This window comes from Vombatus ursinus, unplaced genomic scaffold (assembly GCF_900497805.2).
Source record: "Vombatus ursinus unplaced genomic scaffold, bare-nosed wombat genome assembly UNPS02014802.1, whole genome shotgun sequence".
In the NCBI taxonomy this organism is placed as follows: domain Eukaryota; kingdom Metazoa; phylum Chordata; class Mammalia; order Diprotodontia; family Vombatidae; genus Vombatus; species Vombatus ursinus.
Window position 1 is genome coordinate 19,495,469 of NW_020954580.1, and position 106,804 is coordinate 19,602,272.

Consider the following 106,804-nt stretch of genomic DNA (forward strand, 5'->3'; position numbering starts at 1 on the left):
TCTATCTATCTATCTATCTATCTATCTATCTATCTATCTATCTATCTATCTATCTACATATACATATAATTTTTTCCCTCCAACTACCCTAATACTGACAAAGGTCTCATGAGTTACAAATGTCATCTTTCCATGCAGGAATGTAAACAGTTCAACCTTAGTAAGTCTCTTATGATTTCTCTTTCCTGTTTACCTCTTTGTGTTCCACTTGAGTCTTGTATTGGAAAGTCAAATTTTCTATTCAGCTCTGGTCTTTTCATCAGGAATGCTTGAAAGTCCTCTATTTCACTGAATGACCATTTTTTCCCCTGAAGAATTATACTCAGTTTTGCTGGGTAGGTGATTCTTGGTTGTAATCCTATCCCCTTTGCCCTCTGGAATATTATATTCCATGCCCTGTGGTCCCTTAATGTAGAAGCTGCTAAATCTTGTGTTATCCTGATTGTGTTTCCACAGTACTTGAATTGTTTCTTTCTGGCTGCTTGTAATATTTTCTCCTTGACCTGGGAACTCTGGAATTTGGCTACAATATTCCTAGGAGTTTTCCTTTGGGGATCTCTTTCAGGAGGAGATTGGTGGATTCTTTCAGTTTCTATTTTGCCCTCTGGTTCTATAATATCAGGACAGTTTTCCTTGATCATTTCTTGAAAGATCATGTCTAGGCTCTTTTTTTGATCATGGCTTTCACATAGTTCAATAATTTTTAAATTCTCTCTCCTAGATCTATTTTCCAGGTCAGTTGTTTTTCCAATGAGATATTTCACATTGCTTTCTAATTTTTCATTCTTTTGGATTTGTTTTACAGTGTCTTGATTTCTCATAAAGTCACTAGCTTCCAATTGCTCTATTCTAATTTTTAAGGAAGTATTTTCTTCAGTAATCTTTTGGACTTCCTTTTCCATTTGGCCAATTTTGCTTTTTAGGGCATTCTTCTCCTCGTTGGCTTTTTGGACCTCTTTTGCCATTTGGGTTAAGCTATTTTTTAAGGTGTTATTTTCTTCAATATTTTTTTGGGTCTCCTTTAGCTAGCTGTTGACTTGTTTTTCATGATTTTCTTGCATCACTCTTATTTCTCTTCCCAGTTTTTCCTCTACTTCTCTTACTTGCTTCTCAAAATCCCTTTTGAGCTCTTCCAAGGCCTGGGACTGATTCATATTTTTCTTTTTTTTTCATCTTTTTTTTTTTTTGATTCATATTTTTCTTGGAGGTCTTGGATGTAGGAACAAGGAGCTAATCTGACCTAGCTGAGAATGAGGAAATAGAAAGGGAAAAAATCCTGAATCTCCCCAATATTAAGAATTGGTTATTAAGAGAGAAAATAATTTCTCTCAGTTTTACTGCTCTTTCCATTTATTGTTTTAGTCATATATAGTTTCCCTGGTTATATATATTTTGTATAAGTTCATATAAATCTTTTGATGTTTCTCTGAATTCTCCATATCTTTAAAAATTGATTTCATTATCATTTATCTTTATATAACCTTCATTCCTGAATGTATACCTCTCTTCTTCATTAAGCCACTGCTTGTAACAGAACAAAAATGGGGGGGGGGGAAGCAGTTCAGTAAAACTAATCAGCACATCAAACGAATGACAGTTTCTGTAATGTTTTATACCCATAATTTCCCACCTCTTCAAGGAATGGAAAAGGGGACATTTCTCATCTTTTAGAGAGGACCAACATGGTCATTATAATCATCCAGCTTTGAGTTTTGGGTTGTTTATTCAATAACTTACATTGTTGTGGTCATTGTGCTTATTTTGTTCCTAGTTCTACCTCACTGTACCCATTCACGTCTCTTATGCTTCTCTGAATTTTTCACATTTATTGTTACTTATATCAGAGTAATATTCCACTCATGTGTGAAATTACTTAACCATTTGCTAATCAATTTTGAATATTTTTGTATCTGTGGGACTTTTCTTTCTGTCTTTTACTACCCTGGGCCTTGTGGTAAGGTGTCTGAATTGAGGATAGTTTCTAACAGATATGAGACTAGAGCTTAGAACTTCATCCTTAACATTTCTGAGTCCTTTCTACTATATTATGCTCCCTTCAGAGGCAGCTAGCTGGTTGTGATGAGGTCTAGAGGTTAGGGGTCCTGGGATCCCAAATCAGGACATGCAGCCTACCTGAAAGAATCGACCCAAGCCTTCTTTCAGCCAAAGACAAGGTTTATTAGAATGTCCATCATATTGGGCAGACTCTTAAGGAGTCTGAACATTAGTAAGCTATTGGCTAGATTTTAAGAATCTGAGCATCTTAATAGAGACAAGATGGACCTTATATACACAAAGACTGTGGGAGGGATCTAGGAGTGGCCAAGTAGTTTGAGGTGACCAGAGGAGGGGCCTAAGGAGATCTGCATGGGAGTGGCCAGTAAACTGGGGTGAACAGAACTCCTGGGACCTGGACAATGGAGCCTAGCTAGGGTTAAGTGTGGGAAATGGCCAGGAGCCATAGGGAGGTAAGACAATGGAGGAGAGATTGGGTGTAGCCACAATGAAACGCCAGTTGATGGGATTAGGGCCTCAGGCATTCGCCTGAGGCCTGGCCTTGTAGGAAAGTCCAGAGTGTTTCCTTTCTGGGGCTCAGATTCCAACCCTATCAATTGTACAGTGGATAAAGGGTTGGGCCTGAAGTTAGGAAGACTTGAGTTCAAAATTGGTCTCAGACATCTACTAGTTGTGTGACATAGGGCAAGTCACTTAACCTCTATTTGCCTTAGTTTCCTGAATTATAAAATTAGAGTTACAATAGCAGCTACCTCTCAAGGTAGATGTAAGGATCAAATGAGTTGGTACTGGTAAAAAGTGCCTAGCATAGTGCCTGGCTATGAGCTGTGATAACCAACTTCCTTGATTTCTTATCTACATGCTTATAACATATTTTTCAGAAGGGCAGAAATCTGCTGTACCTGTTATATGCTTTAGCAACAATGAAAATGTTCTCTTTATTAGACAACATACCATGAATCAAACGTTTTGCTAGAATAAAAAAAAAGAGAATGGAAAATAATGGCAAGAAGAATAAACTAATACAAATTTGAGATTGAGTTGAGATTTTGGGATTGTACCCACTTCCAAATTATCAAGATTTTTTCCCAGATTTTTTTCCCCTCTGGGACTAGGTAACCTTCTTTGCTTGTCTTGCTCTGAGAAAGAAGGAGTCTCCTTTGCTGCCATGGGAGACCACTGCTGTATTTGGGAAGAGAGTCAAAGAAGAACAATGGGACAAAACTTCATTCCATTGGTTTCAGATCCCAGAGACAAATGCAGTAATACAGTACTTTGGTGAGTTCATGATTAATTCAGTGTGGGTGTATTCTACCGAATCAGACCTGTTCATCATTGTCAAATGAAATTTAATTCAATTTATGTGCAAGTGACTATGCTAGAGGTGAAATCAAAATTCCTTTAGGGATATCTACATTCTTGTTCATCACTCTTATTTCTTTTTAAGATGGAGATGCCTCAGGGGAAAGGGCTTGGATTCTATATTGAGTTTTGGTTGTTTTTTGTTTTTTGTTCTTTCAGGAAAGGGTTAGACCTGAAATTTCATATATATTAGGACTTTCCTATGAAGAAATTATCTCAATCAGATTGGACCAGTCACTCAACTAATAATATTAAGGAGTTACCTGAGACACTTAGAAGTTAAGTAATTTGCCCAGGGTTACACAGCCAATATGTGTCAGAAGAATGACTCGAACTCAGGTCTTTCTGAAAGCAAGTCCAGTCACAGCTTGGTGCCTTCATAATTAAGTGAATGCTTAAGCAATATTAACTAACATTACAACAAAAGTTTTAATCTATGCCAATCACAAAGATAAAACAACAATGTATCCTTTTTTTTGACTAATTACATAATCATATACACTTGGTAGAAGTACAAGAAACTTTGAAGATCTAGCCCAATGCTTTAATTTTACAGGTGAAGACACTAAAGATCAAAAAGACTGAGCAACTTTTTCAATGTTCTAAGTGGAGTGGTAGAGATAAAAACAAAATAAAACAAAGCAAAAATAAAACAAACTTGAATCCAGGTCTTCTGATTCCAAGTCCAATGTTGACTGGCTCCCAAACAGTCACACCCCTTTATAGTGTGTTGCTTATATTTTATATTTACAAGGTCCAAGGGGCACAGAAGGAGGGGAAAACCGAAGCTTAGAAAGTCATTATGGAGAGGAGGATAGATAGAAGAGGAAGATGTACATGTTTCATTAGGTCCTTGGGTTTGAGGCTTAATTACTCTTGTATTAACTATGTTTGTGACCAGTGTCTTTTACCATATTCATCTTTCACTTTCCCCTGTGTTTTCCTCATTGCTCCTGTTCCTTCTGTCTGCAATTGCCAGTTCCCAAGAAACACGATACATTTTTCATGTATTGTTTATTGTATGTCCTGCATATCACTCTTGGGCTTGTGTGAATGCTAAAGAATTATATTCTAAGTTACTATGTATTTTCTTCAGATTTAAAAAAAAATTGTAAATTGGATCTTAAAAGTGCTACATGCCTGCCAGTCTCTTCCCATTGCACAAATACAACGCTTCATAGTAACTTGGCATAGTGTACATTTGCATGTTTAAATGTGGAAAAATTCTTATAAAAAAGAAGTGAGTGTTGACACCAGTACTTCCTTAAAGAAAAGATTTACGAATTGGTATGCTTAGTGTAGGATTGATACGTTGCCAGAAGATACACATTCAGTTATGTAAATGATATACTTGTGTCTTGAATATTTATATTTTATTTTGCTATAATTTTTTTTTTCAGCAAGATTACTTTCTTCATTTATTCCCTTGTGGTGTAAGTGAATAACATGTGCCAGGGAAGTACATCAATGGGGCCAGGGGACAAGACCATCTAAAAGAGACCAGAAATCTTTATGTTAGACAAGCCACAAAAGAGACCATTAGGGGCTCTATTCCTTCAAACAATATAGTGCTACTACTACAAATACTTCTATAGTTCAGTTCATTGGGTAGAGACTGTGCCTAAATTTTATACCCTGTGCAGTAACATGTCCTTAAATGTTAATATATTTATGCTACTAATTCCAATTATTTTGCCTGAACCTGTGTTGAGTAGGGCAAGCAACCTGCTTACCCTGGGGATGGGAGTTTTTTCCAGGGCACCAGGACACCAACTAAATATACTAGGAGAGGCAATTTTCTAAGTAGGACCCTACTGTCCTGAAAGAACATATTCCCTTTCCTTTGGGAGCTATACTTCCAGAAAGTAGAATTTATACAGTTTTTAACTCGGCACAAATTGTGATACATTACCTAGATGAAAACTTATTGTCAAGGATAGCAGTTATTATAAAGAAAAGTATATGGTGTTAGAAGTCCAAAGAAAGCTCTTAATTTCTTCCTTGGTGAATTGTTTTTCACTTTTTCCTCATGCTCATTAATAAAAGAAAAAAAAAGTGCTAGTGTCTGAGATTCCACAGATCCAAACTGTTTTGTGGGTGGGGATGTTAGAAAAATACCTTGCCCTTCAAAACAACTGTCATATATACACGAAGTATATTGTCCATTACATTAGATCCTCCATTAGATTGTAAGCTCCTTGATGGCAGGGGCTGTCTTTGCCTCTTTTTGCCACTTAGCACAGTGCCTGGAACATAGCAGGTGCATAATAAGTGTTTACTGGTTGATTAGCATGACATTAAGTAATCATATTCTTATCTCACATGTTTGATGTATGATAGGAATGGCCCTTCCTGTTCATTGATATCGGCACTCTTGTATACCATTTTCTTGCTGGAAAAAATGTTGTACCAGCCACTTCTCTATGGGAAAAAAAAATTATGTCTTTATTATTGCTATTAATTTTATTTATTACAACATCTTAATTTATGTGATTGTACTTAGTAAGGAATATATATTATGGGGTCAATAGTATTCTCTATCCCATAAAAGTAAGTTCTTATAAACCCATGAAAAAAAGGTGAACAGGTTTGGCAATTGTATTGCTTTTCAGTTAGCACTGAGCTATGACTGGGGCAAAGCTTGTTGCTAGATTGGTCCCATTCTCACACTCCATGCCTCTCACCTTCACAACCCATCCCAGACCAGAGTCTCAGATTTCAGGTGTCTCACATGCATCAGTAGAGTCTCTACTACTAGGCTCCTGCTTTGAAGACCCAAGTCTCAGATACCAGACCTTTTGCTGTCAGGATTTAATTTACAAGGACTGCTAAGATGAGTAAGCACACCAACTTTCTTTCCAGTGCTTGTAAAAGTGCCATCAACTCCTACCATTCACAGGATTCATAAAAGCAGACATCCTAGTCACAACATATCATATCCCTTCCCTATGGCTACCTGATTCCTCCTTTTCCTGATCCTGAGGATATAGAATCTCTGTCTGACTAAGCAAGAACCACCCCTTCCCTTGCTATCACTTTAAAACTCTGTCACCCTCATCTACTCCTTGCCATACTCCTCCCCCTCCTACTATCCTACTTAGAAGTTTCCCTCCCATTTCAGTATGCACTCTGGAACAGCATTCTATTCTTAACAATTTTCCTTTTATCATAATTAATTTTTTTCCCATTATTCTGAATTTGAAAAACATCACAGGTCCCTAACTCATTGTTATAAAGAGACCGTTTTCAACAGCAGCAACATTGTGAAACTTAGGTAACATGCTTTGGTTTATAATGTCCTGGTTCCATTTATCATGTTTAAATGATCTCTCCATCCATTGAGAACATATATATATTTTTAAAATTGTAATCCATGAATGGGGAATGATCTAGTTTATTGACAAAATTTAGTATATTCAGTCCTCTTCATCAATACTTATTGTATGGTAAGTATTTTTTCCAGGTGCTATTTTTCCAGGTTTTTATTTCATGCTCTAGGATTTGGATGCTTAACAAAAAAGTCAGTGGATTCGTAGAAGCCAATCTTGAGCATTGGAATATAGAAAATAAAAGGGATGTAGAGTACTTGACCAAAATTTTTCTGTCTAGCTATTCAAGAAACAAGTGTAGCAAACTCATTTGGTTATAGAACTATCTTCCTGACAACTGATGAGAAATAACATTGATTACATAAAGACATTTGAATACCTTAAGGATATTAATTTTGTTGTTTAGTTGCAAAAGCATTATGATACTTCCGTGTCCTATTTCATTCATCTTTGTTTTACTCACAGAGTTTATTGCATGATTCCTTCAGAGAATACTAGAAGGGCTATCATTCATTTTTATCTAAGGGAGAAAATGTTGTCAGAGAGTGTCCAATCTGTTCCATTTAGCTCTGGCCATAGTATTCTCAGGAAGCAGTTTAAACAAACAGTTGTAATTCAGAAGCATTGACATTCAATTCTTTTCATGGTAAGAATAATAATGTATTTTGGAAAACTATAACTAGCTTGCCATATTTATTGTAACTGGAAATAATTGGTGCTTTGGACACAAAGACAATCAAGGGAAATAACAAAATAGTGAGCATGGGGGGAGAACTGAGCACCACTAACTCATCATTACTTCTGGAAAAATAAAATCAATACATCTGCTGCAGCGGTAGCTTTGTCTTTATACTCAAAGGATAATATATGTATATATGGACAAACATATAATGTCCAAAAAAAAAATTACAGCTATGGTTTACAAAGGAAAAGTGACAATGGGTACTATGTAATTGTCTGAAGAAGATTCCACCCAGGTTTGAATTACTTGAATTGACAATTCCAACATATATTGGGTAATTTTGCATATAATTCATATAGTCACTATATATTGTATATTCAAATAGAATTAAGTTGGACTTCCAAATCTCTTGAATTGACACATCTTTAGAATAGATCCAGTTTATATGATTCGGGGCAAATTAGTTTCTAAAAATAAATTTTATTGATATCTTTTGTTTTTACATCATTGAGATTTTCTAGTATTTCTCTTCCCTTCCCCCTCCCCAGAGAGCCACCCCATATAACAGAATGTTTTAAGGGGAAAAAAAAGAAAGAAAAAGAAAAAAAATTAGCAAAATCAATTAATACATTGAAAAAAATCTGAAAACATATTCTATGCTTCATATCTAAGGACCTCTCACATCTGTAAAGGAGGTGTCTTCTCATAACTCTTCCTTTGGACTATGCTTATTCTTTTAATTATGGAACATTATTTTTTTTAGTTGTTTTGTGGTAGTTGTTCTTTCCATTTACATTGTTGTGGCACATCCCTCATCCTATTCATTGTTAACTTGATGCTTTACATAGAAAATCCCAGCAAATCAGTAGCAGCAACAATAAAAACTAATTAAGACAATAGCTTTAGCAAAGTTGCAGACAACAAAATAAACCCACAAAAATCAATATCATTTCTATATACTAATAATAATATCCAAAAGGTAATAATAGAAAGGAAAATCCCATTCAAAATAACTGCAAATTTGCACAAAGCATTTGAGAACCAATTTACCAAAGCACACTTAATACCTTCAAAGACACAATTACAAAATAGTCCTTAAAAAAAAAAAAAGGATAGTTTAAATAGCTGGAAAATATTCAGCGCTCATGACTAGGCCTTCCCAATATGATAAAAATGAAAATACTACCAAAATTAATTTGCAGATTTAATGATATGCTAATCAAACCAGGAACAAGATAGTTCATGGAGCTAGATAAAGTAACAACATTATTTTGGAGGAAAACAGATAGATATCTAAACTCAAAAACATAAATTCCCTAGAAAAGAACTCTCTATTTGATAAAAACTACTGGGAAAACTGGAAAGCAATCTGGCAGAAATTAGGTTTAGGTTAACTCCTTACACCATATTTTGGTGTAATTAAATTACAAATGGATATGCAACCTGAATAACAACAATCTTAGCATATAAGAAATTAGAAGTAGATGATATACTTTTCAGAGCTATAAGTAAGAGATGAATTGTTAACCAAAGACAGGATATAGGTAATTAAAAAGATAAGATAGAAAATTTTGATTATATGAAATTGAAAAATTTTTGCACAAACAAAATTAATGCCTCTAGGGTAAGAAAGGAAGTATTCAACTGGGGGAAAATCTTTCGATCAAATATCTCTAGTAAGAGTTTGTTATCCTAGTACATACACACACACACACACACACACATATATGTGAACATTTCTGTGTAGAAATAGATAGAGGTAAATATACAACCAACACAAATATTTTAGAACAAGTCACTCCCCAAAATACATGGTTAAAGGATATGAAAAAGCATTCTCAAAACAACAAATGCAAACTATTAACAACTATATAAAACTAGTTGGTACAGTGGACCTGGAGTCAGGGAGGACTTGAGTTCAAATCCAGCCTCAGAAACTTACTAGCTGTGTGACCCTGGGCAAGTCAGTTAACTTGACTGCCTCCAAAACAAACAAACAAACCAAAAAAAAAAACCCAACAAAATATCCCACATAAGAACAGATACTCCAAATCATTAAGCATAAGAGAAGTGCATATTAAAACAACTCTGAGGTTTTACCTCATACCCAACTAATTGGCTAAGATAACAAAAAACAAGAATAGTTCATGATGGAGGTGGTATGGAAAGACAGACCTACTAATGCATTGTTGGTGGAGCTGTAAATTAGTACACCATTATGGAAAGCAATTTGGGATTATGAAAATAAAGTAACTAAAATGGCCAAACTCTTTGACATCTAGATCACTTAGGTATAGGCCCCAGAGAGGTCAGTGACAAAAAGAAAGGCTCTAGACACATCAAAATGTTTATAGCAGCACTTTTTGTGGCAAGAAAAACTGAATATAAAGTAAATTCCCATTGATTGGAGAATGGTTGAACAAATTCCATGAATATCATGGAATATTAATTAATATGATATAAGAAATAATGTATATGATGGATATAGAGAAGCGTGTAAAGACTTACATTAACTAATGCAAACTGAACTAGACTGAGGAAAACAACATATCCAATAACATCATGTGAATGGAAAGAATAACCACCACAAAGCAAATGGAGATTAATGTTGTGCAATCATAAAGAATAAACTGACTTCAGAAAAGAGCTATGAGAAGACATCTCTCCCTGGTCTTTTGCAGAGGTGGGAGAGTCCATGGTTGTGGACTGCATATAACTGCATATAACATTGGACTTTTAAATGATATTGATTGATATTGCTGACTGCACCCCCCCCACAAACACACTTTTTCTTTTAAAAAAATTCTTTATCACAAGTGATGAGTTTATACTAAGGGAGGGAGGAGAAGGTATATAAGGGGAAATCTAGGTGATGTAAAAACAAAATATATAAATAAAACCTTATTTTAAAAATGACAGAATTCCATGACTCTTGAATTCATACTTTTTCAGAACAGAGGTAGTTTAAATGAGGTAGCTAGGTAGAACAGGGGATAGAGTGCTGGACCTGGAGTCAGGAAGACCTGAGTTCAAATTTGACCTCAGATATTTACTACCTGTGTGATCCTGAGCATGTTACTTCCCCTCATTTGCCTCAGTTTCCTTATCTATAAAATGATCTGGAGAAGGAAATGGCAAACCACTCTAGTATCTTTGCCAAGAAAATCCTGAATGAGGTCACCAAGAGTTGTACGTGACTGAAATGATTAAACAACAATAGTTTAAATGATGATAGGCAAATCACTTATTAATGCCTCATTATTTTCCACTTTCAAAAAAAGGCTATTAAGTTGTGCTTAGATAAAATTTAGAACTAAATGTTAGTAATAATCATCTAAGATTTCAATCTAAGTATTTTCATTCATCTTCAGGATGACATAATTTGGTAAGATTTGACATCCCTTATAGGATTTACTTATTAGGCCTTGACATTTTAATGCATACATTATATGTTAATAAAAATAATTGTTATGTACCAGTGCTCTCAACTTGATAATGCATTTGAATACTTTGACTTACTGGGAAGGAGTAACTTTTTTTTGGAGGGGGGTCATTTAAAAATCAAATTATGACCTTACTCTCATTGGATTTGGCTTAAGGAGGGAATAACATACACACTCAATTGGGTATGGAAATCTATCTTACCCCTCAGGAAAATAGGGGTGAAGAGGATAAGAGGGAGGGATGATAGAAGAGAGGGCAGATTGGGGAAGAGGGTAATCAGAAGCAAACACTTTTGAGAAGGGACAGGGTCAAAGGAGAAAATAGAATAAACAGGGGGCGGGATGGGATGGAGGGAAATATAGTTCCTTAGTCTTTCACAACATGACTATTATGGAAGTGTTTTGCGTGACCATACATGTATAACCTATATCAAATTGCTTGCCTTCTCAATGAGGGTGGGTGGAAAGGGAGGGAGAGAATTTGGAACACAAGGTTTTAAAAACGAATGTTAAAAATTGCTTTTACATGCAAATGGAAAATAAGATATACAGGCAAAAGGTTATAGAAATCTATCCTGCCCTACAGGAAAATAGAAAGGGAAGGGGATGGGGGATGGTGATAGAAGGGAGGGCAGATTGGAGCAAGGGGTATTTGGAATGCACACAGTCTTGGGGTGGGGAAGGGGAGAGATGGGGAGAGAATTTTGAACTCAAAAATCTTGTGGAAGTGAATGTTGAAAACTAAAAATAAATAAATTAATTAATAAAAAAGAATCAAATTATGATTTACTTTGAAATATTACAAATTGTATGTAAAACTTTATAGCTCAAGAATTTTTTTTCAAGTTTTCCTGGATGCAAGAAAAAAAAAACAAATCTCCAAGAACTTTAATAACACCGGTTCATCTGTATTAGATGTAGAGTACATAGAAATTCTTCAAATCTTAAGAAATGAAAGATAATATTAGCCTTTGTAACATATTTGCATGAGTTTTCTAAAAGAACTATTTCCTTGTATCTATATGTATTTCTCTAAGGACTGAAGTTTTTTTCACTAAGTTGTCTAGTATATTAAAACACTAAGAATTTTTACTCTAACACTAGATATTATTACCTATTATTATCCCCTTAATAAAATTTGTTCTGTAAAGTTTGGATTCAGTCAAAGGGCCACACTTGAAGACCTATGTGGCCTTGAGGCCACGGGTTCCCCACCCCTGAAATATTTTTTACATTTATAGAGGAAAACAGCATTCCTTACCTAACTATAGGGTGGCTTAACGGATCTCCTCTGAGGTTAATAATTTTCAATAGGGCAACAGGAAGCATCTGTGTATCATACCACAACCTTGCTGGCAAAATAGAATGGTCAATTCTTTCCCATTGAAACAGAAACTTCTGTTGAATTGCAAAATCACTTGGTTGCTCAAGGTTTTTAAAGTTTAAAAAATCAATTTATGTATTTTTTAAAAATCAAGTTGTCAAGTCAAGAAGCATCTATTGAATACCTACTATGGGCCCAGGGATTGTGCTAAGAACTGAGGATCCAAAGAAAAGTTAAAAAATAAAGTAAGATAAATAAAAAAGTCAGTTCCTGCCCTCAAGGAGCTTACATCTTAATGAGGGAGATGACATCCAAACAATTATGTACAAATGATATACAAAGGATAAATTCAGGATAATTTCAGAGAGCAGGCACTAATATAAAGGAGGATAAGGAAAAGTTTCTTGCAGAAGGTGGGATTTTAGTTGACATTTGAAGGGAGCCACGAGACTGTGGTGAAGAGGGAGACAATTCCTGGGATGGGGGATAGTACATCTTGGAGATAGAGGGTCTTGTACAGGAAACAGCATGGAGGTAAGTATCACTAGCTCCTATAGTACAATTAGTCAGATCAGTCATTGGAAATACTCTGAGAAGACTGAAATGACTTATGTATATCATTTTGTTTAGTTCTTTCCATGTGGTAATCATTTTTTTTTATCTTTTTGATCAAAACTGGTGTGGCCATGGCAGCCTTTGGGTACTTGTGTTCTGTCATTCATAATATCGGCAAAGTTCAGAGAATAATGCTTGTGGAGTAACACTTACCAAATTACTAGAATAACAAATACTCTGGTTCATCATGTCCAACATAGTAGGAAAAGGGAAGATTTGAAGGTATCATAACCAAACATGATTCAGAGCTCGCATAACAAGACTATATGAAAAAACACTTTTCTACTGTACAATAGACACTGTGCATGCTCTCTTACTTCTGGCAATTGTTTTGTATTCTAAGACCTGTTAAGACTGCTCCTTCCTCTTCCTTTTTTGGATCTATAGGTTTCTAATATTAAACTATATTCTGACCATTAAAAATATATTAAGATACACACATATTTTAGTTATTTTTAGCATCATGACTCACAACAGAAATATACAAAATAAAGACTGCAATATTTAAATGCGACTCCTGAATATCTTAATTGGAATATTATACTCAAGGGTTATTGCAATAATCAGAATTTTGCAGTTATGCTTCTAATCAGCCTGGTCTTCTTTAGAGAGGATCATAAACAGAAAATTTATATTCATTTTTTCAGAGCAACTTTCATTTAAATCTAATTAAAAGCCATATCTTAATTAAGCAACAGCATCCACAAAGAGATAGCACTTATGAAAAAAATTCTTCAGTAGCGTACAAAACCTCAATATATTTTCACATAAAATATGCCATCTGTATTCACTACAAATAAATGCTATATTGTTTCAACTGGGCCCTCACTGCTGTACAACAATTCTTTCATTTACCTCTTACTGACTGTATTACATTCCCAGCAGTTCATAGGCTCATGGGATTTAAGAGGTAGAAGGGAATTTAGAGATGATTTGTAAAATGAAGTGGTTCAACTTCATAATCTAAGATCCTTTTGAGCTCTAAATATGAAAGATTTTGAGTTTGGGTTTAGTCCTATCCCCTCAGTTTATAGAAGAAAGAACAAGCCCAGAGCGTTAAGAGACTTTCCCACGATTGCATAGGTAAGTGATTAGCACAGCAAACATTTAAACTTGGGTCTTCTACTCTACATCTAGTCCTCTTTCTGCTATATTAGGCTATACATCTTTTCTTTGGAACTCTCCCCACTCACCATCAGCAGATGGCTTTTCCTGCTCCACTGAGAACAAAGCCATCCCATGTCAAACCCTTCAACTTCCCTCCTCTAAATCTCTCAAAATCCTCATGCATTTTCTTCCCTTCAGTTTCAGAGTAAGAGGTACCCTTCTTAATGAGATCAATTTTGTCACCTATTTCCTCTAGTATCTTCTAATACTGCTCCATCAAACATCCCTCCTTTGTTTCTCTACATGCTATTATTCCTCTGTGTAGAAACATATTTAGATCTCCCCAGTCCTAAAAGCATCCCATAATCTCACTACCATCCTCTCTTTCTTGCACTTCGTCACCACATTTCTAGGAAGACAATCCTCACTTCATTTCCCTACTAGTCAATCATTCCACAACTACCTGCAATCTGATCCCCATCATTCTGATCAAATTGCTCTCTCTAAAGTCACTAATGCCTACATTCTCACCGTATCGAGAGGTCATCTTTCTTGACCTCTCTGCAGTATTTAATAGTATTGATCACCTTCTCCTTGATACCCTTTCCTTCTTTGGGTTCTTTATGATCTCAGGGTTCTCTACAATTCTCTAAGGCTGGTCCCATCCTGTTTCATACACAGATTCATTTTTCTCTTGATTCTTTCACAAAGATTTATTTAGGTTTGGTCAATTATTACTTCTGTATATCCACCCTCAACCAATCTACAAAACTCTGGTAGTGGGTTTCTAATTGCTTTCTGGATATCTGCACCTGAATGTTCCTCTAGCATCTCAAACTCAACATCTAAAACTGAACTCACTTTCCCCTAGTTTCTTTCTTTTGATCATTTTTTTCATCATCCCTATAGCTATTGAAGTACTTAACTTGAGTTATCTTTGATTCTTTCCTCTTCCTCTGCTCCCACATCCAATCAGTTGTCAAGTCCTGACAATTCTAACTCCACGCCTCTCATTTTCAGTTTTTTTTTTCCAACCACACTGCTACCATGTTCTAATTGCAACTCTAATCATTACTTACCTGGACTACTATAAGAACACTTAAGTGATCTCCTTGCCTTCAATTTCTTTCATTTTTCAATGTATTTTCCACAGTGCTTTACAAAATAATTTTCCTAAGGCCAAAGTCTGATCATGTCACTCCCCTGCACAAAGAACCCTTCAGTGGATGACTATTGCCTTTAAGATATAATTCTGACTTATTGGCAAAGCATTTAAGGCCCTCCACAAGCAGACTCCAACTAACTTTTCCAGATATAATTCATATTATTTCAAATTACTTCTCTTCACCCATTCCGGTTGAACCAGATTGATGAGGATGGGAATTAGACTCCAAAAAGGAAAAACCCTTGACTTTCCCACATGGCCAAATCTCTGGCCTTTGCCTGAGGCTATAATCCCATCAACTGGCCTTTCACTGTGGCTACACCCAATCTCCAAATTCTGTTACCCTTACCCTAGCCTAGCTCTCTGTGGTTTTACCCCCCATTGGCCCCCAGCCACTTCCCACTTAATCCTATCTAAGCTGCATTCTCCCATGGCCAGGGGTCCACCTCATAGACTACTTGGCTACTCCTAGATCCCTCACACAGTCTTTCTGTATATAAGGTCTATCTTGTCTTTATTAAGGGGCTCTGATTTTTATAATCTAGACACTGCTCAGATTTTTACAATCTAGCCAATGCTTCACAGATGCTCAGATTCCTTAAGAGTCTGGCTAATATGGCGAATCTTTAATAAAACTTGTCTTTGGCTGAAAGAAGGCTTGGGTCAAATTCTTTCAGGTAGGACTCACGTGTCATGATCTCAGGGTCCCAGCACCCCTAAACCTCTAGACTTCATCAAGATTAGCAACTGTTCCTCAAACTTGATGTTCTATCTCCTTTCTCCAGGGAATTTGTTGACTCCCCTTCCTGGAACATATTTCCTTCTCATCTTTCCTTTCAAGGCTCAGTTTAAGTGCTACCTCTTCGGCATATCCTTCCCTGATGCCCCAAGCTAAGGGGAATTTCTCCTCAAATATAATCAGCACATGTATTTAATGCTTGAAGGTGTGCAAAGTGTGTTACAATACAAACACTGCATTATTTGTTCCTCCCAACAACCCTTTGTGGTAGATGTCATTATGTCACAGGTAAGGAAACTGAGCCTCACAGACATTAAGTAACTTTCCCCAAGATCCCATATCTAAAAAATGTCTAAGAAAGGATTCAACATTAAGTCTCTCTTATTCCAAGTCCAGTGCTCTATCCACTATGCCATACTTCCTCTTTTATTAATATTCCTTGAGTATTTTACCTCGATTTCTCAATTGCTTCCATAATTCCCCACCTTCTACATGATATTTATCTGTGTACATTTTGTGTCTGCCCCAGAAGATAAATTCCTTAAGGACAGGCACTGTGTCATTTTTATCTTTGAGTTCTCAGTTTTTAACAGAGTGTCTTGCACATTGTAAGCCATTAATGTTTGTTGTATTCAAATTCTCTGAATTCCTATTTATCATTGTTTCAACAAAGCGAGGCAGCAGAGCATAGCAGGTAAAGAGCCACCAGCTTCCAAGCCAGAAAAATGTGGATTCAAGTCTTGCCAATGACACATACTGACTGGAGGACCCTGACCAAAAGAAGCTAAGAGCTTCTGTGGGCTATAGGCAGTTCTCCAAGACTATATGTTGCAGAGAATATGATGACCTGCATTGATAGATGATTTTTTTTTTCATCTAGGAGTTCCCTATACAAATGAAATCACAGGTCTAGCCCCAATTAATTAATCAACCAACATTAAGTGCCTACTATGAATCAAGCATTTTATTAATAGGCAAAAGAAAGACCATCCCTGCTCCTGAGGAGCTTACAATCTAATGAAGGACAAACCATAAAAAGAAGCTGAAAAGGTGTGGTGTGGGTGGGGAGCCTCAGAGAAGGCATGTGGCACTGGAGTTGGGGGTGGTGGTAGAGAAGTCAATCAGGCAAGAAATAAAGAAAAGTCAGAGTTAGACTCTCTTTTTAAATAGAAATTTGGAGTTCATTGCCCCACCCTTCAATCAGAGAGGGAGAGAGTAGTGATAAGGTGGAGTACCAAAGGGTTAAATACCAAGATTTTACAAGATAATGAGGTTATTTCAATAAAAAGCTTCCATGTATGTGTGTGTGTGTATGTGTATGCTAATTTTGTTTCCACCCAGGCAATCAGAAAAACTGGTGGGATAAAGATAAATAATAGGACTAGGGAGGCAGAAGGAGATGGAAGGATAAGACATTGTGATCAGAGATAGAACATTAAGACTAACAGGGAAAGTTCTGAGTCATGGTATCTAGAATATCTAAGATATAACCATTCATGTGTGTGTTTGAGATGAAATGAACATTCAGGTTATGTCCTTATGTCATTGAAAGGCCAAGATACGTCAGGGGATTTCCCTATACTGAAATCCCTGCATACAAGGCTAGAGATCAGGGTGCAAAGGAAGACTTTGAGCTAGGTATTCAATATCTTGGATAAAGGAAGACTTGAAGGCTGGTAAATGGCTGCAACCAGAATTTGGACAGGGTGATATAAATAGGTTGAGTGAATTCCAGAGGAGGAGAAATAGCTAAGTGATAGTAGTAGAGGAAAAGTTTGGAAATGGCAGTGAGGAACAAGAAATATGTATACTACTTGAGAAGCCTAATCTATGTAATGATAAACCATGATTCCAGAAGATTGATGATGAAGCATGCTGCTCACCTCCTGACAGAGACTCATTCTGGGAATTTGTTTTGTTTGATTATGAATATTTGTGACAATGGGTTTGATTTTCTTTTCTTAATTCAGAGGAAGTGAAAGAAAATTAATGCTTGTTTATTAAAAAAAAAAAAATCAGAGGGGTAGCACAGTGAATAGAACTCCAGCCTTGGAGTCAGGAGGATCTGAGTTCAAATCTGGCCTCAGACACTTGACTAGCTGTGCGACCCTGGGCAAGTCACTTAACCCTGATTGTCTCACCAAAAAGTTAAAAAAAAAATGAGAGAGAGAGAGAGAGAGATGGGTGCCTATTCCTTCTCCTGGACTGGCATGTTATGGGCTTGAAAGGACCAGCCAGTATTGCAAAGGATAACCAGGCACACTTTTTGTTTTCAATGTGGTCAGGTTTCTTAGAATTCAAAAAGAATCAAAGAATTTCCAAGTTGGAAGGGATTTCACAGACCATTTGGCTCAACTGGTATATGAACAAGAATTCCTTCTAAAACATGCATGGGAAATAGTCATCCAGTCTCCTGCATGAGAGGGAGGAGGGGGAGCCCATGACTTCCTGAAGCAGACTATTCTACTTTTGAAGTCTCTGATTGTTAGGAAGTCTTTCCTACTCAAGTGTAAACTTGCTTCATTGCAACTTCTACCTTTTGCTACTAATTTTTGTGCTCTAAGGCCCAAGCAGAACAAGTCTAAACAATCTTCTTGGCACATTCCCCTTGAGCCTTCTCTTCTACCAGGCTAAATGTCCTCAGTTTTTTTCAAACAAGTTTTCTCTGCCATAATCTCAAGGCATTTCCCTATCTTGGTTGCTCTCTTCTGGAGAGCATTCTAAAACGTGATGCCCAGAAATGAGCACAATATTCAAGACATAGTCTGATAATAGCAGAGTGCAGTGCAATTGTTGCTTCTCTAGTAACCTACACTAGGCCACTTCTAATATAGTACAAAATTACAATAGCCTTTTTGACTGCTGTATCATGCTATTGACTTATATTGACCTGGTGATCCACTAAAATCCCCAGGTCTTTTTTAGACAAACCTGTCCAGCCATACAACCCTCATCTTATATTTAGACGGTTGATTTTTTTAAATCCAAGTGTAAAACCTTACATTTATTCTTACTAAATACTAAATACTATCTTAGAGTCAGGCAACATTCTGGCCTATCAAGATCATTTGAAAATCCTGATTTTGTTATCTAAAGTTTTAGCCATCCTCTTCCTTTTGTATAAACTATGCCCTTTCAGAGCAAAATAAGTCCATTCTATCAAGTTCCAGTGTTACCTATGGGGTAAAATTTGCTTAGGATCTCTAAATTCACCTTACCTGTTAACCACACCCTCTTAAACCTTAACTTGCTTATAACTCATACTCCCTTAAACAGCAAACTTCGTTTAAAAGAAAAAGTTGTCTACATTTGTCTCTTTCCTCACTTCTTGATCACTTTATCAACTCTTACAATCTAGTTTCTGACCTCAATACTCAAACAGAAGTTATTCTTTCCAATGTCTTAATTGCCAAATTTGATGGTGTTTTCTCAGCCTTCATCCTTTTTTGACCTCTTTGAAGCATTTGGCATGGTTAATTAGTCTCTCTTCTTGGAAACTCTTTCCATGCTTTTTTGGTGGCAATATTTTCATAATTTTCTTTCTACCTGCCCACCTTCTACTTGTCTGGCCTCTCCTGAAGTTCCTTTGCTAGATCATTATTTGTATTTGTTCTCAAGGTATATCTTAAAGTACAGTCCTGGACCTTTGCTTTGTCTCTGCAATCTCTCAGTGATTACATAAGCTTCCATGTGATCAATTATCATCTCTAGGCATATTACTCCCAGACATATATCCATATAAATCCTAGCCTTAGTGTCTCTTCTAAGCTCCAGCCCTGAATCACCAATAGTCTATTGTACACTTCCAACTGCATAGCCCATAAATATACTACATAAGTATATATTTGTGTCCTGATTAAGCTTGGTGTCTGAGGAATCTGGTCCTAGAAAAGATCCTATGAATGAAAGGCCTAGTGACTCTCTATGCAATGGTAGACCATATACTCTGCAACTACACCACAAACGCTTTGAAGTTAAGTATAATATTCTATGCTTCTTTTGTATTTCCCACAGCAATTAGCACAATGTTTTATACATATTTAACCTATTGATTAAATGGAAAAAAGTACAAAGTTTCTACTATCAAATGAGATAATATATGTAAACACTTTGCACACCTTAAAACAATAAGTAAATGCTAGCTATTGTTATTATTGTCATTATCTTGAGTTGTTAAGTTAACCTTTGAGACAATTTCAGATAGTGTTAATTCTAAGGTAACAGATAAAGACTTACTTCCTTTTGCTTCTGGTGAGGGACAAAGGGACATTGTAGGATTTGGAGAGTGTCTGTTTACCTGATTCATATTCTTCCCATTCTCATATGTTTTAATCATATTTCCTCAATTTAGCATCTTGGATTCATCCTAATGACTTCAATCTGTCCTTATGGACAATGCCTCCATTGACTTGATCTTTCCCTTTGCCATTCACTAGGTCTTCTCCAGTATTGTCATATAACTTTTGAGGTGTGGTGATCAGAACTACACATGATATTTCAGGTACAGATTCATAGTACAAAACAGCATTTTGTATTATATGAATCTGTCCTTGTTGGGGAAGTTGTTTGAAATTTCACCATTTCTTCAGGGCATGGTGACACATGCCTGGAAACCCAGGCTGGAGGATCTCACGTGAGCTAAATTCAGCATTAATATTGTGATCTATAGGGAATGGTAGAAGGATTAGGGAGGGAACTAGCCCAGGGGGAAGAGTGGGCCCCCAAGTGGCTCTTGGACTTTGAACCTATGCTAGACAGCAATAGTAATGATCCAATCTTTACAAAATTAAAATTATCTGAAAATGAAATCTTTTTATTTACTCATGGATATTATTAGCTTTAATCAAGATAGATAATCTTATAATAAAAATAACTTAGGAAATATTAACAATATCCTAATAATTAATTTATTTATTCCTCAAACACTATGGGTTTTTTTTTTATGATTGTTCTCTTTTGGTTCTCTTTCTGTCTCCTCTCAGTCTCTTTTCTTGATCTTCATCCATATCATACTATAGTTGTATATACACACTAATTATAGGTGTCCCTCAAAGCTGTTTCTGGGACCTCTCCTCAGTTCCCTGTATACTCAATTACTTGGTGATATCATTAACTAACATGGATTCAATTATCATCTCTATACAAATGATTCCCAGATCTATTTATCCAGCCCTAGACTCTCTCTTGAGTTTGTCAAATCTCACATCACCAACTGGCTACTGGGCATCTCAACTTCAAACTGTCTAAATAGAATTCATCTTTTCCCCCACAGCCACTACTCATCTGAACTTCCCTATTACTGTCAAAGGCACTATCATCTTTTTAGTCACCCAGGTTCATCCTTGGTGTCAACCTTGATTCCTTTCTCTGGGGCTACCCTATATGTCTAATCAGTTGCTAAACCCGTAATTTTCCTTGATGATATCTCTCTTATAGATCCCCTTCTCTCCTGTCACATAGCCATCACCTTAGTTCAGGACCTTATCAATGTCTGGATTATTGCAACAGCATTCTATCTGGACTCCCTGTCTCAAGTCTCTGCTCATTCAGTTGCTTCCTTCAGGAATGAATTTCACAATCCAACTATTTTTTTTTTATCTGAAATAGTATTTTACTTGTTACCAGTGATTGATTTCACAGGACCTTCTCTCTTTCACTGAAGTAGGATTATCTGAAAATTTCCATTACACTCTTATTTTTGAATTTGCTGTTGAATGATCTACCTTCTAATTGTAATGATTTTTAGCTTTTGTAAAACTTGACAGCATTCTTTAGTATCCTATTTGAATATACTAAAGCTATCAACAGTAGTACCTACCTCACAGGATTGTGAGAATTCAATGAAATGACGTATGAAAAGTGTTTTGTCAAGCTTATAGTACTATATAAATGTCAGCAATTTTATTATTATAACCTATGCCCTAAAAAAAGCTTTAACTCATAGATGTTTTAATCTTTGTTTTAAAGTAAAATGAGCAATTGTGAATGTTCCATGTGAAGAGTACACTTTTAGAAACACTCGGTCAGTGTATATGCTGGTAAGTCTTTGCTGCAGGAAGGACCCCCAAATTTTCAAAAGTATGTACATTGCTTCATAATGCTTATTATCATGTTTATAAACAAAATGTGTTGTGATTCCTTCATGCCAACAGAATAATTCAATTCCATAAGTATTTTTTAAGCCCTTGATATGTTCGAGGTATTGTGCTAGAGACACAAAGACAAAACATACTGCCTATCTCCTCAAGGAGCATACATTCTACTGAGGGAAGGCAACTTATACACAGATAAGTGAATAAAAGGTAATTTGATGAAGGATACAGTATCAACAACTAGGGAAATCACAGAAGGCTTTTCTTAGGAAGAACCTGAGCCAAACTTTGAAGACAAGGATTATGAGAGATCAAGGTAGAGATTGTACAGTATGTTCTAAGCATAAGGGAAAACATGTGCAAAAAAACCCAGATGATGAAATGTCAAGTTTTAGAACCCCAATTAGCAGCCCAATTTGGAAAGAACAGAGAGTGTACGAAGGAAAATAATACGTAATATTATTTCATATTTGTCTTTATATCACCAGCATGTAGCACAGTGGGTGGCACATAGTAAAGACCTAAATGCTTGATTGAAATCAGACTGGAAAGGTGAGGGCTTTAGATGACAGGTTGAATATTTTTACCCTAGAAGCAAAAGGCAGCCAATGAAGGGTATTTGGGGGTTGGGGTGGTAGAAGGGGGTAAGTAGGGAAGGTCACACAGTCAGACCTGTGGCTTGGAAAGATCATTTTGGTAGTTCTGTGGAAAATAGACAAGGGAGGGAAGAAACTTAAGAAGAGAGATCAGCTAGTTCTATTACAATAGTTTAAGTGATAGGTGAGGAGAACCTGAGCTTGGGCAGCAGCACTGTGAGAGAAGAGAAATAAATAGCTATAACAAATGTTGTGGAGGTGATTGGTCAAAATGTGGCAACTGTTTTGAAGAAGAGAGAAGTCAAGAAAGATAGAAAGATAGAAACTTTGGTAACAACAGCACCAATATTTTATCAGAAATGGGAAAGTACAGAGGAGTGACAAGTTTGGAGGAAAAGACAATGAGTTGCATTTTGGACTTTTTGAGTTAGAGATGCAGATGGGACATATAGGTAAGAATATCCAGCAAGCAACAGGTAATAAAGAATGGAGTTTAGGGGGAATTTTATAGTTGGATATATAGGTTTGGGGGCAGCTAGGTAGCGCAGTGGATAGAGTGTCAATCCTGGAGTCAGTAAGACAAGTCTTCCTGAGTTCAAATTCTGCCTCACACTCTTACTAGCTATGTGGGCAAGTCACTTTACCTCTTTGCCTCAGTTTCTTCATCTATAAAATAAGCTGGAGAAGGAAATGGCAAACCACTCCAGTATCTTTGCCAAGAAAACTCCAAATGGGGTCACAAAGAGTCAGACATGATTGAAAAAACTGAACAACAAACACAGGTTTGGGAATCACCTGTGTAGGGATGATAACTGAACTTGAGAGTAGATAAAGTTGCCAAAGAAAAGATTTAGAGTTATTAGTCTGACATTCAAGACTCTCTGTTAATATCAACCTGCCTGATCTTATAGCACATTGTTCTTCCTTTGTATGTGTCCTATGTTTTAGCTAAACCAGTTTAGTTACCATTTCCCAACCATGTCCTTTTTTGTTTCCTGTGCTTGAAAGTCACAATCTCTCTGACCTTCAGTTTCCTCATCTGTCAATAAGAGCATTGATCTAGATGATCCTTTTTTGCTATATATCCTTTGTTCATAGTAATGTCCACCATTTCATCTCTTATAGTTGAAATCCTAGAGACATAACTAAGAACATTTTCACCTGGGGAAAATCAGAAAGAGAAGGGATGAGAAACTACGATATAGTATGACCCTGAGAAGGTACCCTAGTGGTGTACCTTGTAGGATAGGCTATGGCATCATACTGTAGCACAGAGTCTGAATGGAAACTCAGTTAATGGTTGCATTGAGAGGAAGTCGTGCCCCTCCCTCCCTCCATGTTTAAAAATGTCAAAGTCCAATTTTGTCCTGTGTTAGTTCCACTTCTGTGAAATCTTACTCATTCTGCAAGGCCTAGCTCAAATGGGGCTACCTCTATGCACCTTTGCCTGATGGTCCCTGCCAACTCAGAAGTGATGCCTACTTACTATGAATTCTTATGATTGTATATGACTTGGTAGTCCTCCTTTCTACCTCTTCCCCATGATAAATTCCTTAAGAGCAAGCACTATGTCATTCACTTTTCCCCCTCCAATTCTTTGCACACAGTAGGCACTTAGTAAATGTTTATTGGATTGAATGTGGTTTATTTTGTTGTTTTAATGTGGAATTTCCTAAGGGCACAGATGGATGTGTTAAAATTTCCTAGGCCAGATTTATAGAGAAGGGGCAGTTGGGATGAGTGGCATTCAGTTTGTGGAAATGTTTATAAAAACCAAAGACAAATGTTTGTTTCACCTTAAACATTTCTATTTTGGAAACGTTTGTTGGCAGTGTTTCTACCTAAAACAAAGATTTTATTTACCCATAATGTAGTTGAAAGATTCTGGAGGAAGGAAATAGACCCCATAGAGCAGCAGATGACTCACAGTAGGTGATTCAGCTAGAAGGGGAAATGTAAGTTAATTTCACATATATTGTGTACAGAGGCTTCTGTTGGTAACCTAGGAATCTAATCAATATTTATAACATTGTTTCTATAGGAAAATGTATTCCGGGTTCCCCTCAAATCCTCTCACTTTTCAAACATTCCTATTACTATTAAGGGTACCACCATCCTTCCAGGCCCCTAGGCTCACAACCTAGGTGCTATCCTTCACTCCTCACTCTTTCTCACCTGTCACATACAATCTATTGGCAAGGCCTGTCGATTTCAACATCTCTCCAATATGTTCCCTTCTTCCACCCCTGATACTACCACCACTCTGATGCAGGTCCTCATCTTCTCACACTTGGACTATTGCAATAGCCTCCTGGTTGGTCTGCCTGCAACAAATCTCTTACCATTTCAATTCATCCTCCACTCAGCTGGCAAAGTAATTTGTTTGTTAGGAAGACATCAAATTTTATTAACAATATATTTTGTTGCATTCAAATATAAGTACAACAAAATGGTATGGAAGTATTTACATTGTAATACATCATTGTTTTGTGAGGATCACAAAAATATCTGATTCAGCACAACTCTTCCTTTACCTGTCACCCTCTCTCAATTTAAATAATTTTGAAATAGGATAGAATTTATTTTTATTTACAGAAATAAAACAAACAAAATGAGTTGAGGATGACTTCTGAATGTTGCCTGAAGAAGGTTCGATAAAGTACTTTTGATGTACCATCAAGTTCTTTATTAACAATTTTAAAAAGTGTTTAAGTGCCTTCTATGTGCAAAACACTAAGAACAAAAAAAAGAAAAAAAGAAAAAACAGCTTCTGTCTTCAGGCAGTTTATATTTATGGACACAAGATTTACAAAGATATATGAGGCCTAGGTCACTAATGGCAAGGGTGATGAAGAAAGGATTCCCTTAGGAGGTGGTACATAGGATGTCTTAAGTGAGGTTGAAGTTTCTCAGGCAAAGTAATTTTTTTAAAGGCACAGGTCCAATCATGTCACACACACTTCCCACCTCAATAAACTTCAGTGGCTCCCTATCACTTGTAGGATCAAGTGCAAAATCTTCTGTTTGGCATAAAAAGTGCTTCTTAACATGTCCTGCCTCCATCCTCACTCCCACCCCTTTCCAGTCTTCTTATAGTTCACCATGTACTGGTCAATCCAGTGACATTGGCCTTCTTGCTGTCCCTCACACAAGACACTCCATCTTTTCACTCAGGCCATTTTTGCTAGTGGTCGTCTATGCCTAGAATGCTCTCCCTCCTCATCTGCACCTCCTGGGTTCCTTCAAGTCCCCCCTTACATCGACCAGATTCTATAGAAGCCTTTCCAATCTCTCTTATGTCCCTCTGTTAATTATTTCCTATTCATCCTGTATAAAGCTTTTTTGTATATAGTTATTTGTATGCTGTCTCTCCCATTAGATTTTGAGCTCCTCAAGGGCAGGGACTGTATTTTTCCCTTCTTTGTATCTCTAGTGTATAGCACAGTGCCTGGTACTTAATAAATATTTATTGACAATTGACTGACAAGTAATTCATTAACAAACTTTAAGAAGATAATACGTTTGTAAATTCAGTACTTCCTATACTTGTAACATCCTAGACACATGGTTTTTATTATAGATTTCCAATCTGAACTTTGAGATTAGAAAAATTAGCATCTCTTGATCTACATAGAAGTAATTTTCTAAAGAATTAAAGGAAACAATATTAAACAGTTTATACATTTACTGATTAAATTTTTATAAGGTGCTTTGATGTTGAATTTGCTAAAGCATGAAGGGGTCAAGATCTGTATCAACAGAGGGAGCATCCACAGAAATGAAATCATGGTACCATGAAGTATGTTATGATAAGTAAATCCATCAAATATATCAAATGAAAAAGCTGATGCTAGTGCAATATAAAGTTAGATACTTAAAAAGCAAGAATTGTAAAAGCAAAGACTTAAACAATAATGTCATCATACCTTAAGCATGTGGAAGTCAGGAAACCACTTCATTTTGACTGTTGTAACTTTCATCCCCCTAACTTTTTTGTACAGTCATTTTTATGGTTTATATGTAACTAAACATAAAGGGTTTTTGGTTTTATTTTTAAAGAAAAGGCAAGGTCAGAAGAGAATGACATAGACAGAAGGAAATAGAATACTGTGAATACCACCTTTTTAAAGGGAAAAAGCTATCATCCAGTCTTAGTTTTCTTCATCTCTTCAGCTCAGTTAGCCTAGTTCTTGGTATATCCCACGGAAATGGGGCTCCTTGCTGCCTTCATACCATTTCCTCAAATGCCATTCTCCTCTCTGTTAATTCACTTCCTATACAACATGGTCCTAATCATGATCTACCTTGTCTTTCATGAGGTCTCCTAGTCCATGACAATATTTTTCTTAACTTTGAATTGTTCTCTGGTTGTTTAATGTATGCACATCAGAGGCAGTTCTGATATTGTGGAAAGAGAAATTAATTTGGAGGCTGAAGACCTTGTCAGTTCTATGTGGCTTAGGGTAAGACTCTGTACCTCTCTGGGCCTCACCCTCCTGAGTGAAATGAACAGGCTGGATTAGATATCAAGCACTTTTCAAACCTTAAAGTAATATAAATGTGAACCATTATGAGCTACTATTTGATTTCAAGTTACCTGCCTTTGAGCTCTAAATCCTATAAAGTTATGGTTTTCGTCTCTTCAGTTACCTAAGCTCTTCAGAGGTGAGGGTTATCTTTTGCTTTTTTCAGTACCCATATAGATGAATATAGTATCAACACAAAACTGTTTAATAAGTCCTTACTGAATGAATGAATGAATGACTAGAAATCTGAAAGGAGATTGTAACTATCTTTGCTGTATGTCATAATGACAATTTAAAATTCCATCAATTTGTTCAGTTATTTCTAAAAATTTGGCATCATATATCAACGTATTTAAATCTTAAAAAAATTGAAGTTGTTTGGTAGACAGAATGTCAGCCTGGGTCTTGGGGTTTATGAATTTGTCATACAAGATGTCTGCACTAAATTCCTATTCTAATAACTCATCATGATATAGAATGGCCCTAGGTTCTCCAAGTCTATGCCAATGGAACATAAGCTAGCCATAAGCTGAACATAAGAGACCACTCTGGAAAGTGTCTGGATACAGATTTGGCAATAGCCAGAGATCTAACTAAATTTGGAAATGTTCATTACCAACTAGTAGGATTATAATCAAATGATAAGATTTTTTTTTAAGCCACAGCAACTCATGAAACTGTTTGCTAAGATATAGAAGGATTACAATCTCCATTTTAGAAAAAGTAGTTCCCACATGTACAAAATCACAGGTAAAATATTGAGGAAGTACATTAAAAGGAATTATAGTAGAGGAATATTAAGTAGGAATTAAAAGGAATATAAGTAAAGAATACGGAAGATAATGACCAGTTAATTACATTTTTTCCAGTCAGTTGAACAACTAAATTTATTATAATACCTAGTATTTATATGGTGCTTTAAAGTTTACAAAATGCTTTACATATGTTATCTTATTTCCATTCCATTCCATTTTCCACTCATCTGCAAAAGTGATTTTCCTAAAGTGCATGTATGACCATGTTTCCATCCCCAATAAATGCCACTGGCTCCTTATTTCCTCCAGAATCAGACATAAAGTTCTGTGTTTGGCATTGGAGAGCTCTTCAAAAGTAGGCTAGTTTTTAAAAATAACTATATTACTTTACAATCCTAAGGAACTTTTATAATTATATAAGCTGAATCAAAGACAATCTATTTTCATGCTTCAGAATACAAACTGATTACTGCAGAAATCACAAAGGAATTCTCTTTTCCTAAATAAAGAGCATTAGAATTTGGATAAAATTTTTAATTTCTCTCCAAGATTAGAAATTTGCCACAACAGAGGCTAAGTTTCACAGAGGTGTCCCAAACCCCATTTGTGGAATACAGTTGTGTTAGCATTCCACCATAATTTGGGGAAACTCGGTATCTTATGACATAAACCCTTGATATGCTCCCCTGGACTGCAGGAACAGAGTGGGACTCCCCATAGCATTGGCTGCCCACATACTGGGCAATAAAGAAAAGTTCCTGGACTAAAGAGAATCAATAGTGGTACTGAAAAACCTGCTGGCAAGCTTGTTGGAGCTCTACTCTGCAAAAGTAGTCTACTGTTTCTCAACCTATGTCAGATCCTTAGGTATCCCCCAGTGCTAAGGTGAAGGTAAAGGGCAAAGACTGACCTACAAATGAGGTGTTTGGGGCCACACTTATTTTGGCTTTTCTGATACTTCAAATTCAATGGCATTCTTTTCAGCCCTTTTGGTCTTAGTTGTTTAGTTAGCTGGAGCCTGGCACTAATGCAGCCAGTAATGGGAGAGGTCCTTACAAAGATTTATAAAAAGAAAAATATTTACCCCATGACCAGAAATTGCATCCTTTCCTTAGTCCAGTGGTTCTCATATTTTTTGGTCTCAGGACCCCTGTACACTATTAAAAATGACTGAGGACCCCACAAAGAACTTTTGTTTATGTGGGTTATATCAATTGATAGTTACAGTATTAGAAATTAAACGTCTTCTTTTTATTATGAAAATAGTTTTGTTTTCACGAACCTTCTGAAAGAGTTCTGGTTCCCTGGACCATGCTCTGAGAACTGCTGCCTTAGATAGAAGCTTTGCAAATTTGGATCTTTGTGACTACAAAGGGGACTGAAATAAATGTGTGAACAGTTTAATGAAAAAGCCTATCACTACTCCCGGACAAACTCAAAGTATGTGTTGTTCCTGATGGTGAATCAGTAAAGCGTAGTGATATACAAACCACTACATGCTATTATCTTTCAGTGGTTTCTCTTCTAGAATTCATTCAAACATTTATTAAATGCACACTATATGCACTGGAGACTACTTGGTGCTAAGGGGCTATAAAGATGAATACATGCAGTCCATGCCTTCCAAGGAGTATGCAATCTAGTAGAGGAGAATATAAAGCTTTTTCAATTAAAGTGGAACTCTACAAAAGGTGGGGTGGGAAAAAACGAACTCTTAGGTCTAAATCCCTTGTTTATCTTATTAGAATTTGATTTTTTAAACTGATATGCTTATTATACTTTTTTTTTTAAAGAAGAGGTCTTTCAGTTTACTTCAGTCAAACAAGAATTTGTTTATTAAACAGTCACTACAGCCAAGCTCTGTGAGCCCCCTAATTATTCCTTAGGAACAAACAGAACACAAAGTCATATCCATGAGTTTTCTAATGATAAAGAGGACTGGTAAAATTTATTTTATTTTATTCTCACAAAAATAAAAGAACATCACTGAAAAGCCCAGTCTTATGTGATGAAATGAGTGTATACATATCACATAATCTATAACACTATATATGTGTTATCTATAGCTGACATGCCTATGTTAATTTATAATTTTTTAGAGCTCAGCTTAAAGTTGCAGATAAACAAATTTTTAGAGGTTTGGAAACAAATGCTATGAGTGAAGTCATCCAAAAATACCTCATATATCTATATTAAATTAAGTGAAACTTAAGTTGAGTAAAACCATATAGCATGCCATCTCAAAACCACCACTACAAAAAAACATCAATTTCACTTTTAAATTTCCTCCACATTAGCCAAACTGTATCAAGTAACTTTAACATGTGCTTTAATTAGCATTTATCTCCATAAGCTACAAAAAGAAGATTGTAGTTTTCTTAGTGCACATTCCTCTTACATAAAACCAGAAAGGTCTATGCCCAGTTGCTCACCTCCCCAGAAGAATTCTGCTGGAAAAAACTAGGCTTGTAGTCGCTAGTGTACAAACTCTTGGTCTTTCACCTCTAGATACCTTTTTTTTTTTTTTTTTTTTTAGCATGGATGTACTTTTGGTCCAACTTAATCAAGGCAGCTTTGCGCTTTAAAAAAAATTAAAATTAATTAACCACCTCTATTTGCAACAGAACAAATGCTATCATTTATAAAAAATAGCATTTATACAACCCCAAAAAAGTAATTTGTCTGGCTCTCTCCTTTCTGTGACATAGGTATTCATAGTTACCAAAGAGCAAAAAAAGTCCAATCAATTGGAACCCAAACAAATATTTTCCAGTGGACAGGGTTCTGAAACAACTTTTTCATCATACAAAAAAAAAAATCCAACCAAATACACTACCAAAAACCCACCTGCTATCTTGAAACTATCAGTGTCCAAGTCTCCCCTCCCTTCGTGGTCAGAGAACACACCAGATTAAGAATACTCTTCCAGAAAGGTAATTGGTTATACTTACTTAGATGAGGGAGAGTTCTTAAGACTCTGTTATCTCTTTGCACTGAAGATTGAGGGGAGGCAAATAAAAGAAAACAAACAAACAAACAAACAAAAAACAACAAGGAACGGCTGTGTCTTATTTCTCCTGGACAGTTCTATTTACATTGCCTGGGAAAAAAAAAAGCTGGGAGCATCTTTTTCTTTACCTTGGTCTTACAGGAAACTCAGTTTTGAGGGTATATATAGAGGAGGAGGATGAAGATGAGGAGGGGGGATAAGCATAACGATGAGGAGAGAGGAGGAGTATAAGGATGAAGAGGGATGGATGGGCATAAGGATGAGGAACATAAAGGACAAGAAGAGAGGATAAGAATGAGAAGGGAGGACGAGCATTAAGGAGGAGGAGAGAGGATGAGGAAGTGAAGTGAAAATCAGGATGAGAGAGAATGATCAGAAGGAGGAGACAGGATGATGATAAGGAGGAGAAGGGAGGATGAGCACAAAGATGAAGAGAGAGGATAAAAATGAGGAGAGGATGAGAATGAGGAGGGAGGATGAGGACGAGGATGAAGAGGGAGGAAGGAAGGGATGATAAAAGTGGAAGTAGGAATAACAACTAGCCACCAGCCCTTCAAGTTGAATCTGTAAAGGAGTGGGGAGGAAAAAAAATTACCTTAAAAAAAATTAAACTCACCCCCTGAGATTTAGGTGGAAGGGGGAATTAGGATAGGAAGGGGGTGGGGGTGGTGGAGAAGAGAGAAACACCTGTTTCTTGCAAAAAAAAAAAAGTCCTTGGAGCAGGCGAGCAGGAGCCTTTTGGCTCTCCCCGGCCACGCCAGGCCGGCCGTGCAGGGCCGCCGCCCCCGCCCCGCCGGGCACTCGTCCTCGGGCTCGGGGGGTCGCGGGCCGCCGCCCCCGTCCTGTACCTGGGCAGCGGCGCGGTGCCCTCTGTGCCCCTGCCCCCCTCGCTCTAGCTCCAAGATGGTAGGAAAGTTGTCGTTTCGCAGGGCCGAGGAGCGGCTGTCTGGTGTTATGTCCTCTCAGTGCCGGTAGTGGTGCTGTAGGAGGCTGCTGGCTCCTCTTGTGGTGCAGCCCCAGCAGCCCTGCCTTCTTGGCTGGAGCCTAGATTCAGGGATTTCCCCTCAATAATCACCGACCCCGGGAGCGCTCTGGAGTTTCCCCAATAAAAAGATGATGCTCGGCGCCCCGGCCTGAGCGGGAGAGGCTCTCGGGGAGCCCGGGGGGGAGCGGCGGCGGCGGCGGCGGCGGCGGCTCCTCGCCCTCGGCCAGCGCCTCTCTCCGCGCCTCTCGTCTGTCAGCCCCAGCCGAGGGGAAAGGGGGGAAGAGGAGGGGAAAAAAAGCAGCTCCAAGGTAAGCGGAGGCGGCCCCAGGCCCGGCCCCCATCCCCGGGCTCCCGTAGGGCGCCGGGCCGGGCCGCGGAGGTAGGGCGGGCGCCGGACGTGCTCACGTGAGGCCGGGGAGGCGCCGGGCCGCCACAGGCCCGGGGCTGGGAATGCCGGGGTAAGGGGGCCGGGGGCTGGGGCGGCGGCCGCGCAGGGGCTGGGGGCGGGGGTCTCGGGACCCCCGCTCACTACACACGGGCCTCCGCCGCGGGAGGGGAGCGAGGGCTGCGGGGCTGGGGAGCCGGGCCTTGGGAGTGGGGGGGGTGAAAGTGCGTGGGGGAGGGGAGGGGGAGGCGCCGCTTAGGCCTCAGGCCGGCGGGACCCCCGTGACCGCGGGCCCCTTGGCGCCCCGGGATCCCCCGTTGAGCCTCCAAGTTACCCCCCCCCCACACACACAGCAAGGGGAGCAGGCACATCCTGGCCTAGGGCTGGCACCGGGGAGCTCCGGCCCAGGGCCAGACCCCACGCTCCGGCCCGGGAGCGGCCCCCGTGGGGCGGCTGGGCCTGGCAGGAGCAGAAGTGGGGGGCGAGCGGCTCATCCTCAGCCCCCCGCCATCATCGCCCCCTCCAGCTCGGAGCCGTGACCTGGGGTGGCCGCCGTGGGTGGGTGGGTGGGTGGGGCGGGCGTGGGGAGGCAGGTGCAGCCGCGGCCCCGAAAGTTTCCTTTCAGGCCCGCGCTGAGCGGCTGGTCTCCCCGCGGGGGGACCCCGGAATTTGCGCCCGAGCCCCCCATCTCCGGCTGGGATACGGGTGGGGAGCGCGCGGGGTGGGGTTTTTAGAAACTCTTTGCCGGCTCCGGGCTTCTAAGGGTAATCCCTCCCCGGCGTCCCCCACCCCAGCCTTGCCCCACCCCGCTCCCCGGAGAGCCCTTCCCAGACCAGGACCCCGACCCAGCCTTCCCCCCCACTTCCCCCACAGAACCCCCTCCCCCCAACTCCCAGGGGGCGAACCTCCTCCTTCCTTAGGGAAAAGTTTGCCGTTCAACCACTGTGGGCTTGCTTTGGGGTGTGGGGGGGGCGGCGGGAAGGGAGAGGACCCAGGACCCCCCCCTCAACCTGGGAGTTGGCTTGGCTCCTTTCACACTGAAATCCCCCTATGCCAAGCCCTTGTGATTTCTTGGGGGGTAGTGGTATTGAGGGGAAGGCATCGCACCGGTCTGGGTAGTTCTTGGGCTTAGGGATGTGATTAGGGAGCAGTGAGGAGATTGTCACTGATAGTGGGCAGGGATTTCTGGATCCAGCCCCCATATCCAGGAGTTCTCGTTACTATTTAGTCCGTGTCTGGTACAAGTTAAGGAGATGCCTTGTTCTGAGACACTGTGAAGGGTTAGAAGTAGCTGAGGGTGGGACGAGGAGGAGGAAGAGGAGAAAGGTACACTGAATACACTTAAAAATGCTTCTTGATTGATACATAGGTATAGCAACTCATGAATTAAAGTTCTTTCCATATGTGAAAATTTACCTTAATAGATCGTCATTTGGGTTTATGTAATATTCTTAGCCATGGCATCAGAATAGGAAAATGAAAATTTTAAGGAAATTTCTTGTGCCTGTAGTAGGGTCAGAAGAAGGGAACCTAAAGGATCTTTGATGAATGTGATCTTGCTTACTTTTTCATAAGACATGTTTCTATGATTTTTTTTTTTAGCTGTATTTGAGGTCTGTGATCCTTGAAAGAGCTATATAGAAGACAAATACATTGTTTTAATTTGAAACCCAGGTTTCCTACTTTTCAGGGTGTGCTTTCCTGGAGCTACAGTTAACTTTGATTTTGTTACATAGTGTTAAAGTGTTTATGATTTTGCCAAGTTCCTTCTCCAGCGTTGCCCCCCACACACCCCTAATTTGGTCTTGTTGCTATTTTTGTAAATTTAGGGCAGTATGTCTCCACATACCCTCCTCCTGTCCTGTACCAATGCTTCGTGCTGGGATTTTGCTGGCAGAGTAATTTCACTTCCTGACAATTCGACCTCCAGAATACTATTAAGTAGTGAAAATCTGACACTTGAAAACACTGTGATTCCCCCCTCCCTCCCCTGACATTGCTTACTTATGTCCAACTTCTAAGTGAGACCCTTTAGGTGACTTTTATTAAGTATTTCATTCTTTCTTAAAAACAAAACAAAGGTAAAATAACAATCTGAGTGACACCAAGCCTTTTTTTTTTTAAGCATAGTCCCGAAGATCTTGAATGCAAAGATTGCTTGGACTTGATACAAATTACAATAGCAAATGCATCTGACACCTATTTAACTTCTTTAAATAGACTTGAGGGTTTTTTTTGTATACTAAACTGTAACAGTATCTTGTGAGTTAAGAGTACAAAAAGGTCGGTGTCATTCAGCAATTCCAATTTTGCTGGTGAAATAAAAATAACTGACAGCATTTTAAGTTTTGCAAAGTGCTTTATACACATTATCTTACATAAGATATTCAGATTTTGCAGATAAGAAAACTGATGCAAACTTGGTCAGACTGTGTTAAAAGCCAAGAAAGTAATGTGGTGTAATTAAAAAAAAATTGGTTGTGGAGTTGGAGGACTTGGGTATGAATTAGATTTTGTAGCTCTTTCTGTTAGTGTGGGATTGGGCAAATTGCTTAAAAACTCTTGACCTCAGTTTGCTTATATGTAAAAAAAAAAGTAATTGAACTAGATTATGTCTAAGGTTAATTTTTTTTTTAGCTTCAATTTTGCTCTAAATCTCTGATCCCTTTCAAGTCCCATCCAACTCTAAACTTATGATCTGTTTTCCACAGATTCGAACTCAGGTTCTCCTGACTCCAGGTCCAGTGCTTTCCCACTACCATTCAGCCTCTAAAAGGAGTTAAACAGGTACCAAAAGTAGTTTATTTACATTTTGATTTGGGTCATATCCCTTGCAGCCTCCAAATTCATGGCTTCAGAATTGTAGATGCTAAAATTATTTGGTGTCATTCCAAAAAGAAAAAAGCAGAGTTTTATTTTAGTTAACTAATGGAGAGGTTAGTTTTTTTTTTAAATTTGATAGTTTTAAAAGCATCTGCTTTCCTTTCTTATTAATTGATTTATAGATGTATGCGCAAGTAGGTGGCATGGGGCAGCACTGGATAGAGAACTGAGCTGGGAATCAGGAAGACCTGAGTTCAAATGTGACCTTAGACACTAGCTGTGTAACACTGTGCAAGCCATTTCACCCTGTTTGCCTCAGTTTCCTCATCTATAAAATGAACTGGAGAAGGAGATGGCAAATCACTCTAGTATCTTTGACATGAAAACCTCAAATGGGGTCATGAAGAATCAGACGTGACTGAACAACAACAGATGTATGGGATTTCACATTGCTTTTGAGAATGTTACAAGTATTTTAAAGTGTGTATATAGGTGTACACAAACATTGTATTCCCTTTTTTCCCCTTTTTTCAATTCTAGCCCAATTCATCTAATTTGTTCATGATGAGTATCTTTTCTTCCAAGAGAAATGGTAGGTTTCACTTAAAAGAGAAAGTAACTTGTACTTGAAACTAGTGAAAGCACAAGACTCACAGGAGGAATAAGTATTGGATTGACTTTAGATTAGTAAAGTTATATTCTTTTTCACTATTGGTATTTTAATTTAATAAGTAGGTCACAGGATATCATAGTTTGTCAGAGCTAGAAGATTAGAGATCATCTGGTTCAATTCTTAAGAATAGAATGTTTTGTTCCATTATAAAAGCTTTAAATAATCAAACTTTTATGCCATTTAAAGACTAGGACAATTACTGAAAATTCTTGTATTTTCCTTTTCTCATATATATATGTAACTTTTTTTTTGTAAGATGGAGTTTAAAATTTTGAATTCCATACCAATAAGTAAAAGCATTTTTGGGGGGTTTTAGCTGAGACAGTCTTCTTTTCAAATTTTTATCCTTTGTTATGATAACTGACATATATATCACTTAAAAGTTTGCAAAAGACATTATATATATAGTCATTTGAGCCTCACAACAATTCTTTGAGGGAGGTACCTCAGTATTATTATTCTCATTTTGCAGATGAGGAAACTCAGAATCTGAGGAGTTCAGTGACTTGCTTCTGGTTGCACAGCTAAACCAGATGCTACAGATTCTGGCTGTAGCATTCAGTTAACCAACAAGTATTTATTAATATTATGTGACAGACACTTTTCTAGGCACTGGATATACAAGTAAAATGAATAAAACAATCCCTACTGGAAAGAACTATAATCTAATGGGAGAGACAAGTAGACATACATCAATGTATATACAGCCTAAATATAAAGTAAATAAATACGAAGTAGTCAAATGCAGGGTAGGGCAGGAACAATTTGGGCAGGCTTGGGAAGGCCTTCATACAGAAGACTATGTTTGAGCTCTGTCTTAAGGGAAGAAAGGCATTCTGAACATTAGGAGGGAAAAGTAAGGAGGTAGTTCATTCCAGGCATATGGGACATGAAGGCATACAGACAGGAAATGAAGTATTGCATATGAGGAACAAAGAGGGTCCAGTTTGGTTGGACTTGGTGTGGAAGGAGTAGTAATATCCAGTAAGGCTGAAAAGATAGGCTGAGGCCGACTTATCTAGGGCTTTGCAAGCTAAACAGAGTTTATATTTGATCCTTGAGGTAATGGAGCCACTGGAGTTTGTCAAGTTGGAGAGTCACAAAGTCAGATTTGCTCTTAAGGAAAATTTGTCAGAAGAGTGGAGGATGGGCTAGACTAGGAAGAGCCTTGAGATGGGGAGAACAAGTAGAAGGCTGTTGCAGTGCTGAGTTGGGCGAATTAGAGAGATGTGGGCCTGAACTAAGGGGATGATAGTTTTGGGAGTGAAGAGAAAGGGTTGGATATGAAAGATTTTGTAAAGGGAGAAATGGCAAGGTTTGGGGACTGATTGGATGTGTGAGGGGAGAGATGGTGAGAAGGGACAATGATTCAGAGGTTATGAACTTGAGAGGCGGGGGGGATGGCAGTGCCTTGGGCAGAGATAGGAAAATTTGGAAGAGGGCAGGGATTGGGAGCAAACGGTTTGTGAACACAGTGAATCTGAGATGTCTCTGGGACATCCAATTTGCCATGTCTAATAGGTAACTGGTGATGTAGGAGCCCAGGGAAGGGATTGGGGCTGGATATGTACCTGTGAGTCATCTGCAGAGAGATGACAGATATAGAGATTTTATCCCCAAAGTTATGAATTACTATTTAGGATTTATATTTTGAATGTTTTCTTTAGAAAATTTGATAATTTGAATCTTTAGATAATATTGAACTTCTTAAGTACAGGAAAGACAGTGTCATAGTTAAAGAAGGTTGATGAGACTTATAGCCCTTCAGTTCTGCTACTGACTAGCTTCATAACTTTTTTTTTTTTTTGGTGAGGCAGTTGGGGTTAAGTGACTTGCCTAGAGTCACACAGCTAGTAAGTGTTATGTGTCTGAGGACGGATTTGAACTCAGGTCCTCTTGACTCCGGGGCCGGTGCTCAATCCACTGCACCACCTAGCTGCTTCTAGCTTCATAACTTTTGACAAAACTCTTTAACTTCCCTGACCGTTGGGTTCTTCATTGTTAGAATGAAATAATTGGACTAGGGGAATTGGGTCTTCATGAATCAACTCAATGTTATTTATAGGCAGCAAAGGAGCCTGTATCAAAGCAGCTAAAGAGGCAGTTGGTAGACTGGAAAGAGTTGCTCTGTTAACTTACTATGTGACCTTGGAACAAGAAACTTCATTTGTGAAATAAAGTCTAAATTCTCTGTTCTAAAGGTTATCTACTTAGTATGATGCAGACAGCAGAAAAGATCTGTTGTGTGGAGTAGGGGCCTCAGTTTTCCTATCTCTTGGCCTCAGTTTTCTTTCTCTTGGCCTCAGTTTTCCTATCTCTAATGTGAGGGAGGTTGGACCAGATAGTATCAGAGGTCCCTTCCAGCTTTAAAAATTTATGATCCTCGATAAAATTCTGTTGTAACAAATTCCATGAACAATCTAAATATTTTTATTGCAGTAAAATTTTTAAATGAATATAATATTTGAGATTTTTAAAATCTGGAGAGGAAACAGATGCCCAACCTCCATGTAGTGAATAGAGTGTGCTGGGCGCAGATGGGCAAAGAGGGACATTTTGTGTTTATATTTTTATTCAGTCCCTTCTTCCTTAAAGCTCCAGGAATATTTTTTTTAGTATGTTTTTATTATGATTGATGGTTTGGAGATTTAGGTGGACAATGATGGCTGAGATGTGGGAAATGGGCCTTTAGCCCATTAGCAGGACAAAAGAGCTTTAAAGAGCTCTACTATAACCTAATTCTTGCCTTCTCTTTTCTAACATAGATACTTTTATAGGAGAGAGGGAGTTAACCTTGATAAGGAACTGAGATACTATTTGTTATACAGAGTTATTCATTGTAGAGAATTTGTTATTAACAGATCATCAAAATATTGTTCTTATTATTGATTATCTGCAAGCATAGTTCACATAAATAACATTATAACACAGAACACTTTGTTATATTTGTTGTAATATAATTTAACCTGTGTGTCAGGGGCTTTGAAGAGAAGGTAGTTCTTCCTAATGGATTTTCTAGGTTGATAATCACAAAGTCCTGAATAACTCTTTCTGAATGGAACCACAAACTGGGAATTAGTGTTAAAGGAGGTAGGCATAAATATGGAGAGAATATATGGCTAGTAGCAGTAAGGAACTATACTGTCCTGACCCATCCAGAACACCACTTACTTGCAAACTACTCTTTAGGCTTATAGAAATTAGAATTAAGACAATATGACACATAAGAGACAACTGGTATAAGAGGCCATTTGAATGATTTAATATATATTTTTGTTTTATTTTAAGGTGTTTAAGCATTATTGCTTCTTGAATTCTTTTATCCCAGTTTGAATAATCTGAATAATATTTAAGCGCATGCTAAATATTGCTCATGATTTGGGGCAATATGTATAAGACTCTCTTCCTCCCCTGCTCCACACAATAGATCTTTTCTGCTGTCTGAATCATACTAGGTTGATAGCCTTTAGAAGAGAGAATTTAGACCTTATTTCACAAGTTAATACAGAACAAATGAATGAGTTCTGTTGTAAGCCAGGTAGGTTTCCCAGTTTCAGATTCATCTATTTGCTGTTAGCTATTAAAAGTTAATTATTTTAAAAATGCTGGTTAACATTATATTTGTTAATATCCTGATTTATTTAAAGACTAAAATGACATGAAAAAGGAACAAACATTTTTAATACCTTAAAAAAAATCATGTTAGCTAATGTGATGTTGACTTTAGTTATTCCTTCAATAGGATTCTTTTCACTTGCATGTGAGGCATCTAGGTGGTGCCATAGTGTACAGAGCATTGGACCTGGCTTCAGGAAGACTTGAGTTCAAATTTTACCTTAGACACTTACTAGCTGGGTAACTCTGGGCAAGTCACTTAACCTCTTTTTGCCTCAGTTTCCTCAACTGTAAAATGGGGATATAACAGTACCTGCTTTCCAGAATTGTTGTAGGGAACAAATGAGATAATAATTGTAAAATGCTTAGCACTGTACCTGGAACATCATGCTATATATATATATATATATATACTATTATTGTTGTTGTTATTCTGTCATTGTGAGAACTTGGATTCATATCCATTTTAGGAAAGGTGTCATACATATAGTTGCTCTCAAATTTTAAAAGGTGGTAGGATATAAAATTACAAATGGAAAAGAAAAATGCTGTGGTAGTGAAACGACCATACTTCTGAAACGTGAGAGTCAAAAGAACAGAAATGACATATCAGTGATTCCATATTGAGGTGACACATTGGTAGTCCCAAAGAGTATAATCTCCATATTTTTGTCAAATTGTTTTATGCTTGCTTTTGGAAGCCTAAAAGTGCTGTCAGACAGCTTTTGTTAAAAGCTCATCTCCCCTCTTCTCACTTCTGTTCCCCTGATGATGTCTTATTCCACTGTAGCTTTCACTAAAAACACAGCTATGGAAGTGAATTGTTTTCTGTTCAGAAAATGTAATACCTAGTTTCAAGGTCTTTTAAACTCATTTATATTTGCCATAAAGCATTTCTTATATCATTACATTACAGTTCCAATGTCTAATGCACCTACAGATGTTGAAAGTATTATTTTATTTTGAAAAGATCTGCTTGCATATTATCTTTTCTTAATAATAGTTGTTTTTAGCTTTATTAATAATGGTTTACTTGTGCTAAAGTACCTGAGTTTAATCACCTATTTTCCTCTTTTTTAAGGAACATAAACCAATCTAGATTCTGTAAGCAGGAATGATTCAGTTGACTCTATGTCGTAGCTAAAGATAGAGGTCCCTCACCCCTAGTATTTCACATTTTAATCTATAGCAGCATATGTTAATAACTAGAATTTAGTTATAGCCATTTTTCTTCATAGGATAGAAGTGACTTTTATTTTGAAGCAACATTGGGAAATTTAAATATAATTTCTATATGGTAGAATCTTTAAAGCACCTGACTAGATTTCACAGACTTCTTTTTTGTAGTACGTATTCATTTCTCCTCTCTTTATGACACATAGTAAAGGCTGGAGATGCTAGGACTCCTATATGAAATATTTTGGGGGGATTCTGGGACATCAGATCTTGATAAATGGTTATATCGGGGCAAATGATTTAGGATTGTTTTCCTAGCTCTGCTTTTGTCTTGGACCCCTTCCTCCCATTTCCTTTTCCATAATTTAAAAAAACAAGTTGAATACTGATACTATATAAACTCTCAAAGACATGATTGCTATTTGTTTCTAGCTTTAGAGATGAGATAATTTGGATATTTTAAAAACATGCATTTAGAAGGTAGTTAAATTAAGGGCCTTTATTTCTTACCATTCTTTTTTCTAATAGTGCATGGGGTAAGACTGACTATAGCAGGGACCTGAAGTCATAAATGTAAAGATTCTAATTCTTTTCTAGAGAAATGACATTGCTAAAAAAAGATCCGAAGAATCAAAAGGTAGCAATCGTAAGAACAGTTAGGTGATCTTAAGGTAGCACATGAGAATACACCATGTGAAACATTTTTTCTAGTACAGAAGAGCACCAAAAATTCAGACGACACAGCAAAAAAGACCTAACCAAAGGTATCTGTCTAAAATCTTAAAGGTGAAGAAAAGATGTTTACTAAAAGATACTAAAGATGAAGAGTTGTTGTTTTAAGGAATAATAAGAACAGAAATTATATGCTGGACTATTTATGTGATTATGAAAGATAAGAGATGACTTATGTCAGCTTTTGACTTCTTCATAGTAGCATATGGAGAAATCCTGAGAGCTGAATTGATTTCTATGCTGGGAAAGTGGGGAGAAAATTGAAAACATAAGTAGTAAACATTGTAAGGATGTTGTTAGAACTAAGAATTTATGTAAAATTCTGATTCCTTGATGCTAAGTGCTAAATACAAATTATAAGGGTACCACATGTGGAGGTATGGTGAATTATTGAAACATTTCAAATATTCTACAGTTATACAAGAATTTTCCAAGTTTTTTGCAATCTTCAGAATTTCTTAAGCTTCAGACTCATAATTTTTGTGCATGAGAAATTATTTTATTAATCTGTACTCACAAAGCACACCACAAACAACAATCAGTAATATTTTAATGACTTTCTCTTCTGGTGAACATATTTTGGTAGGAAGATATTGGCAAACTGTTGCTAATAGCTATGTTCTACTCCCTTCCATGAGTTGTGCCACCCCCATTTTCCTTTTTCCCTTTCATTTTTCTAAGTCTTGTCTCTCACTAGATTGCAAACTGTTGAGGGCAGTGATTATGAAATTCACTTCTTTTCTTATGCTTCCTAGTCTCTAGCAAAGTGCTAGACACCTGATAGATTCCCCCTCCCCCCCTTTTTTTTTTGGTAAGAAGTTATAGAATCAATTGATCTATTTTTTTTTTAAATTTTGAACTTAAAACATTCCCCAAAAGAGCATTTCCATATACAAAGAAGAAAACAGAAAGATTCTATATAAAACTGGATTTCCATTTCACACTTTTTTTTTAAAGTGTATCATAATGGGGCAGCTAGGTGGTGACACTAGCTGTGTGACCCTGGGCAAGTTACTTAACCCCAATTGCCTCACGAAAAAAGCAAAAAAAAAAATAAAAAAAAGTATATCATAAATTCTACTCTTACTTTCAAAACTGCCTGCCTGTCTGTTTCCTTCTGAAATTCCTTCTGTTTTCTTCTGTGCATTTAAAAAAAAATGTTATGTTCCTCTTTTTTTGGCATTCCTGCTTCATTTCAATCCTTTACCCCAATTAACCTAAAGAAACAGGGAAAAGACCCCTTGTAATGGTGAGCTTAGTTAAGCAAAATAAATCCATGCAGTGGCCATATCCAAAAATGTATATCTTGTGTCCATCACCTCTCTGTCAGGAGGAGGGTAACACTTCTTTCTATCTTCCCCTCTCCTGATTAGATTGTTGGTACAACATCATCATATAACTCTTTCCATTTTTCAAATAAATTTACCTTTCTAGATTTTTCTAGACTCGTGTTTTTGTATTTCAGAGTTCCTACTTAGCTCTGGTATTTTCGTCAGGAATGCTTGAAAGTGGTCTATTCCACTAAAGGATCATTTCTTGCCCCCCATTATATACTAAGTTTTTGCAAAGTAAATGGTTGTATATCTTGGCTGTATACCTTTATCTTTTACCTCTCAAAATATTGTATTCTATGATCTCTGGTTTGTAGTAGAAGTTGCCAGGTCTTTTATGAACCTAACTATAATTGTGTGGTAATTGAACTGCTTTTTTCTGCATGTCCTGAGTCACCTGAATCTCTGGACTGACTTCTACCTTTCAGGATTTGCCTTTCTGTATTATTTGAGGGTTCAAATAATTTTCTGGTCCCCCTCTGGAATCCCAGGATAGAATGTTAGGTACCTCAGAGTCCCTATGCCTGAGTTTTTTTTTTTTTTAATCATACTGGGGCTCACTTAGTGGAGCCCTCAGCTTTTGCTGCCTCCAGATGTGGAGCTTTACAGGCTATACAAACTCTATTGTTTCTGGGCTTGCTTAGAGGTTAGCTGAATGAACACTGGCTTTGCTGGAAGGACACTGGCTGGATTTTTGTATGATTCAGGAATGGAAGGAGTTATTGTAGTTTCTTACTGGATTTCTTGTGTATATGTAATATATCCCACGAGGCTGTAAATTTGAGGCCAGGAAATGCATCTTTATCTTTATCTGTATTTGTATCCATATATAAGCACTTCATAAGTGCTTGCTGAATTAAATGGACCCAGTACATGTGCTTTCTGGTTATACCTGAGTGGTAATGGTGGAAAAAAATCTGTTTTTTATATATGTTACAAGACATGTTTTCAGTGGATAGTTTGTGAATTGTGATTACACTTCAGGTCTTTCCCCAATCTGTACCAAGTAGAAAAGATCTCTTATGTAAAATTAAATTTCCAAATACAGTTAAGTCCTGAATCTGCTAAGGAATAACAGCTAGGCTGTGGAGATGTAAATCCGATTCTTCTGGTTAATTTTTTTTTCTTTTGCAATGCACAGGTATTTTCAGTAGGAAATAACTAATTAGGTAACTAGCCACTTTTTTTTTTTTTTGGCTAGGCAGTGGGGTTAAGCAACTTGCCCAGGGTCACACAGCTAGTAAGTGTTATGTGTCTGAGGTCGGATTTGAACTCAGGTCCTCCTGAATCCAGGGCCAGTGCTCTATCCACTGTGCCACCTAGCTGCCCCAAAGATAATCCCTTGCCCTCAAAGAGTTTACATTCTTTTTTTTTTTTTTAAAGGCAGTTGGGGTTAAGTGACTTGCCCAGGGTCACATAGCTAGTAAGTGTCAAGTGTTTGGTCTGAGGTCACATTTGAACTCAGGTCCTCCTGACTTCAGGGCCTGTGCTCTATCCACTGCGCCACCTAGCTGCCCCCATAATTAGCCACTTTTTAAGGATACAATTTGAAGTTTTCTGGATGCCTTTTTGGAAGAAGCAAAGAATCTTAGTCTTAGTCAACTATCATGATTGTTTAGGAAGGAAAAATCTACTTAGAAAAAAATGAAACTTTTATCTTCCTCTTCACTTAAGATTTACTTGAGAAATCTACTGAAAAGAACCTTTGGATGTTCCCTAGTTCAGTAGTTCTCAAACTTTTTGGTTTTAGGATTCCTATACACTCTTAAAAATGATTGAGAACTTCAAGGTGCTTTTGTCTGTGTGGATTATATCTATTAACATTTACTGTCTTAGAAGTTAAGATGCTTTATTAGTATGAAAATAGTTTTGGGGCATCTAGGTGACGCAGTGGCCCTGAAGTCAGGAGGACCTGAGTTCAAATCCAGCCTCAGACCAAACACTTGACACTTACTAGCTGTGTGACCCTGGGCAAGTCACTTAACCCCAGTTGCCTAAAAATTTAAAGAAAAAAAAAAGAAAAAAAGAAAATAGTTTTGATCTCATGTACCCCTTCAAAGGGCTGCTCGGTGGTGCAGTGAATAGAGTGCCAAGCCTAGAGTCAAGAAGACTCATTTTCTTGAATTCAAATATGGCCTCAGACACTTAATAGTTTTGTGACCCTGGGCAAGTCATTTAACGCTGTTTGTCTTAGTTCCTCATCTGTAAAATGAACTGGAGATGGAAATAGCAAACTACTTCAGTATTTTTGCCAAGAAAACCCCAAATGAGGTCATGAGGAGTAGGACATGACTGAAAAATGACTCAACAACAACAACCTCCCGAAAAGAGTCTAGGGGATCCCCAGGGAACCTCGGACTTCACTGGGAACCTGGTTGATTCAAGAAATATTTCTTTAAATCTTCTCCTTCCTACATTGCCCTTATCTCTTCACTCAAAGCTAGCTGGCAGTATGAAGGAAAACCTGTGTTTATCCTTGTACTATCATTCAGTGGTTCTAAGCTTTTCCTATCCAGTTTCATAAGAGGGAGTATTTCATTCCTTGAAATTAAGTGATACTGTTGGCTGACCTAGTGTCTGTGAGCAAGTCACTTCTCCAGCTTCAGTATCTTCAGCTGTAAAATGAATGTTTACTAGATGATCTTTAATATATTTTAGCTCTAACAGTCCATGATTGGTTCATTATAGATACTGTAGCCCAGCACTATAAAATGTCACTAATACCTATGGACGTAGTATATGTAGAGGTAGCTATTGGAAATTTCTCTGTTAAAGAAGGGAGGAAAAAATTACTTAAGTACTCATATAACACTATTATTAGTAGTAACATTTATAAAGGACCCACTGTGTTAAGTAATATGGTGTTACCTAAGGAGTGGGACCTGGGTTTTGTCCTCTAAGAATCCACAGTTTCAATGGGAATATAAAACAAATGCAAAATTACCTAAGAAGAGTGGGATATTTAATGAAGAAAGGAGCTTTTGCTATTGAGAAACATTGTGGTGTAGGGGAAAGAGCCCTTTATCTGGAGGCAGATGACCTGATGCTGCCATTTATGAGAGGTGTTACTTTGAGCAAATCACTTAATCACTTTGTACCTTAATTTTCCACCTGCAGAATGGGAATGGTAACATGTAACTGCCTACCTTTGTCTGCTGTAAGGATCAAATGAGATAATGTGTATAAAGCACCATTTCATCTGCCTGCCTCACAGGACTATTATGAGGAAAGTGCTTTGTAAATCACAAAGCATTATATTTTATTATTGTAGTGAATTAGCTACTTGGACATTCCATAGAAATTTTTTTTAACAGTTTAACCAGTCTGCCATTGGTTTTACAAAATGACCGAACAGTAAATTTCTGATGAATACTTCTAGTGTTGGGGCTAATTCCTTTTGCATATAAAGGGAGTTTAGGATCTCAACAGGGTACAAGATGTGATACTGGTAACCAGTGATAACATCCCTAATTTATGGAAAAGTTCTTCTGTTTTCTGGTATTTGCAAAGTTTAACTTGAATTCAAATGATTAAATTTGGAATTTTGGAATAATTTCTAAGTTTTGTAGCATGCCTTTTGGTTTCTTAGTGGGAATTAAGCTCTCTTGGTTAATATGTTGGATTACATTGAAGAAATCACATTTTTAATTAAATGATGTTTTGTTTATTTGAAGTTATCAACTAGGTCTTTTTGCATTTTCATAGACAATCTGCTACATCTTGATTCTGCAGCATTCCAGGATAGTGGTGTCCTTGGGGCGCTTTCTTAACATTGATATGGTACAGAAGATTTAAAATCAGGTATGACTTTATGGCCAGAACCCTTCAATGAAATGTAAAATTTAAACTTTACACATTTGGACACATTTTTATTATATATTGATTCTTTTTTTGGCCATCTTTTAGCTGATGTTCACAAGGAATAGAGTCACGTGATGTATGAAGGGAAACACATACACTTCTCTGAGGTTGACAATAAGCCCTTGTGCTCATATAGCCCTAAACTGTGCAAGCAGCGGCGGCTCAACGGCTACGCTTTCTGTATCAGACACGTTCTGGAGGACAAGACTGCCCCCTTCAAGCAATGTGAATATGTGGCCAAGTATAACAGCCAACGCTGCACCAATCCCATCCCCAAATCTGAGGATCGCAGGTAAGAGTTAGTGAGGGCATAAATGTAATGAGGATGGACTGTGATTTGGATTTTTTGTTTTTGTTATTATTATTATTATTATTTTTTGCTTAGGTTGCATTTTTATTCCTTTGGGGATTAGGGACATACAAAAGAACTTCTGTATAAGAATTGGGAATATTATCATCCCCACCGCCCCTTCCACCCATTTAAATATGTGAATGACAAGAGTTGCAGGGAGAGGGAAATTATTTTTCAAAGGAGCATTCCAATAAAGTATGTTCAAGTTGTTTTTTCCCCTTAATTTCCCTTCATTTCCAGAATTACTATTAAACTTTTTTTTCCACAAAGTTTGCTACTTAGAAGTCTATGCTATTATTTATACAGCTTATTAAGGCCTTGCAAAATAGGCTCTGACTTCTTTATTAGTTATTTAAATGAAAATGATAGAAAACATTTGGGTGCAGGAAATATTCTTAATAAATCAAATATTTTTCAAGAATTTTGACATTCTTGGCTAAAAGATGGTAGAGTTATAGGCATACATTTCTTTAAAAAAGGAAAGACCAGAAATGTCATTGAATTATGCCTTAATCTGTCCCATTAAAGATATTACGCAGGTTTTGTGTTCTTTCAAATGATTTTTAAAGCTTTTTTTTTTTTTGGTGAGGCAATTGAGGTTAAGTGACTTGCCCAGGGTCACACAGTTAGTGAGTATCATGTGTCTGAGGCCGTATTTGAACTTAGGTCCTCCTGACTCCAGAGTGGGTGCTCTATCCACTACGCCATCTAGCTGCCTTTTTAAAAGTCTTTTTGTAACATTAAGTTTATTATTAAAGAGTACAATGTATAGTGTACTCATAGAACAGAAAACTATGCTTTTACAGCTAAGGTGGATCTAAGATAAAAACTGAAAAATGGTGCTCAAGCAAATTCTTTCTAAGAAAACATTGTCATGGAAATATATTTTAAAATAAAATGTGCATATGCATTGAAAGAGATGATCTGCTGCTGGTCACCACACATCTTGTATATTTTTAAGAGAATGCATACTCTTTTTTTACAGGCTACTTTTCCCTTCATAGTTTCCTCTCATCTCCAAAGAGCAATGTCCATGCCATTGACTACTTTATTCACTCATGTAGAGAATTATACAGTAGAGCAAATGCTGCATATTTTTCTAACAGTTCTAGCTATCCCTTAAAAAACTGGTTATACTGTTTTTATATAGATAACTTAAAATCACAATTTTAGCTTTGCATTTTTCTCATGTATTATATTTCCATTGGGGGGAAATAACTGACACTCAACCTTCAACTTCTCTGTGTTCAAGTAAATATCTGTTTGAATGGAGTATAAAAGTTGTTCTGGTGAGCAACCAGACTTGTAATTTACACTTAATGTGTGAAATAAATAATTTGTATAAAATGAGATCATACCAAAATGAGTGTGGTATAATCTAGTGATTTGGGAGTACTCCCTTAGAATTACTAATCAGCACTTCAGGCTTTAAATTACAATACCTGAAAGTTACAGACGGCTGCTTAGTGAGGGAAGAAATAAAAGTTTAATCTTGGGTGAAAAAAAGACACATACTTGGTAGCTAATGTGCATGTCAGAATTTGATTTTATAGATTAATAAGTAGCTCAAAAATTACAATTTCTCATTAATCTTTATTTGAGGATGATGGATGAACATAAATTAATTCATTGCCTTAAGTAGCATTTTTTAATATCTATATAATTTTGCCTTTAAATTTAGTTCAACATTGACGCATTTGCCAATCTTGGATGTTTTCCCAAGGGCCAATACTAAAGACTTAGTATTATTACCAGGGTTAAGAGCACAAATTAAAATGAGAGGGTAATCAGACCTTCCCCACCCTGTTACAAGCATCCTAAACAGACTTTTCCTTCACTTTTTAGTTCTGAAGTAGACTTAAGATTTTTTTTCAAGGCAAAGGTAGACTAGGGATAGACTCTAAAGGTAGACTAGGGATAGACTTATAAATCTGTTAGGAGGTGCTGTGATTAAATAGTAATTTAGATGTCTTTATAGGATAGGACCCATAACCCGATATTCATATCTCCTTTTTCTGTATTGACTGATATGTCATTAGAGTCTGTTGTTTTTCAAATCATAAAAAAATATAAATCAGTTACTTCTAATTTGTGAGACCAGAACTTGGGAGAGGGTTAATGTTTTAAAATAACTTGAAGAAGTCTAGACCCTAATATTTAGTATCATGCCTGAACCCATTTACAACTGTTATGCTTGGTTACAAGACTATACTTGTTTGCCTATTCTATAGGTAACTTAAAAAAAAAGATTTATTAGTATTTATGATAAAGTTCTCCTTGGATAATTAGGATAAATATTTTAAGATTGTTTTTATAGTTTTTTTTTTTAAATCAGACTACTAAGGACAGTAATTTACAGTGTCATTTTGGTGAGTGGAATGTTTAGTAAACATCTTAATATTTGGCTTACAATTTGGTCAAACATATTACAGGTTCTGCCCTAAAAGGCTTTTCTACCTTGCTGAAATAGATTGAATTACATTGTATTATACTCAATGGGAGGACCAGGGTGGTTAGAGAGTAAATTTTATTTTTTCTTGGGTTTTTTTCTTACTTTGAATTATCAAGTCAACGACATTTATTAAGTACTTGCTATGGTACTCTAGGCACTGTGCCTCTAAACACTGAGGACACAAAGAAAAGCAAAAAACAAACTGCTTTCAAGGAAATTGTAGTCTAGTGTAGGGGAGGAAGGGGGAGAGACAGTATACAAACAATTTGTCATTCAATAAGCTGAGGTTTTTGCCAAAGATTTTTATTTTTAATAATTATGTTAACATTCTTTTTTAAACTTGTTTTAATTTTGTATTAAATTTTCAATGATGTAACAAAGTTCGTTTTTGAATATTCAAAGCAGTATGGACATTTATTGGCATAGATTACCAAAAATGATAAATAATTAGCAACACATGTAAACTACATTTTAATTGATAATTTTCCTATTAACATGGCCACAGAACTTGTGTATATTTATACATTTGGAGGGGAGGGGTCTCTACTTTTATTTCAAAAGTATACTGAATTTTGGATGAGGAAAGCCCCACCAATGCAGGTCTGTAACAATTTAGACAATTAGGTGAGGCACTGAAAAATTAAATGACTTGCCTAGGGTAACAGTCATTGTGTCAGAAGGGGAACTTGAACCCAGGTTTTCCCATTTCCATGACAGCCTATATCCATTGTCATGCTTTGTACACGTAGACTGGAAATTAGTATTTTTGTAAATAATTTTAAAACAGGAGGTCTTTACCTGGGATTCATTCATGAACTTTTTTTTTTTTTTTTTTTTTTGATGAGGCAGTCGGGGTTAAGTGACTTGCCCATTCATGAACTTTTTAAAAAAATATTTTGGTGACTGTATTTCAGTATAATTGTTTCTGTTGCAATCCTACATCTTATATGAATTTAAAAATAATATTCTGAAAAGGGGTCCATAGTTTCACCAGACTGCCAAAAGGGATCTGTGACACAAAAAAGACTAAAAATCCCTGTTTGAGAGACTCACTAGAGAGTTACACTATATAGGAAAATTATATGATAGATTAGCAGAATCGTTAGTAGTATTCTTTTTTAAGAATTAATTATGATAAGGATGGGGATGTGTCTATACATGGACTCTGTTATATTCATACAAAACAAAATGTAGGGTCATTTGTAGTTGTGACAATCCGCTTGCAGATTGGCAAAAGAGACCTGTTCAAGTGAAGAGAGAAGATTGATTTGAAACCTAAATAAAAGCAATGAAATTATTTTAAATTTATTTTTAAAATCAGTGAGATTAAAATTTTCAGTTTACGAAATCAAAGTTATATGTGCATATAGGCAGTATTCATCCCCTTGCACTTGTTTCTTTAGTTGGTCCTTGTCAGGTGTGCTGTAGGCCAGTGGTTCTTAAGTCTAAGCACTTTCAAATTAGATTCTTGTTTGTGGTTCTGCTTTGAAAGACAACTATTAATTAGTGTAAGACTTCTCTATTTTTTCCTATCTTTGCTAGAAATCATTCTGTAAAAAGTGAGAGACTGGTCCCTGCTGGGATTTACTTATATAATCACATCTGCCCAAATTCATTATCTCTTACTTTATGTCACTAATGTCAGTAACAGACTAAAGAGACATTAATTGAAACAGATAGGTTTATAATTGACAATAGAAGTACAAGTAAAGATGATATATGTACGCACCCTTCTCTGTAATGTAAGCATGCCAAACTGCAAACATCCCTAAATAGATTATTTTGCTTCCATGTATCTATATACAGACCAATCAGACATGGCAGTTATGGCCCCTATAAATTCCATTAAAATGTTTGTGGAATACTTGTGTTACTGTTATCCCTGTCTTTAAAGAGAACTTTGTAAAACATTGTTGATAAGTATGATCATTTATGTAGAATGAAAGTCTTACCTGCTCTACCCAACTATTTTTCTGCTAGTGAAGTAAAATAAACAGGAGGCTCTTGGCTTAGCTAACCATGCTTTGTTGGGCTCTTTAGCTGGAGACTGCTACAAGAAGCATGGGGCTCATAGCAATGCAGGACTGAAACCCTTCTAAACTGAAGACACTACTTCCTTCTGTTCTCTTTCAGGCCCCCAGGTGTAGCTGTCATCTTGAAATGCCTCAGATCAATGAATAAAATGAAAAGAACATCTATTTTTGTTGTTTGGGTCTTTTTTAAAAGACCATTTAAGCCTAGGCCTGTTAATTGTCATTAAATTATAAGCTTATAAGTGTAAGGATCCTGATTATTTAGTGAATGTGGATTTTAACTAGTAACAACCATTGTTAAAGTAGCCAAATGGATTTGGGGGCTTTAATTTAGCTTATATTTACTCTGTATAGTTTTCCCATTAAGGCAAAAGTAAGCCAGAACTTATTGTGTATGTATCTATCTTTTTTTTTTTTTAAAAGGTACTGCAATAGCCACTTGCAGGTACTTGGCTTTATACCGAAAAAAGAGAGGAAGAAAAAGAATGATCCAATAGAGGAGGTGAAGGCCAGGCACCAAATGGATACCATGGCCTTCAGCCTAACGGTGCCCACACTGGCCTTGAAGATGCCCAATGGACTTGATGGAATGTCCCTGTCACCACCAGGGGCAAGGGTCCCTCTCCACTACCTGGAGACAGAGTTGGAAGATCCATTTGCTTTCAATGAGGAAGATGATGACCTAAAGAAAGGGGCAACTGTGAGGAAGAAGTTGCAGAGTAAGTTGGCCCAGAATCGGCAACGCCAGAGAGAGACAGAGATTTTAAAAGTCCGCCAAGAGCACTTTAGCCCCCCTCCTGCACCTTTGCAGCAGCAGCCTCTGCAGCAGCACTCCCATCTGCCACCTTTATCCACTTCTTTAAAGCCTCCAGGGCTGCCGCAGGGTTTAGTCTGCAAGTCCCCTCCACCTCAGAACACCAGCCTACCAATGCAGGGAGTGGCGCCCACCACACACACTATAGCACAAGCAAGGCAGATGTCCCACAAGAGACCTCTGCCTCTCCTGCCATCCGGTAGGGCTCCTGCTGGGGACCCGCCCAGCACTGACCGGGTCCTCATGAAAGCCACAGCCTTCTCTCCACACTCAGCTTGCATGAGTCGGCTGCAGAGACTGGTGAAACTGTGCACTCGAAGACAGCAGCTGGACACAGATCTGTTTCCCCATTTAGGTAAGCTGACAACACTAGGGATGACAGAAACAAAGCGTGCACTGTTGTGTGAGGCCTTTATTTCTTTTGCCCGCATGTACAGAATGGAGGTAAAATGTCTTGACAGAGTGGTATATCTCACGTCTCCATTTAAAGCCCTTTTGTATTAAGTGTTTGAGTCAGTGATATGGCCTAGTGATCTAGGGACATATCCAAGAATTGGGAACCTATATGTCTCATCATTGCTTTTGAGTTTTGAAGTTGTGTTATCTTTGTGTATACATTTCTTTATAAGGCAAATTATTCGTTAGAATGTTGTGTAAATTGGCTGATTGTAAAGTATTATGTGAGAGCTAAATTTTTAAAAATGTATTTTTACATTCATTTATAATCTCTTCCTCCCATTCCAACCCTTTCCCCATTTGGATAATAACAACAACAAAATGAAAAATCAGTTCAACATTTATTAAGCTCCTATTATGTACTAAGTGTTGGGCTACAAGAAAAGGCCAAAAAATAACAGTATCTAGCATTTATATTTATTATCATCTTCATTTTACAAATGAGGAAACTCAGGAAAATAGAGGTTAAATGATTTGCCCTGGGTCACAGAGCTAGATTTAGTGCTGTATCCACTGTACCACCTAGCTGCCTCATAATAACTAGTACAGGGCTGGGGAAGGCCACAGGTTCCCCACTCCTGAACTAATATTTATGTAGTGCTTTATAGTTTTCAAGCATTTTACAAATATTACCTCATTCTATCCTCACTATTACCCTGGAGGGTGCTATTATTATCCCCATTTTTTTTTTTTTGGCTTTTTGGTGAGACGATCGTGGTTAAGTGACTTGACCAAGGTCACACAGCTAGTAAGTGTTAAGTGTCTAAGGTCCTTCTGACTCCAAGGCCAGAGCTCTATTCACTGTGCCACCTAGCTGCCCATATTATCCCCATTTTACAGATGAAGACACTGACACACTTTAAGTGACTTGTCCAGGGTCACATAGCAAGTAAGTGTCAGAGGCTGGATATGAACTCAGATCTTCCTGACTCCAAAACCAGGGCTCTCAACAAACTCACAATCTAATGGGACAGACAACATACAAAAATAACTGTATGCAAACAAGGCATTGTGTTTTATCATTAGTCTTCTGATTTGTGGTTTATTATTGCATTGACCAGAGTTCTAAAGTCCTTCAAAGTTGTTTTTTTCTTTGTATAAATTGTTTTTTTCTAGTTTTGCTTACTTCCTTCTACATCAGTCTATAGTGGTCTTCTTAATTCTCTTTGAAACTGTCCATTTTATCATTTTTTATGTCACAAGAATTTCCCATTCCATCCATATGTCATAATTTGTTCGTCCATTCCCCAATACATACTCTTTATATTCTCCAAATTTTGGCTAGTATGAAAAGCTGGTATGAGTATTTTTGAATGTGTAGATCCTTTTCCTTTTTCTTTGATCTCTTTGGGATGTAGGATCAGTGATGGTATAGTTGACTCTAAGAGTATTTGCAATTTAGTAATTTTGGAGGCATAGTTCTAAATTGCTTTTCAGAATGGCTAAACCAAATCACATCTCTACCAACAATGTGCTAGTGTATCAAGGCTGTTGTTAAAATGGGAAATGTATTTGTAGTTTCATAAATAGAAATAGAAATTCAGCTAGTGTATATGAACTAAAAATCTAAGGAAAAAGTTATTTAAGTGTCATAGGGCCTTGGAAAATTTAATCTTAAAATTTAAGCCTATTAAAAATAATTTTTGAGAGAACATATGAGAATATGAGAATATAGCACCTCTGAGTTAATCTTTGGTGTTACACACATAAAGGAAACAGGAAAAATTTATTTTGTCTTTTTTAACTGAAATCTATATGTTTGGGGCTCAAATTTTTAAAAGAAAGGTTTATTTTGGGGAAAAGTAGTAGTAATAATCCCATTATCAAATATAATCATCTAAATCATATTTGTTTTGCCAAGAGCAAAAAGAAAAGTTGTAGGAGCTGGAAGACCAAATTAGAGGACTTTGCCCACCCATAATCTGTTACTGGTTAGCTTAGTTGGTTACATTAGAGCCAGTGTAAATGAGGTCAAGGTCAAGAAAATTTTTGATCTTAAGGCTCAGGTAGTTTCATGCTAGGACAGACGTTCCTGCGATCACAGACAGCATTCCTCATCCTAGGCGTTTTATAGGTATGTGGCATTGATTACAGAGTAACCAGGTGAGTGGGTCTGGATGGCTTGGTATAAACCTGTTAAAATTTTGCTGCTGATGGTAGATCTGAGACATCACGTTTGTGTAGGAAGGACAGCATGTTATGCTTAGGCTATGTAGAATGAAATTGCTGCTGTTGTGATCACTTCATTATCAACCCTGCATCTTTTTTGGTAAATTAGAATTTTCTGTTAGGTAGAGGAAAGTAATGTGCCTTTTAAGGTGACCTTACATTTGCCAGTAATTTCAAGTGTAGGTTTAAACATTTCTTTATGTTGGTGGCAAGGTATTATTTAATCTTAAATCTCAATAAATTTTTCAGTTAACTTTTTCTTAATTGCTCTTGGCACGTGTCAACTCAATTAAAATAATCTTTGAGAGAATGACGAACCCAATTTAAGGATAACTTCCCCGTTTTGCCAAGAGCACCGCCATCTTCCAGTTCTGTAGTTTGATACCTCCACAATATTTCTTGTGTCCCTCCACTCCCTTGGTACTTCAGGTCTTCACATCTTGACAAGATTATTGTGGGAGCCTCTGTTTTCTTCCCTTTTTAAAATCCATCCCCCATATGGTTGCCATGTTGACATTCTTAAAATACCGTTCTGTCTGACACTGTCGCAGTGGTTCCTTACCACTTCTAGAATCAAACACAAACTCCTGTTTTGATCCTTCAGATGTGACTGCAGTCTATCTTTCTAAGCCTATTTCTTATTATTCCTGCTCATACACTCTATATTCCAGTCAAACTGGCCTGTTTGCTATGCTGATAGCAAAATATTCTGACACGATATACATAATATTCTGTCTTCTATTTCCTTGCCTTTGAAGGGACTGCCTTCTAGGCCTTGAATGTTCTTCCTCCTAATCTCATTCTTTTGGAATCCCTAACTCTTCAAGATTTAATTTAAGGGCCATCTCTTAAAAGAGGTTTTCCTGTTCTTCTTCCACACCCTGACCTCCCAGTTGTTGTTGGGGGCTGGTTTTGTCCTTGTATGCCTAGTGCCAACGCAATCCCTGACACATAGTACATGCTTAATAAATACTTGTTTAATTAAATTGGATGATAGTCCTTTGGCTAAAGTAAACACCTTCAAAAATAAGCATACAAATGTAATACTAATTGCCAAGGTCAAAAAGTTTCATATCTACGTGAAAGATTGAATAATATTATTTCCATGTTGTTAAGATTGTGACTGACTTGGTGTCACTGGCTAGCTGATTCAGTGGATAGAGTGCTAGGCCTAGACTCAGGAAGCCTTGAGTTTAAATTCAGCCTCAGATACTTAATAGCTATGTGACCGTGGACAAAGTTACTTAATCTCTGTTTGCCTCAGTTTCCTCAACTATAACATGGGAATAATAACAGCACCTACCTCTGAGGGTTGTTGTGAGATATTTACAATGAAATAATTGTAAAGTGCTTAGCACATAGTGCCTGTCACTTAGCTATTTAAATGCTTATTCCCTTCTCTCAAAAAATAAAAATGATTTTAGAAATTAAGATGTTTTTTAAAAGAGAAAAAGTGGCTATGCAAAACCCAGTTTTTAAAATATAAAAAAATTTATTTGGACTGAAATAATATAAGTTTATGGTGTTCATAATGAAATTAGTGTGTAGCAAATTTAGTAATTATATTAAGTCAGAATAATTAAGATTTCCTTAAAGTAACATTAGATGTCATGTATTTTTCTCCACTATTCCTCCTCTCTAAATTTGGATCCTAGAAAATTGAGGGGTGAAAATTTGCAATTCTTAACTAAAGGAATTGAATAAAGTCCAAAAACCAAATCTGTATCCATCATCTTCAGTAAAATCTTTTGAAATCTTTTTGTTTGTGTTTGTTTTCGTTTTTAATTTTTTGGAACTCTTTTTGAAACCATTTAAAAATAGGTATGTTATTATGAGTTAGGTGAACAGATGGCCAAATTTTTAACCATTGCTGGTTTTTACCTTGTTTCCTTTACCCTTCTTAAACTAGTTGTATTCAAATTTATAATTTAGTCTTATTGTGTGGAGGTTGGAGGTGTGCTATATTTTCAGTTTTTAAAAAGATAATTTAACTTTCATTGATAGGGTAGTTCTTTTTATCTTGGAGCATAAGTAAAGGCTCATTAAACTTAAAAGACTCAGAATTTAAGAAAGACTTAGCTTGATTAGTAAGTGCTCTTGGATTGAAGCTCCTTTATAACAAAGTAGGCCATGTAAAAATAATTAATATAATTTTCATAAATCAGTTGAAGCAGGATTATTCTTAAATAGTTGTGCATTACAAAAATAACTCCATGAGTAGCTTTTGTCTGTATTCCAACAGTTGGAGATAAACTGGCTTGATTCTAAACAAATCAAGAAATTGGCAAAATTTGTTTTTGACCTTTGCATCCCTATCAGTGGTAACTGTCCTTCACTTCAAGCATTCAGGGTACTCCAGTCCTCTCGCCCATTTTTCTGAGTGCTGAGAAAAGAGAAGTGTGTATTTATTATAAGCTTCATGAGCACTTGGAGCCTAGCAGACCTCTCTCTTCTTTGCTTTTTCTAAGCACAGGTTATACCTGTCTATCTTTTCTCTCAACCCTTGGGTCTTCTCCCTGAGACCCCGATTTGTGTTTCTGTTTTGTGGCACATTTCATATTAGTTAGCATTTAATTATATTTTCGTACTACATGTTGATGTGTTATGTATTTTGTTCTCCAAAGACTAGCCTAGCCTAGCTAAGTTCTGACAGGCTCTTTACCAGCTTGGCCAAACAGTGGTGGCTGTTTCAACTACAGCAACTCTTTCAGACTGTCTGCCAAGTCATAGAGGGGTTGTGATCTGCATTGGTAGAGGAAGTATCCACACCAGTGAACTACAAATGCTTAGAAGTATATTCTTACTGTAAATCTCCTTAAATCTTAGAATACATCCTGTGACTCCTTGTTTTAATCCCTGCTAATGATATACATCTCCAACAAAGGGTAGAAAACATTTTTTTTTGTTGGAAGAGATATTACTGTATTTAATGATCAATTTTCTTAAATACTGAATGAATATTAATCAGTTATTTTAGTAATGTCTTAGAACTGAATCCAGTCTTATTAGGTGGAATTTATTTACATTATAGTAGTACTTGCTATTATTGGCTTAGACATTTTGGATAATTTTCATTTCCTAAATTCAAAAATAAATTATTTCTTTGAATTTTTATTTTTCTGTCTGCATGTTATCTGCTCATCTGCCCCAGGACTGGACTGGTCTGAAGATAGTGGAGAAGAATTGGAAGAATCAGAGCAAGCCTCACCATACCAGGTTGCATGGTCCATCCGAGAAACCCTCAGATATGAGAGACAAGAGTAAGTCTTTTTCTTTTTAAAAATAAATTAATGATGTAACACACCAATCTTATATATTGACGTTCAACCTATTGGGTCATCACATTGGGTTTGATCTTATGATAGAAGAAGCTATTGTAAAATATGTTTCTTCTAAAAAATTAGCTTCATCTGGTAGAACCCATTTTTTTTATCTCTCCCCTACAACCCAGTTGGAGCAGACATTGACTTTACAAAATGCTGGTGCTGAAAGAGACTTTAAAGATGATCAAGCCCAACCCCTTCTTTTAGGGATGAGAAAATTGAAATCCAGAGGGGCTACACATGCAAAGTAATTCAGCTGTTTAGTGAAAGAGCAGGAACTTGAGCCTTGGTTTCCACACTCTCAGTTCAGTGTTATTTCCACTGTACCATGAAGAGTCTCCATGACATCCTTTTTTCTGTCCCCAGGAAACAGCAATATATTTGAATTTTCCTTATCTTTGGCAAGTTTAGACCCATCATTGTTTAATTAACATTTGTTGAGTTATTGTGTTTAGTATTATACAAGACAGTTTCAGTAGTGTTATTTTTTTTCAGCCTTACCAAAAAAACATTGAGATGTACTTTGATCTTTCTTTTCTAATTCTGTCTTCCATACAGGAACTTGGAAAGGCAGTGTCCTTTCATTTATGTAGGATTACTTCTTTTCTTACCCCATGTAATTTTTTTTTTCTTAATTAATTTATTTTTAGTTTTCAACAATCACTTCCATAGGCTTTTGAGTTTTAAATTTTCTCCTCTTCCCTTCCCACCTCTCTCCCCAAGATGGTGTGAAATCTGATATAGGCTCTACATATACATTCCTGCTAAACATATTTTCACATTAGTCATGTTGTAAAGAAGAATTCAGAACCAATAGGAGGAACCAGAAGAAAGAAGAAACAAAACAGAAGAAAAAAAAAGAGCAAATAGTATGCTCTGATCTGCATTCAGACTCCATAGTTCTTTCTCTTGATGTGGCTAGCATTTTCCATGATGAGACATTTGGAGATGTCTTAGATCCTTGCTTTGCTGAGAAGAGCTAAGTCTATCAAAGTTGGTCATTGTACAACGTGGCTATTACTGTGTATAATGTTATCCTGTTCTGCTCACTTCACTCAGCATCAGTCCATACAAGTTTTTTCCAGGTTTTTCTGAAGTCTGCTTGCTCATCATTCCTTATAGCACAATAGTATTCCATTACATTCATATACCACAACTTGTTCATCCATTCCCCAATGGATGGACATCCCCTCAATTTTCAATTCTTTGCCACCACAGAAAGAGCTGCTATAAATATTTTTGTACATGTGAGTCCTTTTCCTGTTTTTATGATCTCTTTGGGATACAGACCTAGAAGTAATCAAAGGGTGTGTACATTTTTATAGACTTTTGGGCATAGTTCCAAATTGCTCTTCAAAATGTTTGGATCAGTTTACAACTCCACCAACAAGGCACTGGTGTTCCAGTTTTCCCACTTCTCCAACATTTATCATTTTCCTGTTTTGTCATGTTATCCAATTTAATAAGTGTGATGTGGTACCTCGGAGTCATTTTGATTTGCATTTCTCTAATCAATAGTGATTTAGAGCATTTTTTCATATGACTATAGATAGCTTTAATTTCTTCATCTGAAAACTGCCTGTTCATATCCTTTGACCATTTATCCATTGGTGAATGACTTGTGTTCTTATAAATTTGACTCAGTTCTCTATATATTTTAGAAATGAAGCCCTTATCAGAGACACTGGTTGTAAAAATCTTTTCCCAGTTACCCCATATAATTTTGAGAGACAGTCTTGCTTTTTCTTTAATATTGGAGAGATGTTTTAGTGGCATAGTAGTTCTCTTGCGTGTATTCCCTGGAAATATTGGGTTCATTTGACTATTGAGCTCTATTAGGACAGGCACGATGATGACTAGAAAAACCCAGTTCCATTTCTCTGCTTTTTTGGGAAGATGGTGAACATTGCATGTTCTTGTTTGTTGCATTCTGCCTCTCCAGAATGTAAATTCCTTGAGGGCAGGAACTGTTGCCTTTTTATTATTTTATTGTGAGCACCAAGTATACTGCTTGGCACAGAAAATATTTGATAAATGCTTGTTGGCTAATTGAGTCCCACATATTTATTCATCCAACAATTATTTAATAAGTACATAAAACACCATTTTCATCTTATCATTCTATTTCTTTAAAAAAATTTCAAGGATTCTCCACTGCATATAGAACAAATTAAAAAACTATTGAATTGCTTAAAAAAAAGCAAAAGCCCTTTCTTCCCTTGTTTACCTTTAAAAAAGTATTGATTTAATTTGTTTTGACATAGCAGTCATTTCCCAACAAAAACCTAAACAAATCTGCCTTCAAAATATGTTCCCTAAAAATAATTTCTCAGTTCTTAGGATATTTCCTCAACTTTGACCATTATATTTGGTGAGAGTTTTGTGGCTTTTTTTAATATTGTAGTCATTATATGTATTATTATTTGTCCACTTTGCTTTTTCCACTTTATCATTTCATACATGTCTGCCCGAGTATCTCTGAATCCTTCATATTTCTCTTTGAAAATATCTCTTGAATCTCTGTCTTTTTATTTTATCCTCTGAATCTCTGTGATTCAATGTCAAAAGCTAAATGAAAACTCCCTTCCTTTGCTATCATCTCGCTATCCTATTTTGCTTTCCCTTTTTATTGTTCCCTATCCCATTCTATTGTTAACAAGCTTCCCTTAATATTAGTCTTCTTTTCTAACATAATCCTTCTTGCACAAATGGAAATCTGAACCTTTTCAAGAAGAGAGTGCCTCCCTGGCCTCTCTTTCCAGTACTGGATATACCTTCTGTCATCTTACCCCACTCATTGAACCGGAATGAGAAGTAGGTATGCTCCTTGTTCCTCACAGACACTTCTAGATCAATCTCTTCTATCCCTCCCAACCATTTTTTAACAACTTCTCCTCCTTTTAGGTTTATGTTATTCAGATAAATCAGTTTGTGCAGATACTGGTTGTTATCTATCTGCCCTTATGTCATTCTCCCTCCTTTCTAGTAGAGTTCTGTAACTGGCTCCTGGTCTCCCTCTCTACCTCAACTCCTTTTATCATATTTGGGGACTTTGGTTTCCTCTAACACACCTTGGCCTCCCAGTTCATCAGCCTCCTTAGCTTCAATGATTTGCATTTTTCTATCCTACCTTGCCCAGTCAACCACTAAGCATTTATTAAGCACCTACCATGTGCCAGGCACCTACTGTGCCAGGTGCTGGAGATAAAAAGCCTAAAATGAAACAGTTCCTATAGTTGAGGAGCTTACATACTATTGAGGAAGATGATATTTACATAAATTATATAGCACTATCCTAAGTGCTTTGCTACATACAAAAATTACAATGTAATTCTTGCCCTGATGGAGCTTATAAATCTAGTTTGGGAACTAGACAATTAAATGAACATAAAAATATGTACCACTTTAAAGTAGGTTATTAAAAATAAAACAGTGAGTGTGAATTAAAATGGCTAGAGTCAGTATGGTATTCCATATGATATTGTGTCAATGTCAGCATGCCACCAATCCACATAACTAGCTAACATTCCAACCCATGAAATAGACCTTACTTTTTCAAAAAATAACAGTTGCCTACATTGTAGCCACTGTTCTGGTTAGAAACCATTTAAAAGAGATCACATACGCATCTCAATTTTTTTAGTAGAAGAAAATATAGAGTTCAATAAGTACAAAATGAATACTTTAGCTTTGTAGATGAATGCTGTCAGTTTTTTTAAAAGAATTCATTGAAAGAGGCTTACTCATCAATCATTTCCCAAATATGTTGAAACTAGCTTAAAACTTAGTCACACATTTGAACTTACCATCACCCATAACTATTAGACCTCCATGATCTAAAAAGCTGAAATTCCTTTATCTCTTAATACTTTTCATCTCTCCCTCTGCCTCGCTTCTTCTCAATCTGTTCTCTGTCCTCATTATTGCCTTTAATCACTTTATCTCTTCCTGCTTTTCTTGTCTATCACCGCACTCTGCCCTTACTTTATTCTCTGAAGTCTTGTTCCTTAGTTAACAGTGAATCAGCAAGGATTTATTAATCATTTAATATTGCCAAGCACTGTGCTAAGTGCTGGGGATACAAAGAGCCCCTGCCTTCAAGGAGTTTTCATTCTAATGGTGGAGATAGCATCTAAATAAGTAGGTACGTAAAAGAGATATACAGAACGGATGGAAAAGCACTGGGGTGGGAGAGGGGAGGAGAAAGCCTCCTGCACAAGGTGGGACTTGAGCCAAGTTTTGAAGGAAGCCAAGGAAGCTGAGAGTTAGAGGTGAGGAAGCAGATCATTCCAGGCATGGGGTTAGCTGGATGTCTTCTTTGAGAAATAGTAGGTAGGCCAGCATAACTGGATCATAGAATATGTGGAGGAGAGTAGAATATAAGAAAACTGGACAGGTTGGAAGGGACCAGGTTATGAAGAGGTTTAAATGCCAAATAGAGTCTCTATACTTGATCAAAGTCCTCAGCAAGAGGGGAGGGTTAGAGAATGCCTTGAGGAGAGATAGGAATGTTTGGAACAGGGTAACCTTGGAGAGTGGGACAGCCAGATTAGTTAGAGGAGCAGAATGATTGCCTTGATGCAATAAGGACCCAGTTGAGATTAGGTAACAAATTTCTAGTGGACCCAGTTCAACTTAATGATATCTTAAATTCTCAAGTCCCTTGCACTCTCATCCTATGACTGTTCATCCCATTCCAGACCCCAACCCTGGGTTATTCACATCATTTGCCTCCTCACTCTTACATTAGTGCTCCTTCACACAACACTGATATGTTCTCTAATGTCACATGGGCAGTCACTACTGCATAGCAGTCCTTTTACTCTTCCCTCTTTGACTGACTATTGTATTCTCCCCCAGCGTCTATTGTAAACCTACTCTTTTCAGGTCACTTCTATCTGCTTTTCCCACCCCGCCCCCCAGCAGTGTACCTTACTTCTGAGAAAAGAGAACCTATCCTTCTTACTTATGGAGAGCAGCCTGAGCACAGCTGTCTTCAAACCCAGTGACTCCTTCCTTGGGTGGATGAAACAAAAAGGAGTTCCCTATTCGAGGGCAAGGTTTTTCATCACTGTTCTCTTAGACCACTTCTGAAAGAGTACTCTCCCTTCCTACATCTGTGGGACTTGAAAATCAGATTCTCATTTCAACATCTTCAGTCCCTTCAACATCTACATTTTCTTCCCCTTTGCCCTAGTCTAAAAGAAGAGGTGGTCATTTTCCTTGAATAGGTCAGCCCTTATTCATGATGTCCCAAAAATCTTTGTGCAGTTTTAAGTTTTAGTAGGTTAAAAGTTCACAAAGAGTTTTGAAAGGCTCTGTATTTATGTCCTTCATCTAATTCCCTTTGATCATACAATCTCTCTAATTTTCAGTCTCTATTCATTGCCTCCTCTACTGTGTACAAACATGACAAGACCTTTTCCTTACTTTAAAAAAAAATCCTCCTGACCAACTTCACTTGACCATGTCAATCCCTCAAATTATAGTTCTATATTTCCCTTCTCTTTCATAGGCAGGTTCCTGGAAAATACCATCTAAGCTTGTTGCCTCTAATTCCTCACTCACTTTCTAATTCCTTGCAGTCATCTTCCCTTTCCCACTAGACTGAAACTGCACTCTTCAAGTTACCAGTCTTCTCTTAATTGCTAAATTAATTCTATTAATTGCTAAACTAATTCTCTTAATTGCTAAATCTCATGGCTTTTTTTCAGTCTTCATCTTTGAATATCTCTACAGTTTTCTACAGTGTTGATCACTCCCTTCTCCTGCATATTCTCTCTTCTCTGGGTTTTTGCCACTCCACTCTTTACTGATTTTAGTCTAACCTCTTTGTTAGTATCTTTTGCTGGCTCATCTTCTATGTCTCATTCTCTGTGCATGAGTGTATTCTAGGCATCTATACTGGGTCTTCTTTTCTCTATGCATCTCACCTCCTAGGAATTCATTTTTCATTTCTATGAAGATGGCTCTGAAATCTATGTATCTAGTCCTTATTTTTCTCCTTTGCACTAGTTCTGCATTACCAACTTCTGCTAGGTATCTCCATCTGGATAACTCATATTCATCCCAAGTACACTATATCCAAAGCAGAAGTCATTATTTTTTCCCCTAAATCCATCCCTTTTCTCATCTTTCCTGTTTCTGTTGAGAATACCACCATCCTTCCATTTTCCTAAGTTGAAAATATGCAGTTACCTTTAACTCTTCTCTCTTCCTAACCAACCACCTGCTTATATTCATTTAATTACTAAGTCTTTTTCAGAAAATCTGTTCCTGCAACATATCCCACTTCTCTTCACTCTCTTCACTCACTTGGCCACTATCCTAATTTCAGACCTTTCTTATCTCTCACTAGGACTATTGTAATAATAGTTTATCTCCTTTCCCTTCTCCATTCCATCTTCTACATAGCTTTCAAATTGAAGCATAGGTCTGATCATGCCACTCCCTGGTTCACTGACTTCTAATTGCCACCATGATAAAATTCTTTCTTTGGATCTTCAAAATCTGTCCCAACCTATTTTTTTTTTTAGGTACATTTCACATTACAGCTAGGTTCCAATTAGTACAAATTAGGAATCCCACAATGTGGTTGCATGTTTTTGAATTCATACTATTTGAAGTGATAATTATATGAAATATGGTAATTAATACAAACAGGCTTTGCTGTTCTCCTTATACAGCATGACTTCTCTAAATCAAACAACCACTAGTTATTAAGTGCCTAGCAGTCCATGACTTTAAGGACCCTCCGTTCTTTCAGGCTATGCTTTCTGTCCCAGATCTGTTGCCTATTTACATGTTGTTTCCTTCCCTGAAATGCTTTCCCTTTTCACCTCTGCCTTTTGGATTCTCTGGTTCCTTTCAAGATTCTCTTCAATTGCTACCTTCTGTATAAGTTCTTTCCTGGTCTTTCTCTGTTGTGAACATTCTAACCAATGCCCTCCCCATTATTTTGTTTATTTTGTATCTATTTAGTATTTACTTATCAATGGAAAACTTGTCTCTACCCAGAAAAATGCTAACTCCTTGTGGGAAGGGATTGTTTTGTTCTTATATTCCTAACATCTCGTACAATGCTTTTCTTCTTGAATAAATGCAATATAAATGCTTATTAAATTGAATTCTCACTTACTACCCTTGTGTAGGCTAAAGATTGAAAAAAAGAGAAGAAAATGTAAGATATTTGATGTTAAAAACAATTGACTTGGGATGGCTCAAGGAGATTTGATGTTAAAAACAATTGACTTGGAATAGCTCGAGGAGAGAAGATGAGACTCTCTGAAAACCATGACTTTTAAAAGCCTGGACATTATATTTCAAGAAATCATAAATGAAAATCTTTGGATCTATTAGAACCAGACAACAAAAGAAAAATAGAAATAATCCATCCATTACCTCCTGAAAAGTACCCAAAAAGGAAAATTCCCAGGAATGTTAAAGCTAAAATCCAGAGCTTCCATATGTAAGAAAATATCCTGCAAGCATATAGTTCAAGTTCCAGGGAACTTTCAGGATCACATAAGTTCCTGATAGCTTCTATTTAAAATAAGAGGAGATCTTGGAATACAGTATTCCAAAAGGCAAAAAATAGAGGTTTACAACCAAGAATAACTTACCCTGCAAAGCTGAGTATATCCCTACAAGGGGAAAAATGGACCTTTAATGCAATAATTCTTAGCCTGATGTCCATAAACTTAATTAAAAAAAAAAGGAATTAATGGATCAAAAGGAATTGTACATTAAAAATCAAGAATTATTGAGAGGTCATAGTTTATGCATACCAACATACTTCCTTGTGCAGAGGTGATGCTTATTGATCCATCAGCATAGAATGTGCTTTGAAATGTTTTACCAGTAGTAGTTAGTAATGGTGTAAACCATAGTTACTTTCTTTCCTTCTCACTGTTGTGAACAGTAGCACATGTTTATAAAGCTAAGGTAAAGTAATCAGCCTTTACTTTTGGAAGAATTCCCTCTGAGATACTAATTTTTTAAAAAATAGTTAATTAATTTTTAGTTTTCAACATTCACTTCCATAAGATTTTGAGTTTTTAATCCCCCTCCCTGTCTTCTCCCCCTCCCCCAAGACAGCATGCAGTGTGATATAGGTTCTACTTATACATTCATATTAAGCATGTTTTCCCATTAGTCATGATGTAAAAAACAATTAAAACTAATAGGAGGAACCACAGGAATGAAGCAATAAAGCAAAATAACAAAGGAAAAGGAGAGCAAATAGCATGCTTCCATCTGCATTCAGACTCCATAGTTCTTTCTCTGGATATGGAGAGCATTTTCCATTGTGAGTCTTTTGGAGTCATCTTAGATCCTTGTATTGTTGAGAAGAGCCAAGTCTATCAAAGTCAGTCATGAGATACTCATTTTTACTGAGGTAAGTTCTAACTTAAGTTCTAAAGATTTTTACCTTACTTGTCCAAATAGAGCAGGTGAATATTCAAAAAGAAAAAGAATTTTAATAATGTCAGCCTTTGAAGATTCTACCAATTACTTCAGAAGGCTAGTGAGGATTCTCTTTTCTCACCATTGCCTTGTGGAATTAGATGTGAAAGGATAGTAAAGAGAAATGAACAGGGAAGTTTTCTACACTCCTCTTCTCTAGCTGTCTATTCATGCAGATGGTAAATCCTGATGTAAATAACAACAGTAATTGTTAGCATTCATATAGTGCTTACTACATGCCTGGTGCTGTGCTAAATAGCTTTACAATTATCTCATTTGATCCTCACAGCAACCCTGGGAGGGAGATGCTATTATTATCCCCATTTTATAAATGAGAAAACTGAGGCAAACAGAGGTTAAGTGACTTGCCCAGAGTAACATAGCTAGTAAATGTCTGAGGATTGATTTGATCTCAGATTTTCCTCACTTTAGGCCTGACTAGCATTTATATGTCACTTACTACGTGCCAGGCCCTGTGCAAAATGCTTTACGGATATTATCTCATTTGATCCTTACAACCACCCTGGGAGATAGGTGCTATTATTATCTCCCTTTTACAGATGAGGAAACTGAGGGAAACTGAAGTTAAGTGATTTGCCTAAGGTCCTAACAGCTGGTAAGCATCTGAGACTTGGTCTTCCTGACTCCAGAGCCAGTACCCTATCCACTGTGCCACCTAGCTGCCTAATTAATCTGGATGAGATATATACTTAGAAGAGTTAAGAATGGAAGCAGAAAGTTTTTTTAGGAGGACTTTGTAGTTGTTAAGATGGGAAATAATGAGGCCTTGAATTAGGATAGTTGCAGAGAAAATGCAAAGAAGGTAATAGAGATAAATATTGTGGTACAAATTGACTTGGCAGGTCTTGGTGATTGACTGGAGTGTGGTGGGTGAGAGAAGGTAATCAAAGTAACCGTGAGCGTGGTAGTGTCGCTAATATAAATGTGGAAGTTGGAAGAAGGAGCAAGTTTTGGATGGAGACTATTGGTCATAAATCTCGATCATAAATCTAGATCTCTAGGATCCTAAATCTTGAACTGTAAGGGACCTTAGAAATCATCTAGTCCAACGCCCTCATTTTATAGGTGAGGAAATTGAGGTCAGAAAGATTAAATGACTTGGCCATAGTCACAAATCTTTGATTTGTCATAGGTGGTATTTGAACACAAGTCTTCTGACTTGAAGTCAGTATTTTAGCTACTATATCACTTTGACTTTCAAATTCACTTTTGGATACATTGAATCTAAAGTGCTGAGAGCTTAGGATAGTTCAGGTAAGATCTCTAGCAGGTAAGCTAGAGATAGACTTTTTAATCACAATATCTCATTCATTTTAATGTTGTGATTTCATTTACATTAGTTTATTTGATCCTCACCATACTCACTTGTGAAAATATTTTTATCTCTATTTTACAAATGAGGAAACTGAGAGAGTGGTGTCAAACTAGAAAGAAAGGTCTTCAGACCTCTAGTTTGGTGTTCTTTCCAATAAACTGTGATTCTTTCTTTGATTTTTCTTTTTGTGTTTTTTTTAATGGGAAAAATTTTGGGTTGGACAACAAACATACAATTGGTGTAGGAGGTAAAATACCTAAACATGAAGCCCTGAGCATAGCAGTCATGCTATAGAGATAGTCTATTTTTTGGACGTGGCTAATGTCAGAATTTGTTTTGTTAACTAGGCATATTAGTTATAAAAGTTTTCTTTTTTCCATTGGTAGGGAAAGGAAGTTGAGGATCAAGGATAGAGTAGCAAAATAAAAAATTTAGAGAATGAGAAGGGGGTCATTGTGGTATTTTTTTTTTTTAATGTAAAGAAGAGAACAGATGGAAGTTCAGAAAACATTATCCAAGTAGAATAACTTTGAAAGCTACAGGTTGAATTTATTACAGAATTTTAAAATAAACTACATAATAGAGATCTACAGTTTGATATACAATCCCTTTTCCCTTTGTACTATGTATTTGGAAATAAATGCCCATTTTCTTTAATGTTTAAGTTCAGAACTAAAATAATTTACTTAAAAAAAAGAACAAAGAGATCATTGGCAACTTTCGAGAGAGCAAATTGAATTGAATAGTGAGGGTTTAGGAGAAAACATGAAGAGAGGGAAGTGAGACATCTAGTCTAGGTGGCTTTCTCTAGTTTTTTAGCTGGGAACAGTAGAGATATTGAATCAGAAGACATGGGTGTGTTTGTAGGTTGCTGGGAAGGAGCCTGTAGATAGAGAGAGCCTGAAGATAAAAAAAAAGGAGAGTGATAATACTGGGAGCTATCAGATTGAAAATTGAGGAGGAGATGGGATCAAAGGAGTATGAAGTGAAAGGGGTTGGTCTTGGCAAGGCAAAGGGCCTTTTTATGAAGTCTGGGGTGAAGGAGAATATAATGAGGAAAGACACCTTCATGATATAAGTTGCAGAAGGAAGAGGGAACTCTTGAGAAATGGGGATATAAATACAAGAAAATAAGACTGTAGGATCAAAGCATGCTATTTTAAAATTTTTCTTTATTTGTTTAGTGTTTTTTCTTTTGGTCTGTGTCTTTCACAACATGGCTAATATGGAAATATGTTTTGCATAAATGCACATGTATAACCTATGTCAAATTGTTTACTGTCTCAGGGAAGGGAGAGTTGAGGAAGGAAGGGAGAAAATTTGGAGCTCAAAATTTTTAAAAAATGAATGTTAGGGGCAGCAAGGTGATGCAGGGGATAGAGCACTGGCCCTGGAGTCAGGAGGACCTGAGTTCAAATGCGGACTCAGACACATAATACTTCCTACCTGTATAATTCTGGACAAGTCACTTAACCCCAATTACCTCACTAAAAAAAAAAGATATTAAAAATTGTCTTTACATGTAGTTGGAAAAAATATTATTAAAAAAAGAAAATACCTGTTTAAAAAAAAAGGACTGTAGTTCTTAAGGAGCTTACTTTCTCATCAGAGAAGACAAAATATAAAGGAGAGGAGGGAAGGGTAGAAAGAAAGTTTCAGAAGGTAAAAAGGAGAGCAAGAGTTGCCTAGACAGGGCTGCTAGTGATGAAGTGGAGTAGTCCTGCAAGTGAGCTAAACTGGGAGTGAGGAGAATGTTTAGAACAGTAGTTGTGGAGAGTGGAATAGTCCATTCTGTTAGGGAGGAGTGGAATTGTTGCCATGCTTCGGTGAGGGCCCAATTCAGATTTGATAACACAAATTTATAGTGCAAAAACCAGTGCCATGATTTTATTATTTCCTCCAGCTCTGTTCAGGAGAGTATGAATAGGAGCAAAGGAAGTGTATGGTAGGAGTAATACAGAGTTGGGATTTGGAAAGATATGATTGGTGATAAGATATGGGGGCACGAGATTTTAGAGTAGAAGATGGTGTGGTTGAACTTTTTTTTTTTAGGTTTAGGCTATTTTTTTTTTCTTTTTTTAAAAAAATTTTATTTTATTTTATTTTTTTCAATTCAGTAAATATTTATTAAGCACCTACTGTCTATAAAGTACTATGTTAGCTGCTGAGGATACAAAGGCATTATTTTTTTTTAACATGTGTTTTTAAAACTTTGGGTTCTGAATTTTCTCCCTTCCTCCCTCCCCACCCACCCTCATTGAAAAGGTGAGCTACACGTGTGCACTTATGCAAAACACTTCCATAGTAGACATGCAGTGAAAAACTAACTCTGTTTCCCTTAATCCTATCCCGCCCCCCCATTTATTCTATTCTTTCTTTTGACCCTGTCCCTCCTCAGAAGTATTTGCTTCTGATTACCCCTTTTCCCAATCTGCCGTCCTCTCTCTCATCCCCCTACTGTCTTGTCCTCTTCCCTTCCTATTTTCCTGTAGGGTAAGACAGATTTCCATACCCAATTGAGTGTGTATGTTATTCCCTCCTTAAGTCTAATCCTATGAGAATAAGATTCACTCATTCCCTCTCACCTTCCCCCGTTTCCCTTCTACTGTAAGAGCCTTTTCTTTTCTCTTTTTTTTTGAGATAATTTACACCATTCTACCTTTCCCTTTCTCCTCCTAGAATAATCCTTTCTCACCCCTTAATTTTATTCTCCAGATATGACCCTTTCATCTTCAACTCACCCTGTGCCCTCTGTCTATCTATCCATCCATCTATCTATCTATCTATATATATACATACATATAATTTTTTCCCTCCAACTACCCTAATACTGACAAAGGTCTCATGAGTTACAAATGTCATCTTTCCATGTAGGAATGTAAACAGTTCAACCTTAGTAAGTCTCTTATAATTTCTCTTTCCTGTTTACCTCTTCGTGTTCCACTTGAGTCTTGTATTGGAAAGTCAAATTTTCTATTCAGCTCTGGTCTTTTCATCAGGAATGCTTGAAAGTCCTCTATTTCACTGAATGACCATTTTTTCCCCTGAAGAATTATACTCAGTTTTGCTGGGTAGGTGATTCTTGGTTGTAATCCTATCCCCTTTGCTCTCTGGAATATTATATTCCATGCCCTGTGGTCCCTTAATGTAGAAGCTGCTAAATCTTGTGTTATCTTGATTGTGTTTCCACAATACTTGAATTGTTTCTTTCTGGCTGCTTGTAATATTTTCTCCTTGACCTGGGAACTCTGGAATTTGGCTACAATATTCCTAGGAGTTTTCCTTTGGGGATTTCTTTCAGGAGGAGATCGGTGGATTCTTTCCATTTCTATTTTGCCCTCTGGTTCTAAAATATCAGGGCAGTTTTCCTTGATCATTTCTTGAAAGATGATGTCTAGGCTCTTTTTTTGATCATGGCTTTCAGATAGTCCAATAATTTTTAAATTTTCTCTCCTGGATCTATTTTCCAGGTTAGTTGTTTTTCCAATGAGCTATTTCACATTGTTTTCTAATTTTTCATTCTTTTGGATTTGTTTTACAGCGTCTTGATTTCTCATAAAGTCACTAGCTTCCAATTGCTGTATTCTAATTTTTAAGGAAGTATTTTCTTCAGTAATCTTTTGGACTTCCTTTTCCATTTGTCCAGTTTTGCTCTTTAGGGCATTCTTCTCATCATTGGCTTTTTGGATCTTTTTTGCCATTTGGGTTAGGCTATTTTTTAAGGTGTTATTTTCTTCAGTATTTTTTTGGGTCTCCTTTAGCAAGCTGTTGACTTGCTTTTCATGATTTTCTTGCATCACTCTCATTTCTCTTCCCGGTTTTTCCTCTACTTCTCTTACTTGTTTCTCAAAATCCCTTTTGAGCTCTTCCAAGGCCTGGGACTGATTCATATTTTTCTTGGAAGTTTTGGATTTAGGAGCTTTGACTTTGTTTTCTTGTTCTGGTTGTATGTGTTGATCTTCTTTGTCACCAAAGTAAGATAATATAGTCTGCCTCTTTTTGTACTGCTTGCTCATGATCCCAATCAATTACTTGAGTTTTAAACTCTTTGTTAAGGCAAGAGTCTGTTTCCAATGTGGAGAATGTACTGTCCCAAGCTTTGGGGGTTTGTACAGCTGTTTTCAGAGATACTTCTAGGGACCTGAAAAGTGTCAGTTCTTCCAAGGTGCTATGATAAGGGGCGAGGTGTTTCCTCTCCACCACCACAACAAACTCCACCACGCCAGCGCTCCTCCTCACCAGCGCTCTTCCTTACCCCAGGACCCCCCCCTCAGAACTGCGACTCAGATCCAAGCACAGGCAAAGCAAGAGATTTCTGCCTCAGCCCTGGCAAAGAGATCCTTGCAAACCCCTCTGATCAGCCACTCAATTCCCCCTCAGTCTGTGGGCTGGAAGCTCAGGACACAGCCGCTGCCCCGAGGGCACGCTCTGGACTTGCAGCTGAGACCTGGCTTCTTCTCTCACCCAGTCACAGACTTTTCCCACTGACCTTCTAAGTTGTCTTTGGTGTTCGTGGGTTGAGAAGTCTGGAAACCGCCACAGCTGCCTGCGATTCAGTCCTCTGAGGCCTGCTCCAGTGTCACCATGGCCTGCTCACCCATGCCAAACTGCGCTCCTCTCCCCGCCTGGAGCGATACACCTTTCCGATCAGCCATCCAGGTTGTCTTGGGCTGGAAATTTGTTTTACTCTGTTTTTTTTGTGGGTTCTGCTGTTTTAGAATTTGTTTAGAACCATTTTTTATAGGTATTTGGAGGGGTTTGGGGGACAGCTCTAGCAAGTCACTGCTTTCCCTCCGCCATCTTGGCTCCTCCCTGTGGTTGAACTTTTTCATCAAGGGGTCAGTATAGGGAAAGGAACAAAGTCTAGTCAGTGCATAGGTGATAGCCTAGCAAAGAACTAAGAGGTGAAGGGAATGGAGGTCTTATTAAGGACAAAGAACAAGGCATAGGGAAAAAATGGAATGAGAAAGGATTTGATTGCATAAAAACCAATAATTATGGTATACATTTTAGAAAGAAGTTTTAGATTACTAAATTTGAAATATGGCAGAAATTAATTATTCTTTTATTTAGATCAATTTAACATCTGCTTCTATAGCTTTCTTATGTCTAAAACTTTCATTTGCTTCTTTCAGGTAAGGTAGGATAAACTTATGTTATGCATATTGTTAATGATGAGTTTGAAGTTTTTTTTTTAAATATTAAAAGAACCCATTAAGTAGTGGTAGGTACTGGGCAAGGTTTGTAATAATTGAATTCCTCAAGAAATCAGCTTTTGGAAATAATATAGGTCTGAGTGGGTGATGCTAAAAGTAATTAAAATTAGGTTATTTGTCTATCATGTCTTCTATAGTTTTTCTCTGACCTAAGTTGATTATTTCTACAAATCTGCATTCTTTGCCAACATTTTAAAACTCATTTTATATTTAATTCTCCTTATTCCTTTTGTATGTTGATCCAAAGTAGAAGTGTAAATGGCCATCAGTATGTAAATTTGATACTTTATGCACTTCAATTAATCACCATTTTTGCAAACCTGTAACTGATAAATTCTTAAATGACACATGCCTTTGCACCTCTAATCAATTAATCTCACTCATTCTTCAACTCAGCATCTTTTCTAATTTTGTTTATAATGAAAAATTGTCATATTTGCTTGATTCTAGTCTTCTGCATTTCATACCTCTAGCTAACAAATTTCCCATAAATCACCATGATGTAGTGAAAAAAAAATATGAGTTAAATGACCTAGGTTTTCATCATGGCTTGGGACTAATAAAGTGTAACCTTGGAAAAAAGGTTTAGAACAGAAGTATAACAAGGTCAGGCAACTGAGATACAGTAAAATCACATATAGTATTAAAATTGAATATGGGCTATAAGTGACACACTTGCTTAGAGCATATAAAACTTAGAGGGATAGAAAAAAATATAAAATATGCATCTACTATCTCAAGTGTATCATGCCATTAGGATAGGAGTTTTTAGTTTTATATACTTATTTCCACAAAATTACATAGGGTGCCAACTTAAAAGGATGAAGTGATCTGTTTAAGTAATTCTATGTGTGTGTGTGTGTGTATGCACACATGTATATCACCTTATTCGACCTCAACTACCCAGTGAAATAGGTGCTATTATTATTCCCGTTATGTAAATTAGATAACTGAGGCTAAGAGGGCTTAAATGACTTGCTCTGGAGTCACATAGCTAGTAAATATCTGAGGCAGGATTTGTACCTTGGTCATCCTGATTCCAAGTCTACTGTTCTATACCTTTGCTAAAAGAAATGATGACACTGATTAGATCACAGATCTACTAAAATACACCAAAAAACAATTTTTCCTTTTTTATTGTTGCTTTTTCAAAATATATTTTTTATCAATATCTTTTATATCACCAACATAGCCTTGCCTCACCATCTCTAATAACAAAGAATTAAAAAGAGGTAAAAAAATTTCAGCATAACTAACATGATAGATAGATGGATAGAACATTTATTAGATGCTTATATGTCAGTCATTATACTATGAGCTGGGGATATAAAGGCAAGCAAGCAACCAAGACAGTTGCCTTCAAAAAGTTTATATTCTAATGGGAGACAGCAATATTAAAAGAGGGTAAGTTCTGTGTGGGCAACAGTGGTTGGTATGGAGAGGTCCTGAAAGTGTGTTGGAACCCCAGATCCTGGTAGGATGGAGTCAAAGATGGCTTAGCAGAGCCCAGGGTGGTTCTATGGTTTCAAGGTTCAGGTGTGGAGGAAGTGGAGATGATATCATGGTGTAGAGATAGCCTGGAAATGAAATCTGATGTTTTCTGCAGTCTTCTACATCATCAGTGCCTCCTAACCCTACCAGGAATGCCATCTGATATCTCTTCCAAGCTTCAGTCTTTGTAATTTTGTGGTAGTTTCCTTCCCCACTTCCTACTCCCACTGCCAGTTCTTTCCACTTGTATCATCATAATATTATTTTGTGGTTCTGTTTTACTTCACTTTGCATTATTAGTTCATTTAAATCTTTGCATAGTTTTCTCATTTCATTGTGTTCATCACTTCTTACAGCAATGTATTATTGTTATATTCACATACCACACTTTGGCCATTTCTTAGTCAATGGGCACCTATTTTGTTTCTAGTCCTTGGCTGACCCCAAAAGTGCCACGATGGATATTTTAGAACATTACCAAAAAGCTATTCTTGTGAGCTGGTCTTTCTTCAGTAGTAGATATGTATGGAACTTTTCTGTTTTTTGACATTGACTAACAATGAGATCTCTGAGTCAAAGAGTATGAACATTTTAGTTGTTTTTTTTTTTAATTCACATAATTCTAAATTATTTTCCAGAATGATTGGACCAATTCTCCATCCCACCAATATTCTACTACCGTGCCCTTCTGGGAATTGATTCTTCCTAATATATATTTGTGTTAATTCCCCAGATATCTAAGATATGTCAGACGTTAAGTAGAAATATTTGATGAAAAAATCCCCCCCCATTTGACAGTTTCCCATATTATCCTATTTGCATTGAATATGTTCATGTAAAAGCTTTTTTGTATAATTAAAATTGTCCTTTGTCTTTTGCATTTTCTTTATCCCTTTTAAAAGAACTCTCCTAGCTAGAGCTATAAAAGATATCTCCATTTTTCTCCTCCATGTCTTTCTACTTTCTTTGCCCTATTCCTAGTTAAAGAATTTATATAAACAGATGTTTACATCAAAGCAAAGCTATTCTTGATAGCTAGACTTTTTAGGACAGGGGTACAAAAAGTACATTCCTAAAATTCTTTTTTGATCCTGTAGTTTCCACACACTAAGCTGTAATAATTTTAGTGGCATCTGCTCTAATAGAACACACCCACCTCCTCATAGATATTTTTACTTAGATCAGTATACTGAATATCTTTTGTTGTGTTGTAGGCAATAGAAGTCCTGTCTTTAAGGTATTTTTTTTTAACCTTCTTGAGATAAGAGACTAGTTTTAGAAGTCATCTTGTTTTCCTTAGATGGTTAAATTGAAATAGGGTCAGTGGCCTAAAAAACTGGCTACTCTATAACAGTACTGTATTCCCAGTTCTGTTAGTAAGAATGCTTTCAACTTGATGTAGACAGCTGATTCCCTTATAGTTAATTTCTTAGCTAATAGTCAATATGTAAAAGTGAAACTTGACCTTCTGAATATGTGGGATATTAACACTGAAAAAATGTGGTTTGTAAAAGATTTCTCAGGAGAATGTACTTGTACATACTACAATATGACCCCTCCTGATGAAAATAGGAAGGCATGAACTAGTTCTAAAATCTAAGTGATTTCTTGTGGTAAATCTCTAATTGCTGCAGTCTTATTTTTTTTTTCCTTTGTAGTGTTTTGTATGGTAATGTTACCCTTGTCTGTATGGTATTATCTATAGAAAATTAACATTACAATAGATCTTCAACCACTATAGAAATTTATACTTGCAGTTTTCATCAGATATCAGGCTTTCTAAGGAATTTTTCCTAAGCTGATTTTTTGTTTATTTGTTTATTCATTTGAAGGGTTTGTCTGGATGAGGAAGCACTCAGTGGGCAGTCTGCATTTCATCAACTTTTTTTTTAATCTCAATTTTGGGAGTATGCCTGTGTAGGGATAGTATATTTCATTTTGAATTGTAGTTGAAAAGGTAAAAAGAAATCTGTAAGTTCATTAGCTTTATTTAAAGGTAAAAAGTCTCTTCAGAAGTAGGATTGCAAGATGTCTCACATGTCTCCATACTTATTTTGACACTTTGATGATCTCTGACCTCATCCATGTGGCTACTTCCTCAGTCCATGCAAAATACAGCCCATTCATGCCTTCTCTTCTTATCCAATTCTGTCTTTGTTTCTATAAATCCTCCATAAGGGTAGATATCCTGGCTCTCCTAGTGAACCTCTTTTTAGTTATTGAGGATGGACAGTTAACACGATCTGCCTCAGATCCTGCTCAAAGCTTTTCCAGTTGAGTAGAACCTGTCATAGCTTGTGTTTCACTGTCGGAGCCTTGCGGATCCCAAGGCTGGCTCAGCACCACTGGAAAGCTTGAGAGTCAGTACTTTTGTGAAGAAAACGGTACTTAGGGTTTACATACTGATCATAACTCTGGAGCTGGAAGGGACCTCAGCATCTTCTTGTCTCCCCTGGACACACCCCACCCCCAAATGCAGTTGCTTCCCCTCATTTTTACAGGTAAGGACACTGAAATCCAGAGAGGGAAAGCATCTTGCTTGAGATCACTAAGTGGCAGCTAGGATCTGAACTGGCATTGGCCCTCCAGACCCCAAATCTGGGTACTTTTCATTATTCTGTGCTATACCTAGGCAGACCTGGGTCACACACAGGCTATTCACTACCTGATGTCCTTGAGTAAATCACCTTCAGGCTCTTTCCTGGCCTGTTTCTTGAACTGTAAAATGGGAATTTGGACCAGTGAGCTTTGAAGAGATCTCCAAGTGCCAAGGATCTGAGCTGAGTCCAACTTGGGACCCTGCCACTATCTGAGGGACCTAAGGTCAGTCACAAATCTCTCAGTGCCCCAATCAACTCTCTACAATTATATATTATTGTTGAGTTGGTTACCCCTTCACTGAAAAAAATTTGTGTCAGAATTTGAAAGACGTGACGCTGTTACAGTTAGCTAATCACCTAAAGCACCTTCCTAAACTCTTTATTTCTTCCCTTTTCCTCAGCCCCTAGGCAAATGTTTCTGGTCAGCCACTTCCCTCTTCTAGACTCCAAGCATACTTAACTCAAGGAAATCCTCCTAACTGCATCAGTTTTGCTTTTGTTGTTAACTTTAACTTGATTTCTGCTTGTATGCAAATGTGGAGGGAAAGCAACCCAAAAATATTAAATGGCTGAGTCTAGTGGATCATATACCTGTGGTTTATTTGTAGGAGTGTGATGTGATTTGTCAAGGGGATCGAATGTAAACTGAGGTTTACTTAACAGTGAGTTATGTACTTACAGAAACAAGGAAAGAATTTTGGTTTGGTAGGTTCATCACCACTTTGCAGTGCTAATTACTTTTATTTTTTCTAATTTATGAATATTAAGTGATGCTTTGCATTTTCATAATGTTTCTTATCCTGGAATTTCTAAGTCATTTAAAGGGAATATAACAGGGATAATTTTCATTATCATGTATTTTACACAGTTTGCTTTTAGAATGGTGAATGTAATATCTATATCTCTGTTCTTTGGCCAACTCTGTAAACACCTTCTCCAGCCAATTTTTTTCCCCTTTGCTTTTCAAATAACCTACTCCCTGTTTAGTAAATCCTCCAGAGCTAGGCTCATAATCCTCTCTCAGCTCAGTAAACTATATCCCTTTACTACATTTGACTTTCCTATCTAGCCATTTACAAAATATCTATTCTTGTATCTTGTCATCTCTGCTGATAACGCCCAAATGACCAATTCTGGCCCTGACCCCTTACCCACATTCCAGTCTCTTATTTTTCCATGATTACCTTAAAACCAAAATCCTCATCTCCCTCCTGGAAAGTCGGCTTTTCCTTCCAACTTACTTAGCCATCATTCATATTACCATTCTCTGAGTTATCCTATTTCAAGGTCATAACCTTCTTTGCTTCTTCTTCTTCCATATCTAGTCAACCATTAAATTCTGACCATTTTTCCTTCCTACTATTTCTCACATGTATTTCTTCTTTTCCATTCTCCCTGCTAATACCTAATCCAGGCTCTCATAACGTTACACTTAGATTTACTACAAAACTTCCTAGTTGTTCTCTTCCTGTAGTCTCTTCCCCCTTTAGTACTGTCATACTAATTTTCCTGATAAATCACTCTAATCTTGTTGCTTTCTTTTTCAAAAAACTTCACTGACTTTCCGTTGTCTTCCAGACAACTTTTAGCCCTAGTATCCAAGACCTTCCACAGTTTGCCTCTAGCCCTTTTTTTTCTTTAGGCAGATTTCCCATTATCCCTCAGCATCAACTCTGTTCCTGGCAGGTTATTCTTCTCTCTGTCCTTTGAACCAATATTGCTCATAGCATCTGGAGCTAGAAGGGATCTCTGTCCAGTTGTGTCATTTTGTAGGAGAAGAAGCTAAAGACCAGAAGAGTAAGTGACTTATTCAGGTCACCAGCTTAATGAGTGGCAGAAGTGGCAGAAGACCCATCCTGTGGTCTTCCACTATACTGTGCTGTACCTTCCTTCTCCTCCACTTCATTTCTTACTACTCATTCTCCAGGAAACTATGAAGATCACTTCAGACTGCAGCAATAGGCTCTGTCTTTGACTTCCTGTAACACTTATTAGTTAAATGTGCTACTCTTGCGCCTTAACAATATGGTGTGTGTTTTCATATATGTATGTATGTGTATACATACATACACAAATCTGTAAGTTTTAAAAATATATATGGGTATACACATACATGCATACATCCAGCTTCTCCTCAACTGGATTGTAAGTTGCTTAAGGGAGGGAACCTTGTTTTATATTTCTTTATTGGCACCTATCGCAAATAGCAAAGTAGGCATTCACTACATATTTGTTGAATGAATGAAAGAATGAAGTGGATTCTTTGATTTGCTTATCTGTACTCAGTGACTATGAAAGAGAAACATTTGAAAGCTTTGCAATCCCACTTTAATCGAAAAATTACTAGTAGTATACTGTTTGTTGCACTATTTTGGGCACTGTGGTATCACAAAAGAAAGAAAATATGGTGCTTTTAGTTCTAGATGGGAAGAGAAAACTGAATTAGAATTGCACTGGACTATATGAGTCTTCAGAATCCTACCTGTAATTAGAGTCACATGTCACAAAGAAGATCTTTCAAATGCTAGATTCTGGAATCTTATGATCCTAAAGTGATAGCAACGGTTTTGTAATATGGAAGAAAGTGGAGCTAATCTATAATCTTACCAATATGGGCAGTCCCCTTCAAAGAGGCAGAGCACAACTCCCCCATGCTTTCTTAACCTGTTGATCATGTCTTCCCATAAATGCAAAAGACCTAGAAACTGAAATTGTTCCTATCCTATAGTCTTGCTCTCTCTTTCATCACAGGTCAATTGATAGTCCACAAAGACTAAGGGTTTGTCAGAATTAGGGCAGCAAAACTAGCTCAAAGATTGCTCCTTTTATATTGAGGAGGGGAGGAGTTGAATGCAGCACCAAAAAAAAGTGTCAGACATCTGAAAAAGGTCAACTTCTTGATATCCTACTGCTAAAATTCAAAGCAGTGTTTCTATCGTGACCTTTCTTTTATGAAATTATGCTGAGTGCTTCCTCATAACTGTTGCTTAATTTAAAGGCATGTCTTTTACTGAGACATTTACAGTAAGTAAAGGTAAAGATATGGATTTCTTTCTTTTCCAGAAGTCCCTTGACAATTAAATATGTCGAAGACGCTATGATGTATTGGTTCAGTCTCTAATTATGATGTACTAAGAAGGTTAAGCATTTTAAAATTCAGAAGGCATATTAAAGTGTCTTCACTGTTTGGTTCTTTTGTGAAAAACTGGGTTTGTTTCTATTTAGTGGATTTCTCTTAAGGCTTGCTTTGATAGATGGGTGTTAATGCACATTGTATAAGTTATGAAATTTGTTTCTCTGTTCCCCTAATTTTACTTCTGTAAAATGAGTTGAAAGCTTAACAAAGTTACTTTTTTTTCTTTCCTCTTCCTTATCCTTCCAGGTCAGATGATGATGATACAGATAGCAGGAGCTCCAGGGTGACCCAACTTTGCACTTACTTTCAGCAGAAATATAAGCACCTCTGCCGCCTGGAGCGGGCAGAATCTCGTCAAAAGAAATGCCGGCATACGTTTCGGAAAGCCTTGCTGCAGGCGGCCAGTAGAGAACCAGAATGTGCTGGGCAATTGATACAAGAACTCCGAAAAGCTGCATGCACTCGAACCAGGTTAGAGCAAAGATGCCATGTTTGGCTCTGTAGGAGCATTGTAGTCTCCAGCTTTGTTTTAGTTGTGTGTTTCTTACTGTGACCAAGACCCAGGGGAAGATTGAGCACCCTAATAAAATAGGTGGTGTACAGCTCTTTATCTCCTTGGCAGAGCCAAAATAACCCTGATCACATTTCTATGTGATAAATTATGCCAGTAAATTAATGCATAACTTTAAATCAGATATACATTTTAAGGTAGTTTTTTTCATTAAATAAGCAAAATAAAGAATCTCACATAAAATTTGAAGTTTCACAGTCATTTTGCTATGTACTTCCTGCTTATTAACAGTTTGATCATTTGTGATTAGTTATCCAATTAAAAAAATCCAAAATACTAAAAAACCATTTTTAGCCTTTGTTGTGATATGCAGAAAATATATTAATGTCTATTGCAAATTTATTGTCTTATGGCTAGGTAACTTGGTTCAGTCTCTACAAAACTCTCCTAAGGTAAAATTTTATATATAAAGCAATTCTTTGAAAATTCATCAAAGGTTTGTTTTTTTTTTTTGACTCATCATATAATTATTGTGCTACTTAGTAGTTTTGGCAGTCTAGTTATAAGTACATTATTTTAAAGAATATAAATAAACTGCTCATTTAGATATAACAACATATACAGAAAACTTTGAAACCACTTTATATAAATTGTTTTGCTTTGTAGAATTTTGTTGTATATATATATCTATATATACAGATATATAGATAAATATATATGTGCATATGAAAGAGGTATTTGATCATGTATTTCCTTATATGTAGGCCTGTACTGTGTACTTTTAACTTACCAATTTAAATGCTTTTTAGCATTCCCAAGATTTTCCCCCGTTTGAGCCAGAAATTGGAGTTCTAAAACTAGAACACTTGTTTCCTTAATATAGTTTATGGCCACATGTAGGTAGTCCTACACTTTTATTCTTTGAATAAAATCTCAGCAATGTAATTTTTGATTATGCTTCCTGCTCTATAAACATTCACTGAGTGATCTATTTTGGTTTTCTTGTCAGCTTTTTCAGTATATGCAAACTAAGTATCTTAATTTTTAATTGTGCATTCACATGGTATATCCCCTGAGAGTACTGTAATTCTTGGCATACATCACTGTTCGGTACTTGTATGAATGTGATGGGCTAGGACAGAACTAAGACAGCCTTTGGTGCTGTGTCTGGTGGCAGCAGTTCCAATTTTCTAGTTCTTTGCTTCTCACAGCTTTCAAGGCCTGTGGAGGGAATACTGCACCCAGAACTAGGTAAAGCAAAGTCTTATCTCTATTCAGTGAATGAACTGATACAAGTCCCCAAAATATAGTTAGCTCAGCTCAGTTTGGAATTGCTCATTGCTCATGGTAAAACCATGAAGTTAAGATTGCATTTGTTATTCTTCTAGCATGAACTGAATCTGTGGCAAGTTATATACTTTGGTTCTAGTATATTGTGTTTGTATGGACCCTGCCAATGTAGTTATATGGTGAAGTAGGGACGGTTTGGTATTAGTGGGAAGTTGCTTTTTGCCCATAAACATTAAATGAAGGAGATATATTAGGCAGAAGCTACTTCTTCCATATGGGAATTTATACAAAGCTAACTGCAGTAATAGTTGTTGTTTTTAATATTCGTGGAATCTTAGTTCATAATAAGCAGGTAAAAAGTAAATCCCAGTATAGTTCTTCACTTAATTTGGTCAGCTTACTTGAGAAAAGTTAATGGTTTGCCAATGCTGTTTTATCAGTAGGTGATGAAAAAAAAGTCATCATTTTGCTGGTACTTTGTATATGTGACAAACTGCCTTGGTCTTGTAGTGGTGACTCCAGGCAACCAGCCTCCTTAAGTTAATAATTAAACAAATATGCAGACCAAGGTATTGCTTTGCATTGGGCTCTGTCTTTAAATCATAGACTATTAGAGCTAGAATAGAACATTGTATTTCATATTGGAAACTATCTAGTCTTATAGAGCTATCTAAAACTTGAGGTTAAGTAGTTTGTTCATAGCTACACAGCTAGTAAATGTCAGAGGCAGCATGGGGAAGGAGGTCTTCCTGACTTCGTCTAGCACTCTGTTCACTGTCTTACTGCTGCTTATGAATCCATTTAAAAAAATTATGTAATTATAAGTTGATTGATATTAAGATACTCTTACTTCATCTATTTCTTATTTATTGATAAATACATTTAGCTAATAATTCAGATGAAATCATTTACGTATTTTGGCACAAAATCTAAGTGGTAGCTTGTAACTGATAGATAACCTGATGTAACAAACATTAGTGAATTACATGTAATAGAAATATCTGTATTAATTATGTTATATAGTTTATATTTTATAGCAACCTTATATTAAAATGCTTTACTGGGAGATGCTTGATGTATTTTTTCATGAAATCTCTTTCTCTCTCTTTTTCCTCAGCACAAATCGGGCTCAGTTGAGGGAGGTGGAACCAGCACCATGTAGTGGAATGGTGAAGGGGGAACCATGCACTAATAAAGCCCTTCCATTCACCAGACATTGTTTTCAACGTATCCTCTTATTAGAATTCAGCATGTGTTGGAAGCAGTAACCTATTTGTACTACAGTTTTTCATTCTTTAGTCAGTGACAAGCGAACTTGGTATCAGGATTATTTAATGTTTAAAATTATAGTTTGCAAAACTGCAATAGGTTTAGCATAAATATTACCCATTCTTCTTCTTATTTTCTTGTGATAGCCAAAAGAATTAATTGACTACTCTTTCTTACTTTTAAGGAAATTGCTGAAGTGTTGTACTAAATAGTCATTTCAGAATAAACAAATTCAATAGTGGCAGCACAAGAAGCATTTGTTTTCTCTTCCTATGACCCCCCAATTGAAAAGAAAGAATAAAAACCCTGTAGCAATTATGCATAGTCAAGCAAAAAAAATTCCCATATTGTCCATGTCTATAAATGTCTCATTCTGCTTCCTGAATCCATCACCTTGCCTGTCAAGTGATGATTCACACACTTCATCCTGGTCCTCTGGAATCATGGTTAGTCATTTCATTGATTAGAGTTCTTAAATATTTCAAAGTTGTTTGTCTTTACAATGTTGTTGTTGTATACATTTTTCTTCTGATACTGTGCACACCACTCTGCATCAGTTCATGCTGGTCTTTCCAGTTTTCATTGAACCCATTCTTTTCCTCATGTTTTATGGCACAATAGAATTCTATTGAGTTCATATGCCATAGTTGTTTCAGCCATTTGCCAATTGATGAGAACTCTCTTAGTTTCCAATTCTCTGCCAGTATAAATAGAGCTTTAGTAAATCTTTTTGTACATATGGACCCTATTCCTCTTTCTTTGATCTCTTTGGAGTTTAGACCCAGTATCACTGGGTCAAAAGGGTATAAACAGTTTAATAACTTTTGGACCATGGTTCCAAATTGCTTTCCAGAATTGCTGTACAAATTCACAGCCTACTAATAGTGCATTAATATACCTGTTTTCCCACAGCACCTCCAGCATTCGTCATTTTTCTTTTTTTTTCACTTTTGACAATCTAATGGATATGAGATGGAACCTCAGAGTTACTTTAATTTGCATTTCTGTGATTATTAGTGATACAAGTAGCTTTTAAGTGATGATAATTCTACTCACTGAAGAAAATCTATAGATTACATTTCAACAATTTCAACAACTGCTTATAGGTCCTGTAGAATTACTGAATAATGTACCTTTTGCTATGAGATAAACTTGTGTAAGCACTTGTTAGAGTTAGTGACTGAAGAGGTAGTCTGGAATGAATGAAAGGCAATGTCTAGGAAATGAGATTTCTTCCACTGGGGGCTAACTGAAGGTCATTGGATGCTTCCACCTCTAGCTATTAGAGGAGTCTTATATTCTTTATTAACAAGCTTTCTATTTTGATTCTTTTAATGGTAGAAACAATTTTTTTTTATTAGTGAAGCAATTGGGGTTAAGTGACTTGCTCAGAGTCACACAGCTAGGAAGTGTTATGTGTCTGAGGTCACATTTGAACTCAGGTCCTCCTGACTCCAGGGGTGGTGCTCTATCTACTGCGCCACCTAGCTGCCCTGTGGAAACAAAGTTTTAAAAAAAATTCATACTTGTCTGTTTTTTTTTTTTCCTACTCATAATCTTGAGTTCTCTTTTTTTATAGTTTCTTTGGCATTTATCCTAAAGTTAAAAAAAATTATTGATAGTTCACATGTGAAAAATGGAAAGATATTTCTTTGGGTATAAGTTCACCCTGAGAAGAATATTGACTTTCCAAATTTAGTATTGTCTATTTCACTATGATAGTTTTCTTTTTCAACTTATTTTGTGCCCATGTTGCTTTGGGCAGTATTTAAAGTCTTAGTATTGGATATTAACTTAGTTCTGGGGAACCAATTGCTGAATAGTTATAATTTAAAGCAACATTTTGGCATAAAAATGCCACCTTAGATCTTTAAATTTGAGTTTTTGTTTGGAAATGTGAAATATAAAATTCAATTTTATGCTGATTGGCATTCAGTGATTTGGATTTGTTATTTGTATATAAAATTTTACCCTTGAGCTAGATTTCTTGTGAAAATATTCTTCTTTTGGGAAGAAAGGTTCTTACCATCATAGGCTTTTATGAACTCGTGAATTTCTAAGGAAATGTACATATTGGCCATGTTTTTCCAAAATGACAAAATTGATTAAAGAGTGTACTGTTCAAGGAAGCTCTTGTTGGAAGACAATTAGCAAAATGGACTGCCTCCAGAAACATAGCCTAATAAATGACTGGCCATTCAGCTTTACCATTTCGCCCCACATTAGTAGTTGGGCTGCTGTCTTAATTTTTGTCTTAATGATAAAATTCAGAAAGTTATATTTCACAAGCATTGTGAGGCACATTAAAAATGTTTCCTTTTAAAAAGAAACTTTATTGATCTCTTTTAAAATTTCACATTCATTTCTGAATATATTCCTTTCCTTTCCCAATACATCATCTCTTTATAACAAGGTTTTTAAAAACGTAGCAAAAACCAACAATATGCATTAGCCACATCTGATAGCACGTTCACCATTCCAGACTAATTGAGTCCCACCTCTCTGATGAAAAGAGGTGCATTTTCTTAAATATTTTAATGTGTTTGATTTATAGGTTATATATTTATTTTAAAATATATTTTTATATATTGTACACAATTATTATTATTATTGTTAATCATTAGAAAAATTAAATGGAATTTTCCATCATGGCTTGCTGTGTGTTGTTCCTGACACTGAAAAACACAGATATCCTCTTGAACCGCTCTCAGCAGCTCTTCTCAAGTTGCACAGCTAAGTTTGCAGATGGGCAGCAGTGTTGTGTGCCGGTTTTTGACATTACGCACCAGACGCCTCTGTGTGAAGAACATGCCAAAAAAATGGTAAGTTCAGGTTGTATTTTTATATAATCCTGTTTGGCCTGGGTTCCAGGGCTGCTTCTTACACATTTTATCTCTGTGACCAAGGGCAAATCACTTTACTCTCTCATCTTAGGCAGGTCTTTACGTTACAGAAAGTTGCATATCTGTGTTGGTAAAGAGAGTTCACCACACTTAGGAATTCATAGGTTCAGACCCCTCAAAAATAAAAAAACAAACCCAGAAAAAATAAAGTTCCTTTTTAGGTGATAGATCACCAAATTTATAGCTGAAAGGGAACTTAGAGGGTGTCATCTCCAACTCCTCCATTTTACAGATGAAAAAACAGCATTCTCTTCGCTGTTTACCAATAACTCTGCTCCCTGCTCCTCCCCCATTCCTCTAATATCCCTAAAACATATATACATGTTTTCTTAACTTGAGCCATTACAGTATCAAACTGAGTATATTCCAAAGTTTTTATAGTCACATTTTTTTCCGCATTTGCTTTTGTATAATTCTGAAAAATGGACTTAATTGTTGCTTTGGCCCATGCTGATATAGTAAGCCCTGATTCAGAGCAATTGAGGGGTGGGAGGAGGAGGAGAAAGGAAGCCAATATGATTTAGTGAAGTATCCAAATTAAAAAATTCTTTAAAGAAATATTGTTGTAATATTTTAAAGGTAATAGAGGTCCCTCAACTAAGAGAAGACCAGGGTCATAATAATAATGATAGCTAACATTTATGTAGTAATGCCTACTCCGTGCCAGGCACTATGCTAAGTACTTTACAAATATTATCTCATTTAATCCTCACAAAAACCCTGTGTGGCAGGTGCTATTATTATCACCCCCATTTTACAGTTGAGGGAACAGAGCAAACAGAAGTTAAATGACTTGCCCAGAGTCATACAGCTAGTAAGTGTTTGATTCTGGATTTGAATTCAGATCTTCCTGAATCCAGAACCAGGGCTCTATCCAGTGTGTCACCAGCAGCCTCATTCTTAGCTTTCATTTTCATCATGTGTCATTTAAAGAGTTTTAAGCTAGATGATGTTCTTTAATATTCCTTTCAGCTCTAACATTCTATGATATAATACTGACAATGTCTTGCATATAGTGAATACTTCATACCCATTAAATGTTTTTGAATATAGTAACACCAACTAGGCTAACTAAATGTTTCCAAATAAAAGTGTAGTATTTCAGAACCTGCTTTGTATTGATAAGGATGGTTTGTAAATAACATCAATTTTCTGGGAAAATGAGTGCTCCTAAAAGGGGTTTAGAGGCAGTTCGCTTAAGTAGATTAAACAGTATCCTTTATGTTTCTATCCAAAGGGAGCTACAGAATCTTTAAAAGTTAACTTATCTTATTGTTAATTTTTATTCAGTAGTAAAACTATACAGGTTATCCTTCCCATACATGGGTGACTGTTTCTGGGATTCTCCAGAGGACAAGCTTATTTGAATATTGAACCTTCAGGCATGTGCCAAGTAGGGAGAATCAGCTTTAAGTTTCATGTACCCTTAAAAAAAGGAACCAGAAAAGCTCCACCATGATATGAAATCTTTCTGTGGGGGAAAAAAAAAGAAAGTATAATTGACCAAGGAGGCCATGTTCTGACAGGCTTATGATGTGTTGTTTTTTGAGTGCTGTTTGAGCTCTTCCACCATAAACTTTCCCCTGTTTTCTCAATCCTTCTTCCTTCCTTACAATTGTAATACTCACTATGGGGAAAAAGTGGAAAAGCCTAAGCACCATCAGTCCTGTGCAAGGAATGAAGTAAGGGGGAAGAAAGTGTGGCTTGGCATAGTACATTTTAGAAATGCTCAAAACGGAAAGTGAGGAGGTCCCCTGGGGGCTCATTTTGCCACTATTCCCTGATTGTTATTGATAAAATTGAAGAGGAGTAGGAGGTTGGCACTTTAGAACTACAAGAGGTCTTGGCATCATCTAGTTCTATCATCTCCCGCTATTTTTCTAGATGAGCAAATAGAAGCCCAGAAAGGTTGAGATATGCCCATGGTTACATAGTTGAATAATTGAAGAGATGAGACTGAGGACTCCAAAGTCCTCCCAGTTCGGAGCTACTTCTATATTCATCTTGCAAAAAATATTTCTTCACCTCTCCATGGTTGGATTTAATATAAAACATCCAAAAGAAATCAAGTTGTTGATGAGAGACACTCTTTCTGGTCTCCAAGAAGCCTGTTAATCCATTTATATTCATCTCTTCATTTCTTCTAGATGTTGAGAGTTTCCATAATCTGTTGCAGTTACTTTGCTCATATGCATTCTTTGTAATATGCATCTGACTACCTACAGTGACATGAATTTCTGGTTTTTTAGGCTAAAATGAGAATATAAACTCTGTTGGTTTGTATTCCCATGGAACTGGTTATGGGATTTCATTATGAGTGCCAAGATGTGCACTGTACTTTTGAACTTCTTGAACTTCTTTTCTCTCTCTACAAACATCTTCCATAGTGACATATTTCTTGAACCTGACTTTATGCATTAGGCATGTGGCTCAAAGCATTTTGTAGAACTGCTACCACTAATATGTTTTTTGTCCTGACCTTGTATTTATTAGGTAGATACAACTAATTTGGTTTCTGTGCTCCAGAGTGTTTATGAAGGTTAGAATAGATGATCTCAGGTTTTTAATTGGTTTGGAGAAATCCATTTGTAGTCTAATTCAGTTCTGTGTTGCAGAGCCCTAGGCTTAGTGCTACAGGAGATAGAAAATTTAGGTGAGATACTGCAGGACTTACTTTAAGTGATTCCTTTGTTCCTCTCTTATAATTGTCTTTTATACAAATTGTTAATAATGAATTCTGTTGAGATCATTATTAAAATTAACACGTATAACAAGATAGGTGTTTTCTTAGGGAGGATTTTTAAGTTTTGGGTTTTTGCTTTTTTTACAGTGAATTACATTTTTAAAAAAGTCAACAGCCCAACTGAAACCATGATATTTACTGTTTCTATATCATACTCTTTACAAAAGGATAATTTTTTGAGAGGAGATAACTCCCGTAAAGTTCAGCACCAGCAGCAGAGGAAACCCAGGAAAAAAACAAAGCCACCTGCACTTACCAAAAAACATAAGAAGAAAAGAAGGCGTGGACCACGTCGGCCGCAGAAACCCATTCCCCCTGCAGTGCCCCAAGGAAACCTCAGCATGCCCACCAGCGTCTCACTGCCAGTGGAAATCTCCCAGATGCGGTCAGTTACCTACATTATTAGAGTGTTTACTTCTCTTTGCAGGAGGAAGAATGTGGTTAGATGAGATGGAAGGAATTAGGTCTAAAACGTAGTATCCATATCATTCTAATACCTGTACCTTTGGAGCAATCCATTCTGGAAGAGAAAAGCTGATCACTTTGTTTTTGCAGCTACTTAAATCTCAATTACTGTCTTTTCATAATTTTCTTGATTTTCTTGGATTGCTTATATTTTTTTTCCCTAAATTTTCCTCAATCTCTCTTATTTGATTTTCGAAGTCCTTTTTAAGTTCTTCCAAGAACATTTTCAATTACATTGAATTAAAAAGGTTTTGTACAAATAAAACAAATGTAGCCAAATGCAAAACATTGGGGAAAACAATTTTATAGACAGTTTCTCAGATAAAGGTCTCATACCTTAAATATATAAAGAACTGTCAAATCTATTAGATTATGAGTCATTCCCCAATTAATAAATGGTCAAAGGATATAAACAGGCAGTTTTCTGATAAAAAATGAAAATTACTTACAGTCATATAAAAATTCTCAAAATCATTATTGATTAGAGAAATACAAATTAAAACACCTTTGACATATCTCGCACCTATCAGATTGGCTAAAAAAGCAACAAATGTTGGAGGGGATGTGGAAAAATTGGGACACTAAATTTATTGTTGGTGTAATTGTGAATTGATCCCATCCATTTTAGAGAACAATCTGGAATTATGCCTAAAGAGTTATTAAACTGCCTTTACCCTTTGATCTAGCAGTACCACTGTTAGGTCTGTTTCCAAAGATAATTATGGAAAAACGAAAAGAACCTGTATGTTCCAAAATATTTGCAGTAGCTCTCTTTGTAGTGGCAAAGAACTGGAAATTGCAGGGGTGCCTGTCAGTTGGGGAATGGCTGAACAAGTTGTGGTGTATGATTTTGATGGAATACCACTGTACTATAAGAAATAATGAGCTTGATTATATTAGAAAAACATGGATAGACTCAAATGAAATAATGAAGAGCGAAATGAGCAGAATGAAGAGAACATTGTGTACAGTAACAGCAATATTGGTTTTTTAAATTTTTTTTTTGTTGCTTTTTGGTGAGGCAGTTGGAGTTAAGTGATTTGCCTAGGGTCACACAGCTAATACATGTCAAGCGTCTGAGGCCGAATTTGAACTCAGGTCCTCCTGATTCCAAGGCCAGAGCTCTATCCACTGTGCCACCTAGCTGCCCACAGAAATATTGTTTTAAGAACAACCTTGAGTAACTAAATCATTTTGGCTGTTATAAATACCCAAATTAACTACAAAGGATCTATGAATGAAAATGCCATATGCATCCAGAGAAAGAACTGATAAATAGAAGTGTGTATTGAATAATTTTACATATATACATATTTGTGTCTAATGGTAGCCATCTCTAGAGCAAGAGTGGGGGAATGGAAGGAAAGAAAGGGAAAAAAAAGTTATAAAAAAAAAGTTAGCATATATTTAAAAGGAATAGCAAATTGTACATAATAGATTTGCAGTTTCATTGCAATTATCTTTTTTCTTTCTATTCTGCTGTTACGAAAATGCTTGTTGTATCTCTTAAGTTCAGAATAAATTTTTTTTAAAAAGAGAAAAACCTCAATTACTAACATTACAATACTTAATTATATCTATATGACACCTAGTTATAGTAGATCTAAAGCAAAACTTTCTATTAAGGTAAGGAGAACAGGTGCAAAAATGGAAAATTGGGGAGTAGTGTCTAATTCTTCTGTTTTACCAGCTATGGTTTTGGGGAGTAGTGTGGCAAGATAGTGAAAAAATCATTGCATCTGAGCCCAGGAGCCTTGGAGTTAAGTCTTGGCTCTTCCTTTTCTTAATTATGTGACTCTGGCTCAGTCATTAAAGTTTGATGGACCTGTTCTTCTATTTAAAATGAGAAGTATGATTCTTTCCCTGCTCACTTCACAGTGTTGTCATCAGGAGCAGATGAGATTATTTATAAAAAGTACTTGGGAATAAGCTATTATTATCATAAACTAAGTATATAATGAAAAATCATATGTATTCTTAAAAATATTTTTTGTTCCAAATTCTCTCCTCTCTAATCCCTTCCTCACCCATTGAAAAGGCAAGAAATATTATATGCCTTATAATATGAAATCATGCAAAATATTTCCACATTAGCCATGCTTTGGGTAGAGTGGGGAAGCAATAGAAACAAGAAAGAAAAAATATGCTTCAATCTATACCCTGAATCTCTAGGTTCTCTATCTGGGGATGGATAGCATGTTACATCATAGGTCCTTTGAAGTTGTGGTGGATCACTGTATTGATCAGCGTTGCTAAGTCTTTCACAGTTGATTGTTTTTATGATGTTGCTATTACTGTGTAGATTGTTCTGTTGGTTCTTCTCACTGCACTTTGCATCAGTTCATACGAGTCTTCCCAGGTTTTACTGAAACCATCCCCTTCCTCATTTCTTACAGCACAATAATAATCCATCACATTCATATACCCTAACTTGTTCAACCATTCCATGGTTGATGGGCATCCCTTTAGTTTCCAATTCTTTATCACCACAAGTAGAGTTGCTATAAATATTTTTTATGTGGGGTCTTTTTCCTTTTTCTTTGATCTCCTTGGAGTGTAGATATAGTAGTAGTATTGCTGGATCAAAGAGTATGCAGTTTGATAGCCCTTTGGGCTAGAAAAGTTTTATAGTCCTTTGAGCATAATTTCAAATTGTTCTACAGAATGGTTGAACTAGTTCACAACTGCAGCACTGCATTAGTGTACTTATTTTCCCACATCCCCTCCAGCATTCATCATTTTTCTTTTCTGACATCTTAGCCAGTCTGATAGGTATGAGGTGATACCTCAGAGCTATATAAATTATTAGTAATTTGGAGCAGTTTTTCATATTGATAGCTTTTGATTTCTTTCTCTGAAAACTACCTCTTCATATTTTTTACCATTTCTAAGTTGAGTAGTTCTTACTTTTTATAAATTTGGCCCAGTTCCCTATATATTTGAGAAATGAGACCTTTATCAGAGAAACTTGATGCAGCTGCCACCCCCCCCCCCCTTCTTGCATTTCTTCTAATTTTGGCTGCATTGGTTTTATTTGTGCAAAAACTTTTAAAATTTTATATAATTAAAATGATCCATTTTACCTTCCATGAACCCCTGTATCTACTGTTTGGTCATGAACTCTTCCCCTATCCATAGATCTGATAGGTAATTTCTTCCATGCTCCCCTTATCACCCTTTATGTATAAATTTTGTGCCCATTTTGACTTTATCTTGATATATGGTATCAATGTTGTTCTGTGCCTAGTTTCTGCTGTGCTACTTTCCAGTTTTCCCAGCAGTTTTTGTCAAATAGTGAGTCCTTATCCCAGTAGCTGCGATCTGTGGGTTTATCAAATACTAGACTACTGTGCTCATTTAGTCATGTGTATCATGTACCTGCTCTATCTCACTGATTGACCACTCTATTTCTTATCCAGTGCCAAATTGTTTTGATGATGATCATTTGCAATGTGATTTGATACTGCTAGGCCTCCTTGCTTCACGTTTTTTTTCATTGATTCACTTTATAGTCTTAACCTTTTGTTCTTCCAGATGAATTTTGTTATTTTTTTCTCAATCTATAAAGTAATTTTTTGGTAATTTGATTGGTATGGCATTGAACAAGTAAATTATATAATCTTATACATTATTAATTTGGGTAGAAGTGATGAGGATACCAGAGTCAGCATGATTGCTGAATTCACAAACTATTCTTTGAGATGCATTTTTTCAGTGACTAAAGGAGAAAGAAAAGTTTTTGTTTTTCCTTTTTTTTTTCTATTCTTTTACAAAAATGGGGGGCGCCTGGTGGAAATCCCTCCTTTTAACATCCCTATTCTATATATAAGAAATTCTCTTGACCAAATTTTTCTGACTGCAAATTTAATAATAATAATTGAAATGATAGCCAGTAAAAGTTTTCAAATGGGCATATTTAATATAATTTTTAATATATGTCATAAATATCTGGGAAAGGTTATCTGTTATCTGTATGCCAAGTGCTTATAAGCATTGAACAGAATCTTGTTTTATGGAACTGCTCATTTTAGAACAGTGTTAGGGTAGTTTCTGTCAAGCCAGTCTTCCTACTTGTCTTGTAGGAATTGTCTACTTTCGCATACGTTTTCTATTCATATAGGAAAATATGAAACTTATTAATAGATTATTATTTTCCACTTTTGTGATGAATATAGAAAACTTTCTAAGGATGAATGAATCCGTTTTAGTAACAAACATAAGAAGTTGAGGGAAACTAATTAAAGATGCGGTTTCCTCTCTTCTCCCAGGAGTCCTTCCACACCGGAGCTGAGTACTGACGAGCTGCCTGATGACATTGCCAATGAGATCACTGACATTCCACATGACTTGGAATTGAATCAGGAGGACTTTTCAGATGTCTTGCCACGGCTACCCGATGACTTACAAGATTTTGATTTTTTTGAAGGTATTTTTAATTCCTTGTTTTGATTATTTATTTTTCAGGAAACAAGTTCCAAAAATGAGTTGAAAAGGAAGGAAGCAGATTTTTCTTTTTGAGATATAGTTGAAACATTCTTATCAAATAATAGTGTCTCATTTTAGGTAGAGACTACAAAATGCTAAAGCTGTTTTCACCCTCTTTAAAAGTTGTGGTATTTGTTGTCTGCATGACTGTAGTGTTGTTTTGGTAGATTCATTATTTGTTTTATAGGTACCCTTGTAAGTGTCATTTGAAATTAGTCATTTTAAATGTTAAAAAAAGGTTTGTTATAGATCTTCAAAGAAATGAATACCTGTCCTAACTTTATTACCCCAACCTTAGCTGAAGTATACATTTCAAAAATTATGTTTGTTTATCCCACAGAAATTTTGTTCTTTTTAGAAATGTTCCTGGACGTTGCAAAATTTAACTTTTTAGTTATTGGTTTCATGCCCTTTTGAATGTTTCTGTCAGCCTTTTGGATTGGAGCTTTCTTCCCCCTTAGGATAAGTCAGATTCCTTGTAATATCAGAAAGCAGAGCAAAATAGTTTCATGGACTTCTGTTTTATGAAAATTTTGGTAGTACATGGAAGAGTAGAGGGGAGAGTTTGAGAATAAAGAAAAGAATTTTAAAAGATGATCTGTGAAATGAGCCAAACACCTAAGTCTTGACATGAAATATAAATCTTTGTTTAGTTTTTCACAGCTACCACTCCAGGTGGAGGAGCTAAGGGTAGACTTTGTCTTCTGAACTTTTTGTCTCAAAGCTCAACTTATTTGATATGTTTGCTATGTTTCATAATGTTAATATAATCTAGGTCTATGCAAAGCCCATGAGCAAGTCAACAGTTGGGAGTTTTGAACTGCTATGGAGTAATTTGATTGTTCAGTTTTATGAGTTGGAGATCTAGATTCTCATGTATAAAATTGTTGGTGATTCAGTTGCTATGACAGTGTGAAATCTGAGTTGTGTTCCACAATTTAATATTTATTTTTTCTCTTTCCAGTCCAATTCATTGAAATATTTTCTTTCATCCAGTTCTTTGATTAGACTGCTGTTTACAGCAGTTTAAACGTATTGCATCAATGTCAGGTGAGAGGGCTGATCCTTTTGGTGACTTTTGTTTCCTTAGGTAAGAATGGAGACCTCCTTCCTACAACAGAAGAGGCGGAGGAACTCGAACGGGCTTTGCAGGCTGTAACTTCCCTCGAGTGCCTGAGTACCATTGGAGTACTTACCCAGTCAGACGGTGTGCCAGTTCAGGAGCTTTCAGAGCGAGGCATGGGGGTGTTCTCCACAGGTCCCGGAGCTTCAGGAATTCAGTCCTTGAGCCGAGACGTTAACACAGACCTAGGGGAGCTGTTGAATGGCCGCATAGTGCACGATAATTTCTCTAGCCTAGAGCTGGATGAGAACTTGCTCCGTTCTGCTACCTTGTCTAACCCACCTACACCCCTGGCAGGGCAGATCCAGGGGCAGTTCTCTGCCCCAGCCAATGTTGGCCTTACTTCTGCTACTCTGATAAGCCAGAGTGCTCTTGGGGAGAGAGCCTTCCCAGGACAGTTTCATGGACTTCATGATGGCAGCCATGCCTCCCAGAGGCCACACCCTGCCCAGCTGCTGAGCAAGGCAGATGACCTAATCACCTCACGACAGCAATATAGCAGTGATCATTCACACTCCTCGCCCCACGGAAGCCATTATGACAGCGAGCATGTGCCGTCTCCCTACAGCGATCATATCACCTCTCCCCATGCCACAACCTTCTCTGGTGATAACATGGCAGCTACCTTCTCAGCAGAAATGCCCATCATGGCACAGCACTTGCTCCCAACCCAACTCGAGGTGCCCCTTGGTGGAGTGGTGAACCCCAGAACTCACTGGGGCAATCTCCCTGTCAATCTTGGCGATCCTTCTCCGTTTAGCAACCTTCTCGGCGCAGATGGACATCTCCTTTCCACTTCCCTGTCCACACCGCCTACCACCTCGAACTCAGAGACCACACAGCCTGCCTTCGCCACTGTGACCCCAAACAGCTCTAGTGTGCTTCCGGGGTTACCCCAGACCAGCTTCAGTGGCATGGGGCCTTCTTCTGCTGACCTGATGGCCTCCACCTCTCCTAAGCAGCAGCTCCCTCAGTTCAGTGCGGCCTTTGGCCACCAGCTGAGTTCTCACAGTGGCATTCCGAAGGACCTGCAGCCCAGCCACAGCTCGATAGCCCCTCCGACAGGCTTCACAGTAACAGGTGCCACTGCTACAAGTACCAATAGTTCATCTTCTCCCTTCACCGCCCCTAACTGAGCGGCGTGTCTGTGTGTTTGCAGGCAGGTGGGGACCGTGTGTTTTCTGTCTTTAGTTTCCTCTTTAGGCATCCCTTCCCGCTTCCCCTTCTTCAGCATTTTAAAAAATAAGGTCGGGGCCAGCGGGAAGCCTGGCTTCGCAGTTGGGCAGGTCCCCTGAAGTGAACCTTGCTTCAGTGTTGACGTGTGCTCTGTCCACCGGTGCTCCTTTCCTCTTGACAGGTTCACGTTACCCTCACGTTTTCCTTAGCGGTTCAGCACAGTGACTGGATGCCATTGATTTTTAGCAGTGAGACTGAGAAATGAGAAGATACCTCAGATAACCAGTGCCCTTTACTACTTCCTAGGGTTCAGATCAATACTTTCCATCCCATTGCCAGATTTTATAAGAGGCGGTTCTGGATAGATTGCTAATTTACTGAGTCCCCATTTAAGAAAATAGCTAATGGTGTGGAGAGGTGGATGAGGCCTCTAACTTAGCACTAGTCTGCTGAAACACTGCATTGAGGCTAGAGTTCCATTCTTAAGTAGGATAGTGCTTAAGAAGAAAAAAATGTCTTTTGACCTCCTCTGTGTGTGTTTGTCTACGTGTGCTTGTGTGTATGAATGTATAGGCAGGAAGCAACAGTCCCATATTTTTCTAATAAGGAAAAAAGGTTGTTTTTGCTTACTTTCCTCCTTTTTCCCAATTCCCAACCTTACTGAAATCCATCATTCTTTCCTACTGTGTGTTAACTTGAATTGATTAAGTGAGGGAAGTGACCTGGCCATATGAGTTGCACTTTTATAATCAGCAGCCTTTTCTTCTGAACGTTAGCAGCCCAAGGGGAAAAAAAGTAAAAGGAAAAATTTGGTTGGTAAATGGAATGAGAGACTTAATAGTCCCAGGAAAAACTGACCAGAATTATTGTAGGGTTTCTGTGGCCTCCTAGCAGCGTTTGTCAGGCTAGCATTTGTTTTTAAATCCTTTTCATGAAATCTATTTGCCAGAAGTAACAGAACAAATTATTTTGGTGTGTAAAGCAGGATAAGTCAAATGGATTTCAAAAAATTGGGAATCTATGAATTCCTTAAGCCATCTATTGCTTTAGAATTTTTTCATTTTCTTAGTAGTGTCTTTTCAGTAGGAGTTGTAAAAATGTTGAAGACGCTTATGAGATCAATGTTCCAATTATTAATTAGTTGTACTACCTGAGGGGTACACTGATAGTTTTTGTTAAAGCAAACCCGGAAATTAGAAATTATTCTTAAATTCACCTACCTCCTAATTTTATTAAAATAATTTAAATACTTAGGTGCAAGTAAATTTGGATTTGTTAGTGTAAGTAGAATTGGACCTGTGTGGTGTTCTCTTTGCAAAGGAAGTTCAAAATTGGTTTTGGGAAATTTTCCAAAATTATAGATTTATTCATGATTAGTAAGATTAAAATACTGGGTGATTTAGTAATTTAATGACTATAAAATTACATATGAGGGTTCTCTATTGCCTGCTTTTGTGTCTTTTAGATGTGTGATGAAAGAAATTTAAAAAGCAATCTGCTTCTGCTTTTTTGCAGAGAGGTTTCACTATCCCATGAGATAGGTTATTGGCTGTTTATTACTGAATCTAGCCTAATTTATATATTTAAAGAAAAACAACCCAGGTAGAACATAACCTTTAGTGAGGTGGGACAATAGGTTCCTTTGAGTCAGGGAATATTTGAATTTAATTCCTTCCAAATGAGTGAAGTTTTGGTTATATTTTCCTACTTCATGTATGTATCTCTTTATGCCATGCTAGTTTTAGCCACTCCCTTCTTTTGAAAGCTTCTTTTCTTTGCTTTTTAAAGGAATGGCAGCGATCAGCATGTACTGTGCTGAAACCATGTGCCTGAGCTTATGGAGGGGAAATGTCATGACTGTCTTTAATCCTTGTATGCCCTACTTTTAAAACAAGTATTTATTAAACTCTTTTACTTTTAAGGGCCAAAAAAAAAAATGTTTGTAATGTATTTAATTTTTTTAATCATGAAAAGTTGGTTGGAAGATTTATTTTTTGAATAGCTTTGTCTTTTCTTCAGCTTGAGAAGTTTCTGAATTATAAATTATGTTATGAAGCAAGATTTCTTACCATAAATTTATTCTGCAGTGGTGAGGAAGACAGATAATTTGACAATTTTTCATCAGTGAACCTTATGTTAGTGAGCTCTCCTTAATGTATGTATTGGCATGATTATGGGTAGTTAACCTTGGCTCAGAAAGTGTCATTTAGTTTTCTGGACTATTTTCCAATTTTTAGTACAGATTTAAGTATCATTGGATAATTGTCATCCATTCCCATAGATTTAACTCAGTTCCCATTATGTACTAATTAAAGCTTATTGCAAAATAATATGTCTTCCTCATCGCCTCTCCTTTTTGAGCAAAGGGAAATTCATAATCATGGTAATCATAGATTGGAATTTTATCTATCCTGGCTCTTTGTCCTGTGCATTGGCTGCTTAAAACTCTTCAGTTAACAAAACTTGTAGTAAGTTGCACATTATGTTGTTTGCAGTTTTCTGTTTTGTGTGCATTGAAAAGCCCTTTTCTGCTTTCTAGTAAGGAGGCACGCAATGATCAGGAATGTTGCCAGTTATAGCTTCACACCAAAAACTTTGAGTAAATTAGTGTTCATGGAGTCCCCTGTGCTGAGGCCAGAGGGAAGAACGCCTTTAGAAAGCACTGGTGCAGGGTTGAAGATAGTGCAAGTACTCCTTTTCCTCACATCTCACCCAGTTGAAAGATTGCATAGCTTTTGATTTGATTTGCTCTTGCCATTTGCCTGGATTGTTCCCTTGGTTGAAAAGAGAAGTACATTTCTATAATACCAAGAGGTTAGAACAATTACCCTCTTGCCAAAGAGTCAGTGTAGCAATTTTAATCTCTTGGTAGATATATTTATTTATATGAAAACAATGGAGTAAAGCTTTTTTTTTTTTCATTCTGAAAATCTAAAAATTAGCTACTTCTATGGAATGTTTAGAGGTAATACTGGCATCAAAAGCAAATCTTGCATTAGGAATATGGTCCTCTTCGGGTGGAAAATTGCTGGTATTTTAGACCGAGGTACACAATGCATAGTAAAATAATACCATGACACAAGAAAAGTCACTTTGTTTCTGCAGTGGTTTGGGACCATATGTAAAGGCCAGTTAGGTACAGTTAATACTGATTTCGTTTACAGAGTTGCTGCAGTTAATGGAAGTATCCTATGCTGTAGGAGTCAGAATCATCATTTCAATGTATGCTATCTTTTGCTGGTGTATTAGATTACTAATCTAATTTAGCATCTGAAGAAAAGTTGTATTTTCTCTCCTTTATTACCCCTACACAATAATTATTATTATTTGAGTTAAAATACTATTTCATTTCCTCTGTGGAATTGGCTTAGCATTTTGCACATCTGGGTAGGTTATGTAGCTAGTATACAGTTGTTCACAATAATGAATGGCGGTTACACTTAACCCACCAAGTAACAGACTATGCAATGGAAGGATTTTCTAATATTTGTTCTGTAGGTTATATAGTGAAGGATTATTTTCTTGAGTAACCTACCACATGTGGGAAAATTGCTTGTAAATAACTTTTCTGAGCAATTTCATGTTGGCAGGCAATGTGGCATATGTATAAAATGCCCCTCCATGAGAAAATTATAATTTATTGAAGAAAAAAAAAGGTAGTGGATATGGAGATCAAGTAAGAAGTGTTGTGTGTGTTTTTTGTTTGTTTGTTTTATTTTGTTTTTGGTGGTGGTATAGCTTGTAGTTTTAAGTCTAAAGAAAGCTAACAGCTTTTTTCTTCACCCAATGATTCAGTAGGCAATTTATTTCTTCAAAAGAAGTGTTTATGTAGTTGACTGCATACTTAAAAGCTCAATGAATCGCGAACTACAAAGTTCAGAATGATCAGTATTGTTTTCTTTAATGACACTAAACTCAAGCTCATTTTCAGCCTATGATTACATTAATCCATAGAGAGAAGTTTTATTCATTAAAAGGTAAGAAAATTAAATATTTGCTGCATATTGGTGTCCCTTCAGTTCAGTTTCCCTCTTGAATAATTGCTTATATCAAAGAATTTATCTTACTGGTGACTTGGACCAACCAGCCATGTAAATTGGAACTATAAGCTTTGGGCACATTTGTATAAGAAATTATAGTCGTAGTAATTTTGAAATCGTAGATATTTTATTATTAGAAACATCCCTCTCATCCTTTCTGAGATCTTGAACAGCATTTAAGAGAGAGTATTAGTGATGGCAGGAATAAGTGTTTCTACCAATTTTGAGTAAAATGTGTGTAAAGTGCTTGCAAAAAGGACAGGTAGGAAGATTTACAACACTAATTGTTATCCATTTAAATTGTTTTTTTTCTTTTAATTTTTAATGTTTGTAATCTGTTTTCTTCCTCCTGTTCCTCTCTAGCTGTTGCCCCTTCCTTTGTGAATGAAGTATGCCAAAAGTTTTGAATCTGGTGTATTTTAAGGCCTTAAATGCAGTCCTTTTCTAAATGTGGCTTACAGAACCTGGGGTTTTGTGGAACATTTCTAAGGATACCTTAAAAGAAAATCTAGTCACATTCGACAAGTTTCTTGTGTGTCTGCTCCTTCTCAGTGGCCCTTCAGGCCCACAGGTTGGGGTTTTAGGATAGTCAGAATGATGCAGATAGATTCTTTTGAAATCACTTCAAATTTTTTAAGTAGTTGTGATTAAGTGGAAAGGCTTCCCTATACCAAACATTTATATTGAATGTCTGACAGACGGTATATTCTTTTTGGAGTAATTTTCTCCTGACTGAAAGAAAAAGCTATCACATTAAATGTTTTCATTCATATGTATGTAGGGGTGTGTGTGTATATACATACATATATACAGATGTGTATGTATATATACACACATACTATGTACATATGACAACTCAGAAATTGAGTAGATGTTTTATTTCAATTTGGAAGCAATTATCCTTCTCTCTGTCAGTCTTCATAGAAGTAGAACCATTTAAACATTTCTTCTTAATAGGGTAACATTTTATGAGATTCAAACTCGTGATTTAAAACATGGCCAAGAGAAAATCCATGTTAAAAATAACTGAGTATGTTAGAAAGAATAGCTCTCAGTGGATGATTTTTACTGGCATACTAGAAAGGAGCTGAGTTTGTTCATGTGGCTCTATTGTTTTTCCTCTAAACATTTACTTAGGGAAAAATACCAGAAGCACATGGCAATATGGATTCTTCTCCTTATTGCCAGTTGCTATGTCAGTAAATGCTGACTGTGAATCAACTTCAGGGAGTTTTTTTCTAAACAACAAACATTTTCACTCTGTTTTTGGTTGTTGGCTTTCCTCACTGCTTTTACTTTTTGTGGTATCACCTGCTTTAGATCTCTCAGTACCTTGGTGTTAATGATAAGGTGTTATTATGTCTTGTATCTGGTAGAAGGAAATATATTCTACATGGCAGTTTGGAGGGAGAATATGACAGCATTTCCTTTTTATCCGTCATCTTCTATTGCTGAGGGATTTTGGCTAGTTTGTCTAACACTTTTTTTGCTTTTCTAGAGTTTAGTCTATAGAAAAATCTATATGAGAAAAACTTAGAAATCTATATATAATCTATTTAAGACAGCACAGTTCTTTTCTTTCCCTTCTGCCTACTTGCCTCTGCCCACTTCTCAGTAATGAAACACATACACATAGTGTATGAGCTATACCTTATTCTGGTCTGAGTAATAGAAACATCTTTCACTTTTTTTTTTTTTAAAGCTGGGGACCACTGAAGTAAGCTCTATATGCACCCAGAGTTCCCCATGGAAAATTTTCAACTGCAGTGCAGAAGGCTTCAATGCAGCTAAATGCCACACCAATGCTTTTACTTTGGGAGTAGACTGATTTGCCCTGAAATGACTCCAATCTTCAGCATTAAGGTACAGTTGGTTCCAATGGATCAATGCTGCAATGATGGAAAGTTTGATACTTGTGGATAGTATCTTCATCTGCTTGGATGGGTTGAACCAGTTCCTCTGAACAGTGATGATTATTTTCACTGTACAGTTTGAGTATGTCTCAGGGATTCCTTGTGGAAATAAGGGCAATTTAATAAAAAATAAAAAAACTAAGTAGTTTTAAAAGAAAATAAAGGTAGAATATCATCACAGAGAGCGCAAGAAAGAGAAAACACACTGAGTTTTGTAGTCCACAGTGTTTTGCCTAGGGACTCTTTCTTTCTCCTTGGAGCTCTCATCTCAATTTCAGCATACAGAATATTTTTCCATCACGCTCAGCTTTAAAAGTTTTATTTAAAAGTTCCCTTCCCCAATGAGCTTTCAGAATACTTATTGTAGATTTTAAGAGAAAAAGGTATATTAATTTATGCTATTAACATCACCTCATAAATTATAAGTTTTATACTAAAGCTGTATTGAGTGTAATGAATTATGTTTCCTATGTGTTTTAATAGCTATAAAATTATATACAAGCTTTTTTTTTTTTTTTTTTTTTTTTTTGGTGAAAAACAAACTAGTGAAGCACCTTTTTACACTGGATCTCTGCCGTGTCAAGGTGTATAGCTATTCTTTGCTACCTTGCAGATATATAAAATAAAATGGTATCCTGCAGCCTCAAAATGTAGAACATCTTTTAGCCCATTTATTACTGCTCATAGAATTCTTGAGTATTTCATTCTTTAGTAAATGATCGTGGTTTACACTTAAGACGGCTAGAAGCTTAGTTACAGGGTAAATAGAAATACATAGATCAAATAAAAACTCCAACTACTGTAGCTGGAATTGTGAACTAAGTTTGTAAGACCTCTTTTTTTTTCCTATGGATTTATTCTTTAATTTACAGTTCATTCTGTAAGTTGGGAAATCAAAAAGAGAGAAAATGTCAAATCTAGATGTTCTCAGTGTCTTATTCAGGAACTTTTTACCCCTCCTCACTAAGGAATTCCCACTGTGACTTAAAAATAGAATTAAATTACTTGTGTGCATGTATGTATTTGTGTTTTACACACATGCAAAAATATGCATTGGGGGAGTGTGTGTGTGATGAATGTGTGTGTGTAGGGTAAAATAGAGAAAAGTAGCAACACAAGGTGATGGAATGTATTGTAGAAATATGATTTATTTAGTTGAGGGGATTGGACTTATTTTCTCATTGTCACTATTGTATAAATACACCAAATTCTTTATTATGTTATGTTTTTAAAGGCTAGCTCTGATATCATGTGCATTTTATTTTAAACTTTTTGATTGACTTGCATTGTGCTCCATTTTTTAAAAATGGCATGAGAAATACCAGACTCTAAGACACCCTTCTGTCCCCTCTTTTTTTTTTTTTTTTGGTTTTAAAATGAGAGAGGAAATGAGGTGTTATCTATATTTTATTGTGGGGTAGTGGGACCAGATATCCGTTGTAAATTTTTAAGTTAATAGTAAATTACTTTATACTCTGCCTTCAAAATATTGCCCATCATCCTTATTTCGATTTGACAAATATTGTGGTAGGCATTTTTTTTTAAAGAATGCCATTTTCATAGGTGACTGCTTTGTTTTACTGAGGAGTTGGTGGGATCATTTCACTATGCTTCAGAGTTAGGGAGAGTTTAAATTATTTTAAACAGATTTTTATCCCAACTGGGCTATCCATTTTGAATTTAGGACAATTTTATTTTCCATATTTTTTGTCCAAGGGGATGATGATGCTTTCTCTTAGACGTTTATCTAAGAGTTAACTTTAAAAGAGACATTCCTATTTATTTTGGTTTTTAAAGTCATTGTTCTGTTATACTTCGCTGTAATATCCAGCAGTCTGCAGTAACTAAAACCATAGATGTTACTGAATTTTTCATTCATATTTTTAATAATGAAAATCATGTATTTTTAAAATCTTTTAAAACAGCTTCTCATAATACACAAATATTTGTCATTTGATTTTGAAGCCACATTTACTTAAATGTAGTCAAAACCTAGGAAAGCTCTATATGTGGTTCTTTTTACAGTTGTACTTTTCCAGCATCTCCCAAGTTCACTCTCTCTGTGGATTTTTAAAAAATTTGTTTCCTGCATATTTCTTGTACATAAGCATGCAAATGAAAGAGGAAAGTTTGTACTGGTGCCATTCTCCCTTCAGTTGTTTGTAATGGGATTTACCAAAATATTCCCCATTCATCAATGGAGGGAAAAAGACCCTTTTAATGTATATTTGTACAGAGATGTGTATATCAGATGTGGTGGCACTTTGCTGAATGTAAACTTGCCCTTGTCAATGGAAAGATTAAAAAGTATTATGTTTATTTATACATTTGTATAATCTAAATCTATATATACACGTATGTATATGTGTGTATATAGATAGAGCTATATACATATATTTCCCCAAAAGTGTGTGTATAATAGATAAATAGCTTTTGTTAACAAGATTAGTACGTCAGCAGTGGGGTTCTAGATGAAACTGCAGACCAGACAAAATGGCTATCTAGGGCACATCACCATAACTCCCTAGGACAGAAGTCCCTTGGATTATAGTCTTGTTTCTGTTTATAACCAATTGGTGCCCTATAACAATTACTTCTATTTTCCATTTCCCCTGATCCTTATTACTATCACCACCAACTGTTGCTCACTTTCATCATTTAAAAGCCAAACTTCAATGCTTCTCTCACTTTACTCACTTCCATTCCAACTCAGAGCATTTGGTTTAACCCCCCCCCCATCTTTTTCTTGGTGTCACTGTTGTTTGTTCCTTTAAAAGGCCTTTATTTTAGAGGTTTCCTAGAAAACTTAGGTCTCAATAGTATACACTGTACAGATTTGGAAAGGTGGGTTTAAATTCTGTCTATCTGAAAAAAATGTCCCACCAATTTAGGAATTTTATCTAGAAAATTTTATAAGGTCATTGCTAAAAGAGTAAGGATTCTAACAGTTAAAGCTTTTTGTAAGTTACACTAGTGTCTGTAGAGAAAACATGTTTATTCCCTCCTTTATTGTCTTGTTAATTTGACATTTGAAAATTTTGGTTCACGTTATAGTTAGCTTGGCATTTTCACTTTCTTTTTCAGTGACAGTTAAAAGCCTACTCAATCACATGTAAGCCTCTTAAAATCTGTGGCTAACCCTTACTTTAATTCATGTTATAATTGCTCTTTAAATTCTCATCTCTTCTAGTGAAATCTCATTCTTATATGATAAATTCTTGGCGATGTGGCCTTTGATATTCTTACAGTAGTGACATTGAGTTTTAACTTTGCTGCAGTTTTATAGAAAACTTACATCCATTTATAATTGTGCCTTCTAAACTCTTATGCACACACAAAACAAAGTGTATATATACATGTTGGAGCATGTGTACATATACTAGCATATATACTCACACAGTATGTCTTCAGTATATATTATGTGAGTGAATATATAGATATTCAGAGACAATAAATAATTGTCCTCCTGATATATACTCATGCATATGTATATTAATATATGTATATAAGTAGTGTGGATATACTGTATATACACATGTATATGTATGAGTTTTGGATGGCAATCTTTTACATTTAGCAAAATGCTGCCCCTACTGGAATATTGTCCCTGCAGTGGCAGGTATATGTAACAAATTGTCAAAAAATGTAACATTATAAAAAAAATATTTAAAAAACATTTAAAAATTTTAAATCATCTAAAGTCATTGCAAAATTATTTATTTATTATTTTTGTTTGTTTCCTTATTGTTGTTGTTATAAATTAAATTGCAAGGGAAGCAGTCCTAAAAGTTATCATCTGTTCAAAGGGAGTGAGAGAGAGCTGGAAGTGCACTTGAAGAACTTGTGTGGTTTTTCCTGTCTCTGAAACAGAGATGTGCTACAACCAGTCTGGTCATTTCAATTATAAAGACACCCTAACCTTTCCTTTAGTACTCTTTGTCTACTATCCCCTAGATCAATAGTGGTCCACCATTGGTTGCCTGTTTATTTCATTAATATATAATGATAACTAAAATCGATTTGACTGAGGAGAGTTAAATATTCTCCTCCTGCTGCAGGGAGAAAATATCACCTCATTGTTACCTAGCCTTGCTCAAAATACACCTTAGAGAGTGTGGATTTCTCATGAAGCTGTCTGAAGCGAGCCTTTCATTTATTTAATTAAAAGTATCTTCACTAAGAATTCTGTTAAAGGAATTTTGAGACTGTTCATACTGGACATAGGCCTAACTCTTCGTTAGACCCACAGCCTCAAGTGTTTTTCAGTGATTTATCATGCTGATTGCAAGAACATTAAGAAAACTCTTAATTGCTATTTGATTTTGTAATTGAATGGCAGAACACATTACCTCCTCAAGACATAATAGACAAACAAGGTAGATGGACAATCGTCATTTCAAGATGTTACAGAAAACAGTGGACTTAACTAAGCATACACCGTAAGACTGTCCTAGAGAGGTTCGTGTTTCTGTCATTTGGAAAGTTAGCCTAGCCTCAGCCAGATATCAGAAGCAGCCTTACAGCAGAAAGCCTCGCAATAGTTGTATAGCTGCTAGAAAGCTATAGAATATGAACCCGCTGCATTGGGGAAGCCAATAGGAGGCAGCACATACGGAACAGTGAACGACAGCTTGCACGCTTTCATTTTCTTTCTCTTTCTTTCTTTCTTTCTTTCTTTCTTTCTTTCTTTCTTTCTTTCT

At 36.6% G+C, this 106,804-nt stretch overlaps 1 protein-coding gene across 5 annotated transcripts; it reads left to right on the plus strand.

Moving 5' to 3' along the window:
* Positions 1-31,968: 31,968 nt before the first annotated feature.
* INO80D (INO80 complex subunit D) lies at positions 31,969-102,567 on the plus strand. 5 transcript variants are annotated; one of them, XM_027873844.1, is made up of 13 exons: positions 31,969-32,054; positions 34,843-34,918; positions 46,187-46,282; positions 46,388-46,634; positions 51,603-52,348; positions 57,770-57,878; positions 80,433-80,657; positions 83,105-83,214; positions 85,945-86,078; positions 89,070-89,287; positions 93,636-93,793; positions 94,943-96,138; positions 101,894-102,567. In XM_027873844.1, the coding sequence occupies exons 4-12, from the start codon at positions 46,417-46,419 to the stop codon at positions 96,109-96,111; spliced, it is 3,087 nt and encodes a 1,028-aa protein (XP_027729645.1). In that variant the 5' UTR covers positions 31,969-32,054; positions 34,843-34,918; positions 46,187-46,282; positions 46,388-46,416; the 3' UTR covers positions 96,112-96,138; positions 101,894-102,567. The 5 variants fall into 5 exon arrangements, with proteins under 5 accessions (XP_027729645.1, XP_027729647.1, XP_027729643.1 ...); XM_027873846.1 differs by having other exon boundaries at positions 94,943-96,055; XM_027873842.1 differs by lacking the exon at positions 101,894-102,567 and having other exon boundaries at positions 94,943-98,070.
* Positions 102,568-106,804: the final 4,237 nt, after the last annotated feature.

Coding starts and splice junctions, on each gene's coding strand:
- INO80D (XM_027873844.1), top strand. CDS start 46,417: ATGTATGAAGGGAAACACATACACTTCTCTGAGGTTGACAATAAGCCC. Junction 46,635..51,602: donor CCCAAATCTGAGGATCGCAG/GTAAGAGTTAGT, acceptor TTTTTTTAAAAG/GTACTGCAATAGCCACTTGC. Junction 57,879..80,432: donor CTCAGATATGAGAGACAAGA/GTAAGTCTTTTT, acceptor TTATCCTTCCAG/GTCAGATGATGATGATACAG.